General features: G+C 45.4%; 1 protein-coding gene across 1 annotated transcript; it reads right to left on the minus strand.

The window, feature by feature from the left end:
• Positions 1-115,181: 115,181 nt before the first annotated feature.
• On the minus strand, positions 115,182-117,251 carry LOC147701293 (zinc finger protein 862-like). Its single transcript, XM_086928617.1, has one exon. The coding sequence runs from the start codon at positions 117,249-117,251 to the stop codon at positions 115,182-115,184; it is 2,070 nt and encodes a 689-aa protein (XP_086784743.1).
• Positions 117,252-144,179: the final 26,928 nt, after the last annotated feature.

Genomic DNA, 144,179 nt, shown 5'->3' on the forward strand with positions numbered 1-144,179 from the left:
AGGCAGCGGCCCGGCAACAGTTTTCAATGCTCCTGGGCTGCGGCGGTGATCACGGGGCAATGCCGGGTGGGCACCGGCTCGTAAATAACAAAATAACAACGGGGCAATGCCGGGTGGGCACCGGCTTCCAAATAAAATATAAAGCGAGGTGGGCACTCGCTCTGCCGAAAATCGGCAATTGAAGTGGCAAATGCCGGGTGGGCACCGGCTGCACAGAAAGCGCTCCCAAGCGCTTAGGGACAAAGCACACGGCAAAAATGCGGCGTGGGCAGCCGTGAAAGTCAAATAAAGCGCTCCACAGCGCTAGCAGGCAATTAAGCGCTCCCAAGCACTAGGGGCATGAAATTAAGCGCTCTTAAGCGCAAGAGGCAATCCACAAAGCTCCAGCAAGGTCTGGAGGCAGGCAGGGGGGCAAGGCAGGGCCAGAGCCAGCTCACTGGGTCTCCAGGCAGGGAGACAAGCCAAGTGGCGGTCCTCCTGGCCCCAGCAGCAGCAGCAGCCCCCTCTGGCAAGGATCCTGGAAGAGAACAGAGAACCAAATTGTATGGGGACACAGCCCCTTCTTATATTATAAAATCCCTTTGTCTGTAGGTGCAGGGTGGGGGAAAACCAGTCGCAGCTGGTTTTGAAGTACCCTTGATAGCTCAACCACCCATTTAATTCACTGGCAGGGCTAGGGACATCAGTCGCACTACAGGGGGTGGAGCCAGCATTGTGTGGGGAAAGTCCAGGCCCATCAGGGACCAGGTGCACTCCTCCCAAGCCATCAACATGCTAATCTCACACTCACCACCGGGCAGACCCATCCAGCCTTCCTGGAGCCAGGCTCACCAGCCAGCTCCAGCCAATCACACGGCAGGCATATTTTACATTAATATGCCAACTCCTAGAAGTGGCATTTCTACAAATGACACACACATGCCACATACACCATTGCGAAGCATTCATTCCCACGAGCTCGCATATACCAAATTCGAGTCTGCACTCCCCACGCATCAGGAACTACTAGGGACACAGACATTCCCCATGCATTCCTATGGGAGAGCAGGCCAGCCTAACTACATGCACGCACTTTACTCTGGGACACAGGGAAAAAGTGCACACAGACCAGAAAATCATCCATACAGATCACAGATCTAAAGCAAAAAGATTAGGGGTGCACCTGCCTTAAGGGCCAAGTCCAACATGGGCAAATCACTTACTCTCCCTGTGTCTAACTAAAACATGAATGTGTCCTTGTGTAACAGCTGGTACTCATGTAAAGTGCTCTGATACCTGATAACTTTTGGTCAAGTTCGAGCTATATTAACCCCAAAAAGAGAATTTAGAGATGTACTTTGTGGCCATGGCATTTAAAAATGACTGGAAGAGGCTCATTCTACTCCAACGGGTAGGGGAAAACATTTACACACTTTACAGGAGCGTCATTGAGGTAGGACTACCCTTCATATATGCTTTGATAAAGACTTCACTCAGCAACTACTTTACTGCAATAGGCAATTCTGATTATGAATGATTCCTACTGCACCAATCCAAGCAAGAACTGAATGAGTTGGTAGATGCTTTTGGTACACATTTTTTGATACACAAAAACAGGTTCATCCCGTCTGGGATGCCGATAGTATCAGGCATTGGCTCACTCGTGAAGCCATTATCATGCTTTTGTGATTTCTAATTAAATTCACTTGTATAGGGCACCTCAACATATCTAAAGACCCAAAGGACCTCCTGATTCCACTGAAGGATAGGGATTATGGGCCCGATGTAGGTAAAAGGGATTTTCCGATTTCAAAATACCGAGGCGGTCCGATTCGGTATTCTGAAATCGGAAAACGAGATGTAGCAAAAAAAAGGTGAATTAATACCGATTCGGTCGGCATCGGTAATGTGAATCGGTACGTTCCGAATCGGCACGGACCGAATCGGAAAGTACCGAATCGGCTACCACCGAATCGGAAATAGCCGACTCGGCTACCACCGAATCGGAAATTGCCGAGTCGGTAAAATCCGATTCTGCAATTAAAGAATCGTAGCTATGAAAACACACCCATGGCCAAAAAGCCCATAGGAATGCATTGAAGAAACCGAATCAGTAAAATCCGAATCGGATAATACCGATTCGGATTTTACCGATTCGGTAATATCCGAATCGGTAAAAGCCGATTCGGCAAAAGCCGATTCAGCCAATGAGGTGGCTCCCCCTCCCCCACCCAAACAGGGAGTGGCAACCCTGGCAGGTGCAGCTAATTAAGAACTTTCTGGAGAGCCAGCCTGAGCTGAACACTCACAGTTAGCAGCAGTGGGAGTAGGAGGTTGTGAACTGTACTGAAGAAGATGGCAAACCAGAGCGAGAGCCAGAAGTCCTCCCAGAAGAGGAAGCCTAAGTTCAGCACCACCGAGCTGCAGGTGTTGGTTGAGGAGGTGGTGAGGGTGCACCGCCAGCTATTTGGAAAGCTGTCCCTCAATGTGCCAGACAGCACCAAGAGGAGGATCTGGAGCGAAATCGCCCAAAAGGTGAATGCTGTGGGTGTCACCCCCAGGTCCCTGGATGAGCTCAAGAAGCGATTCTATGACATCCGCAGCCTCACAAAAAGGAAGATGGCAGAGATCCAGAGGCAGGCTGGAGGCACTGGTGGAGGCAGGAACCCGGCGCCACCCCTCACAGACCTCGAGGAAATGGTCTCTACCACCATTGAGAGGGAGAGTGTTACCGGAATTGGGACCCTGGACAGCTCAGCCAGAGCTACAGCTACAGGTAAGAAGCATGCGCATCATGACACACCCTACCAGACACCTCCCCATTAGACACAATGCATAGGCAAACCCCAGCACAGTACTGTAACCAACATACAAGAGACAAGCATCATGGTACATGTAGTCAGCAGAAGTTAGCAAACTATGGCAGTGCAGAATCACAAGACAGGAAACAGTGGAACACATTCTAAGGAGATGCAAGGACATGTGGAATGCTTTAATTGTACTGACTGTAATACATCGGCACTCTATTTACAAATGCTTCTTTGTACCTAGGGGCACCATCAGGCGGACAAACAATGTCAACAGAGGCAGCAGCACCATCTGACACTGCACTCGCAGGGCAGAGCACCAGCCAGGCTGCCGAGGAGGAGGAGGACGTAAACACCATAGGGCTTGGTATGGAGGGAGACCTGGTGATAGACTTTGAAGCACTGCACTCCCCACAAATGCCCAGCACACCCCCCTTGCAGTTCTCCCCAGAGAACTCCCCGACAAGGGACCTCCTTCCACCTACACCAGCTCCTGCCCCGACCATGGCTTTGGCACCAGTACAACCTGTCCTGGGAGCAGGGGCTCAGGGACCGGCCAGCACCACACCCCCACCAGTGGCACCCCAGCCCACTCAGCAGGCCGGCAGCAGCAGTACCCGGCGCCGTGCCATCCCCACCACTGCAGCACCAGCACGGGAGGGCAGTGTCTTCCTGGGCCTCGAAGGAAAGATGGTCAAGATACAAAGGCTGCAGGCGAAATCCATGATGGCATGCCAACGCCAGCTCCTGCAGCACAACCTGCAGATGGGGGAAATGGTAAAAGGATTTCAGGCCTTCGTGGATTCAAACAAGGAGGTAGCAGCAGGTTTAGGCAGGCTAACCACTGCCATAACCCAATCATGTAGCAGACAGGAGGAGCATGAGCTGGTGCGCAGGCGGGATGCCCGGGTGCTGAACCGCTCCATGAGCCGCCTTGCTGCGGCAACGGCACAACTCTGCCAGCGCAGCGCAAACATGGAGTCTAGCCTCACACAAAATACGGCAGAGTTGACAAGGGGAATGGCCCGCATCACCACTGCAATGGAGGCCATGATCATCTCGAACACTGCCGCAAATCCTGCCCTGGACCTGGGGGATGCTGGGGACAGCAGCAGCCGCAGCAGCCCGGCCAGCGCTGCGTCTGAGCCACGCAGGAGCACCAGGGGCTCCGCAGATGCCGCTGGTCATTCTGAGGGGGCTGAGGGACACCCCAGTGGGGCTGCCAAGCGGTCAAAGAAATAGCCTTGCAAGGGCGGATGAGGCAACCTGGACCTTGGACTTTTGTTTTCTTTGCCATTACACCTTTTTTTTGTTGCACATCAGTGCAGTAACTGTGTTGCAACAGTATTAAAAAAAATTTCCCCAACAACCATTTAGCTGTCTTTGCATCTGTACTCACTCAGAAATAGTTTTCAGTAATCTCCTCACGTCTGTATCTGCCATCACTTGGCGTACACACCCCAGCTGGCTGTGTCAGTGGCACAGCTTCGTCGTCGTAATGGTCCTCGTAGTCAGACAACTCCACCTCAGTGCCCTTCTTCACCGCAAGGTTGTGTAACATTGCACATACAGCTATGATCTTGCAGCAGGTGATGGGGGTATACTGCCTTGCACCTCCACTCTTGTGCAGGCATCTGAATCTACTTTTCCAGATGCCAAAGGTCCGTTCGACAACATTCCTTGTGCGTATGTGGGCCCGGTTATACCTCCTTTGGCTGGGTGTGGAGGGGTTGAGGTAGGGGGTGAGTATGAATGACCGGAGGGCATATGCCCTGTCGCCTGGAAGAGAAAGGGGTAACATTACACACATGCATACATGTATTCCACCTAGCTACTGTGTGTTATGGGGGTCTGATGATGTGTCTCACCTAGGAGGTATCCTTCACCAAATTCGCCAGCCATCAGCCGTGCATAGATGCCGCTCTGTTGGAAAATATAGGAGTCATGGGTACTCCCTGGAAATTTTGCTACCAGGTCTGTGATGGTGCACTTCGCATTGCAGATCACCTGCACGTTGATGGTGTGTGTAGATTTCCGATTGCGGTATATGTATTCTGTGTCCGCTGGTGGGCATATCGGAATGTGCGTGCCATCTATGCAGCCAATGATTTGGGGGAATTGTGCCATCTGGTAGAAGTCAGCTTTGGTTTGTAGCAGTTCTGCGTGGGTTGCAGGGAACGAGATGTATTGGTCCATCCTGTCTATCATGGGGTCAAGGAATGTGTGGAAGAACCTTGACAGGCTGCTCTGGGTCACTCCTCCTGCCGCTGCAACTCCACTTTGATAGCTGCCAGACGCCAGCAGGTGTAGGCTGCATAGCACCTGGACGTGTGCTGGGATGGCGTGTGCCCTTGGGGTGGGGTGGTCCAACAATGGTTTGAGGTCCCTGATGAGCTCAAGTATGGTGTCAGAGTCCAGCCTGTATCTCTGTAGGATCTCAGCCTCAGTGAGCATGAACAGGGTTATCCTCTGTCTGTAGACCTGTTCATTTCTTAGCCATTCCCTCTGTCCTTTCGGTATGTACGTATCGGATTCTTTCCCATTCGGTACTCATTCCGATTCGGTTTTCCCTCCGATTTTGAGTTTTTTCATTGCCCTACATCTCGATGGCTGTTTACCGATCGGTAAGGGCCCAAAATCGGGATTTTCGGCCTTTACCGATCGGTAACGGCCTACCTACATCTGGCCCATGACCCTTAAGGAAATCTACTACTGAGTCTGGCTGAAGAGAGTTTGTACACAAGCCTCCCCCAAGATGACTCGCTCACAGTGATCAAAGATGCTCTGAATCAAGAAGAATAGGATTTCATCGTGCCTAAACACTTCATTCTAAAATGTGCATAACTTGAGCTTAAGCCATGAGCAGCACCTTCACCCTGAGTGTGGCCTGGTTAAATGTATTTAGTTTTGAAACCAAGCATACTACTAAATGACAACCTTTTCAGCAACAATATAATCCTGTGGGGATGCTACATTGACAACACCCTTATAATTTGAAAAGGAGACCAGGGGACTGTCACACCCTTCATGATGCGGAAAAATGAGTGGTATCCAAACCTGAAATGTAACCATATGGTGGATAATCAATCAATTACCTTCCTGGACGTGACAATCTTTGCTGAAGATAGGAAACTGAGCAACAGGACCTACCAGAAACCAACTGACAGGAGCACTCTTCTTAAGAATGATAGCTTCCACCCAAGGACACTAAAAGAGAACCTTCCATATGGCCAGTTCTTGAGGTGAAGAAGGAACTCTATTAAAAAAAAATCAGACTTCAAGAGGCAGGCAGCAGCCTTGAAGAATAACCTTAGATTGTTATTACCCAGAAAAGATCAGGAACGCATGCAAATGTGCGATCAACCAAACAGGGAAGCCTTGATGGAAACAATCACCCGCATAGATACAGCTGCTCCTCTTACATGGGTTTCTACTTACAACACGGTCTCAGACGAGGTGAAGAAAATAATTAACAAGCATTGGAGTATCCTATGTACAGGTAACCTGGATTGGGAGAAAGCACTTTTTTCATTCAAAAGGGCAATGAGCCTTAAAGACAACCTCATGTCCACATGCTCACAGAAGAAAAACACCCAAAGAAAGACCAAAGTTCTGAGAAGTTAGGGCTTACTGAACTTACAGGCCACTATGACTGCAGGTTTTGCAGTGTATGCCACCTCACAAGCACAACAAAGTTTCTAAATATGGAACCGGGCAAGGTATGGACATCAAGATAACATACTAATTGTAACTCCTCCAACCTTGTGTACCTCATAACTTGCCCGTGCAATCTCTGATATACTGGGATGACCATGAGAAAGGTGAAGACACAGATCTTTGGGCACTGCATTAACCTATATTGCAAACACCAAAAGGATGACTGATCACTGTCTGGGCGCTTGACATACCAAAAACGACATGGGATGGGTGATGATCGAACAAGTTGACCAGATCTCAACAAATACGGAGGGTACACTACAGAAAAAGAGAAAAGATGTATATATATTGCGTGTCTACCAACAAGACAGGATTAAATGACAACATCCTCTAGCACACAGTACTACAACAATGATAGCACTGGGGACCTTTTCACTTTGTCTGCTAAACAACTCTCAGAAGGCTTGTAGTATCACCGATTACACCATTCATGCTTATAAAGTTGCAGTACTGTGTTCATTGTGAAAACAGACAGAGAAGCAGTTTTAATATGGTGGACACTGGCAACTAGAATTCCTAATGCCAGTGCACCTTATGCCAATGCACCATGTTCAGAAGGGCTGGACCTCTCCATTGGGGGCAGGGCTGGTGTCACTACCAAGGCTGTACCAGAGACACACTTTCACTTTGATGGGTAATGGATTTCTCGCCCACTCCATGTGGGGAGCTCTGTGTGTCCTCAGTCTACCCTCTCGGCACTGGCACAGCGCCTCGCAGTTCTACCCTTTTTGGCACAGTGCTTTGCAGCTCTCCCTGCACCTATAGTTCTTGGCCACAAAGTCTGTAATTCTGTTACAAATCAGATTTACTCCTTTCTCTAATTTTAAACCAAGGCCATTGCATTAAGTATCATTTCCTTTGAACAAAAAAAAAGCAAAACTGCCTTCAAAAACCCTTAAAGGAAAGAGACCATATCTCGTGATAAATCTGGAAGAGGATGTAGCCTAACGGTTAGGGTGGTAGACTTCATATGAGGAGAACGGGGTTCGAGTCTCGGCAACAATGCTATATTTTTTTCACCTCTTACATATGCTCCTCATTAACCCTAAAAAGCTTTGATGCACACACAGAGGCACACAATCAACATGCTGCTTCTTACAAAGAAAAAAGGCCTTGTGTTGCACTCACAATATTGTGCTGCCCTTCACTTGAAAACAATGTACACACACAGATGTGCACTGCTTTTTGACAACTGCAATGCATTGCTGTGCACAATAGGGTGAGTGCCCTTCTTCTTGACTACAAAGCCCTGCTGTGTAGCCGTGAGCCTTTTTCCATGCCTAGCGCTAAGAAGCAATGTGTGAGTGCAGGAGCCACAGCCTTCCTGGCACGCACAGAGCCTCGCAGCCCTCCTCTCTTCGGCACAGCGTCTCTCAGCCCTCCTCGGCACAGCACCTCGCACCTCTCCCTTTTTAGGCACAGCGCCTCGGAGCTGTATATATAAACATATATACACACAAATAATGGGTTTTACAGACATTATAGTTAGGAATTAGCATTTAAAAAACATGTGAAAATAAAAAAAAAGTTTTCAGGGACCTTATAGTTAGTTGGACATTTGACTTATATACAACCAGAGATGTCACCAGTGATGTCATCAGTGATGCCACTGACCATGTCATGAGTGATGTAATATGTGACATCATCAGCAGTGCATTGCGGTCATGCAAGGTATAGTTAGCTCAAGTAACTATAACAGGTGAATTTCTCTGGTTTTATATGAGTCAAATGTCCAACTAACTATAATGACCCTGAAACCAATTTTTTTTGGGTGAATTTCGAAGGTTTCTTAAATCTTAATTAATAGTTTATATAACTTATATTTTTTCTATTTTTTTGTAATATTTTGGAGCTTTTTTATACTTCTTTTTTTAACTTTAAAAATTATGTAATGATTTATATCTTCCTCAAACAATATGTATATCTTTTTTTTGTTGTTGAGAAAACTGCAGTCCTGTACCGGTAGTGTACCAAGCTCCATCACCACGCGAATACTATCTGCCATATTGCTAAACTCATAATGATGTGCATTTCGTATCCGACGGGTTCTTGGCACCGCGTCCCGTGTAACATCATATACGTATAAGGTCGCGCCAGCTGCTACTTTGATATCCGATGGGTACGCAGTACCAAGCCACGCATTACATCATGTACGTATGGGGTCGCACCCGCTGCGCATGGTGTATGCGACGAGTACACGCTGCCAGGCCCTGTGTTACATCATAGACGCATGGTGTCGCGCAGGGTATGCAATTCCCTCATTTTTTTTATGTCTCAAAACTATATATAAATAACTTTAAACTGTATATGGCAGCAAGCGATAATCAAAAATATTTTAAACATTTGTATATTTCTAACTGTAATAAACTGATATTATGATAAATATATTTTCACAAAATCACGTCGGGTGCGTCCTCCTTCCGCCCTCGATGCACAATTGCCATTTGACCTTAAAAAAAGCATTTGATTGGTTCATAACATTTCCCATTGGAACAGTTGGAGGACCGCACCCATTTTAGTCATTCTCTGTACAGCGTTTGATCAGACCCACCCCTTCTGCTTAGAGAGATTTTTTGAAAAGCTTTTTTGCTGTGTACACATATCTTATACTACACACAACATGCAATGATCATCTTGATCAATATTCATGGTCTGTACATTAGCCTTCCACGTGTGATTGCCATGCATCTGAAACGTTTTGCACGATGCTTCTGGTGTGTGTGCACATTATTGTGCTGCCTTTCGGACTGGGTATTGGTGGCTCGAAGGAGTATCATCAGCCACGGGCACATCTAAGATCACATGTGACAAACAATAAAGAGTAATGTGTACATTTGTGTTGATGTATGCTCTGTTGTCAGGCTTTACCAGTATAGTAGTGTGTCATATGTGAGACTTTCAGATTCATGCTTGCCATGCATTGCTTGACTGTGATGAACGTTATCACTATGTATGACATAGCCTCACTGCTGATCCTCCCTCCAACGAGCACTTTCACAAGTGTGCGCTTCGCAATAGCAACACTTTCAATAATACTGCACACCAATTACATGCATGTCTGCACATATACACAAGCTTGACAACCACATGTGATGTTGGCCATTCAATGTTTTCGAACAGCATCTCATTAGTGATAGTTGCCGCCCTCCCGGTACATGCTACATTAATGCAAATTGCGCATTCTGCGATGTCAAAACTGCCAAAGGGATACACATAAGTACACTTCCTGGCCAGGCAGGAACTGAACAATGCCCAGGTTGCCGGACCAATTATTCACATTCCCTACGCTGGCCTGGCGTACGCAACCCCCCAGCCCACTTTGCGTATGTATAAGTAGGATAACGACAACGCCACATGTCCCAGTTCTTCCACACTGCCTCAGGTGATATGGCCACATCCACCTCGCATATCACAATGTGCATAAAAAAAAGAGATCCATAAGGCATACACCATCCTGCCAATCAACACTGGACATGAATTGTGAACACTACGGGACATCGTGTTTCGAAAGGGATCCATGAGGTGTACACTATCCTGCAGTCAACACTGCATCTGAATTGTGACCACTGATGCCTGTCGTGTTTGGACACACAACAATGACAGCAGGTGAGCAGTGGGGCCTGGGTGCCCAGGGGTTGCAATTAAGCGGGGTGCTGCAGGAGGGGTGGGGTGCATCAGCCTGGCTGCGCAGGTGTGAACACAACAAGATTGCAGACATCCACAACAGCTTTGACAACCAACCCGGAAATCAACCCACCCTACCATTTGCTGATCATTTTCCCCCCGTGAACATTCTCAACGACTGGAACCCAATCTCCACTGAGGACACCATCTGCCTGATGAATTCAATCCACTCAGGATCCCCCACAGACCCATGCCCTCACCACATCTTCAACAAAGCAGACTCCGTCATAGCTCCGCACCTCAGAGACGTCATCAACTGCTCCTTCAACTCCGCCACCTTCCCGGAAGACTGGAAACACGCTGAACTCACCGCCCTTCTGAAAAAACCAACAGCGGACCCCACCGAACTCAAAAATTACCGCCCCATCTCGCTTCTCCCATTCCCGGCCAAAGTCATCGAGAAAGCTGTCAACAACCAGCTCGCCACCTTCCTCGAAGCCAACAAATCCCTCAACCCCTCACAATCTGGCTTCCGAGCAAAACACAGCACTGAGACCGCCCTCATCGCAGCAACAGACGACATTCGAACGCTACTAGACAATGGAGACACAGTCGCCCTCATCCTCCTCGACCTCTCCGCAGCCTTTGACACAGTCTGCCACAGCACCCTCCTACAACGCCTCTATAACATCGGAATCCAAGGAAAAGCACTTGAATGGATCACCTCGTTCCTCACCGGAAGAACCCAGAGAGTCCGCCTTCCTCCATTCAAGTCCGAGGCCTCTGAAGTCATCTGCGGCGTACCACAAGGATCCTCACTCAGTCCCACCCTCTTCAACGTTTACATGAGCCCCCTCGCGGCCATCGCACGCCAACACAACCTCAACATCATCTCTTACGCGGACGACACTCAGCTGATCCTCTCTCTCACCAATGACCCCAGCACCGCCAAAACTAACCTACACGAAGGAATGAAAGAAGTTGCTGAATGGATGAAACAAAGCCGTCTAAAACTGAACTCAGACAAAACAGAAGTCCTCATCTTAGGTACATCCCCCTCTGCATGGGACGACTCCTGGTGGCCGGAAGCCCTCGGAAAAGCACCCATCCTGACAGACCACGCACGGAACCTAGGCGTCATCCTGGATTCTTCACTCTCAATGAACAGACAAGTCAACGCCGTATCCTCTTCCTGCTTCAACATTCTTCGCATGCTCAGAAAAACATTTCGCTGGATCCCCTCCGATACAAGGAAAACAGTCACCCACGCTCTGGTCACGAGCCGACTGGACTACGGAAACACCCTCTACGCGGGTACCACCGCAAAACTCCAGAAGAAACTCCAACGAATCCAAAACGCCTCAGCCAGGCTCATACTAGACCTCCCACGCAACGAACACATCTCTGGTCACCTTAAAGACCTCCACTGGCTACCCGTCAATAAGAGGATCACTTTCCGACTGCTTACCCACGCACACAAATCACTCTACGACATCGGACCAGACTGCCTCAACTCACGACTGTCCTTCTACACCCCCTCCCGCCAACTACGTTCTTCCAACCAAGCCCTCGCCATTGTACCTCGCATCAACAAGACCACCATGGGAGGCAGATCCTTTTCATACCTGGCTGCTAAAACATGGAACTCACTCCCCGCTTACCTTCGCCTTACCCAGAACCACCTAGCGTTCAGAAAGCAACTTAAAACGTGGATATTCGACAAGTAATCATCCTCCCCTTCCTAAGCGCCTTGAAACCCTCTGGGTATGTAGTGCGCTATACAAATCCTATGACTTGACTTGACTTGACTTGACATGTTGCAGTGCGTAACAATGTGATCTTTTTTTTTACAGCGCAACAGCTACCCGTAGGTTTCCCGGCGCTTGGGATCGCTAAAAAACTGAGGGGCAAAGAGCAAAGAAAGAAGTGAAAAGTTATTGATTGAACAACCATGTTTTAACTTCCTTCCGGAATTTGAGAAAATATCGCTCAGTGCGCTGATGATATGGAAGCGAATTCCAGATCGAAGGAGCCAGACAAGAAAAGGAATGTCCGCCCATTCTCACTCGTCTAACTCTGGGAACCTGAAAAAGATGCTGATTGGATGACCGGAGCGTGTGAGATGGGCAGTATTGATGGACTAAAGTCTTTAAATACTGAGGTGCATTGCCCGACTTAATCTTGTGCATATAGCACAAAGCTTTGAACTTTGCACGATTATCAATACGAAGCCAGTGAAGATCACATAGCTAGGCTGAGATCGGGGTTCTGTATGGGAGTTTGCAAAGTAAACGGGCAGCAGAATTTTGTACAACCTGTAGCCTATGTAATACTTCCTTACTTGCCCCCAGAAATAATACATTACCATAGTCCAGCCTAGATGATATAAGGGCATGAACTACAGTTTTCTGGGTAGGCAGAGGAAGCATCCATAGGATTTTTCATAGCCACTTAAGAATCACAAAACAAGTGGAAGCTACTTTAACATCTTGTTGCTTCATCGTCAGCTGATCGTCAACAATGACGCCCAGATTAGGGGCCGATTGCACTGGAATAGGAGGTGGTCCCATCTTAGGGGGCCAATGTTGAGGGCCCAAGAGGGATTTGGTATTGCCGAAAAAAAGTAATTCGGTTTTACCCCTGTTTACCTTAAGTTTGTTAGCATACATCCAATCGGCAATGCTAGTCAGTCCAACACAGAGTCCCGAAATATCATGCTTTGTTTTGGCCGAAAGTGAAAAAATAATTTGGGTGTCATCGGCGTAAGAATACACCGTGAGCCCAGCTTGCTCCGCAATTCTAGCCAATGGAATTACATAAATATTGAAAAGTAAAGGGCTGAGTAATGAGCCCTGAGGGACTCCATACCGAGAGGCATGAATTTTAGAGCTAGAGGTGGCCGAGAAAACCTGAAAAGTTCTCTGCCGTAGAAATCTAGCTAGCCACTCAAGTGCCAGTCCAGTAACACCATAAGATTGGAGGGTGTTGAGAAGGATGGAGTGAGAAACAGTGTCAAATGCGGCACTTAAATCAAGAAGAATAAGTGCCACAGTTTCACCTCTATCTAATTGTAAGCGGATGTTTTCCGTAACATCCAGCAGTGTGGATTCCGTGGAGAACCCTGCCCTGAAACCCGATTGTGAGGAGTGAAGGACATCATGAGACTCCACGAAACTAGTCAGCTGGGTGTTGATATGCTACTCCAAAATTTTTGAAAATAAAGGGAGAAGAGAAATCGGACATAAAAATTGGATGTCTCCTCAGGGTTCAAATTAGCTTTCTTTAATAAAGGCACAATAATGGCAGGTTTCCATGCTCCTGGGACCGTGACTTCAGCTAAAGAAATGTTCAGTAACTCTCTAATGAGATTAAGTGAGGGCTGATTCAGAGCTTGAAAGACTGACGGAGGGTACGGATCCTTCGGAGATCCAGATTTAATGCCTCTTAAAATGTCACAGAAAGTGGTAGCATCAAGTGGAGCCCATTTATCTAAAACTATGGTATTAGCAGTTAATGTAGGAGCCTGCGAGGAAGGGTCCTTACAAGAGCCGTTGGTAGAGGAGTTTGTAGAGGATGTATCAATCTGTTTATCAAACTCAGCATACATATTGGCAATTTTATTACTGAAGAACTCAGCCAGCTCTTCAAATTGTTTGGAGTCAAGTTGGGGGGCTTAGGCTGACAAGCAGCTCCAGAAAGTTCTTTAATATATAATTATATATTAAAGTTCTTTAATATATAATTATATAGCCGATAAATGAGAGTCCCTGAAAGAGTAAAATTAGGAGAGAGCAGTAATTTAAAGAGGCCCGCCTCACAATCAGGGAGAGCAAGATCATGCCATTTACAGGTATATATGTTCTTAAAAATAATAGCTATCCCTCCTCCTTCTTTGCCAATATGGTTTCTACCCAGTAGCGAATAATTAAGGGGGAGAACCGTATCAATACCCGGACCGGAGCTATCACTTAGCCATGTCTCCGTTGAAAAAAGATGGCATCTGGCTGTGATCCTTCCAGTCGGTCAAAAATGTCTCTTTTATGTTTTTGGAGCGACCTACAGTTAAGACAAAAAAATTTGAAGCCTGGATCATTAAGGCGAGATTGTACAGACCCTCCAGTGCTAATTTTGACTTTCCGTCTGGGGGATAGGGATGGAAAGCCGCAGTCATGACAGTAAAATGGACTCTGATCACAGTTTATAGGAACCTCATTAGAACAATCACTATATCGGAAAGAAAGAAGAGCCTCACGAGAATAACAAAGAATACCTTGATGCAAATGACCAGGGGTTCTGGCCCCAGGCCCCAGCCAGCCGCGGACGGGCGCCGACAGGCTTGCCTCTGGCGTGCCATCAGAACACCCTCTGCACGCGTCCGCTTCGCATCCGCGTTAGGAAAGTCATAAGTACTCTATGGCCTGTATGGCCCGGAGCACTAGCCCGCCGACCTGCCCTCACTCAAAATGGCGCCCGCCCAAACTGCGATCCATACGAGGCAGTAGCCTTGTCCTCAGTCAGCCCTAGATCGACAAACACGAGACCAGCAGGGTGAGTAAGTGTAAAAAATAAAATGGGAACACACAGCAATTTTAAAAATCAAATGCAGAACAATTATGCCAAATTTAAAAGCGTCCCTAAAGATTCTCTGCTTTCCGCCTCAAGAATCAAACTAGCGAAACTAGTCTCTTACCTCATTCAATCACATGCCTGTCTCATTTTATGGACCTGATGGACCGTACTGTAGGCCTGAGCCAGCGGGCAGCGCTGCCCTACAGACACGTGGCTTTTGCTTTTGGAACACTGTAGTGAGCTAATTACTAAGTGTACATGTACACAGGCTTGCGCCACTGCATTACACCCGCACATTATGCTTCTAGCATACGCTCTGTCCCTTGTATATGAAAGTTGCCATAGCATATTATTATTTAACCTTGTGTATTATCATGCACTCCATCTCCTCTTTGAACCATGATTACCACTAACGATTGGTAGATCATATTTCAAGAAGGAAGAATGTACCTCAACTGGTGTTCTCTATTAAGCTCAAATAAACCTTCATTTACCTCCAGACGTTTCCACCATTATATTATTTCTCCCTTTGCTGACACTGCATTGGTTGCACCAAAATTGGCAGAGCGGGTGCTCACCCCGTGATGATGCCCTGGGCATTCTGACGCCTTACATCGTGGTATCAAGACACCGCCCGACCGGAGACCTGCTGTGCCACCCTAGAGAGGCACCCCAGAATTGGAGCTTGGACGTGCACGTCGTTGGACACACCGGTGGTGGTGAGTGAGCAGCGAAGCTTCGGTGTGCAGGAGCTGCAATTGAGCACAGTGCGGGGGAAGGGGCTGGGGTGCAGGTGCAGGCAAGCGATGTTTCCATAGATAATAATGTAATCTCTGGCCTCATGCATATCTGTTTCATTTTAAGGACTTGCTGGACCACACTCTTTCTCACACACGGGTGACGGGAGGTAAACAGTGAGGGTTGGGTACAGTATTCGACGCTCTGTCTCCTCCTCCCTCTGTTCTTTTGACTCTCCCTCCCCTTCTCCCTTCCACCCACCTCCTCTCTCTCCCATTCTCACTATCTTCCTTTCATTCTGACTACCTTTCTTTTTCTCTTGGACATGGGACATACACTTATGTTTTTTTTTATCTTGCAGGTTTTGTACGCTGCTTCCGGAGGAGTCCCACCCACTTATTTTATGTTATAGTGTTGTTTGTTAGAATAAAGTTGTGTTTCCATTTATTTGTGTTGTTTTAATAAAGGTTACTTTTTTTACCAATAAATAAGTGATTACATGGCTCTTATTTTCTGACAACACTTGCCTCTAGTTTCTTGTGAAAATCGGCAGTTGATAGGAGGTTATAAAGTGAAGTGAAGTGAAGTGAATGCTTACATAGCACAAAACTGTCACCCTACGGGTATCCTGGTGCTTAGAATGAAGAAAGCCAGTGTAGCGGCGGAGATAGCTATCTGAGAGAAGAAATATTGTTTGCTCCTAGGGGACAACCAGGTTTTCAGGCTCTTTCTGAAGCATGCAAGAGAGCAAATCTGTCTGGAATTCTGGGGTAACTCATTCCATAGGCGGGCAGCCGCCACGCCAAAGGCTCTGCCTCCCAGCCTTGATCTCTTGAAACTGGTGGCCGTGATCAAATTAGCACTGGAGGAGCGAAGCTGTCTCCCGGGATTATACCAAGTAAACCTCTCCTGCAGAGGAACAGGTCCCAAACAATGGACCGCTTTATATACAATGCAGAGAGATTTAAAGCATATTCTCTCCTTGAGAGGCAGCCAATGAAGATCACTCAAGGCCAAGGCTGTAAAAGACCGACGCTGTCTCTTAAGCACCAGCTCTGCGGCCATAGAATGGACTCTCTACAACCCCTGCAGAATATATTGCTGTTCTCCTAGGTATAGGGAATTGCAATAATCCAGTCTAATTAAGAGTATGCTCCTCACTACCAAGGAACGAGAGTCATTTGGTATTAGCGGAAGGATCTTCCTTAGCATGCACAGTAGGGAGAGACAGACACTGATAGTTTTATTGGCCTGTGACTCCATTTGGAGATTGCCATCCACCAGGACCCCGAGGTTACGCACTGTTTTGGCAGGGGTCAAAGGCTCATCCTCAGGGATGAGCCTGAATTCTGTTGATAGAGGACGGGACACTCTATTAGCAGGACAAAACACCACCTCTGTTTTCGTCCGTTGAACTGTAGGGTGTTTTCCCTGAGCCAGCCAGCAGTCTGACACATGCAGTCCTGGAAGGTCTCCATAGATACCACTTATTTTCCTTCCAAGGAGAACACCAATTGAGTGTCATCTGCATAATTGACCAGGTCAATTCTAAAGGATCTGATCATGGGGAACAGGGGACGCAGATATATATTAAAAAGAATAGGTCTGATCGCGGAGCCCTGTGGGACTCCATGATGTACTATTGATTTGACCAAAGTAAAAGGCGTCAGAGACACAGCCTGTTGTCGTCCCAACAGAAAAGATCATAGCCACTGCAAGGCCTGTCCTTTTACTCCTATACTCCCTAGTCTTTCCACTAGCACTGCGTGGCTCACCGTATCGAATGTGGCTCAGATATACAGTAATAGTACGACCAAAGAGTTCCCACTGTCAACAAGCATTCGTAGGTTGTCAATTACTGACGCCAAAGCGGTCTCCGTGCCGTGTCCTGGATGAAAGCCAAATTGGTCCTTATCCAGCAACAAATTGTCTTCCAGATAACATGACAGAATTGTCTTTTCTAGAATTTTAATGGGATAGGGCAGGAGGGATATGGGTCTAAAATTCGCTGGAGTTGTAGGGTCCAGAGAAGTTTTTTTTAACAGGGGAGTCTTCCATATCTCTGGCACCTCTCCTACTTCCAGAGACTGACAGCAGATCTGTGGGCAAGCCAGGGAAAAGTTTCCTGCTCAAATGTTTTCCAGATTTTATGTGCGAGGGGGTCTAGGGGAGATCCTGAGGACACACTTTGGGCAAGCTGAATAAAAGATTCTTCCGTAGGGGTTTGAAAGTATTCCGGGGAGTTGTCTACCGGGGATCCCTCATACACCTTCCTGGGAGACTCATCATGGTTGCTATGACCCGTGGTCTGAAGTTCCCCAACAATTTTTTTAATTTTCTCTTCAAAATAGGAGGCAATCTCATCACAAAGTTTCTGCGTAGCAACCACCTTGTTGCTCATGCAGACAGGACTAGAAAGATCTCTGAAAATATTGAAGAGCGCATTTGTGCTGTTGGGTGCTTGCAGAATGGATTTGCAAAAACTACAGCTGATGGACAGAATGCAGAACAATGTCATACATTCACCCCAGTACAGAGACCTGGGCCTAAATCCATCATTTTTTTGCACTCCACACCACCCCAGTTCAGACATGACCATATGCAAATCAGTCTCACCCTGTGCCTCATGGGAACAGTCCAGCCCGAACTGCCAAGCCATGCCTTCCCTGGACCGGAAACAAGCTTCCGAGGACCGGTTTCTGGCATTCCAGCCGTCTTCCACCCGGCTTGCTTGAATCCTGTGGTGCGGAGAGCATGGGACTCACGTCTGAGCATACCCATCCCACTCGGGGTGACAAATGCAAAACACTGTTCTGCATTCTGTCCATCAACTGTTGTTTTTACCTTTGTCACCCCGAGTGGGATGGGTATGCTCAGACGTGAGTCCCATGCTCTCCACACCACTGGAGTTAAGCTATCCTGGCTGATGACGGCTGATAGCCAGAAACCGGTCCTAGGATGCTTGATTCCAGTCCAGGAAAGACATGGCTTGGCAGTTCGGGCTGGACTGTTCCCATGAGGCACAGAGTCAAGGCTGATTTGCATATGGCCATGTCTGAACTGGGGTGGTGAGGAGTGCAAAAAAACGATGGATTTAGGCCCATATCTCTGTACTGGGGTGAATGTATGACATTGTTCTGCATTCTGTCCATCAACTGTTGTTTTTGCCTTTGTCACCCCGAGTGAGATGGGTATGCTCAGACGTCCGTCCCATGCTCTCCACACCACTGGAGTAAAGCTATCCTGGCTGATGACGGCCGATAGCCAGAAACCGGTCCTAGGATGCTTGAACCAGTCCAGGAAAGACATGGCTCGACAGTTCAGGCTGGACTGTTCCCATGAGGCACAGGGTCAAGGCTGATTTGCATATGGCCATGTCTGAACTGGGGTGGTGTGGAGTGCAAAAAAACAATGGATTTAGACCCAGATCTCTGTACTGGGGTGAATGTATGACATTGTTCTGCATTCTGTCTATCAACTGTTGTCTTTGCCTTGTCACCCCGAGTGGGATGGGTATGCTCAGACGTGAGTCCCATGCTCTCCACACCACTGGAATCAAGGCATCCTGGCTGATGAGGGCTGATAGCCAGAAACCGGTCCTAGGATGCTTGATTCCAGTCCAGGAAAGACATGGCTTGGCAGTTCGGGCTGGACTGTTCCCATGAGGCACAGGGTCAAGGCTGATTTGCATATGGCCATGTCTGAACTGGGGTGGTGTGGAGTGCAAAAAACGATGGATTTAGGCCCAGATCTTTGTACTGGGGTGAATGTATGACATTGTTCTGCATTCTGTCCATCAACTGTTGCTTTTGCCTTTGCAGAATGGATTTAGCAAAAAAGTTTGCTTTGGCCTTAGCGATAGACAGCTTATACTGAGACTGTAATAATATTAGATCAGTTTTATCTGTCTCAGAGTAGGCCCTCCTGCATTTTGTCTCAGCCTTTTTGCATGCTATACGTAGCAACTTCAGCTCCTCATTATACCATGGGATGGAAGTCTTTTTTCTATTCTTGTGTTTTTACTGGGACCAGTAGGTTGCGAGTATCGGCTACATAGGTACAGTAAGTTTGGTAGTTTTCTTCTACGGAGACAGAGGGGTCAAAGGGATTCTGATTCGGGGGTGGCATACGGGTCCTGTTTTTCACTAATTTAGCCCATTCTCTTCTCTTTTGGTAGGTTGCCTGTCGGTTATTGCTATCTTCTACACCAGATATCATGATGCCAAAATGAATAAGGGAGTGGTCAGTCCAATTTTGAGGTAATACCTCAACCACCTTGCTCTCATTCTGGTTTGCAAACAGAAGATTTGGAGTTGTCCTCCTAAGTGAGTCATCAGATGAACTAATTGTTGTAGGTTAGAGCTCTCTGAGGTATGACTTAAGTCTCTCAGATGACTGTCTGGCTTATTGTTATCCAACGATTTAAAATCCCCTAGGACAATCATTCTAGAGTGGGTTATACTCAAGTTAGTAATGGTGTCAAATAGGGTTTGATAGTGGGTATCTAAGCCCGGGGGTCTATAGCAGGCCACTCCTGTGAGTATCCTACCTTTGGCCTCTTGAAGTGAGAAGCCTAGCAATTCAATCCCTATAACATCATCTACCTGTAGAGGTGTAAAATTCCACTTTTCCTTAAAAATTAACCCGACCCCCCCTCCTCTTCCAGCAGCCCTCAGTTTGTGGAATATTTTGTATCCAGCTGGGCAGTCAAAGCACATTTTTACCAATGATTCCGGACTGGTCCAAGTTTTTGTTAGAAAGAGGACGTTTAAATCCATATTTTTTAGCATATTGGACACCTCTGTATAGTGCTTTATCAGGGATCTGCTGTTAATCACCCAACAGTTCAAGGTCTCTCCGTCTAATCCCTTAGCAACAGGCAATGGGCAGTTCCCCCCCTCGTCCCTCTTACCAATGTAAAGTAGCTCTTTCCTAGAGTATTGTATTCTGCCACTGCCAGCATGGCTGACGCTGAGCGCGGTTGGTGCGCGGACGGGCGCAGACGGGCTTGCCTCTAGTGCACCATCTGTGCGCCCGCTGAGCACGATGCACGCTTGCATTTCCTGTCTTAAGTAGGCAGGCAATTGCTAGAGCCCAACCACTAAAGCGCGACCCTGGGGAAACAATAATCCTCCCCAAGATGGCGCTGAGAAAACACAGCGATCCTCGATACTCTCTAAAAATGCGAGATGAGAGTGGCAAGGTTTTATGTGCAGGTATGCGGGCAAAGTAAGTTTCTAAAGATTGGCAAAGTGAATTTAACAACAGTGTGGCAATTTTTTAAGATAAAACATTTTTTTTTAAATACGAGAGAAAACATTTGTAATTTTTCAGTGCACCTACCAAATATAAACCACAGACTATTACATAAATGAAACCCGGGTAATTCTACAACTGCAAGGGTTCCATGAGTGTATCACTTCATAACACCATGAGTACTACCCATGTGATTACAGAACCAATTAGGCACTCCCTAGGGCCACCGAGGCTTCAGGGACTGGCAAGGCCATGTGGAAAATTAATACGGTTTGGTGAACATTATCTACGCCATCTTCCCTTTTGCCCCGATGCCGCACTCTTCGTCACACACACCCACCACTTTAGCTGCCTTGACCAGAACCACCCTCTGCACACCCCTGACCCCCAACACGGTTCCTCACCTACACAAGCACCTCCACGCACTGATCACTCCCGCTTTCACATGCCTTGCGCGTAAGCGGCAGCCATTTTTAGCACCATGGCCCCTCTGCCCCTCGCTGATGGCCAGCGCGTCTCTCTCTCTCTCTCTCTCTCTCTCTCTCTCTCTCTCTCTCTCTCTCTCTCTCTCTCTCAACCTCACAGGCATCTCCCGCACGCTGACAACCCCCTCGCTCTCACATGCCTTGGGTCATAAACCCCTCTTCAGCGCAGATCGGCCTCGGAATCCCATCCTGTTCCCAGCGCGGACACCTCCCTTCATTCCTTTCATAGCCTCAGGCCCTTTGATGCAAACCCCCTTTTCCTGTGTGCCCGTCTGTCTCCCCTGTTCCCAAGCCGCCACCTGGCCCTACGGACACTGTTTATTACCCCCCCGTATAGTAGGAAGCATCCCCCTATCAAAGGACCTTCGGGTCGATCGAACACCCCTCACCCCATGAGATCCGATCAACTCCACACATTCCGTGAATCGGCGGAATGTCCAGCTGCGCGATAATCACCACCTGTTGTGACCGGGGTAGGGACTTCAACTGTAAATGTGTGGGAACGGGCTTGAAGCGGGGATTCCTAGGATGCTTTTCCAAACATCAAAGTATTGACGAATATGTGTTTCATGTAATAAAGCAATAAACCTGCGTATAAGAGGCCAGGCCTCAGAGATGTGGTTAGAGCACCTCGTGACGATACTTGCTGTCCGATTTGATGTGTTCTCCTCCGGAGAGATTAAAACCCTCGTTTCCTGCCTTTCAGTCTCCAGCGCCTGCTTTCTTCATTTGATTAATATTGGTGGGTCATTGAGGCGACATCGCCGGGCAACACTAAAGGGTCTTTGGTCACTGGTTGTCTTACCCCTTTTACAATTGGCGTCCCAAGCGTGGGGCCCATCAGCGACTCGTGGATCCAGTGGGAGAGGTCCTGACGACAGAGTGAACTACTGCAACGATCGGAAGGTACCCTGTCCGATAGACCCTCGTCTGACAGCCGATCATCCGAACTTCACTGGTTCCGAACGGACCTCTCTCGAGTGATCTACGGTCCTGACTGGGAACCATCAGGAGTGCCACGAGGAGTACGAAGAGAAGAGGACGATCGGGCGCTGGATTCGGAAGACAGGAAACTATCCATACGGTCCGGGTAAGGTCGTGTAAACACGACGAATTGCGGAATAATTGATGATTGATGGAAAATACTAGTATTATTCTTTGTTAATTTATTTGGAGTTTCGCTGTCGGCAAACGGAGAAACAACCGGCTCTCTCTTTGCAAGCAGTGAAGGATAGGTAACGCACCCGTCGTGCCTATTTTTCTCCCCCACTGATCAATTGCCCCTCCCCATTGATTAACTGTTACGGATCGTTTTCTGGAGATTCTCTGTCTGCAAACAGGAAAGAATAGGTCCCCCTCTTTGCAGATAGTGAAAGGGTAGGTGACGCAGACCTTTGCGGGCCTACTTATTCTCCCCATTGACCATTTTTTATTTTTATTTATTGACCAAACACTGATTGCCCGATATTGGTTCTTGAGGTATTCACTGCCTGCAAACAACGTAGAATAGAAATATTCTGTCTAGTCTTTGCACGCAGTGATAAGATAGGTAGTGCTGACTATTATCCCCATTGTGATCCGTCATGCCTGTCTTCTCCCCACTGATGGATAGCTGGTTCAGCCCGGACCGTTTATTAGAGGTGGACCATCTACCCCCGCTGGAAGGCACCCCTAATAAAGACATGTTCACAAAGTATGGATTAATCACCATAGCCTATAGTAAGCTATGGCACAAATATACCAAAGCAAACCAAGAGAAACAGTGGCCACTGATAGGATCCTTCGATTTAGACAAAATAGAAACGGTAGAAATAACCCTTCGTAATAACAAGACAACCCCTATTATGCTCGATAGTCTCGGTATGTGGCGCAAAGAAGCTACGCAACGAAAGGAAAGAGACGAAGTCAGAGTAGGTAAAGAAATGCGGCAGACAACCCTCCAAACGCCTGGTAGGCGAAAGGAAGGGCCAGCGACGACACAGTTCCGAGGATTAGATACAAAAAGAGAACGGTGTAATGGGATGTGTCAACAGGACAAACCCGAGACACAACGACCCAAAAGTAATCCCCCGACACTATACACAGGACGAGCAGATTTAAGGCAAAACCAATGTGCTTTTTGTAAATGTCTCGGGCACTGGAAAGCCCAATGCCCGACTCTACAGAACATAGGTAAGAGCAGAGGGTCGACAGAAATGACAGGCCGGCAGAAAGGGAAAAGACGCGAGATAAAAACAAATCAGACTAACACGGACAGGACGGATAGAACCACCACGTTTGATTATGCTCGATGGCACAGATTTCGTCAGACCAATTTCAACGACATGTCTGAATTCTGGGACTGATTGCTCCCTGTTGCCCCCCCCACTCTGAAAAACAAAAGCAATTACAGGCCTGCGTAGACAACCCCCCGGTAGAAAAAGGACTTAAGGAAGCCAAGCATCTGTTATATAATTTAGGATTTAATTACGATAAAGATAACCCACAACCAACGATAAATAGAAAAACTAGTAAAACATTCTTTAAAGTAAACTGTACTAATAGGAACAATACAAAACATATTACGCTCACTCCGGAAGTTCTCAAAATGTAACAAGTCAACGGTCCCGCCCATCCGGAAGGTGAAACACACAGCACGTGTGGGGCGGGGCCAGCCATCAGCCATAGACCAAAAGAAATCGCAGACGAGAAGGTACAGGAGACTCCATGGGCCGACATGAAATGGTCTTCCCATACTCTCCTTCCTGGGGTGACGTCCCCCGGGCCACGAGTAGGGAGGGGGCGGATGCAGGTGACCCCCTCCCTCGTATCTCCTGGTCCGGCCATCACGAATTCCTCCATCGAACTGGTGCAGGGGGACTGGGAGGGAGAGGCGACGCGGACGAGCCTCTCCCACCTCCACAGGTAGGAGGTTTCCCAGCCCCGGCCCGGCGCCGAAATCCTCCAGCCGGGCGACGGATATACCTGCGCAGCACCGAACATACAATGTCTGACGGACCTATTTTCTCAGCATAGAACATACAATGTCCAACGGGCATACTTCCGTAGCACGGGACATACAATGTCCGACGGGCATATTTGCGTAGCACCGAACATACAATGGTCCCCCAAGAGTCGGAGTCAGGGGTGTAGGGTGGTCATCATGTGCACCCCTGATTCGAAGGGACGGCGTGGGATGCGCTGGGAGAGGGAGGCGGCGCGAACGAGCCTCCCTCACCTCCCCAGGTGGAGGCTCCACAGCTGCACCCTGGCGCCCCGAACCAAATGTCCTGCTCCAACAGCATGGTGTTCTGTCTTTGTCGCCACAAGAAGTTTCTTCCACTCCTGAAAGACACGACGAAGGGCGGCGGCTGCAGGGTCTCAAAATGGCGTCTGGGCCCTCTGGAAGGCGGGTCTAGGCCGCTGGAGTAACTTTGTCCGGTATTGCAACTCGGGCGCTTGCCCACCTGGGCACAAGCCCCCACCTTCGACAGCATCCCCACAGCTTTGAAGATTCTACCAAAGTCCCAGGAGCCCTCGGCCCCTACAGGCTTCCGGTGGGGAACGACTGCCTTGATCACAAATGAAACGACCACGACATAGCCACAAGATGGTGGTGCCCTCGTGTCAGCACCAGCTTCAGTCTGAACAACCCAGGAACATTATGGGCTAACGAACTCGAGTAAGTTCCGGCTGAACATCAACGTGACCCGGTAAGAGAGATTCTACCTCCCTCCCCCCCTTTTTGATTGACGGTCCACACCACCAGCCCCTCTGTTAGCACAGGTTTTGAACTGCCGAAAGGGACTCTGGTCCAACCGCCAATCGTCGGAGACATATTGCCCCTGATGATACTTCCGGACTAAACCGGCCTCGCCCAAAGTGGTGCCGGTATCAATAGGAACTAACGGACACCTCGTGGTGTTCTTTAGCTAATGAGACTTGATGTACTAAGATATATGTGAACATTTGCACACTTGACGAAAAAGGGAGGAGGGTTCACTTGGCGAACATTTAAAAGGGGTCCCGTTAAAATGTTGATTTCAATGTACGATTTATTATGATATTTATTGTGACCGATACATAATGTAGCTTGTGACGCACGCCCACGATATACATCTAGGAAATGTGATTGCAATTAACCTGACTGTGTTTACATTTATGAACTAAAACGCCCCCGATCCCTCATCACTTAATGAGACGTTTTTAGTTACTAGCAAATAATTAATTAGGCCTTTTTAACATGTTCTTATGCTGCAAAATAACGCCCCCTACTGTATGTGCTCCAGCCATCACCATGTCCGACCGAATACGATTGCATTCACAAATTTACTTACTGAACAATTATGCAAATAAAGGTTTTCCAAACTATGAACAGGTATCGCATACTTTTGTAAATGTGGGAATCGGCGGGAGGGCTATTCTGTGCGCAACCGTTTCGCTCTCTTTTCAAGGTTATTAGAAAATGGTTGTTCGGCCCTGGATTAATGATCGAATCTAAAGGTATGATACGCTGCCTCCAAATATGCGACTAAGCTCAGGAACTAACGCATGAAAAAGGACCTCGACTTCTGAGAATGGGTAAAGTAAAGCGGTGTGAATGATAGAATGTTATAAAGGTATGGTGCTCGAAGGCACTAAGGGACAGAGTTGACCGAAGAACTAATATGCATTAGAACATCACAGCTTTGGGAATGATTTAAGGATCCCGATGACTAGATACATCTACAAAACCAGGTACCTCGCACTAGGCGCCTCCGATTTCTCTTTTTAGCGATTCCCTACACACGATCTATAATGCCACCCTCAAACCCCCTCATGAACAACCTATCACACTGCCCCCCCCCCCCTTGACTTCAGAAACCAAGACCCTAGGGATTATATCCCGAGGGGATAAGTACGGGTATGTGGTAAGTAAATAACTTTCGTGCCCGTACATTTGATATGCTCGAATGTTGTTCCCCCTCCCTTTTTCCCTCTTTTTCTCCCTCTGCAGGTTACAATGGAATCACGATTAGGGTATCGTAACAGATCTGGAGCCACGTCACGTCCGATACATGAAACGGACTAACGCTGCAAGATGACACCAAAGGGCGCCCAACTCAATGCACGTCCTTCTTGTACCTGACCTAATGCTCTTCCGTCCCAAACTGCATGCCTTCTACATTCTAACACGAACCAAAAAAAATGTCTCATGTTGGGTAATGCACCGAATAGCCTAAATAAGTACATGGCCACTCTCCATGTCACCCGTGTACTATTTAGCCTATTGTTGATCTCTCTCTCTCTCTCTATCTGTCTCTCTCTCTCTCTCTCTCTCTCTCTCTCTCTCTCTCCTCCACTCTTTCACTCTTTCTAGCAAATGGCACCTAATTGACGAACCACTACCCCTGGTGCACCACCTGATTGGCTCCAAAATACCACAAGTATTTGCACAAATTTGTCTTAAATGAAAATTGCATCGATACCACGTTACTACCTCTCCTTTTCTGCTAAATATTGATGAAACCTAGATTGGCCGAAAAGAAAGGGACAGGTAAGACGACTAAGGTTCTCTAATCCGACCCATCTTGAGGGAACTACTTGTCAGTGGCTTCTATGATAAAATATCTCTGGTAACGCGACCTTCCCCGTCCCAAATTGTCTCAATGCCCCAATCAGTAAAAGCGATCGAGAAATACCCGCCTTCCCAGGACACCATCAGTTTTGTATCGGCTGCCCCAGACGAGAATTTGAAAAATGTCCTTTGCTTCAATTCACTGTGTTCCTAGTTGTTTTCCATAAGACCCCACTCACCCCAAAGATGAGTTTAATGGTTATCGCAAGCCCCCGAGTTTTTTTTTAATAAAGTAGCCAGGTTGTGAGAAACTATGTAGAATTTAGAATAATGTTTGCAAAGTTAGAATTAAGTCGAAAATGAAAGAACTTGTTGCAAGTAAACCTGTTGAAAGTAAAATGTTTAGACGAAAGATAGGATGCATTGACATAATGGAGAATCGTTTAGCCTATGTTCATTCCTCAGAAGGATGCCTATCTGACTATGGTGAATAAAACGTTGCACTTTTCCGTAAAATACAAAGCCCTGAAGACCGGTCTAGCCTTGCAAGACTCGTACTAGGGAAATGGGTCTCTACCAGGAGAACTGACATAACTGTAATAAACGAATGCAATGAATGGGTATCGGACCTCGTACCACGACAAATGAATGTAATAAATCGACAAAACGCCAAAGAAATAGCCACGAAGGGAAGTTGTTGGGAACCCAGCAAACCCATCATCAATTGTTTATACGTTGGCTGTAGACCTCAATGTAGCGGATGTTTACCCCAGTTGCTTGGTGTTGGGAGAGAAATAGATTTACGTAATTACCTTCCTCTGCAAAATCTCTAAAGACTGTCTTTTCAAACTCATTTAAGGGTACCACTGTCGGAGGAGAAAGAGACCGGATGTGGGAGCATGCGGCCTGACTGCAGATCGTGGAACCCCGGCGACGGAGGCCAAGGCGAGACCACAACAGTAAGGAGACGCAGGACGAGGCACTGTTTCCGCCAAAACTAAAGGAAAGGGCTGATCTGAGGCCCCTGCTCTATGATCGACGTGTGCCGAAAAGTCCCCGCTCTCTGAACATGATTATGGACCCGCCTGTCTAAAATTTTCCGTCCCCCTGGTCTGTTCCCGATCTGGCCCTGCTCCATCCCCTCCTCCTCCGACCTGCCATAAGGACTATTCACACACACCCCCTCCCTCCACCTGAACTTTCAAAATCCTCTAAATCCTACTGTGCCATCCGGAGAAGGGTATTTCCTGCGTCAAAAAGGAGGGAGCCCTGACTAAGTAGACCACGAACTGTGTTAAATCTCAGAACGGTGACCTAAAAACACCACCAAGGGTCACCCCAAAGAGAAGCTAAACGAAGTATGTGGTTCTGCCCGGTACCGAACACCTTGAAGATGATGGAAGCAACAGGAAATACCCACCACAGAAACCCAAGAACAGACAGACTCCACAACTCAAAGGCAATTGCACCCTTCACCACAATCCTTTTCTGTCTCCTTCTAATGACCACACTCTGGATTATGGAAGAAAATGCATCTGCTCCAAAACCATAACGCATTTCTCCCATGAGGTCTGGCGAAACAAAACAAAGACACTCTCCTGCCCGCAGACCTCCAACGGCTCAACCCACATGGACATTCCTGCTAAAGAACGAATTGTAGTACAGGTGCTCAACAGTGCCAACAGAAGACGACAAAGAATGCTGAGAACTCACTAGTAATGGTCCACGACCATAAGACACTGGGAACCCTGATTATTGTTTTTACTATGTCTCATTTCTCTCCCAACCACCATTGAATTGACTATGCTCCAACCGAGTACAAAAAGAACTTACTTACGTGGTAACCTATCGGCTCCTATTCCGAATGACTACAAGCATCTATGATCTGTACCCAACGCTCTCACTGCATAATTTTTGTCTGATATTGCATTCAACAAAGCTCAACGATGAGCCCGCCCACCAGATGAAAAGATTTTAAAATGTGATGTTTATGTACAGTTCCTTCACCTGGGTTATCACTTCCTTACTTATGACCATAACAGTAGACATAGATAGGAAATAGGCCAGCAAGATGTCTTAGAAATGTTAAAGGGAGGACTGTGGAAAATTAATACGGTTTGGTGAACATTATCTACGCCATCTTCCCTTTTGCGCCGATGCCGCACTCTTCGTCACACACACCCACCACTTTAGCTGCATTGACCAGAACCACCCTCTGCACACCCCTGACCCCCAACACGGTTCCTCACCTACACAAGCACCTCCACGCACTGATCACTCCCGCTTTCACATGCCTTGCGCGTAAGCGGCAGCCATTTTTAGCACCATGGCCCCTCTGCCCCTCGCTGATGGCCAGCGCGTCTCTCTCTCTCTCTCTCTCTCTCTCTCTCTCTCTCTCTCTCTCAACCTCACAGGCATCCCCCGCACGCTGACAACCCCCTCGCTCTCACATGCCTTGGGTCATAAACCCCTCTTCAGCGCAGATCGGCCTCAGAATCCCATCCTGTTCCCAGCGCGGACACCTCCCTTCATTCCTTTCATAGCCTCAGGCCCTTTGATGCAAACCCCCTTTTCCTGTGTGCCCGTCTGTCTCCCCTGTTCCCAAGCCGCCACCTGGCCCTACGGACACTGTTTATTACCCCCCCGTACAGTAGGAAGCATCCCCCTATCAAAGGACCTTCGGGTCGATCGAACACCCCTCACCCCATGAGATCCGATCAACTCCACACATTCCGTGAATCGGCGGAATGTCCAGCTGCGCGATAATCACCACCTGTTGTGACCGGGGTAGGGACTTCAACTGTAAATGTGTGGGAACGGGCTTGAAGCGGGGATTCCTAGGATGCTTTTCCAAACATCAAAGTATTGACGAATATGTGTTTCATGTAATAAAGCAATAAACCTGCGTATAAGAGGCCAGGCCTCAGAGATGTGGTTAGAGCACCTCGTGACGATACTTGCTGTCCGATTTGATGTGTTCTCCTCTGGAGAGATTAAAACCCTCGTTTCCTGCCTTTCAGTCTCCAGCGCCTGCTTTCTTCATTTGATTAATATTGGTGGGTCATTGAGGCGACATCGCTGGGCAACACTAAAGGGTCTTTGGTCACTGGTTGTCTTACCCCTTTTACAGCCAACCCTGCTTATTTAATTAAAGCCCCAGAGGGTGGGGATCCACGGACTTCAGTTGGCCTCGAAGCCCCTGGAACAATTAGTAAACAATACCCGGGGAGGTGGCGATCCCCAAGCTGCGAAACATCTCCTGCGCCTAAATTACATGTGAGATTAAGGTTCCCAGACATGCAGAGACACCGCAATATAACAATAGGATTCGCCCCGGAACATTACCCACCAGAGAGCTCATTTAAATGAACGGGTGCAACCCGGTTCATTTTGTATTCTCCATTTTTACTATCCGGATCCGCTCTATTAAAGCCAGTGGTGGCTGGTCCATAGGGGTGCCGGGGCAGCGCCCCACTTGGCAGAATCAACAAGAAAAACTGCTCACAGGCAGCAAGAAATGTAAGCAGACAGCAGACGCAATTCGTCTGTTTACATTTCCGGCCTGTGCTGGCAGCTGCTTTACAGCCTCATGTTCTCTTGAGTCATAGTCAACAATAAACACACATGCACACATGAAGGCGAGAGCAGCAAGAGTCCAGTACTGGACTCCGACTGCGCATCTGCGAGAAGAGCGCTTTTAATTTCAGCACCCCACTCCATTGATATTACATTAGGTATGCTGCGCATGCCTAGTGTAGTGCAGGAGTCTCAAGATAGGATCCTGCTCGGGCGGTGACGTACATTTGCCCCATGCCCTGTCCGATGGCATCCAGACTTATGATTTGCCAACGTCTGTGAGAGGACTCGGAGACGTGGTGCGACGCTGGACCGGCGGAGGAGATGCCTCATCCTGGTAAGTTTATTTGTTTATATTTTATTTAATTAAACCATTTAAATTCCTCCCCTTCCCGCGCATGACCCCCCCACCTACACCCACTCCCCCCCCCCCAGTCATGCCGGCCGCGACTTGACTCTTTGAAACTATCACTTTTTAGCAAGTGAATATGGCAAGTTGTGCCGTCAAACACATTTGCCCGGTTAAAAAAGCAGTGCTCAGGTTGAGGAAACTCCCTCAAACTGTCATCGAAACAGTTGGCCTGTTTTCAGCTTCCACCTCCAACTGAGAAAATCACAGTTCCGAGGATGTGCTGTGTATGTCCACAGGAAAGAGCAGTTTGATGAGATGTGGCGTTTGTTTGTGTGTGTGTGGATACTACAGCAATGATCTGAGGGAAGTGTATGCAAACGTTGTTGTGGAGTAAGGGTGTGAGGAGATTGAGCTTCCTTTACGCTGCACATCTCGTTCTTTTTCAGTGAGTCCAGTATTTAGGAGGCAGGTGGGGTAAAGGGCTTCATGGGGATTGATTGGAATGTGTTCAGGTTCGTTCTCTGTGTGTGTACTAAATCCGAAGCTAATCGTAGATTAACGAAGCTAAGAAATACTCATTTTAGAATTAGAAAGCATTGGAATCTGCAGAGCTGTGTAACTTGCCCGGGGACATGTCAGTTCATGAAATATGTTAAATCTTGACTTTTCTGTGAGTGCTGATAGCAGTCAATATTTGAAGCAGGCTCTACAACCTTGAATCAGCTTGACAAGAAACATAAAGTAGAGCCAAGATAAAGAAAAACAGTCGGAGCCACATTATTTCTTTCAATTAGTTCGTAGGTAGGGATACTGCTTGTATTATGTCTTTTTTTTGGTAAATTTCTGTATTCTTCCATTTTTTTGCTTATCGTTATTAATATGTATGTTTTCTTTTATGTTAAAAAAAATATGTCGGTACACTCTAACTCAGATGCTGGCCAGATTCTAGTACCATATGCAGTCCTGTATACTGCACACAAACAGACATTTGAAAATATTCACATTTGCAATTCAAACAGGTGCACCTTTTTTTTTTTTAAATGGAAATTTCATTCTTTTTTAATTCAATTTGCAGTAGTGTTGCTGCGCATAGATGTTGGCCTAGCATTAGTGATCGACAGCAAGGGTGCTCATATAATCATTTCCTGCCTGCACACAGATAACGGACCTCATACCTGCCAGAGGGATTCCTGAGACACCGGCACTGCTGCCTACGACGCTGCTCCACCGCTGCCTGTAATCCCCCTGCCGCAGCCTCACACCAACAGCGCTGCCGCAGTGTGGGGGAGACAGAGAAAAACTACAACACCCAGAGGCCTCCGCGACCGGAAGTCGCGTCGAGGCGGAGCACGCCAGGAGGCGCTATAAACCGGCGCTTACCTCCAGCGTCGCGGGAGCGCGCGGGACCGCGCCGGGCTAAGCCTGGGCAAAGGGCGGGCCCTCTGTGGCCCTCAGGTGCCTGAAGAGGATGGGACGGGCCACCCCCTTAACATCTCCCCATAAGACACCCTGCAACAAGGTAACCCTTTTACTAGTTTTACGGTACACAGTTATATGTTTATATCTTAAGGATGACCAAAATAAAGAAAACTCCGATGGCAACGAGAGCCACATCAAGATTAAAATCTGTGAGCACACCACTACCTACTATAACTGCCATAGACCTTATGTTACAAAAAACTATTAGCGTAGTGGCGGACGCTATCCAGGACACAGAGAGACGACTATCCTTGACCCCAGACCTGTGTTTCCCAAATCTCTCCTTGCACACTACTGATAACATAAATATCCTGGATGCCACATTTAACTCTCAGGAATCATTATTAATGCAGTCATTTACAGATTTGCCAGGGTCGCATATTAAGAACAATACCCCAAAACCCCTGTTTACATGCCCTGCAGGGAACACCATGGAGTGTAGTCCTCTGGTGTCGACTAGCCATGGTAGCAATGTAAACTGCCTGCATACATCGTTATTAGATCTAGAGGTTCAACTAGTGGAGGGCCAAATGCCTGCTACTCAATTGGCCCGGCGATAACTCATGACTCAACAAATATAACTCAACATCATAAGAAAAAACGAAAGACAAAACACCTGTTGAGAAAAACCTATTGCCCAATAGTCAAATTGAAACATTCAATTAAAGACATGTGGCAAAAACTTAGACAGGGAAAACTTCTGCAACAACCACAATTGGGACATCTCTGACACCTACTCAAGACCCGGATACACTCCGAAATGAGAAGAATAATATTGAGAGCATCTCGGTCAAAGATCAGACAAGGCAAATAGATCAGATATCCACAATGAAAATATCCCTCCTGAGTGAAATAGAATCTATGGTTAAAACTCTCTTACAGTCCATCAGTAAACGAGTTATCAACATAGAGAAGACTCTAGGAAAATTTGAGAGAGCACAAAATGAAGTATCCTCTAGCATTCTTAAGATGCTAAAAACCCCAAATTCAACTTCTATCTTCGTTCCAGCAAGCAAAACCCTCAAAGCTAAAAACACTAAAACTGTGAAAACCATTAATGACGTAACAAATAGTATTGTCAAACAGACAGCACCTCAGCGACAGGGATCCTCAGCTACATCTAACCCAGTAATAACTACACAAGTAGTGACCAACCCACCACAGGTAGTAGACACACCTGTGAATAACACACAAATCACACAGGTGCATGATGAAGCTGATGATAGTGAATGGGCTGCGGAGGGTCACTCTCCAGACTCAGATATAGTAAATGTGGAGTCATCAAGGCACCCCACATTATTAACGGCAGGGACAAATCAGCCTAAACCGATGATACCAAAAAGACCTATGCATATAAATCTTCCACCTGAATCTAACGCATACACAATTGTCATGATTGGAGTCCCCAAACTGGTAGATAACAGGGGGGAGTCTTATGCGGAACTAAAAAATAAGGTCATGCAATGGTTAACCACACACAGGCCACTTCCTTCCCATATAAACAGGACCATTTCTCATGTGAAGAGAGTAGATTGGGTGGGCTCAAGATGTAAATCAACAGAGGGAGATTGTATCGTAGTTAATTTTAAAGACAGACGAGTAGCGAAATTCATCATTAACTGGACGAGTCCCTCGACAAACAGCCTGATTCGCACAATGGCTTTAAGTTACTTCTACCCCTATAATACAAACGGGCAAAGTAAAAATCCCCAACCTTATCATGGCTATGATGGGTCTTTGGAGCCCCAAGCCCATCTTCAATCACGGGCACCCCCTCTCGCTCTTAGTCAGGGGACGCCCTTAGACTTTGAACAACAAAGACATGCACAATCTTGGGAAGGTAGATCATATAACCACCCCCCTCAAGCAATGTATGAGAGAATGGAACCCGCACAATATACATATCGACGAGATTCCACATATCCCTACCTGTCTCAAAATAATTTTGAGGTTCCAACATTAAATTGATACGATGCCCTGTATTCCTATGACTATTTGGACGAGGTGGATTGACTGACATTTGTCCTGCCCCCTAGTACTTTACCTGACCTGTCAAATTGCATGGAACAAACTAATATAATAAGTACTGATGACCCAACAAGTACTTTAGCCCTCTCAAGAGTGGCACCAGCCATCAATATAATAGAGCCCGTAACACCTTTCCTTGAGAATCTTTCCTTACAAGTAGCACCTACTCTTTCCACTCTCGATTCAGGCAGCTCTTCTTCTATTATAGCCCATAACCTGCTATACAACACTAGAAACCAATCAGTAACAAGCCGATTTAACCAAAACCCATACTTATTTCTTAACCCAACCCAAGAGCTACCGAATGATCACGATATACTTAACACCATAAAAATCCTGTCGTGGAACATTGCAGGACTGGCCGCAAAAGTAAATGACCAGACGTGGATGAAATTTATCAGGAAATTTGCTATACTGTGTTTTCAGGAAACATGGCTCACAGTTAATAATGTCTTCATTGAGGGGTACCAGAGTTTTTTTGTCCCAGCAACTCCATCATCCAGTGGCAGATCAAAGGGGGGCCTGGCAACATTCATCAGTCTCTCCCTCATCTCCCAGGTCAAAACCAAACAAATGGAAAACAGGAACATTCAGGTTCTGGAGCTTAGGAAGGGTAAAAAAGCACTAACCTTGGTCAACTTTTATAATTCAGTAACATCATCAGGAGAGTGCAATATCATTAAGCTCCACAATTACCTGCGAGACGAATCGGTAAAATTGCCACGGAATAAAATAATTATTGGTGATTTTAATGCACATATTTGTGGAAATCCGACCGAGACAACCTTGGACTCTCTGGGATGTGGGAACAGATCAGGACTTCATTTTGTTCACTGTCCACGAGGTACTAATGTGAATAATTTAATAGATGACCTGAACCTGAGTGTCGCTATGTCCCTGAAAGAAGATTCCTTCATCTTTGAAGTACCAACTTATAAAGGATCTGAGCATGGCTCTTTCATAGATCATATTCTTCTTTCTGTTGATCTGGCAAATTTGGCTTTAAATTTTAAAATACACGAAAGCATCTTTAGTGACCACAATCCAATTTCAGTTGAACTAGGAGAGGGTCTTTTTGAACTACGGAAAAATCATAAAGACAAGGGTGCTTTAAAGTTGATCAACGGAAATCGCCGTTTGAAATGGTCCATGATAAACAGTGAAACTTTGTATGAGTCTGTTAAAATGAGTTGCAATCAGGAACTTAATTTCTGTGTCTCTGAATCCACGTCATCTGAAACTATTTTATCTGCTTTTGCTGCTGTAGTTCAAAGGATTGACCAACTGCTATCTGTTCCAATAAAAGGCCCAACTGTTTACCAGCCAAGATGGTTTGACCACGCTTGTTCGGCAGCTAGTCGAAATCTGAAAATGGCTCTCAAGAAAAAGCCAAGGGATCCCGCACATATTAAAATCTTGCGATCTGAATACAAATCAACCTTGGCATCCCGTAAAAAGGACATAAAAACAAACATCTGGGAGTCTTTGCTTGACCCAACTACCCTGAATAACAGCTCCAAGTTCTGGAGCATAGTCAACAAGCCGATGTTTGATGACCCTAATGCTGCCAGTCTTGGAACTAATATACCTGAGAATGAGTGGGTTTCTCATTTTAGTTTAATCTTCAAGAGTGATGATCCGGACATGATACAAGAAATTAAATTCCCAGAAGAATCACCCTTGCAATTCACAGTTAAAGAAGTCGAAAAGGGGATCCGTGGTTTAACCAGTAATAAGGCCCCGTGCCCAGATGGCCTTCCACCAGATTTATTTAAATCAAACATCTCACTTTGGGCCCCAATCCTCATTGCGGTTGTTAACGCTGCTGTCGCAATCGGGAGCCAAAAGTACTGGGGGGTCTCAACCATAGTACCCGTTTATAAGAAGGGTGACAGAAGCAATGCAGCATGTTACAGGCCCATCTCCCTGATAAATTCAGTTGCTAAAGCAGTGGGAGGAACAATTTTAAATAGGCTGACCATGTGGGCTAAAAATAACAATGTAATGTCACCCGTTCAATACGGCTTCAGACCAGGGCACTCAACAATAACTCAATGCCTGAATTTATACCTAATCAGTGGCAAGTATACCCTGGCCAGAAATGGAACTTTATATATGGCCTTCATGGACCTTTCATCGGCCTTTGATTGTGTGGATAGAAATAGACTCTGGGACGTCCTATTTAAAATGGGGGTCGAGAAGAACTTGATTAACTTTTTAGCAGACCTCCATAGTGATACGCGAGCAAATGTTCGCTATACCAAAGACCTGAAAGTTACTAGAGACTTCAAGATAAATCGGGGGGTTAGGCAGGGCTGTATTTTAGCGCCATTTCTTTTTAATTTATATATAAATGGTCTTGAGGAGCATCTTTTAAATACAAAAACTGACTATCCACACATAGGGAGAAAGGGCGTACCTGTTCTGCTCTACGCAGACGATGCAGTCCTTATCTCCAGAACTGCACTAGGCCTTCAAATATTACTTGACTCTTTCTTTCTCTTCATGAAATCACGGGGCCTGAGCATTAACAATACTAAATCATTTGTTATGAAGTTAGGATCTGGTTTAAAAAAGTCTTATCCCTTCACTGTCAATGGGAAAGAAATACCAATAACAAAGACTTTCTCATACCTTGGTGTATTGTTTGACCACAAACTCACATGGGGTCCTGCAGTAAGGAAGAAGAAGGGAGAAATAACAAGGACTAATGCTGCAATAACTGACTTTGTGCGTAAAATGGGAAATACGCCAGTGGTTGCTTTGATGAAACTGTACCAAGCTAAAAGCACTGCTGTGGCTTGTTACGGGAGTGACATTTGGGGTTTTGTCCCTGTGGGTGAACTTGTAACATCTGAAAACAATTTCCTAAAACAAGTATTATGCCTACCTAAAGGCACAGCCAATTTTTCTACTCACGAGGAACTGGGTATGCCTTACCTAGGAGACAAGATTGCTGTAAACCCCTTGTTGTGCTGGTTAAACTGCTGGTTGAATGATGATATACCATTTACCCAAAATATCCTTCTCAAAGCACTCAACTGGGAAGGGAAATTTAAGATACCCTGGTTAAAATATATTAGAAACTGTCTTCATGATCTGGGTCGGTTGGAACTCTTACTAGCACCTCAGCAAGTATCCAAACATGACGTAACTTATGTGAAGGACACTTTCCTGTTGAATCGACAGTTTGCTAGGGAAGAGTTAGAGCTAAAAAAAGGTAGTGTGAGGAGGCATGTTTTGACAAAATCGTGTATGCAAATTGAACCCTACCTATCCTGGTCTATTTCTAGATATGAGCGTTTCCTGTTGTCCAGATTTCGCTTTGACTTATTTCATTTGATGCTAGCTGTGCCTAGTGGGGCCCACAGGGGACAAGTGTTGCCGGCTTGCGGCTGCGACAGTAAGTCTCCGCAAGATCTGGCTCACTTTTTATTTATATGCTCCTACTACATGATACCACGAAAATTGTTTTTAAAACCCCTTTTTAAACAATTGAACTTTGCGCAAACAAGGCCTGCATTACTTTATCTTCAAATGCTACACTGTGAAAGCACCTTGTTTCTATGTTACTTCCTAAAAACAGCCCTGAAATTTAGAAAAAGTATGGAAGGTTAACCGCTATTTGAATCATTCCACCCCCGGAAATATGTTTTAGATAAATAGTATATTTATATTTGTTTTAGAAATTATATGCTCTCTTGTGATTTCTTGCTCTTGATGAAATTTTTTTTAACACTGTCATGTATACATATGTTTTTTATCGTACTTTTATGACTGCATTGCATACAGTCGAATAAAGGAATTTTGAATTGAATTGACAGCAAGGAGAGTAAGTTACACAAAAGAAGAACTACTTTTCGTATTTTTCCGATTTAAAAAGTAAATACACTCAGGGAAACCCAATGTTATATGTGTGTACTAGTAGGAAAACCTGTAAAAATAGAAACACGAGTGCTAGGAGCTTGCATTATAAATTTATACAAGCTGGCATTTTAAGAGAACTGGAAAGAGTTGCATGCCATAAGTTACTTTGCTTTAGGATGGTGTGATTATTCCCCGGTCTCCTTCATTCTCCTTTCTCCCTGTCCTATGCAAGATGGGTAACAGTAATGCTCCGAGTATTTGAGAAAATGTCAGGAACCACATCCCATTGCCCTCGCATGCTGTGCATATGGGGTCTATAGCTCACAGTCACTGCTTGCAAGCATAAGGTTCGCTAGCGCACTTTAATCTCTGCATTTCCATAGTTTTTCCAGATTTGATGGTGTTAGTTGCTTTGATGAGTATAAAAGGGGCAACCCATCTATACTACCTGACCTGGGTCAACATGTACAGTACAAAAAAGGGTGGTCTTGGTAGCAAACTTATTTTAGAGAAAAAAATGAATGGTAGTAGCAAGACTTACAACTAATTCAGAGGAGCATAAATGCAATTTATTCAAGTTAAACAAAGGGGTAAAAATCCCCAATGCGATTTAATTCAAAGCATTAATGACAATACAGGCAATCCTGTTGCTCAAAATGATTCACAGTGCAATATATTTACAGTGCTCTGGGTGCAAAAGGGGAGGTAGGAACGGGGTAGGTGTTGAGTGATAATGTGTTGGAATCGGGACAGGGAAAAGGTGATTGTGACATATGTACATCAATATTTCATTGTATTCGATTTTCCGCCTTAGATAGGTCAAGAGTTCCCAGCGAAACACATAACTCAGATGGACATGTAATTCTTTCACTGGAGTCTGTGTTGTGTGGGTATTGTCAACGTTTAGGCCTCTTGGGGGCAGGACTGAGTGTGGCCCTTGCTACGGGGTCTTCTTCAGGACTGGAGTGAGCACTATATTGGAGGATGACTGGTACCCTCCATTGGTCAATCAATAGAAAGGGCCTGTGCAGGCTCTCAAGAGAGAAGGAAAGTAGTGATTGCAGCGCGGTGGGCTTGCAAACACCAGCGAATAATCCAATCGTTCTGGCTCGTAGGGCGTGACGCTCAGAAGTCAGGATTCCTGATGGAGGGTACACGTCGCTGCCACCACTGTTGTCCTTGGCCATTCGGATTCCCTCTGCCTCCGGGTGGCGAGGGGAGTCGAGCCCTTTGCCTCAGGCCTTAAACTGACGTCGCTCAGGTGCTTTAGCCGTTCCACAGGCCTGGGGGAGTGATTCTTCCTTGATCGGGCACCATTTCTCCCACTGGCTGCAGCAGTACTCTTAAATCTCTTGCCTCGCCCGGTGGACGCCCCATCCTACCTCGGCATGTTCTTCTGGGGCGTGAGGCGGCAACAGGACGCTCGCCCGACTCCGAGTGCTTCGCCATGCTTGATGCTCTTGTGGAGCTTAGGGAGAGATCTTACCTCCGCCCCTCCATACGGCGCAATGGTCATCTCCCTCACAGGGCATGTTACTCGAAAATCCTTCTGCGCCGCTCCCCAGCTCCACGATGTAGTGACGAGCTGCAGTGTGGGGAACGGCGTCTTATCATCTCCCACAATTTTCCTGCCATGAAAGGGGCGGTTGCTCCGTTTGGGGGAGGGTTAAAACTCACCTGACCCCCCAATGGCCAGGTGACTCTGCGCCATCCTGGCAAGAATTCTGCCGGGATGAAAGTGCCCCTTCTGCTTCGTGGCGCTTTCCTGCGGCTGGAACTGGATCCTTTCTGGGCTCTGGCATCCGTTATGGCGCCGGCCCTCGAGGACCCCTTCAGGGGCGGCCTCTGCAATTTTCAGTTGACATACGGTTACAGGCTAGTTTTAGTGAACAGTGTGTTTTGACTGCGAGTTGTATCCAGACATTTATAGTATGCAGCGTTTAGTTGTTTTTTAATCAGTGCCCTACGCAGCTCGTGCTACTTAAGCTCTGATTAGATGAGAAGAAGGGAACTGGTGGCAAACCGGACCTCAATGTAGAAACGTTTTGGTGTGCAGCGGCCAGGAGGATGTGTGCATTGCGGAAGTGGATGGAGCAGGGCTACACTCTTAAAGTACCAGCTGTAAGTTTACTGGGGCACCTTCAATCCAGTTTTAGCCTTGACGTTTTTGTACTTTTACTTTGATTCTTGTATAATGACTTTCACACTGTAATAAGGAAAATAATGCTTTTCACGAGACTGACACTGCTGACCCCATCTAAGAGATTAGGGGATTTATGGCATCAATACTTCCTGAATCTCGTATCTCCTTGTTTGCATCATTTCATTACCATTTGCTCTCCCTGTTTCAAACGGATCACTGAAATAATATCGACCTCAAAAATATCGAGTTGCCATAATATCGTTGACAAAATATCGATGGACAAAATATCGACTGGCTATCTTTAAACAGGTAAGTACAAAAATATTGACTCTAAAATATCGAGTTACTAAAATATAGACTGTAAAAAATATAGTTTTTTTTAAATGTCTTTAAATTAAGGTAAAACTAATGTAGTAATAAATATATTTATTATAAACTTACTTAAAATTATTAAAATAATGTTATATTAAGAAATATTTATTTTAAATTAAAAAAATATATAAAAAAATAATACATATATATTTATATAACATTTGTTTATTAAATAAACATATATAATAATTTTACCGTAGCATAGCAAAATAGTTAACAATTATTGTAACAACTGTAGTGAAATCTACAATAGCTAAAGCGTTGGATAGCGTAGGGGTAAAATTTACTATTCCCACTCCTGTGGGTGCAACAGTAGGGAAAGCGTTGGATAGCGTAGGGGTAAAATTTACTATTCCCACTCCAGTGGGTGCAACAGTAGGGAAAGCGCTGGATAGCGTAGGGGTAAAATTTACTATTCCCACTCCAGTGGGTGCAACAGTAGGGAAAGCGCTGGATAGCGTAGGGGTAAAAATTACTATTCCCACTCCAGTGGGTGCAACAGTAGGGAAAGCGTTGGATAGCGTAGGGGTTAAAATTACTATTCCCACTCCAGTGGGTGCTACAGTAGGGAAAGCGTTGGATAGCGTAGGGGTTAAAATTACTATTCCCACTCCAGTGGGTGCAACAGTAGGGAAAGCGCTGGATAGCGTAGGGGTAAACATTACTATTCCCACTCCAGTGGGTGCAACAGTAGGGAAAGCGTTGGATAGCGTAGGGGTTACAATTACTATTCCCACTCCAGAGGGTGCTACAGTAGGGAAAGCGTTGGATAGCGTAGGCGTTAAAATTACTATTCCCACTCCAGTGGGTGCTACAGTAGGGAAAGCGTTGGATAGCGTAGGGGTTACAATTACTATTCCCACTCCAGAGGGTGCTACAGTAGGGAAAGCGTTGGATAGCGTAGGGGTTAAAATTACTATTCCCACTCCAGTGGGTGCTACAGTAGGGAAAGCATTGGATAGCGTAGGGGTTAAAATTACTATTCCCACTCCGGTGGGTGCAACAGTAGGGAAAACGTTGGATAGCGTAGGGGTTAAAATTACTATTTCCACTCCAGTGAGTACAACAGTATAAAAAGGCAAAAGTACATAATTAATTATAATTTATAGAAAAATTAGTATCAAGTAAATTCATTTTCCTATACCAATTACTTTTATTTACCAATTATTTTTATTTTCATGGACAATTATTAATTAATTAAACAATTTAAATAATTAACTCAATTAATTAATTATTTATTGTTTTACTTCCCACCCTATTCCCCTATAAACCCACAACCCACTACTGAAACTAATTTACTATAAATTAATTATTTATCAATTAAACAATTATTATGAATTACCAATTATTTTTTAATTAATTACCTATTAATATTTATTTTACAATTAATAATAATTTACATATTTAATTAATTATATTTAAATTACTACCCACCCTATTCCCCTATAAACCCACTACCCGCTACAGAAACTAATTTCCTATACATTAATTATTTATCAATTAATCAATTAATATTAATTACCAATTATTTTTTATTTAATTACCAATAATTAATTATTTGACAATTATTATTAATAATTACATAATTAATTAATTCTATGTAAATTACTTTCCACCCTATTCCCCTATAAACCCACTACCCGCTACAGATTTATATTACACAATTATTAAAAAGTAATAAAAACTTACCTTATTTTCCATTTTCTTTTGTCTATATTCTATCTAGTCGATATTACGTCTAGTCTATATTTTTGATTCGATATTTTAGCTATTAATATCGATATAACTCGATATTTTTGTAGTCGATATTATGTCTGGTCGATATTTTGTCTAGTCTATATTTTTTACTCGATATTATGTCCTGTCTATATTTTGGATTCAATATTATGTCTGTTTACCGTTTCAAACAAAGGTACTCAACCGTAACTAGTCTTGCAGATGGGAGGATCATGGCACTTGAACGCAGTCAATCTGAAATATTGTTAACGGGTGTCCATTCTTTTGAAGTGCAGAGGGTAAAGTGTACCCTTCCTTGGTCTAAACAGGTTCGATCCATTGCAACAATTTAACAAAGTGTGGCTATTAATTAGGCATGTTGAATGAATCAATGTGCCCAACTAAATGAGAGAATTATGTTTCTGCAGTACATGATGCCAGTTAGTTTCTTTATTGCAATGTTTACATTCTTTCTATAGGTGCTTGTTCCTGAACTGCTGTCACTTTCATTGTTATCCTCTCATGTGGCCCTCTGTCTGAAGTTGGTGTTTCTCATAAATTCAAACGTTTTCATTGTTGTTTACCTATGGTACTCGCCTCCTTTCCTATTTCACTTCTAGTTTAGTACTTTTGATTTGTGGTAGTTGAAAACTTACCAGTATTTAGTGTTACCTTTGAGGATCAAGTCACAGCCACAGGTATTCAGTAGTGCTTGGGGAAGTGGGAGCGCAACCACAGCAAAACTCCATTCATCTATCCCTACAAACAGATCATATTTTGCTGTTGCAGAACTACTGTCATTTCAGCAGTGACAAACATCGCATACAGGGACATTCAACTGGTATAATTGTTTGGGTTCATTTGCAATAGGTCTTGCATTTAAAAAACTTTCACCTATTGGCATCGTGAATGGCAATGCCTTTTATTATTGCAGGTTTTTTTCAACAAGTAAATAAAAAGCATTGTCATTTATAATGCCAATAGCTCAAAACAGCGCAAATGCGAGACCTATTGCATAGCAAATGCTTGTTTTCTTGTGTCGTGGTTGTATTAGATTTGTTCTCTTGATTTCTTGGGTGTTTAGTAGGAATTGGAGTCCGGATAGAATGATAAGAAGGGGTTTGACAAGAGGGAATTTGGAGTAGGGATAGAATGATAGGAGTGGAATTGCAAAGCAGAAGTAGGGTTCATTCATTTCAGATTTACAGTTTTATTAAACATTTATAAAACGCTTAACACTTTTAATGCTAATAGAAAGAGTTACAATGTATTAAATATATTTTATTCAAAAAACTTGTTGAGGTGAAAGCACTGCTGCCCTGGGCAGTGGCGGCTGGTGAAGTCTGAAAGTAGTGTAGGCGAGTCCTCAAATTCCTTGGTAGTGCAGTGCCAGTGTCGACGCAGACCCCAGCTGAGGGGCTGGCTTAGATCTGAGAGAACGCAAAACTGTGTTAGAAATTGTAGGGGTGCATCATGTTCACAAATAAGCAGCACCCGCATATATAGAGGATTATAATCATGTTTAAGTGTGACGCAAAGCTATGAACTCATGTACCAGAATTTACATAGCTGTAACGTGAAGTGCTTTTGAAATACTAATGCTATGTTAACCTAGAAAGGTATTTGTGGAGTAATGCTAATTTAGTTAAAGGATGCTTAAATAGGCATTGATGTATTCTAATGCATGTTTAGAAATTCACTATTGTATTTCATGTAATGAAATAGAAGTGTTTAGTTAAGAAAATGTATTCTTCCTTTTGCTATAATGATGTAGGCCTAATGAACGAAACTGTTTGCCAATGTTAGGGGGTGACATCTCGAAAACGTGCAGAGGCCCAGGTGAGGAGAGAGGATTGTGTAGGCCGAGCTAGGAATGTTTCTCTTAACATTAAATCATGAAACTGCCTTTTCCTAGAAGGTTGCTTTAGAGCATTAATTGCAAGTAGCATGTTAATGTGAATCGATTCATGTGCGTTCCTTTGCAGGTGCAAGGTTAACCAAAGATAGTAGAGAAGGGCCGATTGTGTATGAAAGTTAGGATGGTAGTTCCAGACCTGGAGGAGTGGCTGTGGAATTTTAGGGAAGCAACTTCAAGAGGAGACGACTGTGGGACCCAAGGCCATTTTTTAACGAACAAGGATGAAGATGTCGTAACGAAGCCACTTTGAAAACTAATACTTTTGAGAGGGGCGTCCCTCAGGGCGTGTCATCCGAATTGTGGGTTTCGTATTAGGGACAGCACCCCGGGGAGGAGAGCAGAGCAGAAGCGCACGAGGGCGAAGAAAGATGCTGGGTAGGCAGAGAGCGTTGCTATGCGAAGATGGGTTCATAGACTAAGTTTGAACGAAGTGAGTGAACTTCTTTGGAAGTCACCACGGCTGACACCTTTTGTTAGGAGAGAACCTGCGATGTAGGGATGTCATTTAGTATAGCGTAGGGACAGATTTATCCAGATGTATTTCTTCTTTTCTTCAATGCCTACCAAGACCCAGATTTTAGCAATCCTTGCAAGTCTAGTGGTTTTGGAACTCATACTGGTGTTGTTTCTTAGTCGCCTGAGGCTTTTCCGTAGGATTATGTTTGTATTAGTACCCGTATATTTACTGAATCTTTTACTGAGGTGTTTATATACACAACTGCTTTTGGCTTTATAATACATTTTCAAACTTGACTTTTTGTCAGTGGTTCTTTGGGGAAGGCGATGGAGGTAGTTCGAATTGACATGTTGAAAAAGATTACCTTCTACACTCTATGACAGGTAAAAAGGTCTAGTCGACCTGTGGCGGGATTCTAGAGTTCTGATTCTGATTCTAGAGTAGAAATCCCACCTTTCCAGTTGGTAGCAGAGTTAGATGGTTTATCTTCTGGAGTGAAGGTAATCCAGATAGGCTAAGATTTCCCCAAGGCCCATAATGATCTGGAGATGTGCGTCCATAGAGCAGCGGACGAAGGATGGCGTTCCACGGAAGATGACGGAGAGTGACGGTGCGGCAGAAAGCAGCAGGTCTTAGGAGAGTGAGTATGAAAAGGGTCATGCGTGTTAGATTGCGGTGTGTATTGTGTTGTTAAAATTGTATTGTCTAGCGGAGTTGAGTGCCTGTAGTGTAAAAGGAGAACAGGTTGTGAGCGCGCGCAACCGGTGAAAATCTTAAGCTCAAGGAGAGCTTAAGTGGTTCGGGTGTATCGAAAACCTACAGTAATTGTCGACCATTGAAAGGGGATCATGAGGTACCATTGATCGCCCGCAGGACCGAGATAGGGGGAATGAATGTGTGAATACGTGGGTAACGGACGCTTGTCGGAAGTTACCGTGTGTATGAAACCTATCAGAGAGGCGATTGTTTGGTCATTAAGTGGACAGACATTTGCCAGTCGGTGACAATTACAGTCAGACTGTGGACGTACAGTCAGAGAAGTGGTTGCTTGGTCGGAAGTAATCATTTCAAATTGTATGATTGGGACGCATGCATGACCGAGAAACGAGCAGAGAAAGGAGGGGAACTGCTGCAAAGCGGAGGAGAGTGACGTCAGGAAGCACCGCGCTGAGATAGGACGGTTAGCGTGGAGCCGCGCTGAGATTGGGCGGTTGGCGAGAAGCGAGTGACGTCAGGAAGAGCCGCGCTGGGATAGGACGGCCAGAGTGAAGCCGTGCTGGGATTGGTTGATTGTCATTGTGAAGTGAGCGAACGTAGTAAACAAGGAATTGTTGTGGATTTCATCATGAAATGTCTAAAAGGGTTGCGAAGTTGTTTTTCGGGAGAAAAGAAACTAGAACCTCGGTGTGGAGAAGAGGCTCCACCCGAGGATACGCCAGCTCATTATATGTCTACGAATGTTGGGTTACATACTATATTGTTGCTTGAGAACTGGTGCAAGGTGACTGAGGGGAACGAGGAATTGAATTTCCCTAAGTATGGGACATTCAGGTTAGAGGTGTTGAATCAATTGAAAGCTATCATGTCCTCGTTGCGACCTTTGCCTAGGCCAACACAGTTTGAAGCATTGAAGGCGTGGATCAGGGCAGCGCACGAAAAAAACAGGGATAGGAGACAGGAAAGAGTGAACAGATCAGTTAGGGCGGTGCAGGACGCGAGGTGGGACGCACTAGCCAAGAGATGGAGAGTACAGACCATAGAAGGAGATAGGTTGTACCCACTGTTGGTCAATGAAAAGGAAACACTGAAAAAGAGTACAGAGGATGATGACAGTGAAACAGAAGATAGTCTGATAGAGAGGCTGTTGTCGGACAGACCACCTCCATATAATCCAGAAATAGAAGGGAGCTCACCACCACCAACAGGGAGAGAGACATCGACAGTGGACGGAGGAGTCCTAAGGTAGAGCGACTTGGGCCCAGTAGGGAGCAGGGCTGGTAAGGTGGAAGGTGAGGGGGTACCTCAACGGACCCCGGAAGCAAGGGTAGTGGGAAGATTCACTGTACAGCAGGTACACTGTGAAGAGGTGGCCAATGCTCAGAGGCTACCGGATGCCCTTACGGTACCTGTTACCATAGGTCCGATAGTGTCAGTATACAACCCAGAACAGACGCAGATTGAGAGTTTGCCACAATTAGATAGAGAAAGGAACGTCAGCGAAAATAGGAGTAACGTGGCGGATGAGTGGAACCAATGGTCCCGACCTATAGAGAGGAGCACCCCTTTAGCAGCATCGGCAGATTCTTCTAGGCAGCAAGGGGGCTTAAGGGGACCGATGGATCTGAGAGGACCACGGCCTCGGTCGATTAAAGAATTGAGGCCAGATTTGAGGACTTGGGAGACAGTCGCGGATACTCAGAGCGACAGGTCAAGAGACGATTGTAGACACTGGAGTTCAGAAAATAGGGAGGTGTCACATTGCAGGTCTAATGAAAGCAGACAGGAAGGGGACCGTGGGAGTGAGGAGAATAGGGGTACGTATACCCATGGAACTGCAGAGAAAAGACAAGATTGGGACTGCAAAAGATGTGAGCGAGGAAGTGTTCCTCATAACACCCCTGAGGAAGACAGAAGAGTGAGTCAGGAATGTAAAGGGAAAGACCTGAGTGAAACCTCTAGTCATGGCACATTGAGAGCGGTGATAAAGGCAAGGAGAATAGATGTGCTGAGACTCAAATCGGAGGTGGAGGAGATAGTGGAAGGTATGATACCTCTAGAAAGAATAGAACTTTACGAACGGATGAACTGTTGTTTGTAGCGAAAGATGTTACTCGCAGAGCTAGGACAGCTCACGAGAAGCTAACGGAACTAGCGAACAAATACTCAGTGGATCTGACCAGGACAAGGGCCTTGCAGGGTGGCCATAGGCTACAGTACTCAGATCAAGAACTAGACGAGAAGAGGGCGATCGGATTAAAAACCCACATTAGAGAACTAATAGTGGGAATTCGAACATGGGTTCAACTGGACAAATGGGAGGAGAGGTGGTCAAAAAAGAAGAGTATTAGGCGGAGCACTATAGAGACCCCTCCAGGAGCAGGGCTAATGCATGCAGAAGCATACCCCTTGAGAGAAGTAGCCCATGGAGGATATATGCACGTACCCTGGAGTAGGGGAGATTTGGCTGCTTTCACGAATACATTCCCCAAGTTGAGAGAGAGCCCAGTAGAGTGGTACAAGCAGGTAGACAGGTTTGTCAAAATTTCAAAGGTACTGTGGGTTGATTTAAACACATTGTTTGACATTGTGGTTCCGGGAGATTTGTGGGTAGCATGTAAGACCAGTGTTGAGTGGCCCACAGAGGAGTCAGAACGGGATGCACTTACAAATGGACCTTCACCAAGAGTAATGATAAAGTACGAGCAAGTGATTACGTGGTTGAAAGCCAAGGTGCCACCACAAGACATAGATTGGGTAAAAATAGACCGAACTAGACAAGAACCGAAAGAGACAGTTCATGAATACTATGAGAGACTGTTGCAGATATTCAAGCAGTGCAGTGGCCTGGACGTGATGGACCCAAAGGACATGGGACAGTTTGTGTCCAAGTTTGTTTTGGGACTGAGGCCCAAGATCTGTCTAATGATACAACAACATTTGATTTGTTGGCAGAACAAACCTCTAGATGAGATCTTGAGGTATGCTAGGTACTGCAGTGATGAGATAGATTCGAAAACAAAGAAGCTCAAAGATAAACTGATGCTAGTCCAGATGCAACCGGGAGGACAGGGTCAGTCTGGAAGTGGAACATTGGGGAGAAGATCGAGCGGTCAGAAAAAGGACAGTGAGAATGGTCCAAGGCCAAGGGTAGACCGAGCGACTCTGAAAAAGACAACTAGGTGCCATCAGTGTCACGAGATCGGGCACTGGAGGCGTGAGTGTCCCCATAACCCAGAAAATCAAGTACAGGAGGAGGAAGAGGAGAGTCAGGCTCCCCAAGCTCCGAGATCAACAGTAGTCAAGCTCAAGGTAGCAAAAGGGGGGACTTCCGCTCCTAGAGCTCCCGTTCCCCAGCCACCGAAGATGAAGATCGGAGCAGGGAACAAGATATACCAGCAGATGCCTCTCCTGATAGACGGAGACGAATACTATGCCTTTAACCCAGTGACAGGAAGGTGTCTAGACGGGGAGGAAGAGTGCACCTTAGGAGCAGCATTAGAGCTAGATCAGAGAGGGCCCTTTGTAGAAGCGGAAATAGCCGGACACCCCACTACCTTTCTGGTGGACACGGGTGCGACTCGTTCTACTGTACGGTCCGCAGTGGTCCCTAACTTGCCTCTTTCCGGACAGACCATTCAAGTTGTGGGAGTAGCAAATAGGAAAATGACGAATCCACTGACCGAGCCAGTTCCAGTAAGAATAGGAAACTTCAGGGACAACCATCCCTTTGTGGTATGTGATTCTAGTCCTGTGTGTCTGCTAGGAAGGGACCTATTATGTAAACTTAACTGTACTATCTATTGTACTCCCAAGGGAGTAGAGTTAGAGACGAATGATGATGATGCTGCCTTTAAGGTTGCAAACACACGTCTGTGCAAAGAATTGTATCCTGCACTAACAGTGGAGGAACTCCCCTGGGACTTGAGAGAGACAGTCAGACAGGAGGTTTGGGATTTTACAGGAGAAGAGATTGGACTGATCAACGGTGTAGAGCCAGTCAGGATACAAATGAGACATGATGCAGAATTTCCAAGAACACCCCAGTACAAGCTGACTTGAGAAACAATTGCGGGAATAAAACCTGTGATTGAATCCATGATTAGACAGGGAATCCTAAAAGAGATAATGGGCAGTCCGTGTAACTCTCCGATCATGGGCTTGCAGAAGCCTAGCGGGAAGTTCAGGATTGTGCAGGAATTACGAAAGGTGAACAACATCGTCGTTCCATGCTGTCCAGTGGTACCAAATCCATCAGTAATATTGTTTCAAATTCCAGCACAGGCTGAGTGGTTCACTGTGATTGACCTATGTCAGGTATTTTTTTCAATACTGTTACATGAGGAGAGCCAATTTCTTTTCGCTTTTAAGCTGGAAAGCCGTGTATTAACATGGTGTCGTATCCGACAGGGGTATACAGAAAGTCCATTGATCTTTAATCAATTATTGAAGAGGAATCTTGAAAGTCTAGTACTGCCCCAGAACTCGGTTCTTGTACAGTACATAGACGACCTCCTTGTTGCGTCAGAGACAGAAGATGCCTGTAGAATAGACGCCATCGCTTTGTTGAACCATCTGGCAGAGAATGGGCACAAGGTATCTCCCAGCAAGCTACAATACTGTCTCCCAGAAGTACAGTACTTGGGACACAGAATAGAGAAGGGAATAAGGAAGGTGTCCCCAGACAGAATAGAGGCGATAATGAAAATGATGGTGCCTACCACACAAAGAGAGGTTAGAATGTTCCTGGGAATGGTTGGCTACTGTCGCCAGTGGATTGCCAATTTCTCACTAAAGGCGAAGCCTTTACAGAAACTGACGCTCAAGGATGTGAGTGATCCGGTACCATGGGACACAGATTGCATGATGGCTTTCCTTGCGTTGAGAGAGGACTTATGTCGTGCTCCGGCTCTGGGAATGCCTGATTACACCAAATTGTTTTCATTGTTCTGCTGCGAGCGGGAAGGTTGCGCATTAGCAGTTTTGACCCAAGATCACGGAGGTGCCCGTAGACCAGTTGCTTATTTCTCGGCTACTTTAGACCCAGTAGCCACAGCGTTGGCCGGATGTCTCAAATCCGTTGCTGCAACAGGTGTCAGCATTGAGCGATGTGAGAGCATTGGTGGTACATGCTCCACACTCAGTAGAATTGGTAATGACCAGAACCAAAACACAGCACCTGACTAACAACAGGCTCACACGCTACAAGCAGGTTATACTTGCTGCAGAGAATGTGACCCTAAAGAAGTGCTCAGTTTTAAACCCTGCTACACTGATGCCACTGCCAAATGTCTTAGATGATGATTGTGAAGAGCATGACTGCCTTGAAGTGACTGAACTGTGCACCAAACCGAGACCAGACATTGTCGATGAGCCTCTGGAAGACCCAGATGAAATTCTCTTTGTAGATGGCTCATGTATAAGGGACAATGCTGGACAGTTAAGAGCGGCTTTTGCCGTTTGCATGATCCATGGGATAATCGAAGCCGCCTGTTTAGAAGGGGTACACTCCGCTCAGGTGGCTGAGATAGTTGCGTTGACGCGTGCCTGTTTGGCAGCCAACAAGATTCAAGTCACCATATACACCGACAGCAGATATGGGTTCGGTGTGGTTCATGACTTTGGTCAGTTGTGGTCTCAAAGGGGTTACATGACGTCATCAGGTTCCCCTATCAGGAATGGGGAATTTGTCAGGTTACTGCTGGAGGCTCTGCAGGGGCCAGCAGAAATTGCAGTGGTGAAATGTACAGCTCACAGCAAAGGTGCTGATTTTGTGTTACTGGGAAACAGATATGTGGATGAGGTGGCACGTTATTGTGCCGAGCAAGCTTACTCATTCACCGACCAGGTTGTTGAGGGAATACACAGAGGGACCGAACTAAACATGGTACTTGAAGTGGCAGATACTTGGGATGAATTGAGGAAAATGCAAGAGCAAGCGTCAGACTTCGAGAAAAGAGTGTGGGTGACTTCTGGCGGTACAAAAGGGGATCTGGACTTGTGGATTTCGGCAGACGGGAGAGCTGTGTTGCCGAATGAACTAGTGAGCCCGATGGCTCGACAGATACATGGCTCTGTACATTTGGGAAGAGATGCAATGATACGAGTGTTCAGGCAGACTTGGTATAATCCCAAGTTCAGGACGGCTGCAGAAGCGGTGTGTCAGAGGTGTGTTACGTGTCAACAGATGAATGTTGGAAAGAGGACACCAGTTACGTTAAGTCATGTGGGGAGGTCTGGAGGGCCTTTCAACAGAATGCAACTGGATTTCATTGAGATGCCAAAGTGTAACAGCCTCAGATATGTCTTGGTAATTGTATGTGTGTTCTCTAGATGGGTCGAGGCATATCCCACTCGTAGGTGCGATACACTCACAGTAGCCAAATTATTGTTGAGGGAATTAGTGCCTAGATTTGGGGTCCCGACCTCTTTGGAATTGGACAGAGGGACACATTTCAACAGTGAAGTTGTGAAGATGCTCTGTTCTGCACTGAACATTGATCAGAGACTGCATTGTAGTTATCGGCCAGAGGCTTCTGGCATAGTGGAGCAAATAAATGGAACACTCAAGGCACGAATGGCGAAAGTGTGTTCATCCACGACCCTGAAATGGCCAGATGCTTTTCCGTTGGTGTTAATGAGCATGCGTAGTACACCAGACAGGAGAACGGGACTTTCACCTCATGAGGTGCTGATGGGAAGAGCTATGAGATTGCCGTCCGTCCCATCAGCGGCCTTGCTGAATATCACAGATGATCTGATTCTTGATTACTGCAAAGGACTATCTGACGTCATCCATTCTGTGTCTCTTCAGGTGCAGACGGCAGAAATCCCGACTTCTAGAGACCTCTGTCATGACCTGTGTCCCGGAGATTGGGTTCTAGTACGGAAACACGTGAGGAAGAGCTGCCTGGACGTCCGCTGGCGAGGGCCGTTCCAAGTCATCTTGGTGACGAACACTGCTGTGAAGTGCGGTGGACTGCCAAATTGGATCCACGCTTCTCACACCGAAGAGTCCCAGCGCCCCTGGAAGAAACAGCTCCTCTTGTTGAAGAAAATCCAGCTGTGGAGGAAGATCCACAAGAGGGGACAAGTCAAGCTGTGGGGGTGTCTGAAGAGGCTGGTAACTCATCCGACCGAGCTGAGGAAGATCACAACGGCAGTGACACTGAATCTGCCTCAGAATGGGAAAGCTGCTGTGAAGGTGATCTCAACTCTGAAAGAGCTGAAGGTAGGGATGAGCAGGTTGTGCCGACGAGGAACAGAGGAGTGAAGGGCACCGAGGCAAGTTGGCCTGAAAGACGGAAAAGGCTGAATGTGAGGCTGACCCCTGAAAGAGATCTTGAACCTGTATCTGAAGAATCAGACCCGGAAGGGGAAAGCAAAGAGTCAGAGGAAAAGGGTCCGAGGAGATCAAGGAGGGTAAGAGTACCTTGCAGAAGATACGCCACTCCGGAGTGGACCTACCCTTTGACAAATGCCAGGTGTACTGAGATCCGGGAGGGTGAGGTCGGTGCTGGTGACCGATACGGCTCCTAATTATAAGTTGGAAGTGATACTGTTGGTGCCTGGACTGGAAATCGAAGGTTTACTGACAATCACTGTTCCTAACCCCCCTCTCCTAAGCAAGATAAATGACTCGATCTTAAATAGATTGACTTTTCCTACATTTGGCCCTGAAATACCTGCCTATGAATCAATAGTCCTTCACATGGAACTCTTGGATTACGTACTCTGTGCACTTGGAGAAAATCTTATCATTGATGCGCAGTAAAGACTTTGTAAATAGCTGCTAAAGTTACTTAGAGCCGAGTGGAAGAAGAAGAAATTTAGGGACATCCCTTAGAGGACGGAGAAGGGTAGGGTCACCTGAATACAAAATGGAAATGAAGATTTGAAAGGGGATCTCTGCTTTTAGGTGTGGTTCGAGAAATTCATAAAGCCAAGCAAGAGACCTTGTACTGCTGAGACTTTGTGTTGCTGCTAGAATCGAATCATACTGTCTGAGACCATGGAGGCTGGGAACCCGACTCGTAGTGTATAGGTACACTAATAGGGTTAGTGATTTTCTTTATATTTGTAGTAGTTTTCGTTTCTTATTTAGCACCACAAGAGCAGGAAGCGGAGGTCAAGGGAACACCTACACCTACCACTCCTAGCCAGAAAGAGTTAAACATAGGAGCAGAGAAAGCTTTGCTAGCAGAAGAAAGCCGTAGATTACATGCTGATTTGTCCAAAGGAAACTTTGGGAAGAATGCTTACGCTAAATTGTTGTATGAGTATATTGATGCGATGGATGCGAAAGATTGGTATGTGTGTATGCAATTGCCAGCTTCAGTAGACGAGGGTATTAGATACCATCACCTGCCATTAACGTATGGAATTTCATGTAGTTTGCTGCTTAGCATATTTTACGGGAGATCTCATTTTGAATATTTCTTTTCAAATTATGATGCTGTGTTACCAGACGTCCCAAATTATAAGCACCTGAACAAATGGGATTATTATAAATCAGAGGATAGACTTAGATATTTTTTCATTCCAATGAAATTCATAGATACCTCATACGCACACCGACACAATTTGACCTGCTCATTGACAGAGGTAGAGAAGAAGTTCGTAGAACAGGTTGAAGACAGATATCAAAAACAGAAGCAGTTACAGACGTCAGGTCAGGGCAAAGTAGATAGGACGGATGAAGAGCTTGGACATAAGTCAAAGGGAAGCTATGGTCCGATAGCCTTAGACGTAGTACAGAAGGGGAAGTTGTGTTTGCATAGGCCAAAGACGTATTACGAAAACGTGTATGTGGGTGAGACAACTTGTGAACACACTTTCATAATTGAATATTACACCAAGGACTTTCTGAAGAGCGTGGTGCAAGTGATCCCTACGGTGTATTTTGTTTGTGGAAGAAATGCGTACGTGAGGTTGCCGGATAAGTGGTATGGGACATGTAACCTGGCGATTATCTTTCCGAAGATATATCACACTGAGGATTTTGCTCAGGTGGAGGGTGGCAAATTGACAAGGGTGAAGAGAGGAGAAAGCGCTGGTGCGATAGTGGGAGATGTGTTTGGAGCTGCGATACCAATGTTGGGAGTGATTTTAAATGACGTAAAGATAAGGAGATTAGCAACAGTGGTGGATGAATTATCGATGAGTACGGCAAAATCACTGGTGTTGATCCATGGTGAGATGTTGTCGATAAGGGCGATGGTTTTACAGAACCGTCTTGCCTTAGACGTTCTTTTAGTGAAAGAGGGCAGAGTCTGTAAACTTTTAAAGGTTCAGGAATGTTGCATGTATATTCCGGACAATTCCAAGGATTTGAAGAAATATATACGCAACATTACTGCAATCCACTATGAAATTAACGATTTGACACAAGAGAAAAGGTTGGCAAGGGATTTGGAAGTGTTGGAAGTTGGTTTGCAAACCTGGGAAGGAGTTTTCTTGAATACATATTGGAACCCCTTGTCATCATAGTGGCATGTGTGATTGGATTGTGGGGTTTGTTGGGATTGTACAGATGCTATAGATCCAATAGAGTATCTAGATCGATGAGGGTACAAGAGCAAAGAATGGAGGATTTGCAGGACAATCAATATCGAAGTCTAAGGGCATTAGAAATGCTCAGGCGAGGAAATGTTGCGACAAGTGCTGTATAGATCGGTCCCTACCCTAAGGAATGTGGGTTGGTGATGATGACACAGGTCATCAAAGGGGGGACTGAGAGAGCGCAAAACTGTGTTAGAAATTGTAGGGGTGCATCATATTCACAAATAAGCAGCACCCGCATATATAGAGGATTATAATCATGTTTAAGTGTGACGCAAAGCTATGAACTCATGTACCAGAATTTACATAGCTGTAACGTGAAGTGCTTTTGAAATACTAATGCTATGTTAACCTAGAAAGGTATTTGTGGAGTAATGCAAATTTAGTTAAAGGATGCTTAAATAGGCATTGATGTATTCTAATGCATGTTTAGAAATTCACTATTGTATTTCATGTAATGACATAGAAGTGTTTAGTTAAGAAAATGTATTCTTCCTTTTGCTATAATGATGTAGGCCTAATGAACGAAACTGTTTGCCAATGTTAGGGGGTAACATCTCGAAAACGTGCAGAGGCCCAGGTGGGGAGAGAGGATTGTGTAGGCCGAGCTAGGAATGTTTCTCTTAACATTAAATCATGAAACTGCCTTTTCCTAGAAGGTTGCTTTAGAGCATTAATTGCAAGTAGCATGTTAATGTGAATCGATTTATGTGCGTTCCTTTGCAGGTGCAAGGTTAACCAAAGATAGTAGAGAAGGGTCCATTGTGTATGAAAGTTAGGATGGTAGTTCCAGACCTGGAGGAGTGGCTGTGGAATTTTAGGGAAGCAACTTCAAGAGGAGACGACTGTGGGACTCAAAGCCATTTTTTAACAAACAAGGATGAAGATGTCGTAACGAAGCCACTTTAAAAACTAATACTTTTGAGAGGGGCTTCCCTCAGGGCGTGTCATCCAAATTGAGGGTTTCGTATTAGGGACAGCACCCCGGGGAGGAGAGCAGAGCAGAAGCGCACGAGGGCGAAGAAAGATGCTGGGTAGGCAGAGAGCGTTGCTATGCGAAGATGGGTTCATAGACTAAGTTTGAACGAAGTGAGTGAACTTCTTTGGAAGTCACCACGGCTGACACCTTTTGTTAGGAGAGAACCTGCGATGTAGGGATGTCATTTAGTATAGCGTAGGGACAGATTTATCCGGATGTATTTATTCTTTTCTTCAATTCCTACCAAGACCCAGATTATAGCAATCCTTGCAAGTCTAGTGGTTTTGGAAATCATACTGGTGTTGTTTCTTAGTCGCCTGAGGCTTTTCCGTAGGATTATGTTTGTATTAGTACCCGTATATTTACTGAATCTTTTACTGAGGTGTTTATATACACAACTGCTTTTGGCTTTATAATACATTTGCAAACTTGACTTTTTGTCAGTGGTTCTTTGGGGAAGGCGATGGAGGTAGTTCGAATTGACATGTTGAAAAAGATTACCTTCTACACTCTATGACAGGTAAAAAGGTCTAGTCGACCTGTGGCGGGATTCTAGAGTTCTGATTCTGATTCTAGAGTAGAAATCCCACCTTTCCAGGTCCAAGAGCCTGATCACAAGCTGAACAGTTCACATATTTGTGCCATTATGTCACTTGAATACTGCCTGAGCTGGTTAGTTCCCCCTGCTCTTTTCCCAGGACGTGTGCCCTGCTCGTACCTCACAAAACATAAGCAAATAGTCTTCAGGGGCAGCCACTTTTCGGGCACCTGCCTTCTGATCGCTTTAATTCCTGGTAAATCAGGCAACAAACGTTATGTTAATGTAGGAAAAATAATTCATGTTTAAAACAGGGTATTTTTTGTAACATGTCAGTGTTTCATTTTAGTACATTAGATACTATCACCACATTCAATTCAATTTATTAAAAGTGTCAGTTTCTAATCATGAGTTTAAAACCATACCTGAGCACCCCAACTCTGATGATGGCACCCTTGGAGAACCAAGAGCCATGATGGGCGAATGCACACCTCAGTCTGTTATCGTTGGATTACCCTATATGCCTATCAAACCATGTCCAGGAAGAGATTTTGAACCCCGCCCATACAGAAATGATGCATTCAGAGTGCTCTCAAACAAGATTGAAATTTTCGGCTTTATCAAAAAGTTAAAATTGCAGAAGTTCTTCTCTTTGAAAACAGCCAAGGAGAATGGGGACTTGGAAAAGGATACAGTTCCCACCAATATTGAAAATGTGTTATCCTCTGATGTGTCGACTCTCCTATTGTTACATGACCTCAATACAGCCACTGCATCTCAACCATTGGTTCCAGATGTAGATCTAGCTACGTAAGCACGTTTGAATAAAATTACCATCACACAAAAGGGCGCAGGTCTAAGCCCTTACAAATCAAAATCAAGTTTTATTTCTTTGATGCCAAAAGATGCATTGGACACTTTTCACGACTGTGTCATTAATGATATTAAACAACTATATCAGCATGCTAGGAGCAAGAAATATAAGAAAATACACTATAAAAAGATGGAATATGCAAACCTGATCAAAAAACTTAGCAACAATAATAAAATTCGACAAAGGAGGAAATTTGGTAATGTGGCCCAAAAAGGATTACATTACTGAGGCCAAGAGACAATTAAGTGATGGAGATTGTTATACTAAAACAACATACAAGGAATATTCGAAAGCAAAGGAGACTGTATTTAAGCAATTGTCTGCATGGCGCAGCGAGGGGTTAATTTTGAATGATGAGTTTAAATTTATGAACAATGAGTTCGCAGTCCTCCCTGTCCTATATTTAATACCCAAAATACACAAAGAGATCATACCTGTCCCCGACAGGCCAATAATATCAGCAATTAAAAGGACTGGGGAACAGGTGAGTCGTTACGTGGATTTTTTCCTCCAAGATCTAGTTAAGGAATTACCTAGCTATGTGAAAAACACCAGCGATTTTTTAACAAAGATTAATGATTTGAGTTGGAGTGACGACATGTTGCTTATAATATTAGACGTTGAGCCTCTTTATACCAGTATCAATCATGTACAAGGTTTAGTTGCCTTGGAATATTTTTTGTCTAAGAGACCTGGTGAGTTTTATGAACACAATAAGGCTTTGATTAAACTCATTGAATGGTGCTTGTATAATAACTTCTTTTAATTTGGTAAAGACCTGTATAAACAACTAAGAGGAGTGGCAATGGGATCCTGTTTCTCCCCCAGCTACGCGTATTTACACGTAGGCTGGTGGGAGGAACAGGTCCTTAAAACTCAGCATAAGGCATGGGTTCGAGAAAAAATAATGTTATCTCCGTTACATTGATGATATTTTCATCCTATGGCAAGGAGATGTATGTGAAGCCCGAGCTTTTGTGGATGAAATTAACCAAAACTCGCTTAATTTAAAATTTAGTTCCCACATAGATAAAAACAGTGTGGAATTCTTAGATGTGAAACTCTACATCAAGAATGAAAGAATAGAGACTTCCTTATTTAGAAAACCCACAGCCGGGAATGCCACCCTCCATGCCACGAGTCTGCACCCAAAGCACTTAATAGCTAGAATACCTTATGGAGATATTTTGAGGCTAAAAAGAATATGTAGCACAGAACCTGATTTCAACAACTGTCTCGAAGAAATGCCAAAACGACTCAAAGCACGGGGTTACTCTGAAGTTATTTTGCAGAATGCAGTAGAAAAGGCAGAGTTAAGACCTAGGGAGAGCCTCTTTGAAAATAACGAAGTAGCTGCATCTTTTGAATCTAATAAAACCCCACAAGATGCTAGCATGAATGGCAATACTAAAAGTCCAAGGCTAATAACATCATATAGCAATGAAGAGAGAAAAATTAGGGCCATTGTGAAAAAAAATTGGCCGATCTTGTTGACTGACAATGTATTGGGTGGAAGTCTACCAAGTTGTCCCACTATAACTTTCAGAAGGGCGAGAAGTATGGGGACTACTCTAGATAAAAGCAGTCCTGAGAAAGTTGCTAGCAGCATGTGGTTGAAAGCACCGTCAGGTTTCCATAAATGCTCTAGCTGCAGAGCATGCAAGTTTGGAGTAAATACTACGCATTACCAAACACCTTTTAGTACTCAAGAAATAGCAATTTCAGGAAGTTATGATTACAAGATGGAATTTGCTGTGTGTGTCCTGACGTGCACCTGTGGATTGAAACATGTTGGGAGTACCAAGCTACAGGTGCACGTCAGGATTTTGCAGCATTTGCGTGCAATTTTGCATTCTGATCCGGCCTACCCAGTGGCACGCCACTTTAAAAGACATCACTATAATGATGTGTCGTGCCTTCAATATTTTGTGGTAGGCGCCATCCCCAAACTACGGAGGGGTAGCAACCGTGAGCGCAGCCTGCGTCAGCTCGAAACAAGGATGATCTTAGAGTTTGATAGCAGGTGGCCAAACGGTTTGTATAACACTGAAGAGATGCAGAGCTTTTTATAGCAGTTCTATAGATATTGAGGTTCCCTGGTATCTATAAATGACCAATATGATGAGGGTATTTGTTTTCATCTGTGAAATGTTGAAATACATCATTGATGTTTGGTACTATTCCGGTGTGGTTAGTAATTTTTTGATTTGCATGATATATAGGTTCCCTAGTATCATAGCAGTGTATATATTGATAAAAAATAATTCATTTGTATGTATTCTACCAGGTTACAATTTCCAATTGTAGCAGCTAGGCTGTTGCAAATATATGAATTTTTTCTCGTTAATTTTCCTCCTGTTTTGCACAAATTTTACTGTTATGATGAATTTTAAACACCAGTTTATTTATATTTTTAACCATTTGTATCCAATATTATTGGTTCATGATTGTTGATGATATTGATGGATGGTATTTATCATACGGTTTGCACTTTCTGATAAGCTAGTTTGCACAGTCTTTGCACAGTTTTGCACAGCAAATTTTTGCACATACAATCCACATGCATTCAATTAAATACAATAAAGCAGAAGTTTTTTGATGTTAAGGATGTTATTACCTTATTGACTATTAGGTATTGATACAAGAATAATTTTTGGGGTGTCTTTGTTCCATAGAAATGCAATATGTGATACACTCAAGTATTTATGGTTATTTGATGTATTTATACAGTTATAAACTTAGTTGCAAATGGGATCATCGTCTCACAATGGATAATGTTTTGAAATGAGCAGAAGATATAATTTGGGCAAAAAGATCCGTTTTGTATTGAAACATTTAAATGAACTGATATTGCTGCCGTGCTTTCGTACATGTATTTATACTATTATTTAATAATTATTTAACTTAACCGCACTATTATGTAGGTGATTGGTTATATATGCAGTAAAGTGGATTTCACGTAGGATGTTTTCACTGTTTATGGTCATGTGACCATACATGTGGTGTTGGTGGGAGTATTCAATTCCCCTTATATAAAAAAGAAGAATTTGCTGTGACCGTTGTGTGATCAAGGGCATCCGTGCCCGTAACACGTCACCATATGCTGATTTGGAAATAAAGAAATTTACTTGCCGAAGATAGTGGTTTGTTCTCCGTCTTCGCCGGTTTCATTGGGACTGGAGGTGGCTCGGAGAATCGCCTTTTGATGTATATATACATATATATATATATACATATATATGCTGATATAATATTGATCTCATCAAGATGTATCAATGTGACAATATATGCATTTTATGCAAACACTGTGTAATGCCATCCAGAGATATGTAACTAATGTGTCCTTTATATATATATATATATTCACTGAAAAAAACGTAGGTTTCACACCAGTTATAGTTAGCTGGAAATTTTACTGACATAAAACCATTGAAATTCCCACGTTATAGTTAGTTGGACTGACTATAACTTGCACGCCTGCAATACACTGCTGATGATGTCACATATTACATCACTCATGACATGGTCAGTGACATCACTCATGACATCACTGATGACACCATCCAGGGAATGTGTGTCTTTCTGAAAAATAAATATATTTAATATTTTAGTTTCTATTTTTGAATATGTGTTTCAAGGGTTACATTACAATGAAAGGAGGTCTGTCACTCGGTCACAAGGATGGTGTCACTGTTTTTTTATTCTTTTTTGTTGTTTTATATTTTTTAGTATCAGTTTGAGTGTCTGTATGGTTTGGTGGGGGTATTACTTAGCACATAGATGCATCAATGACTGACTCATTGTTTGTATGTGTTTTGAAGACTGCATATGTGCAGGACTGTATGGGTGGATGAATGTGTATATGTGTGTGTTAGTGAGTGAATGACTGTCTCACTAGTGTCTTTAACAGTAACAACATATGTTTTGATATAGTATATGTGCGTATTGATGTATATAAGTGAGTATATGTGAGAGTGAGAGATTGTAAGAGTTCCTGTTTAAATAAGTATGTGTTTCTATAAGTGATTGTTTAAGAGAGTAAGTATGTGTAAGTTTCCTTAGAAGTAAGGTGGTCGTGTGTGTATAGCTGTATATGCAAATAAATGGATGTTCAATAGTTTATTTGCATGTGTGAGTATGTGTGTGAGTAACTTTTGGATGACTGTCGGTGTGTAACAGGATGTATAGGTGTATCACTACATATGATGAGTGAGTATATGTATGAGTGACTATATAGAACTGTTAATGAATGAGTGGATGTGTATATAGATGGTGGAATTACTGAATTGGTTGTTGTAACTGGTATGGGTATCTCCATTTTCTTGAAAATGTTAGTTTCTATTTTTGAATATGTGTTTCAAGGGTTATATTACACTGAAAGGAGGTCTGTCACTCTGTCACAAGGATGGTGTCACGAGTGATGTCATGAGTGATGTCAATGACCATGTCACGAGTGATCTAATATGTGACGTCATCAGCAGTGCAGTGCAGGCGCGCAAGTTATAGTGAGTCCAACTAACTATAACGTGGGAATTTCAATGGTTTTATGTCAGTAAAATTTCCAGCTAACTATAACTGGTGTGAAACCTATGGTTTTTTCAGTGAATTTAATAGGTTTTTTAAATGCTAATTCCTAACTATAACTGGTGTGAAACCTATGGTTTTTTCAGTGAATTTCATAGGTTTTTTAAATGCTAATTCCTAACTATAACTGGTGTGAAATCTATGGTTTTTTCAGTGAATTTCAAAGGTTTTTAAAAAGCTAATTCCTTTCTATATCGAGTTTCTAACCTGCGATTTTTTTATAAATTTGCTGTTTTGTGTAAGTATTAATTATAATTTTTTATTTTCTATAATATTATTTTTTTTTAATCATTTTTTCCTGGGGCGCTCTGGGTGCGCGCACTCCGGAAGCGCACTCAGAGCGCTACTTGCGTTCGTGAAAAAAAAAAATATGAATGAAAAGTAAATAATAATGCAAGACATTTATTACCATACATATAAAGCAGTTTTTTTGAATAAGGGAATGAAAATGATTTTGCATTTCCGTGAAACTATCAAAACGTCATTTATGCGCGCCGCGTAAGCGCCCCCGGAAGCGCCAACGTTTGTGCCGCGTATGCGCCCCCGGAAGCGCCTACGTTCGCGCCGCATGAGCGCCCCCGGAAGCACTTCAGTGCGCGCAGCCTAAGCGCGTCAAGTCATGTGACCTTAAAATAACACTTTTCATTGGTTGCCAACAATTTTTTTTACAAAGAATGAAATCCCCACCCATTTCCTTCACTTCTTCTTTCACTTTTGTGAATGAAAGACCTGTTTTTTGCTCTTGGATCTTTCTTGGATTACCAAGGCTGCCAGAGAATCCAGCAGTGATGAAGACAGAGAGACATTTATTGATAAAGAGGTTCCTCTACCCCGGGTAAAAGAACACTTCATATGGAAGTTTTTTCCATACCAGAAGACCAAAAGAAGGTAAATGCTCCAAAAGTGGAGTGCAGGATCTGTCACACAGTCCTGTCATGGGGTGACCCCACTAAAAAATATTCTTTTGGGAACTCCACAATGATTCACCATGTGGAGAGGAGGCACCCCCAGAATTTTGCCCGGGAAAGTGACAGGGCTCTGGCACAAGAGGCCTCTACATCCACCGGAGGACCAACAACATCGGTGAGGGGGAGATCACAAGAGCTGGTTCCGAACATTGAGCCTGCGTTTAATAAAGGCATCCTTAAATGCAGATACTGTGATCAGCTACTTTGCTATGGGGAGCAAAGTGTTCTGCTCATGGTTCGATCATTGGAGAACCATTGCTGCCGTTCCCAGCCCTAATAATTTTTTTTTCTCCTGTTGAGCAGTTTCCATTCCCTGTTTTTGTTTTTGTTCTGAAAAAAGAAAAAAGAAGAAAAAAAAGTTCTTTTCAGAACTACCTCCAATTCTCATTAAAGAGCTATGTTCTTAAAAAACTGAAAAAGAGTAAGTGAAGTGGAGTGCATTGATAAAGGAAAAGAAAATGAGTAAGAATGAACAGAAAGGTATGAGAGGGGAAAGGAAGTGAAGTAGAGAAACTGAAAGAATGTGAGTGTTGGGAAGGAAAGTAAGGAGAAGGAGAGTGAACATGTGGAATGTGGATATTCAAAGAAAATGTAGAAAAGGAACAGGGGTGTGGAAGGGTAAGAAAAGATGCATTGCTGGAGTTGCATCATTTTTGTGACGCACTCCAGCAATGCATTACTTTTTCGCTTACAGATACATCTGAAATACTGATGTATCTGTAAGTACTTGCGACATAATGTGTTAATATGACGCATGAGTAGAAGACTGAAGGCCTCATTTATGAGGCCATGCGTCACTTTTACGCCACCGGTACGTCACTTTTTGTGACGAACCAGTGCTGTAAAAAATGCACCTTATTGAGTCATATTTACAAAGTGACGCATCGAGGTAGATGCGTCACTTTGTAAACCCCTGCGCCACATTATACCTACGTCAGGTGTAATGTATGCAAAAGGGGCGTATTGACGCAAGAAAGGGTCGTAGAGATGACGCAGTGAATAAACTGGGTTTTCCACATGCTACGCTCCCCGGTCCGCTCCCCGGTGGGCGTACCGGAAGCTCCACCCGCGCAAATGGAAAAAAAATATATTTTTTTATGTCCCCCACATCAAACCTAGAGGGTCAGGGGGGTCTACTCTGCCCCCTTATGGTAATTTCCCCCTTTGTTTTTGCCACCTCTTGTGTCTCGATCTTACCGAGACACAAGATGGCGGCTGCTCCGGACTGTTTTGAATATTTACAGACACCCGAGAGCCAATCAGCTTTCCGCACACAAGTCGCGTAGCGCGCCCGGTCCGCTCCCCGGTGTGCGTACCGGGGCGCGCCTTTAGATATATATATTTTTTTGAACCTAAATTACTCAAAAACCACTGGAGCACATATCTTCAGACATAGCAAAGGCACATCGGGCTACCAGTCCCTACAATTTTGACAAGTTTGGTGGAAATCCATTCAGTCGTTCGGGCTGAAAGTGAGGTCGACCGCCCTATGGAAATTAACATGGGGAAAAGACGTTTCGGGACCCCCCTTTTATCTCGAATCCCCCCCAAACTTTCAAGGAAGGACCGGAGCGCCGCAAGGCAAATTTGAGGAAATTTTCAGGCAGATTCCCCAACTGGCGCCAAAGTTATTCCCAATAGAATGTTGAGATTTTGCATTGAAAAAATCCTAACTATTACTACCTACCGGCGACCTCCGGTAGGTAATATGTGTATATATACATATATATATATATATATATATATATATATATATATATATATATATATATATATATATATATATATATGAAGGAAACATTAGTTACATATACACTAGTATCAATCATTTGGATGGAATTCGAGCAGTGGAATTTTTTTTACGCACTAGACCTGCCTTAATGTTACAACACAATAGAATGATCAGTGATATGATTCAAGTATGTCTCTATAATAACTACTTTTTCTTCCAGAGTCAAATCTTTCAACAATTAAGGGAAGTGGCGATGGGGGCCTGCTTCTCCCCCAGTTACGTGTGCTTGCACATGGGGCTGTGGGAAGAGCAGGTCCTCAGAACCACGTTTGAAGAAACTATGTCAAACAATGTTATAGCATGGTATAGATTCATAGATGACCTCTTTATAATCTGGAGGGGCTCGGAATTGAGTGCAGAGACATTTATTGAGGGTATCAATGTGAATAATATGAATCTGAAATTCACTGAACATGTGAGCAGGTCCTTGGTAAACTTTCTCGATGTGGAAGTTTACATTGAGAATGGCAAGCTTGAGTCAAGGTTACACCGCAAAGACACGGCGGGAAATACTGTCCTGCATGCCTCAAGTCATCACCCTGGTCATCTGATTTGCAGCATCCTCTATGGGGAGATGCTGAGAATCAGGCGAATATGTAGTACGGATGGGGAGTGCAGGCAGGCCCAAATGAGCAGTAGGGAGAGATTCTTAACTAGAGGGTATTCGGTATCAGTGATTGATAAAGCTATCACAAAGGCCAATCAACAGCAAAGTTACTTATATCAGAGGAAAGGCACTTTGGAATTAGAAGTCACTGACACGACGACCACGGATCAACCGAGGCTCATCACTACATACAGTAGGCAGCACAAACAAGTGCAAAACATCATTCGTAAGAACTGGCCTATTGTTAAGGGTGATACCGTTATTGGTGGAACTTTGTCCACAAAGCCGGCAATTACATTCAGCCGAGCTCGGTACATGAGTGACATGATCGTGAAAAGCAGTCCAGAAGTGTTAAGTGGTAGCTCCTGGCTACGAATCAAAAAAGGCTTTATTAAATGTGCCTTGTGTAAGGCGTGTAAGCTGGGGAAGAACAGGACACCCTATACCACTCCATTCAGTGAAGTGCCAGTGCCCATCTCCAAGAAAATAACATGTAAATCAGACTTTGTCGTATATGTGTTGGAGTGTGTGTGTGGCCTGCAATACGTGGGGAGTACGTAGTTTGAGGTCCACAAAAGCATACTCCAGCACATGCGTGCGGTCACCAATCGAGATGAGGCTTACCCAGTGGCAAGGCATATCAATTCCTGTCATGATAATGACTTGGGGTGCTTTAGCTATTTTGCGATTGATATGGTTCCACCACTACGTAGAGGGGGCGACAAGGAGTCCCAATTGGGATTATTGGAGACAGAACACATCCTCGAGCTCAATTCCAAGACACCTAATGACCTGAACATTAGTGAGGATATGCATACATGTCTCTAGGGGTCTGGAATTTTTCAAGGTTGATGAAGAGTAGAAACAAAGGTTCAGGGCACAATGGTAGTTGTTTGCCTAAGCTGTGATTTTGAATTTAGAAAATGTAACTGTACTTAACAAGAAAAAGAAAAAAAGTAATTGACACACTAGTATTTGTTTATATTTTAGGTACACAAGGGTTGGGCTATGGGACTTACATGTAGATGATAGTATTTATGTGTATATATTTCCCTTCTTTTTTCTTTCCCTTTTTTCTTTGACTCTGAGTAATGCATAGTACTGACAAACCACAGTAGAAGGGCAGTTGGGACGCAGTAATTTCAGGATAAGGATTTGAGCCCACTGGGGCTATATTAGAAAACCACTACCTCAATCAGAAACTTTCACAGCTGTTACCTGCATATTTGTACAACTTTAGCACATTTTTGCACACATACTGGCAGATTTGCACATATTATTGTTGTAAATAGAATGATGTATATTTATATATTTATATATGTGTTTATTTATGCATTTCATTTGAATCTATTTAAATTGGCGGAATTTTGCACAAAATAAAATTTTACACAATAATGGATTAGCAGAACAATTAGTGAATTGTTTAGAGATGTGGTGTTGATTGAGAGGTTTCACTACGAAAGTATTTTGATATTTTACTTTATACAAATACCTCGTTTTAATAATGAGTCTCAAATTAGGTGGAAGTCTGGTTTTTATGTCCTTAGGCCCAGTGACCAGGTAACTTGCATTTGCACTTTATAGGTTTGGGCTTGTTAAACAATGTCATGTGATCAAGGGCTCATAGGGCCGGAAACGCGTCATGGCGGTGATTGTGTTGCACGAGAAATAAAAATTGAGCAAATTACCTACATGGGTCCGTGTTCGTTTTTCTGGAGGATTACAGAGGAAGATGTAAACGGAGTTCTATGAATATACATATACTAGCAGCCTGTCCCAACCTTGTCCGGGAGCATTCAGGCTTCTCCTACCCCCGCCTGCCCCGACATTGCCCAGCAGCCCGTGCCCCCGCCCGTTCCGTTCCCCGCCTGCCCCGACCCCCGCCTGGCCCGGCATTGCCTTTCCTCTAGCGATCTTTTTTCCTGCCTGGCCCGACCCCCGCCTGGCCTGAGTCATGGGACAGTACTACCTGCAAAATGTTCCCGCCTGCCCCGACATTTCCTTTCCTTGTTATAACTCCCCGCCCCCGCCTGGCCCGACACCCGCCTGCCCCGACATTGTCCCCGGAGCCTTACCTCAGCCGCCGCTCTGCTCCTCACCGCCTATCCTCTGCCGCTCCTCCCCCGCGCCATGTCCGCCTCTCCGCTGCTCCCACCGCCACTGGCCTCACGTCACCGCTCCTCCCCCGCGCCATGTCCGCCGCTCCTCGGACGCCTCTCCTCCCCGTGCTGATGTGAGCACGCACGTCGAGGGCCGGCGCTACTTTGGGGGGGACTACTTTTAAAAAATATATAAATATTGTCAATAACGGTTAATTTTGACATTTATAGAGCCTATAACCATCTACACACCCAGCCGATTTCAATGATGTATCGGGTGTGTAGATTGGCGCAGTGGTTCCCGGGTTTACCCGCCTCAAAGCCTGAAAGTTTCTACTTTATTATAGTAGTATATATATATATATATATATATATATATATATATATATATATATATATATATATATATATATATATATATATATATATATATATTATATATATTCACTGAAAAAACCATAGGTTTCACACCAGTTATAGTTACCTGGAAATTTTACTGACATAAAACCATTGAAATTCCCACGTTATAGTTAGTTGGACTCACTATAACTTGCGCGCCTGCAATGCACTGCTGATGACGTCACATATTACATCACTCATGACATGGTCAGTGACATCACTCATGACATCACTGATGACACCATCCAGTGAATGTTTGTCTTTCTTAAAAAAAAAATTTTTTTTATATGTATTTGTAAAGTACGATGCAAGAATAAATGGTTAAATAAGTGTGTAAATGGATGTTTGTTTTTAAAATAATTGATTGGTTAACTGCCTTATTAAGTGTATCTTAGTGAATACATATATTAGCAAGTAACTTTTATATATTGAAATGTATGTATCAGTGTTTCACTTTGTGTATAAGTGGCTGTATGGGTTGGTGACTGACTCACTGTTTGTAAGTATTTTGAAGACAACATATGTACAGGACTGTATAGATGTATGTTAGTGAGTAAACGACTGTCTCACTATTGTCTTTTTCAGTAACGACATATGTTTTCATCTAGTATATGTGAGTATTGATTTTTAAAACTGAGTATATGTGAGAGTGAGAGATTATAAGAGTTCCTGTTTAAATTAGTATGTGTTTATATAAGTGATTGTTTAAGAGAGTAAGTATGTGTAAGTATTCTTAGAAGTAAAGTGGTAGTGTGTGTATAGCTGTATATGCAAATAAATGAATGTTCATTAGTTTTTTTGCACGTGTGAATATGTGTGTGAGTAACTTTTGGATGACTGTCAGTGTGTAACAGGATGTATAGGTGTATCACTACATATAATGAGTGAGTATATGTATGAATGACTATATAGAACTGTTTGTGAATGAGTCGATGTGTATATAGATGGTGGAATTACTAAATTGTTTGTTGTAACTGGTATGGGTATCTCCACTTTTTTGAAAATGTTAAATACTATTTTTGAATATGTGTTTCAAGGCTTACATTACACTGAAAGGAGGTCTGTCACTCTGTCACAAGGATGGTGTCATCAGTGATGTCATGAGTGATGTCACTGACCATGTCATGAGTGATGTAATATGTGACGTAATCAGCAGTGCATTGCAGGCGCGCAAGTTATAGTGAGTCCAACTAACTATAACGTGGGAATTTCAATGGTTTTATGTCAGTAAAATTTCCAGGTAACTATAACTGGTGTGAAACCTATGGTTTTTTCAGTGAATTTAATAGGTTTTTTAAATGCTAATTCCTAACTATAACTGGTGTGAAACCTATGGTTTTTTCAGTGAATTTCATAGGTTTTTTAAATGCTAATTCTTTTCTATATCGAGTTTCTAACCTTTTTTTTTTTTGCAGCTAATGTTTTTGCTTGGATTAAAGATGTGGTCTCAACGCAACACCAGGTATTGTGTGGAATGGTTGCGGGTGTATGGATGTACACCGTGGCTGGAGTGCTTCCCGAACCTGTGGGGAACTCGGAGCTTTCATGTACACGCGGGAACCCAGCCATAAGGGGAAGCACCACCGCATGAAGGCAAGACAGCAGCGGGCCAGCGAGCAGGAAAACTTACCCTGGTCTTTTGGAGCCACGGCACCTATGAATTACCACGCATGCCTCGGGCCCATTGGAGGGTCTTTTAAAGACATTTCCATATGGAACTGTACATGGTGGACTACATATCCCAGAATACCTACAGCCTATCAGGAGGCATTTAAAGACGGCCTATCAGAAGGCAGCTAATGTTTTTGCTTGGATTAAAGATGTGGTCTCAACGCAACACCATGTATTGTGTGGAATGAAGCCTGTGAAGAAGAATTGAATTTCGAAACGCGTCGGCTGTCTGAGACGTGGTTGCGGGTGTATGGATGTACACCGTGGCTGGAGTGCTTCCCGAACCTGTGGGGAACTCGGAGCATTCATGTTCACGCGGCAACCCAGCCGTAAGGGGAAGCACCACCGCATGAAGGCAGGACAGCAGCGGGCCAGCGAGCAGGAAAACTTACCCTGGTCTTTTGGAGCCACGGCACCTATGAATTACCACGCATGCCTCGGGGCCCATTGGAGGGTCTTTTAAAGACATTTCCACATGCAACTGTACATGGTGGACTACATATCCCAGAATACCTACAGCCTATCAGGAGGCATTTAAAGACAGCCTATCAGAAGGCAGCTAATGTTTTTGCTTGGATTAAAGATGTGGTTTCAACACAACACCATGTATTGTGTGGAATGAAGCCTGTGAAGAAGAATTGAATTTCGAAACGAGTCGGCTGTCTGAGACGTGGTTGCGGGTGTATGGATGTACACCGTGGCTGGAGTGCTTCCCGAACCTGTGGGGAACTCGGAGCTTTCATGTACACGCGGCAACCCAGCCGTAAGGGGAAGCACCACCGCATGAAGGCAGGACAGCAGCGGGCCAGCGAGCAGGAAAACTTACCCTGGTCTTTTGGAGCCACGGCACCTATGAATTACCACGCACGCCTCGGGCCCATTGGAGGGTCTTTTAAAGACATTTCCACATGCAACTGTACATGGTGGACTACATATCCCAGAATACCTACAGACTATCAGGAGGCATTTAAAGACAGCCTATCAGAAGGCAGCTAATGTTTTTGCTTGGATTAAAGATGTGTTCTTAACGCAACACCATGTATTGTGTGGAATGAAGCCTGTGAAGAAGAATTGAATTTCGAAACGCGTCAGCTGTCTGAGACGTGGTTGCAGGTGTATGGATGTACACCGTGGCTGGAGTGCTTCCTGAACCTGTGGGGAACTCGGAGCTTTCATGTACACGCGGCAACCCAGCCGTAAGGGGAAGCACCACCGCATGAAGGCAGGACAGCAGCGGGCCAGCGAGCAGGAAAATTTACCCTGGTCTTTTGGAGCCACGGCACCTATGAATTACCACGCACGCCTCGGGGCCCATTGGAGGATCTTTTAAAGACATTTCCACATGCAACTGTACATGGTGGACTACATATCCCAGAATACCTACAGCCTATCAGGAGGCATTTAAAGACATGTGGTCTCAACGCAACACCATGTATTGTGTGGAATGAAGCCTGTGAAGAAGAATTGAATTTCGAAACGCGTCGGCTGTCTGAGACGTGGTTGCGGGTGTATGGATGTACACCGTGGCTGGAGTGCTTCCCGAACCTGTGGAGAACTCGGAGCTTTCATGTACACGCGGCAACTCAGCCGTAAGGGGAAGCACCACCGCATGAAGGCAGGACAGCAGCGGGCCAGCGAGCAGGAAAACTTACCCTGGTCTTTTGGAGCCACAGCACCTATGAATTACCACGCACGCCTCGGGCCCATTGGAGGGTCTTTTAAAGACATTTCCACATGCAACTGTACATGGTGGACTGCATATCCCAGAATACCTACAGCCTATCAGGAGGCATTTAAAGACATGTGGTCTCAACGCAACACCATGTATTGTGTGGAATGAAGCCTGTGAAGAAGAATTGAATTTCGAAACGCGTCGGCTGTCTGAGACGTGGTTGCGGGTGTATGGATGTACACCGTGGCTGGAGTGCTTCCCGAACCTGTGGGGAACTCGGAGCTTTCATGTACACGCGGCAACCCAGCCGTAAGGGGAAGCACCACCGCATGAAGGCAGGACAGCAGCGGGCCAGCGAGCAGGAAAACTTACCCTGGTCTTTTGGAGCCACGGCACCTATGAATTACCACGCACGCCTCGGGGCCCATTGGAGGGTCTTTTAAAGACATTTCCACATGCAACTGTACATGGTGGACTACATATCCCAGAATACCTACAGACTATCAGGAGGCATTTAAAGACAGCCTATCAGAAGGCAGCTAATGTTTTTGCTTGGATTAAAGATGTGTTCTTAACGCAACACCATGTATTGTGTGGAATGAAGCCTGTGAAGAAGAATTGAATTTCGAAACGCGTCGGCTGTCTGAGACGTGGTTGCAGGTGTATGGATGTACACCGTGGCTGGAGTGCTTCCCGAACCTGTGGGGAACTCGGAGCTTTCATGTACACGCGGCAACCCAGCCGTAAGGGGAAGCACCACCGCATGAAGGCAGGACAGCAGCGGGCCAGCGAGCAGGAAAATTTACCCTGGTCTTTTGGAGCCACGGCACCTATGAATTACCACGCACGCCTCGGGGCCCATTGGAGGATCTTTTAAAGACATTTCCACATGCAACTGTACATGGTGGACTACATATCCCAGAATACCTACAGCCTATCAGGAGGCATTTAAAGACATGTGGTCTCAACGCAACACCATGTATTGTGTGGAATGAAGCCTGTGAAGAAGAATTGAATTTTGAAACGCGTCGGCTGTCTGAGACGTGGTTGCGGGTGTATGGATGTACACCGTGGCTGGAGTGCTTCCCGAACCTGTGGAGAACTCGGAGCTTTCATGTACACGCGGCAACTCAGCCGTAAGGGGAAGCACCACCGCATGAAGGCAGGACAGCAGCGGGTCAGCGAGCAGGAAAACTTACCCTGGTCTTTTGGAGCCACGGCACCTATGAATTACCACGCACGCCTCGGGCCCATTGGGGGGTCTTTTAAAGACATTTCCACATGCAACTGTACATGGTGGACTACATATCCCAGAATACCTACAGCCTATCAGGAGGCATTTGAAGACCTGTGGTCTCAACGCAACACCATGTATTGTGTGGAATGAAGCCTGTGAAGAAGAATTGAATTTCGAAACGCGTCGGCTGTCTGAGACGTGGTTGCGGGTGTATGGATGTACACCGTGGCTGGAGTGCTTCCCGAACCTGTGGGGAACTCGGAGCTTTCATGTACATGCGGCAACCCAGCCGTAAGGGGAAGCACCACCGCATAAAGGCAGGACAGCAGCGGGCCAGCGAGCAGGAAAACTTACCCTGGTCTTTTGGAGCCACGGCACCTATGAATTACCACGCACGCCTCGGGGCCCATTGGAGGGTCTTTTAAAGACATTTCCACATGCAACTGTACATGATGAACTACATATCCCAGAATACCTACAGCCTATGAGGAGGCATTTAAAGACAGCCTATCAGAAGGCAGCTAATGTTTTTGCTTGGATTAAAGATGTGGTCTCAACGCAACACCATGTATTGTGTGGAATGAAGCCTGTGAAGAAGAATTGAATTTCGAAACGCGTCGGCTGTCTGAGACGTGGTTGCGGGTGTATGGATGTACACCATGGCTGGAGTGCTTCCCGAACCTGTGGGGAACTCGGACCTTTCATGTACACGCGGCAACCCAGCCGTAAGGGGAAGCACCACCGCATGAAGGCAGGACAGCAGCGGGCCAGCGAGCAGGAAAACTTACCCTGGTCTTTTGGAGCCACGGCACCTATGAATTACCACGCACGCCTCGGGGCCCATTGTACGGTCTTTTAAAGACATTTCCACATGCAACTGTACATGGTGGACCACATATCCCAGAATACCTACAGCCTATCAGGAGGCATTTAAAGACATGTGGTCTCAACGCAACACCATGTATTGTGTGGAATGAAGCCTGTGAAGAAGAATTGAATTTCGAAACGCATCGGCTGTCTGAGACGTGGTTGCGGGTGTTTGGATGTACACCGTGGCTGGAGTGCTTCCCGATTCTGTGGGGAACTCGGAGCTTTCATGTACACGCGGCAACCCAGCCGTAAGGGGAAGCACCACCGCATGAAGGCAGGACAGCAGCGGGTCAGCGAGCAGGAAAACGTACCCTGGTCTTTTGGAGCCACGGCACCTATGAATTACCACGCACGCCTCGGGGCCCATTGGGGGGTCTTTTAAAGACATTTCCACATGCAACTGTACATGGTGGACTACATATCCCAGAATACCTACAGCCTATCAGGAGGCATTTGAAGACCTGTGGTCTCAACGCAACACCATGTATTGTGTGGAATGAAGCCTGTGAAGAAGAATTGAATTTCGAAACGCGTCGGCTGTCTGAGACGTGGTTGCGGGTGTATGGATGTACACCATGGCTGGAGTGCTTCCCGAACCAGTGGGGAACTCGGAGCTTTCATGTACACGCGGCAACCCAGCCGTAAGGGGAAGCACCACCGCATAAATGCAGGACAGCAGCGGGCCAGCGAGCAGGAAAACTTACCCTGGTCTTTTGGAGCCACGGCACCTATGAATTACCACGCACGCCTCGGGGCCCATTGGAGGGTCTTTTAAAGACATTTCCACATGCAACTGTACATGGTGGACTACATTTTCCAGAATACCTACAGCCTATGAGGAGGCATTTAAAGACATGTGGTCTCAACGCAACACCATGTATTGTGTGGAATGAAGCCTGTGAAGAAGAATTGAATTTCGAAATGCGTCGGCTGTCTGAGACGTGGTTGCGGGTGTATGGATGTACACCGTGGCTGGAGTGCTTCCCGAACCTTTTGGGAACTCAGAGCTTTCATGTACATGCGGCAACCCAGCCGTAAGGGGAAGCACCACCGCATGAAGGCAGGACAGCAGCGGGTCAGCGAGCAGGAAAACTTACCCTGGTCTTTTGGAGCCACGGCACCTATGAATTACCACGCACGCCTCCAGGCCCATTGGGGGGTCTTTTAAAGACATTTCCACATGCAACTGTACATGGTGGACTACATATCCCAGAATACCTACAGCCTATCAGGAGGCATTTGAAGACCTGTGGTCTCAACGCAACACCATGTATTGTGTGGAATGAAGCCTGTGAAGAAGAATTGAATTTCGAAACGCGTCGGCTGTCTGAGACGTGGTTGCGGGTGTATGGATGTACACCGTGGCTGGAGTGCTTCCCGAACCTGTGGGGAACTCGGAGCTTTCATGTACACGCAGCAACCCAGCCGTAAGGGGAAGCACCACTGCATAAAGGCAGGACAGCAGCGGGCCAGCGAGCAGGAAAACTTACCCTGGTCTTTTGGAGCCACGGCACCTATGAATTACCACGCACGCCTCGGGCCCATTGGAGGGTCTTTTAAAGACATTTCCACATGCAACTGTACATGGTGGACTACATTTTCCAGAATACCTACAGCCTATGAGGAGGCATTTAAAGACATGTGGTCTCAATGCAACACCATGTATTGTGTGGAATGAAGCCTGTGAAGAAGAATTGAATTTCGAAACGCGTCGGCTGTCTGAGACGTGGTTACGGGTGTATGGATGTACACCGTGGCTGGAGTGCTTCCTGAACCTGTAGGGAACTCGGAGCTTTCATGTACACGCGGCAACCCAGCCGTAAGGGGAAGCACCACCGCATGAAGGCAGGACAGCAGCGGGCCAGCGAGCAGGAAAACTTACCCTGGTCTTTTGGAGCCACGGCACCTATGAATTACCACGCACGCCTCGGGGCCCATTGGAGGGTCTTTTAAAGACATTTCCACATGCAACTGTACATGGTGGACTACATATCCCAGAAAACCTACAGCCTATCAGGAGGCATTTAAAGACATGTGGTCTCAACGCAACACCATGTATTGTGTGGAATGAAGCCTGTGAAGAAGAATTGAATTTCGAAACGCGTCGGCTGTCTGAGACGTGTAGCGGGTGTATGGATGTACACCGTGGCTGGAGTGCTTCCCGAACCTGTGGGGAACTCGGAGCTTTCATGTACACGCGGCAACCCAGCCGTAAGGGGAAGCACCACCGCATGGAGAAGTGGAGAAGTGTGGCTCAATGGTTGAAGCGGCAGACCTTGATGCAGAGCGCTGGCCAGGGACCAGGGTTCGATTCCCGCCTCGGCGGGATTGGGCTTAAATTCCTCTGACCGGATATTCTCGCCTCAGTGCCGAATCTAAGCATGGGCCCCACGCTGCAACTCTGGGCAATAGCTTGCTTAGTCTCCACAACGGCCCCCGATACACAAGGGATGCCTGGTTTCACCATGGGATGCCCAGGAGTGGACACCTCACAAGGAAAAGCCAGGAGGGGTTCCCTTGTGGTAGGAGTACAAGCGCCGGGATGCTTACGGGTTACTGTTCGCGCTATACAAATACAACACACATGAAGGTAGGACAGCAGCGGGCCAGCGAGCAGGAAAACTTACCCTGGTCTTTTGGAGCCACGGCACCTATGAATTCCCACGCACGCCTCGGGGCCCATTGGAGGGTCTTTTAAAGACATTTCCACATGCAACTGTACATGGTGGACTACATATCCCAGAATACCTACAGCCTATCAGGAGGCATTTAAAGACAGCCTATCAGAAGGCAGCTAATGTTTTTGCTTGGATTAAAGATATGGTCTCAACACAACACCATGTATTGTGTGGAATGAAGCCTGTGAAGAAGAATTGAATTTCGAAACGAGTCAGGTGTCTGAGACGTGGTTGCGGGTGTATGGATGTACACCATGGCTGGAGTGCTTCCCGAACCTGTGGGGAACTCAGAGCTTTCATGTACACGCAGCAACCCAGCCGAAAGGGGAAGCACCACCGCATGAAGGCAGGACAGCAGCGGGCCAGCGTGCAGGAAAACTTACCGTGTCTTTTGGAGCCACGGCACCTATGAATTACCACGCACGCCTCGGGGCCCATTGGAGGGTCTTTTAAAGACATTTCCACATGCAACTGTACATGATGGACTACATATCCCAGAATACCTACAGCCTATGAGGAGGCATTTAAAGACAGCCTATCAGAAGGCAGCTAATGTTTTTGCTTGGATTAAAGATGTGGTCTCAACGCAACACCATGTATTGTGTGGAATGAAGCTTGTGAAGAAGAATTGAATTTCGAAACGCGTCGGCTGTCTGAGACGTGGTTGCGGGTGTATGGATGTACACCATGGCTGGAGTGCTTCCCGAACCTGTGGGGAACTCGGACCTTTCATGTACACGCGGCAACCCAGCCGTAAGGGGAAGCACCACCGCATGAAGGCAGGACAGCAGCGGGCCAGCGAGCAGGAAAACTTACCCTGGTCTTTTGGAGCCACGGCACCTATGAATTACCACGCACGCCTCGGGGCCCATTGTACGGTCTTTTAAAGACATTTCCACATGCAACTGTACATGGTGGACCACATATCCCAGAATACCTACAGCCTATCAGGAGGCATTTAAAGACATGTGGTCTCAACGCAACACCATGTATTGTGTGGAATGAAGCCTGTGAAGAAGAATTGAATTTCGAAACGCGTCGGCTGTCTGAGACGTGGTTGCGGGTGTATGGATGTACATCGTGGCTGGAGTGCTTCCCGAACCTGTGGGGAACTCGGAGCTTTCATGTACACGCGGCAACCCAGCCGTAAGTGGAAGCACCACCGCATGAAGGCAGGACAGCAGCGGGCCAGCGAGCAGGAAAACTTACCCTGGTCTTTTGGAGCCACGGCACCTATGAATTACCACGCACGCCTCGGGGCCCATTGGAGGGTCTTTTAAAGACATTTCCACATGCATCTGTACATGGTGGACTACATATCCCAGAATACCTACAGCCTATCAGGAGGCATTTAAAGACATGTGGTCTCAACGCAACACCACGTATTGTGTGGAATGAAGCCTGTGAAGAAGAATTGAATTTCGAAACGCGTCGGCTGTCTGAGACGTGGTTGCGGGTGTATGGATGTACATCGTGGCTGGAGTGCTTCCCGAACCTGTGGGGAACTCGGAGCTTTCATGTACACGCGGCAACCCAGCCGTAAGGGGAAGCACCACCGCATGAAGGCAGGACAGCAGCGGGCCAGCGAGCAGGAAAACTTACCCTGGTCTTTTGGAGCCACGGCACCTATGAATTACCACGCACGCCTCGGGGCCCATTGGAGGGTCTTTTAAAGACATTTCCACATGCAACTGTACATGGTGGACTACATATCCCAGAATACCTACAGCCTATCAGGAGGCATTTAAAGACATGTGGTCTCAACGCAACACCATGTATTGTGTGGGTTGAAGCCTGTGAAGGAGAATTGAATTTTGAAACGCGTCGGCTGTCTGAGACGTGGTTGCGGGTGTATGGATGTACACCGTGGCTGGAGTGCTTCCCGATTCTGTGGGGAACTCGGAGCTTTCATGTACACGCGGCAACCCAGCCGTAAGGGGAAGCACCACCGCATGAAGGCAGGACAGCAGCGGGTCAGCGAGCAGGAAAACTTACCCTGGTCTTTTGGAGCCACGGCACCTATGAATTACCACGCACGCCTCGGGCCCATTGGGGGGTCTTTTAAAGACATTTCCACATGCAACTGTACATGGTGGACTACATATCCCAGAATACCTACAGCCTATCAGGAGGCATTTGAAGACCTGTGGTCTCAACGCAACACCATGTATTGTGTGGAATGAAGCCTGTGAAGAAGAATTGAATTTCGAAACGCGTCGGCTGTCTGAGACGTGGTTGCGGGTGTATGGATGTACACCGTGGCTGGAGTGCTTCCCGAACCTGTGGGGAACTCGGAGCTTTCATGTACACGTGGCAACCCAGCCGTAAGGGGAAGCACCACCGCATAAATGCAGGACAGCAGCGGGCCAGCGAGCAGGAAAACTTACCCTGGTCTTTTGGAGCCACGGCACCTATGAATTACCACGCACGCCTTGGGGCCCATTGGAGGGTCTTTTAAAGACATTTCCACATGCAACTGTACATGGTGGACCACATATCCCAGAATACCTACAGCCTATCAGGAGGCATTTAAAGACATGTGGTCTCAACGCAACACCATGTATTGTGTGGAATGAAGCCTGTGAAGAAGAATTGAATTTCGAAACGCATCGGCTGTCTGAGACGTGGTTGCGGGTGTATGGATGTACACCGTGGCTGGAGTGCTTCCCGAACCTGTGGGGAACTCGGAGATTTCATGTACACGCGGCAACCCAGCCGTAAGGGGAAGCACCACCGCATGAAGGCAGGACAGCAGCGGGCCAGCGAGCAGGAAAACTTACCCTGGTCTTTTGGAGCCACGGCACCTATGAATTACCACGCACGCCTCGGGGCCCATTGGAGGGTCTTTTAAAGACATTTCCACATGCATCTGTACATGGTGGACTACATATCCCAGAATACCTACAGCCTATCAGGAGGCATTTAAAGACATGTGGTCTCAACGCAACACCACGTATTGTGTGGAATGAAGCCTGTGAAGAAGAATTGAATTTCGAAACGCGTCGGCTGTCTGAGACGTGGTTGCGGGTGTATGGATGTACATCGTGGCTGGAGTGCTTCCCGAACCTGTGGGGAACTCGGAGCTTTCATGTACACGCGGCAACCCAGCCGTAAGGGGAAGCACCACCGCATGAAGGCAGGACAGCAGCGGGCCAGCGAGCAGGAAAACTTACCCTGGTCTTTTGGAGCCACGGCACCTATGAATTACCACGCACGCCTCGGGGCCCATTGGAGGGTCTTTTAAAGACATTTCCACATGCAACTGTACATGGTGGACTACATATCCCAGAATACCTACAGCCTATCAGGAGGCATTTAAAGACATGTGGTCTCAACGCAACACCATGTATTGTGTGGGTTGAAGCCTGTGAAGGAGAATTGAATTTCGAAACGCGTCGGCTGTCTGAGACGTGGTTGCGGGTGTATGGATGTACACCGTGGCTGGAGTGCTTCCCGATTCTGTGGGGAACTCGGAGCTTTCATGTACACGCGGCAACCCAGCCGTAAGGGGAAGCACCACCGCATGAAGGCAGGACAGCAGCGGGTCAGCGAGCAGGAAAACTTACCCTGGTCTTTTGGAGCCACGGCACCTATGAATTACCACGCACGCCTCGGGGCCCATTGGGGGGTCTTTTAAAGACATTTCCACATGCAACTGTACATGGTGGACTACATATCCCAGAATACCTACAGCCTATCAGGAGGCATTTGAAGACCTGTGGTCTCAACGCAACACCATGTATTGTGTGGAATGAAGCCTGTGAAGAAGAATTGAATTTCGAAACGCGTCGGCTGTCTGAGACGTGGTTGCGGGTGTATGGATGTACACCGTGGCTGGAGTGCTTCCCGAACCTGTGGGGAACTCGGAGCTTTCATGTACACGCGGCAACCCAGCCGTAAGGGGAAGCACCACCGCATAAATGCAGGACAGCAGCGGGCCAGCGAGCAGGAAAACTTACCCTGGTCTTTTGGAGCCACGGCACCTATGAATTACCACGCACGCCTCGGGGCCCATTGGAGGGTCTTTTAAAGACATTTCCACATGCAACTGTACATGGTGGACTACAATTTCCAGAATACCTACAGCCTATGAGGAGGCATTTAAAGACATGTGGTCTCAACGCAACACCATGTATTGTGTGGAATGAAGCCTGTGAAGAAGAATTGAATTTCGAAATGCGTCGGCTGTCTGAGACGTGGTTGCGGGTGTATGGATGTACACCGTGGCTGGAGTGCTTCCCGAACCTGTGGGGAACTCAGAGCTTTCATGTACACGCGGCAACCCAGCCGTAAGGGGAAGCACCACCGCATGAAGGCAGGACAGCAGCGGGTCAGCGAGCAGGAAAACTTACCCTGGTCTTTTGGAGCCACGGCACCTATGAATTACCACGCACGCCTCGGGGCCCATTGGGGGGTCTTTTAAAGACATTTCCACATGCAACTGTACATGGTGGACTACATATCCCAGAATACCTACAGCCTATCAGGAGGCATTTGAAGACCTGTGGTCTCAACGCAACACCATGTATTGTGTGGAATGAAGCCTGTGAAGAAGAATTGAATTTCGAAACGCGTCGGCTGTCTGAGACGTGGTTGCGGGTGTATGGATGTACACCGTGGCTGGAGTGCTTCCCGAACCTGTGGGGAACTCGGAGCTTTCATGTACACGCAGCAACCCAGCCGTAAGGGGAAGCACCACTGCATAAAGGCAGGACAGCAGCGGGCCAGCGAGCAGGAAAACTTACCCTGGTCTTTTGGAGCCACGGCACCTATGAATTACCACGCACGCCTCGGGCCCATTGGGGGGTCTTTTAAAGACATTTCCACATGCAACTGTACATGGTGGACTATATTTTCCAGAATACCTACAGCCTATGAGGAGGCATTTAAAGACATGTGGTCTCAACGCAACACCATGTATTGTGTGGAATGAAGCCTGTGAAGAAGAATTGAATTTCGAAACGCGTCGGCTGTCTGAGACGTGGTTACGGGTGTATGGATGTACACCGTGGCTGGAGTGCTTCCCGAACCTGTGGGGAACTCGGAGCTTTCATGTACACGCGGCAACCCAGCCGTAAGGGGAAGCACCACCGCATGAAGGCAGGACAGCAGCGGGCCAGCGAGCAGGAAAACTTACCCTGGTCTTTTGGAGCCACGGCACCTATGAATTACCACGCACGCCTCGGGGCCCATTGGAGGGTCTTTTAAAAACATTTCCACATGCAACTGTACATGGTGGACTACATATCCCAGAATACCTACAGCCTATCAGGAGGCATTTAAAGACATGTGGTCTCAACGCAACACCATGTATTGTGTGGAATGAAGCCTGTGAAGAAGAATTGAATTTCGAAACTCGTCGGCTGTCTGAGACGTGTAGCGGGTGTATGGATGTACACCGTGGCTGGAGTGCTTCCCGAACCTGTGGGGAACTCGGAGCTTTCATGTACACGCGGCAACCCAGCCGTAAGGGGAAGCACCACCGCATGGAGAAGTGGAGAAGTGTGGCTCAATGGTTAGAGCGGCAGACCTTGATGCAGAGCGCTGGCCAGGGACCAGGGTTCGATTCCCGCCTCGGCGGGATTGGGCTTAAATTCCTCTGACCGGATATTCTCGCCTCAGTGCCGAATCTAAGCATGGGCCCCACGCTGCAACTCTGGGCAATAGCTTGCTTAGTCTCCACAACGGCCCCCGATACACAAGGGATGCCTGGTTTCACCATGGGATGCCCAGGAGTGGACACCTCACAAGGAAAAGCCAGGAGGGGTTCCCTTGTGGTAGGAGTACAAGCGCCGGGATGCTTACGGGTTACTGTTCGCGCTATACAAATACAACACACATGAAGGTAGGACAGCAGCGGGCCAGCGAGCAGGAAAACTTACCCTGGTCTTTTGGAGCCACGGCACCTATGAATTCCCACGCACGCCTCGGGCCCATTGGAGGGTCTTTTAAAGACATTTCCACATGCAACTGTACATGGTGGACTACATATCCCAGAATACCTACAGCCTATCAGGAGGCATTTAAAGACAGCCTATCAGAAGGCAGCTAATGTTTTTGCTTGGATTAAAGATGTGGTCTCAACACAACACCATGTATTGTGTGGAATGAAGCCTGTGAAGAAGAATTGAATTTCGAAACGAGTCGGCTGTCTGAGACGTGGTTGCGGGTGTATGGATGTACACAATGGCTGGAGTGCTTCCCGAACCGGTCGGGAACTCGGAGCTTTCATGTACACGCGGCAACCCAGCCGTAAGGGGAAGCACCACCGCATGAAGGCAGGACAGCAGCGGGCCAGCGAGCAGGAAAACTTACCCTGGTCTTTTGGAGCCACGGCACCTATGAATTACCACGCACGCCTCGGGGCCCATTGGAGGGTCTTTTAAAGACATTTCCACATGCAACTGTACATGGTGGACTACATATCCCAGAATACCTACAGCCTATCAGGAGGCATTTAAAGACAGCCTATCAGAAGGCAGCTAATGTTTTTGCTTGGATTAAAGATGTGGTCTCAACGCAACACCATGTATTGTGCGGAATGAAGCCTGTGAAGAAGAATTGAATTTTGAAACGCGTCGGCTGTCTGAGACGTGGTTGCGGGTGTATAGATGTACACCATGGCTGGAGTGCTTCCCGAACCTGTGGGGAACACGGACCTTTCATGTACACGCGGCAACCCAGCCGTAAGGGGAAGCACAACCGCATGAAGGCAGGACAGCAGCGGGCCAGAGAGCAGGAAAACTTACCCTGGTCTTTTGGAGCCACGGCACCTATGAATTACCACGCACGCCTCGGGGCCCATTGGAGGGTCTTTTAAAGACATTTCCACATGCAACTGTACATGGTGGACCACATATCCCAAAATACCTACAGCCTATCAGGAGGCATTTAAAGACATGTGGTCTCAACGCAACACCATGTATTGTGTGGAATGAAGCCTGTGAAGAAGAATTGAATTTCGAAACGCGTCGGCTGTCTGAGACGTGGTTGCGGGTGTATGGATGTACACCGTGGCTGGAGTGCTTCCCGAACCTGTGGGGAACTCGGAGCTTTCATGTACACGCAGCAACCCAGCCGTAAGGGGAAGCACCACCGCATGAAGGCAGGACAGCAGCGGGCCAGCGAGCAGGAAAACTTACCCTGGTCTTTTGGAGCCACGGCACCTATGAATTACCACGCACGCCTCGGGGCCCATTGGAGGGTCTTTTAAAGACATTTCCACATGCAACTGTACATGGTGGACTACATATCCCAGAATACCTACAGCCTATCAGGAGGCATTTAAAGACATGTGGTCTCAACACAACACCATGTATTGTGTGGAAAGAAGCCTGTGAAGAAGAATTGAATTTCGAAATGAGTCGGCTGTCTGAGACGTGGTTGCGGGTGTATGGATGTACACCGTGGCTGGAGTGCTTCCTGAACCTGTTGGGAACTCGGAGCTTTCATGTACACGCGGCAACCCAGCCGTAAGGGGAATCACCACCGCATGAAGGCAGGACAGCAGCGGGCCAGCGAGCAGGAAAACTTACCCTGGTCTTTTGGAGCCACGGCACCTATGAATTACCACGCACGCCTCGGGGCCCATTGGAGGGTCTTTTAAAGACATTTCCACATGCAACTGTACATGGTGGACTACATATCCCAGAATACCTACAGCCTATCAGGAGGCATTTAAAGACAGCCTATCAGAAGGCAGCTAATGTTTTTGCTTGGATTAAAGATGTGGTCTCAACGCAACACCATGTATTGTGTGGAATGAAGCCTGTGAAGAAGAATTGATTTTCGAAACGCGTCGGCTGTCTGAGACGTGGTTGCGGGTGTATGGATGTACACCGTGGCTGGAGTGCTTCCCGAACCTGTGGGGAACTCGGACCTTTCATGTACACGCGGCAACCCAGCCGTAAGGGGAAGCACCACCGCATGAAGGCAGGACAGCAGCGGGCCAGCGAGCAGGAAAACTTACCCTGGTCTTTTGGAGCCACGGCACCTATGAATTACCACGCACGCCTCGGGGCCCATTGGAGGGTCTTTTAAAGACATTTCCACATGCAACTGTACATGGTGGACCACATATCCCAGAATACCTACAGCCTATCAGGAGGCATTTAAACACATGTGGTCTCAACGCAACACCATGTATTGTGTGGAATGAAGCCTGTGAAGAAGAATGGAATTTCGAAACTCGTCGGCTGTCTGAGACGTGGTTGCGGGTGTATGGATGTACACCGTGGCTGGAGTGCTTCCCGAACCTGTGGGGAACTCGGAGCTTTCATGTACACGCGGCAACCCAGCGGTAAGGGGAAGCACAACCGCATGAAGGCAGGACAGCAGCGGGTCAGCAAGCAGGAAAACTTACCCTGGTCTTTTGGAGCCACGGCACCTATGAATTACCACGCACGCCTCGGGGCCCATTGGGGGTCTTTTAAAGACATTTCCACATGCAACTGTACATGGTGGACTACATATCCCAGAATACCTAAAGCCTATCAGGAGGCATTTGAAGACCTGTGGTCTCAACGCAACACCATGTATTGTGTGGAATGAAGCCTGTGAAGAAGAATTGAATTTCGAAACGCGTCGGCTGTCTGAGACGTGGTTGCGGGTGTATGGATGTACACCGTGGCTGGAGTGCTTCCCGAACCTGTGGGGAACTCGGAGCTTTCATGTACACGCGGCAACCCAGCCGTAAGGGGAAGCACCACCGCATAAAGGCAGGACAGCAGCGGGCCAGCGAGCAGGAAAACTTACCCTGGTCTTTTGGAGCCACGGCACCTATGAATTACCACGCACGCCTTGGGGCCCATTGGAGGGTCTTTTAAAGACATTTCCTCATGCAACTGTACATGGTGGACTACATATCCCAGAATACCTACAGCCTATGAGGAGGCATTTAAAGACAGCCTATCAGAAGGCAGCTAATGTTTTTGCTGGATTAAAGATGTGGTCTCAACGCAACACCATGTATTGTGTGGAATGAAGCCTGTGAAGACGAACTGAATTTCGAAACGCGTCGGCTGTCTGAGACGTGGTTGCGGGTGTATGGATGTACACCATGGCTGGAGTGCTTCCCGAACCTGTGGGGAACTCGGACCTTTCATGTACACGCGGCAACCCAGCCATAAGGGGAATCACCACCGCATGAAGGCAGGACAGCAGCGGGCCAGCGAGCAGGAAAACTTACCCTGGTCTTTTGGAGCCACGGCACCTATGAATTACCACGCACGCCTCGGGCCCTATATCAGACTCTGCACACACCTTTCCCCTCCTGAGGCGGAAGCCGGGAGGTCTTCTGCTTTTCTTTCAATTTTAAACTAATTTTCGTAATTTTACTCGTTTTTTCACCTGTGCTTGCTAATTGTATTTTCTAGCCTGCAGCAGTGTGTAGAGACCCCCCAGCGCTCAGCAGCGCTTAAAAACTCTTTTTTCCCCCCTCCCTGCAGCTCCGGTCCCACCCTCGGCTGAGTGTTGATGCCGAGGGCTGGGCGTCGGTTTTGGCGGCCATCTTGGTTTGGGCTGGGTTGGGGAGGCCATAGACAAGGACTATAAAAGGCACCTGAGACTTGGAAAGCGGTAATATCAGACTCTGCACACACCTTTCCCCTCCTGAGGCGGAAGCCGGGAGGTCTCCTGCTTTTCTTTCAATTTTAAACTAATTTTCGTAATTTTACTCGTTTTTTCACCTGTGCTTGCTAATTGTATTTTCTAGCCTGCAGCAGTGTGTAGAGACCCCCCAGCGCTCAGCAGCGCTTAAAAACTCTTTTTTCCCCCCTCCCTGCAGCTCCGGTCCCACCCTCGGCTGAGTGTTGATGCCGAGGGCTGGGCGCCGGTTTTGGCGGCCATCTTGGTTTGGGCTGGGTTGGGGAGGCCATAGACAAGGACTATAAAAGGCACCTGAGACTTGGAAAGCGGTAATATCAGACTCTGCACACACCTTTCCCCTCCTGAGGCGGAAGCCGGGAGGTCTCCTGCTTTTCTTTCAATTTTAAACTAATTTTCGTAATTTTACTCGTTTTTTCACCTGTGCTTGCTAATTGTATTTTCTAGCCTGCAGCAGTGTGTAGAGACCCCCCAGCGCTCAGCAGCGCTTAAAAAACTCTTTTTCCCCCCTCCCTGCAGCTCCGGTCCCACCCTCGGCTGAGTGTTGATGCCGAGGGCTGGGCGCCGGTTTTGGCGGCCATCTTGGTTTGGGCTGGGTTGGGGAGGCCATAGACAAGGACTATAAAAACAGGCACTTACGGCGACCAGCGGATGCGCCGGACCTGCGCCGGAGTCGTGCCAGAGTCCTGCCCGTTCGCGCCCAGGCGGGCCCAGGGCCTGACACCATGCCTCACACAGTGACGCCTGTCACCTCCAGGTTACAATACGGAAGAGACGCCCTTATCGCCTTGCGTCCGCCCCACCCTACTAGTTGTAGCTTTGCACAGATGAGGATTATCCCATTTTTACCGTGCAGAGCGTGTTCCTCCGGCCACAATTCAGTGGCTGTGAAATCCGTTCTATCCATGGCTTTACTAAACTGCCGGTCCTTGCCGAGCCATGCCATTGAAATCAATTCACTTATCCTAGACCACGAGCTCGATGTGTTATTTCTCACGGAGACCTGGCTCTCCCCCAGCTCTGGCCCTGACATGGTCAGAGCACTCCCCCCAGGCTTTCATATACTCCACCTTGATAGACCTAAAGGGAGGGGAGGAGGAACTGCAGTTCTCTATAGAGACACGCTCGCCTGTAAGATCCAGAATGGAGGGGTGGCTGATTGTGAGAGCTTACAGTTCTCCCTTCGGTTGTCACCTACAGTGTCTCTGGTGGGCTTGTTGATCTATCGCCCTCCCGGACCTTTGGGTAGTTTCCCTAACTCTCTCTTGGAAATTACTGCACTTCTTGCCTCTTCAACTGCCAACTTTGTTGTTCTCGGCGATTTTAATATCATTCTTGAGGACCCAGCCAATGCCACAGGAGTCGATCTGCTCGACGATCTCAGATCTTTTGGACTCAATTTGGCCAATTCGGGCGCGACCCATGAGAAGGGCCACCTGCTTGATCCCTTATTTTCTAACCTGGACCATCTTACTCCATCTCCGGCTCTTGCCCTACCTTGGACAGACCATTATTTGGTGTCCGCGTTATGGCAATTCGACAGCCGAGCTGCGGTGGTCCCACGGGTTCACACCCTGGAGAGAGCCTGGTCGAGGCTCCCAGTTGACACCTGGGCGGCACACTTGGAGGCCACGCAGCCCTCTCAGGGAGCCAACCCGATAGTCGCTGACGCGAACTTCCACACCTGGCTCGTGGATTCTCTAGACACTCTCCTACCCAAAAAGAAACAACTTACGAGGGGGAAGAGAGTGGGCTCGGCGCCTTGGTATTCATCAGAATTAAGAACTCTGAGGAAAGGATGTAAGAGGCTAGAGCGGTCCTGGAGGAGAGACTGGAGTGAGGCGAATCGTAAAGAATATCGTGCGGCCCTGAGCAGGTACAAATCCGCTATTCGGGTGGCAAAATCAGGATTCTTCGAAGAGCGCATTGGCTCTGCGGCCAACTCTTCCAAAGAGTCATTTAGGGTCATTAAGGAGCTACTCAATGCCTCCGACCCTCAGGTTTTCCACGAGGACCCTCGCAAAAAATGCACAGAACTGGCCTCGTATTTTAAAAGTAAAATCGACAACATACTGGCTTCCCTTCCCCGGCTAGGTGAGATCTCCTCTTTGGAGGACAATCCCAGCTCCCAACCTGAGTTACCATTGGCGGAGTTGGCTTCCCTCGGTCCAGTTACTAAGGAGGAAGTCCTGTCGGTGCTGAGATCTATGAAGAGCGGCTCCCCGAAAGACCCAGCACCTATTAAATATCTTAAACAGGTGTCATCTACTATCGTTGGCCCTGCTACGGACTTGATAAACCTGTCTCTCGCCCAAGGGGTGGTCCCCCCCAGTTGGAAAGGGGCGGTGGTTAAGGCTCTTTTGAAAAAGCCTAACCTCGATCCCGCCGATCTCGCCAACTTTCGGCCTATCTCTTTGCTGCCGGGTATCAGTAAGGTGGCTGAGAAGCTGGTGAATAGCCGCCTCTCCAACTTCTTGGAAGCCAACTCCCTCCTGGGCGACTCCCAAACGGGTTTTCGGCCCGGTCAGGGGACCGACACCGCCCTGCTGGCGGTCGTGGAGAATGCGAGGAGCATGCTGGATTCGGGGGGATCAGTGGCAGTGATCCTCCTGGACCTCAGCGCTGCTTTTGACACCATGGACCATCAGGTGCTTCTCCAACGGCTGTCAGGGGTCGGGGTCACGGGTTTGGCCCTCAAATGGTTCGCCTCCTTCCTGGAAGGTCGTACATTTGAGGTGTGGGAAGGCCAGGAAAAATCATCTTCTACCCCTCTCCAGTGTGGTGGCCACAGGGCTCTCCATTGAGCCCTACCCTATTCAACGTTTACATGGCCCCCCTGGAGAATGTGGTACGGCCGCTGGGTATCAAAATCATCAGTTACGCTGATGACACCCAGCTGGTGGTAGGCCTCTCCCAGTCGGCGTACCATCCCAACCGGCTGCACACGTGTCTTGAAAAGATCTACACGTGGATGTGCAGCTCAGCCCTAAAGTTAAATGGCTCCAAAACGGAACTGATGCTGTTGGGGAACTCCGCTCCATCTTTGCCCCCCAGCAGCTGGCCAGACTGTTTGGGACCGATGCCCCCCCCAAGCAGGAGATCAAGAGCTTGGGGGTATGGCTGGAGCAGGACCTATCATTTAAAACCCATGCCAAAAAGACTGCTGGCGTGTGCTTTGGCCTGCTCCGTTCAGCCCAGAAGATTCTGCCCTTGCTCCCAGTGGCCACTCGAAGGCTTCTCATCCAGGGACTTATCATCTCGCGGCTGGATTTCAGCAATACGCTTTTCCTGGGCGCACCCGAATCTACCCTGAACAGACTGCAGCAAGTGCAGAACGCGGCTGCTAGGCTTTTGACGGGTCTCCCTAGGCGGCAATCTGCCCGCCCGGCGTTGAGGGCACTGCACTGGCTCCCTGTGAAGGACCGGGTGAAATTCAAGTCTCTCTGCATCGCCCACAAAGTCCTGCACGGGGTGGGTCCACCTATTCTTGAGGAGATGGTCCAGCCCTATAAGGCCTCTCGTTCCCTCCGCTCTGACCACCAACATCTCCTTCAGGTTGGCAGGGTGAAAAAGGCAAGAACTGGGGGCAGAAGGTTTTCAATAAATGTGGCCTCCTTGTGGAACTCACTGCCCCTACAACTGCGCTCCGAAGCCAGTCTCTTCAGGTTTCGTAAACTCTTAAAAACTTTTTTGTTCTCTGTTTAATCCTTGCATTCTTGTAGCTGTGTTATGTTCTGATAAGCGCGGGGATGCCTATTGGTAACCAGGCGCTATACAAAACTCGGAATAATATACAAAACTCGGAATAATAAGGGGAAGCACCACCGCATGAAGGCAGGACAGCAGCGGGCCAGCGAGCAGGAAAACTTACCCTGGTCTTTTGGAGCCACGGCACCTATGAATTACCACGCACGCCTCGGGGCCCATTGGAGGGTCTTTTAAAGACATTTCCACATGCAACTGTACATGGTGGACTACATATCCCAGAATACCTACAGCCTATCAGGAGGCATTTAAAGACATGTGGTCTCAACGCAACACCATGTATTGTTTGGAATGAAGCCTGTGAAGAAGAATTGAATTTCGAAACGGGTCGGCTGTCTGAGACGTGGTTGCGGGTGTATGGATGTACACCGTTGCTGGAGTGCTTCCCGAACCTGTGGGGAACTCGGAGCTTTCATGTACATGCGGCAACCCAGCCGTAAGGGGAAGCACCACCGCATGAAGGCAGGACAGCAGCGGGTCAGCGAGCAGGAAAACTTACCCTGGTCTTTTGGAGCCACGGCACCTATGAATTACGACGCACGCCTCGGGGCCCATTGGGGGGTCTTTTAAAGACATTTCCACATGCAACTGTACATGGTGGACTACATATCCCAGAATACCTACAGCCTATCAGGAGGCATTTGAAGACCTGTGGTCTCAACGCAACACCATATATTGTGTGGAATGAAGCCTGTGAAGAAGAATTGAATTTCGAAACGCGTCGGCTGTCTGAGACGTGGTTGCGGGTGTATGGATGTACACCATGGCTGGAGTGCTTCCCGAACCTGTGGGGAACTCGGAGCTTTCATGTACACGCGGCAACCCAGCCGTAAGGGGAAGCACCACCGCATAAAGGCAGGACAGCAGCGGGCCAGCGAGCATGAAAACTTACCCTGGTCTTTTGGAGCCACGGCACCTATGAATTACCACGCACGCCTCGGGCCCATTGGAGGGTCTTTTAAAGACATTTCCACATGCAACTGTACATGGTGGACTACATTTTCCAGAATACCTACAGCCTATGAGGAGGCATTTAAAGACATGTGGTCTCAACACAACACCATGTATTGTGTGGAATGAAGCCTGTGAAGAAGAATTGAATTTCAAAACGCGTCGGCTGTCTGAGACGTGGTTGCGGGTGTATGGAAGTACACCATGGCTGGAGTGCTTCCCGAACCTGTGGGGAACTCGGAGCTTTCATGTACACGCGGCAACCCAGCCGTAAGGGGAAGCACCACCGCATGAAGGCAGGACAGCGGCGAGCCAGCGAGCAGGAAAACTTACCCTGGCCTTTTGGAGCCACGGCACCTATGAATTACCACGCACGCCTCGGGGCCTATTGGAGGGTCTTTTAAAGACATTTCCACATGCAACTGTACATGGTGGAATACATATCCAAGAATACCTACAGCCTATCAGGAGGCATTTAAAGACATGTGGTCTCAACGCAACACCATGTATTGTGTGGAATGAAGCCTGTGAAGAAGAATTGAATTTCGATACGTGTCGGCTGTCTGAGACGTGTAGCGGGGGTATGGATGTACACCGTGGCTGGAGTGCTTCCCGAACCTGTGGGGAACTCGGAGCTTTCATGTACACGCGGCAACCCAGCCGTAAGGGGAAGCACCACCGCATGAAGGCAGGACAGCAGCGGGCCAGCGAGCAGGAAAACTTACCCTGGTCTATTGGAGCCACGGCACCTATGAATTACCACGCACGCCTCGGGCCCATTGGAGGGTCTTTTAAAGACATTTCCACATGCAACTGTACATGGTGGACTACATATCCCAGAATACCTACAGCCTATCAGGAGGCATTTAAAGACATGTGGTCTCAACGCAACACCATGTATTGTGTGGAATGAAGCCTGTGAAGAAGAATTGAATTTCGAAACGCGTCGGCTGTCTGAGACGTGGTTGCGGGTGTATGGATGTACACCGTGGCTGGAGTGCTTCCCGAACCTGTGGGGAACTCGGAGCTTTCATGTACACTCGGCAACCCAGCCGTAAGGGGAAGCACCACCGCATGAAGGCAGGACAGCAGCGGGCCAGCGAGCAGGAAAACTTACCCTGGTCTTTTGGAGCCACGGCACCTATGAATTACCACGCACGCCTCGGGGCCCATTGGAGGGTCTTTTAAAGACATTTCCACATGCAACTGTACATGGTGGACCACATATCCCAGAATACCTACAGCCTATCAGGAGGCATTTGAAGACCTGTGGTCTCAACGCAACACCATGTATTGTGTGGAATGAAGCCTGTGAAGAAGAATTGAATTTCGAAACGCGTCGGCTGTCTGAGACGTGGTTGCGGGTGTATGGATGTACACCGTGGCTGGAGTGCTTCCCGAACCTGTGGGGAACTCAGAGCTTTCATGTACACGCGGCAACCCGCCGTAAGGGGAAGCACCACCGCATAAAGGCAGGACAGCAGCGGGCCAGCGAGCAGGAAAACTTACCCTGGTCTTTTGGAGCCACGGCACCTATGAATTACCACGCACGCCTCGGGCCCATTGGAGGGTCTTTTAAAGACATTTCCACATGCAACTGTACATGGTAGACTACATATCCCAGAATACCTACAGCCTATTAGGAGGCGTTTAAAGACAGCCTATCAGAAGGCAGCTAATGTTTTTGCTTGGATTAAAGATGTGGTCTCAACGCAACACCATGTATTGTGTGGAATGAAGCCTGTGAAGAAGAATTGAATTTCGAAACGCGTCGGCTGTCTGAGACGTGGTTGCGGGTGTATGGATGTACACCGTGGCTGGAGTGCTTCCCGAACCTGTTGGGAACTCTGACCTTTCATGTGCACGCGGCAACCCAGCCGTAAGGGGAAGCACCACCGCATGAAGGCAGGACAGCAGCGGGCCAGCGAGCAGGAAAACTTACCCTGGTCTTTTGGAGCCACGGCACCTATGAATTACCACGCACGCCTCGGGCCCATTGGAAATCTTTTAAAGACATTTCCACATGCAACTGTACATGGTGGACTACATATCCCAGAATACCTACAGCCTATCAGGAGGCATTTAAAGACATGTGGTCTCAGCGCAACACCATGTATTGTGTGGAATGAAGCCTGTGAAGAAGAATTGAATTTCGAAACGCGTCGGCTGTCTGAGACGTGGTTGCGGGTGTATGGATGTACACCGTGGCTGGAGTGCTTCCCGAACCTGTGGGGAACTCGGAGCTTTCATGTACACGCCGCAACCCAGCCGTAAGGGGAAGCACCACCGCATGAAGGCAGGACAGCAGCGGGCCAGCGAGCAGGAAAACTTACCCTGGTCTTTTGGAGCCACGGCACCTATGAATTACCACGCACGCCTCGGGCCCATTGGAGGGTCTTTTAAAGACATTTCCACATGCAACTGTACATGGTGGACTACATATCCCAGAATACCTACAGCCTATCAGGAGGCATTTAAAGACATGTGGTCTCAGCGCAACACCATGTATTGTGTGGAATGAAGCCTGTGAAGAAGAATTGAATTTCGAAACGCGTCGGCTGTCTGAGACGTGGTTGCGGGTGTATGGATGTACACCGTGGCTGGAGTGCTTCCCGAACCTGTGGGGAACTCGGAGCTTTCATGTACACGCCGCAACCCAGCCGTAAGGGGAAGCACCACCGCATGAAGGCAGGACAGCAGCGGGCCAGCGAGCAGGAAAACTTACCCTGGTCTTTTGGAGCCACGGCACCTATGAATTACCACGCACGCCTCGGGCCCATTGGAGGGTCTTTTAAAGACATTTCCACATGCAACTGTACATGGTGGACTACATATCCCAGAATACCTACAGCCTATTAGGAGGCATTTAAAGACATGTGGTATCAACGCAACACCATGTATTGTGTGGAATGAAGCCTGTGAAGAAGAATTGAATTCCGAAACGCGTCGGCTGTCTGAGACGTGGTTGCGGGTGTATGGATGTACACCGTGGCTGGAGTGCTTCCCGAACCTGTGGGGAACTCGGAGCTTTCATGTACACGCGGCAACCCAGCCGTAAGGGGAAGCACCACCGCATGAAGGCAGGACAGCAGCGGGCCAGCGAGCAGGAAAACTTACCCTGGTCTTTTGGAGCCACGGCACCTATAAATTACCACGCACGCCTCGGGCCCATTGGAGGGTCTTTTAAAGACAATTCCACATGCAACTGTACATGGTGGACTACATATCCCAGAATACCTACAGCCTATCAGGAGGCATTTAAAGACATGTGGTCTCAACGCAACACCATGTATTGTGTGGAATGAAGCCTGTGAAGAAGAATTGAATTTCGAAACGCGTCGGCTGTCTGAGACGTGGTTGCGGGTGTATGGATGTACACCGTGGCTGGAGTGCTTCCCGAACCTGTGGGGAACTCGGAGCTTTAATATATATATATATATATATTTTTTTTTTTATTTTTTTTATTTTTTTTATTTTATTTTCTTTTATTCTTTTTTTTTGGTTTTACACTAATGTTGGATAGGTCTATCCAAAAGGGAGGATTTTGAACAATATATATGAGTAGCCATACAAATTCATGTGCATGCACTTAAAAAGATATCATGCTTAGATAGATCACATTAACATGAGGCCTGGAGCTCAAAAGGGCTTCCTATCTGACCTTGACTGGACAAGCTTCAACAAGCTATTCTGTACACCCTTACAGGTCACCTTGCTTGTCCTGACTACATGATATTTCTTAATCTGGTTGTGCAAGTTGCTTACACAGTGCAGAGCCAGCCTTCCTGGTCTGCCCATACATGGCTGTTTGTAATTTGCATGGTGCAGACATTGCACATCCATGTTAGCCATATTTGGCTTGGTGCCTTATTCTAGTTCCTCTGACATGGCATTTCAACTGTATATAAACACCTAGAAACTTGTCACTCGGGGAAGAAGCAGTCTGAGATCCCTTAAGGAGGCAGATCTGACTTTTTACTTGCTAATTAGCAATGATGCATGCTTTTAGTACCAATAAATAAATGTCACTCTGTTTCTGAGCAAACCTGCTATGTCTGGTGAGTTTCATTAATTTGCTCCTGGGAGGGTGCCAGTATTTCCCCATCCATTACCACTAGTTGAAACCTGTAGGTAACTTCTGGTCAAAACAGGAGTGAATATAAATTGTGCTGTATTCATGATAGGCGCTAGAGCAAAATCTGTCACAGACAATGTTACAAATGTATTTCCATTTTTTTAACTATTGGAGATTTGAAGGGTAAGAACGGCCCTGTAGTTTATAAAAGTAAGAGCCGGTGTCAAACCCACTCTACTTCAACAGGAATTGGTTCCCAATGCTTGAGGGGTCTCAGGTCTGTTCACTTCCTGCTCAGACCCTGGAAGAGAAAAAGGCAGCAGTAGGGACTTTCAAAATCAGCCATTATTGACAAAATCTGATTATCTGGCTTTGGTGCCTGCCTTCTGTATTCGTATCTAAGGCTGGTAGGTTGACTCAGGCACTGCTTAATTTGAGCCAGTGGTTGCCGGTGTGAGGAACTGACACTCATTTTTGGGGACACATACACATACACAAACCTGAAAGCAGAGGAAGAGCAAGGCAAAAGAAAGTCATTAAGGGAGAAAGCAGGAACCTGCAATGGTGAATGAAGGGGAAGGGAGTGTCTGGTAGTGCATTAAAGGGTGTAAAGGTGGATTTAAGAGCACGCAGTCTTGATATTCACTGCTTAAACACACTGGTCGCAGGCTTCTGGGAAGAGACTTTCATTCTTTCACAAATTAAGCACCGCTCTCAGGCATTTAGCAGTTGAGGGAGTGCTCTGGGGAATACTTGACTGTGCAAGTGTGAGAGCACAACTCTGCACTTTTCAAGGGTAATTGTGCCATCTTTCTTCATTTTTGCAGTTGTGGATGTGCTTGGCACTAAAAGACCCTGATAAACACCAGCCTTCGAGTATGTATAAAGGAAATGTGCAGTATTGTACAATATATAGTGTTTTCATCCACAGGCACGTTGGTATTCTGTCATCCATTCATTCTTGTATCCATCATTCAATCTTTCACGAATTCATCCATCCACCTATCCTATCCAAGCATTCATTATCTATGCATGCATGCATGCGTCCATCCTTTCACTTACCCATCCCTCAGTAAATTTCATTCATCCATTCATCTCAGATTTCCATTTACTCTGCCAACCTTTTACCTGTCCGTCCACCTATCCATTCATTCATCCTTACTCACCCACCCATCCAACCACTCACTCATCCCCAAAGTCCTTTTATTTCAAACGAGTTCTCTTTCATAATGTACAATGTGTACTGTGTGCTTTGCTTTGAGTGGGGTGAGAGAATTACGGGGTCTTTAAATCCGGCATGGCTGTCGCCACTGAGCGAGAGTGGTGAGCAAAAAAAAAAAAAAGCATTAGCAAAGACAATAAGTAGGTCTGGCCTTAGTGGCATGCTGGATCTACCAATGTTTTTGTTCATGTTGTACAGTGTGAACAGCAGAGGAAACAAGCATTTGCAATGCAACAGGTCTCACATCTGTGAGAGTTCAAGCTATTGGCATTGTAAATGACAGTGCTTTTTATTTATGTGTTTGGAAAACCTGCAAGTGCTGCACAAACGTGTATTTTGTACTTATAGTGGTTACTTATGAGAAGAAAGGCTGGCAGTATCTGCATCTCTTTTACTGCCTGCCTTGGTTCTTGTAAGCAAGGGCTATAAGTACAAAGTGTGTGTTCATGCACCGCTTGCAGGTTTTGTAAACACATAAATAAAAGGCATTGTCATTTACATTGCCAATAGCTCAAACTCTCACAAATGTGAGACCTATTGCATTGCAAAAGCTTGTTTGATTGGTCGGTTACAAATGTTGCACATTAGCTCATTAGTTTTAATGCATACAAGAGAAGCCAGTCACTACATATGTTTATATGACATTTTATGGGTGTATCAGCAGAGGAGCATGATTAAAACTTGATTTTAAATATGTATTACAATCGGCCCCCGTTTAAAACCATATTAAATTGTGACATTATCATGCACTTGATATTTTACACTAGAGGGAGTGCTCAAGATGCCTCAATGGTGATCCACAGAATTCACTCCTCTCAAATGTCGGTCACCAAACAGCGGAACAGTCTGACTGCAGCACGGGAAGCCGAGCGCTGGAACCTGCCCAGTGCGTCATCAACAGCCGGGGTGATAAACTTCATAGACTCCAATATTCAGCTTGCCACATGCATCTTCCAACCCCGCCCTTCCACAACTCGTCACATGGTTTGGAGGCGTCACTGATGTATCTTCCAACCCCACCCTTCCACAACTCGTCACATAGTTTGATGGCGTCACTGATGCGTCTTCCAACCCCACCCTTCCACAACTCGTCACATAGTTTGGTGGCGTCACTGATGCGTCTTCCAACCCCACCCTTCCACAACTCGTCACATGGTTTGGTGGCGTCACTGATGCTTGCTGACCCAACCCCACCCTGTGAAGTGTTGTAAAAAAGGGTGGGGTGAGTTTGCGCCTGTCCCTGATTGACGAGAAGCTCTTGGCCCTGCAGGGTCTAGCCTGCAGCACCCAGGGCCAACTTTAATACCACATAATCGGGGAGTGGAGTTTAGCCCAAAGACAGGGCTGATGACGTAACAGGCCTCATGACCTGATTATGACTGATTCAAGCAGCCAGCCTCACTGATAAGACTGTGTCTGCATTTCAAATCATCTGGGACTAGTGTTAGTGCTACCCTCAGTACATTTTACTTTATTTGTTATATCTATTCAAAATCAACTTTGAGGAAAGGAAGAAACAGCCAGCGAGCAGGAAAACTTACCCTGGCCTTTTGGAGCCACGGCACCTCTGAATTACCACGCACGCCTCGGGGCCTATTGGAGGGTCTTTTAAAGACATTTCCACATGCAACTGTACATGGTGGAATACATATCCCAGAATACCTACAGCCTATCAGGAGGCATTTAAAGACATGTGGTCTCAACGCAACACCATGTATTGTGTGGAATGAAGCCTGTGAAGAAGAATTGAATTTCGAAACGTGTCGGCTGTCTGAGACGTGTAGCGGGGGTATGGATGTACACCGTGGCTGGAGTGCTTCCCGAACCTGTGGGGAACTCGGAGCTTTCATGTACACGCGGCAACCCAGCCGTAAGGGGAAGCACCACCGCATGAAGGCAGGACAGCAGCGGGCCAGCGAGCAGGAAAACTTACCCTGGTCTATTGGAGCCACGGCACCTATGAATTACCACGCACGCCTCGGGCCCATTGGAGGGTCTTTTAAAGACATTTCCACATGCAACTGTACATGGTGGACTACATATCCCAGAATACCTACAGCCTATCAGGAGGCATTTAAAGACATGCGGTCTCAACGCAACACCATGTATTGTGTGGAATGAAGCCTGTGAAGAAGAATTGAATTTCGAAACGCGTCGGCTGTCTGAGACGTGGTTGCGGGTGTATGGATGTACACCGTGGCTGGAGTGCTTCCCGAACCTGTGGGGAACTCGGAGCTTTCATGTACACTCGGCAACCCAGCCGTAAGGGGAAGCACCACCGCATGAAGGCAGGACAGCAGCGGGCCAGCGAGCAGGAAAACTTACCCTGGTCTTTTGGAGCCACGGCACCTATGAATTACCACGCACGCCTCGGGGCCCATTGGAGGGTCTTTTAAAGACATATCCACATGCAACTGTACATGGTGGACCACATATCCCAGAATACCTACAGCCTATCAGGAGGCATTTGAAGACCTGTGGTCTCAACGCAACACCATGTATTGTGTGGAATGAAGCCTGTGAAGAAGAATTGAATTTCGAAACGCGTCGGCTGTCTGAGACGTGGTTGCGGGTGTATGGATGTACACCGTGGCTGGAGTGCTTCCCGAACCTGTGGGGAACTCGGAGCTTTCATGTACACGCGGCAACCCGCCGTAAGGGGAAGCACCACCGCATAAAGGCAGGACAGCAGCGGGCCAGCGAGCAGGAAAACTTACCCTGGTCTTTTGGAGCCACAGCACCTATGAATTACCACGCACGCCTCGGGCCCATTGGAGGGTCTTTTAAAGACATTTCCACATGCAACTGTACATGGTAGACTACATATCCCAGAATACCTACAGCCTATTAGGAGGCGTTTAAAGACAGCCTATCAGAAGGCAGCTAATGTTTTTGCTTGGATTAAAGATGTGGTCTCAACGCAACACCATGTATTGTGTGGAATGAAGCCTGTGAAGAAGAATTGAATTTCGAAACGCGTCGGCTGTCTGAGACGTGGTTGCGGGTGTATGGATGTACACCGTGGCTGGAGTGCTTCCCGAACCTGTTGGGAACTCTGACCTTTCATGTGCACGCGGCAACCCAGCCGTAAGGGGAAGCACCACCGTATGAAGGCAGGACAGCAGCGGGCCAGCGAGCAGGAAAACTTACCCTGGTCTTTTGGAGCCACGGCACCTATGAATTACCACGCACGCCTCGGGCCCATTGGAGGGTCTTTTAAAGACATTTCCACATGCAACTGTACATGGTGGACTACATATCCCAGAATACCTACAGCCTATCAGGAGGCATTTAAAGACATGTGGTCTCAGCGCAACACCATGTATTGTGTGGAATGAAGCCTGTGAAGAAGAATTGAATTTCGAAACGCGTCGGCTGTCTGAGACGTGGTTGCGGGTGTATGGATGTACACCGTGGCTGGAGTGCTTCCCGAACCTGTGGGGAACTCGGAGCTTTCATGTACACGCCGGAACCCAGCCGTAAGGGGAAGCACCACCGCATGAAGGCAGGACAGCAGCGGGCCAGCGAGCAGGAAAACTTACCCTGGTCTTTTGGAGCCACGGCACCTATGAATTACCACGCACGCCTCGGGCCCATTGGAGGGTCTTTTAAAGACATTTCCACATGCAACTGTACATGGTGGACTACATATCCCAGAATACCTACAGCCTATTAGGAGGCATTTAAAGACATGTGGTATCAACGCAACACCATGTATTGTGTGGAATGAAGCCTGTGAAGAAGAATTGAATTTCGAAACGCGTCGGCTGTCTGAGACGTGGTTGCGGGTGTATGGATGTACACCGTGGCTGGAGTGCTTCCCGAACCTGTGGGGAACTCGGAGCTTTCATGTACACGCGGCAACCCAGCCGTAAGGGGAAGCACCACCGCATGAAGGCAGGACAGCAGCGGGCCAGCGAGCAGGAAAACTTACCCTGGTCTTTTGGAGCCACGGCACCTATAAATTACCACGCACGCCTCGGGGCCCATTGGAGGGTCTTTTAAAGACAATTCCACATGCAACTGTACATGGTGGACTACATATCCCAGAATACCTACAGCCTATCAGGAGGCATTTAAAGACATGTGGTCTCAACGCAACACCATGTATTGTGTGGAATGAAGCCTGTGAAGAAGAATTGAATTTCGAAACGCGTCGGCTGTCTGAGACGTGGTTGCGGGTGTATGGATGTACACCGTGGCTGGAGTGCTTCCCGAACCTGTGGGGAACTCGGAGCTTTAATATATATATATATATATATATATTTTTTTTTATTTTTTTTATTTTTTTTATTTTATTTTCTTTTATTCTTTTTTTTTGGTTTTACACTAATGTTGGATAGGTCTATCCAAAAGGGAGGATTTTGAACAATATATATGAGTAGCCATACAAATTCATGTGTATGCACTTAAAAAGATATCATGCTTAGATAGATCACATTAACATGAGGCCTGGAGCTCAAAAGGGCTTCCCATCTGACCTTGACTGGACAAGCTTCAACAAGCTATTCTGTACACCCTTACAGGTCACCTTGCTTGTCCTGACTACATGATATTTCTTAATCTGGTTGTGCAAGTTGCTTACACAGTGCAGAGCCAGCCTTCCTGGTCTGCCCATACATGGCTGTTTGTAATTTGCATGGTGCAGACATTGCACATCCATGTTAGCCATATTTGGCTTGGTGCCTTATTCTAGTTCCTCTGACATGGCATTTCAACTGTATATAAACACCTAGAAACTTGTCACTCGGGGAAGAAGCAGTCTGAGATCCCTTAAGGAGGCAGATCTGACTTTTTACTTGCTAATTAGCAATGATGCATGCTTTTAGTACCAATAAATAAATGTCACTCTGTTTCTGAGCAAACCTGCTATGTCTGGTGAGTTTCATTAATTTGCTCCTGGGAGGGTGCCAGTATTTCCCCATCCATTACCACTAGTTGAAACCTGTAGGTAACTTCTGGTCAAAACAGGAGTGAATATAAATTGTGCTGTATTCATGATAGGCGCTAGAGCAAAATCTGTCACAGACAATGTTACAAATGTATTTCCATTTTTTTAACTATTGGAGATTTGAAGGGTAAGAACGGCCCTGTAGTTTATAAAAGTAAGAGCCGGTGTCAAACCCACTCTACTTCAACAGGAATTGGTTCCCAATGCTTGAGGGGTCTCAGGTCTGTTCACTTCCTGCTCAGACCCTGGAAGAGAAAAAGGCAGCAGTAGGGACTTTCAAAATCAGCCATTATTGACAAAATCTGATTATCTGGCTTTGGTGCCTGCCTTCTGTATTCGTATCTAAGGCTGGTAGGTTGACTCAGGCACTGCTTAATTTGAGCCAGTGGTTGCCGGTGTGAGGAACTGACACTCATTTTTGGGGACACATACACATACACAAACCTGAAAGCAGAGGAAGAGCAAGGCAAAAGAAAGTCATTAAGGGAGAAAGCAGGAACCTGCAATGGTGAATGAAGGGGAAGGGAGTGTCTGGTAGTGCATTAAAGGGTGTAAAGGTGGATTTAAGAGCACGCAGTCTTGATATTCACTGCTTAAACACACTGGTCGCAGGCTTCTGGGAAGAGACTTTCATTCTTTCACAAATTAAGCACCGCTCTCAGGCATTTAGCAGTTGAGGGAGTGCTCTGGGGAATACTTGACTGTGCAAGTGTGAGAGCACAACTCTGCACTTTTCAAGGGTAATTGTGCCATCTTTCTTCATTTTTGCAGTTGTGGATGTGCTTGGCACTAAAAGACCCTGATAAACACCAGCCTTCGAGTATGTATAAAGGAAATGTGCAGTATTGTACAATATATAGTGTTTTCATCCACAGGCACGTTGGTATTCTGTCATCCATTCATTCTTGTATCCATCATTCAATCTTTCACGAATTCATCCATCCACCTATCCTATCCAAGCATTCATTATCTATGCATGCATGCATGCGTCCATCCTTTCACTTACCCATCCCTCAGTAAATTTCATTCATCCATTCATCTCAGATTTCCATTTACTCTGCCAACCTTTTACCTGTCCGTCCACCTATCCATTCATTCATCCTTACTCACCCACCCATCCAACCACTCACTCATCCCCAAAGTCCTTTTATTTCAAACGAGTTCTCTTTCATAATGTACAATGTGTACTGTGTGCTTTGCTTTGAGTGGGGTGAGAGAATTACGGGGTCTTTAAATCCGGCATGGCTGTCGCCACTGAGCGAGAGTGGTGAGCAAAAAAAAAAAAAAGCATTAGCAAAGACAATAAGTAGGTCTGGCCTTAGTGGCATGCTGGATCTACCAATGTTTTTGTTCATGTTGTACAGTGTGAACAGCAGAGGAAACAAGCATTTGCAATGCAACAGGTCTCACATCTGTGAGAGTTCAAGCTATTGGCATTGTAAATGACAGTGCTTTTTATTTATGTGTTTGGAAAACCTGCAAGTGCTGCACAAACGTGTATTTTGTACTTATAGTGGTTACTTATGAGAAGAAAGGCTGGCAGTATCTGCATCTCTTTTACTGCCTGCCTTGGTTCTTGTAAGCAAGGGCTATAAGTACAAAGTGTGTGTTCATGCACCGCTTGCAGGTTTTGTAAACACATAAATAAAAGGCATTGTCATTTACATTGCCAATAGCTCAAACTCTCACAAATGTGAGACCTATTGCATTGCAAAAGCTTGTTTGATTGGTCGGTTACAAATGTTGCACATTAGCTCATTAGTTTTAATGCATACAAGAGAAGCCAGTCACTACATATGTTTATATGACATTTTATGGGTGTATCAGCAGAGGAGCATGATTAAAACTTGATTTTAAATATGTATTACAATCGGCCCCCGTTTAAAACCATATTAAATTGTGACATTATCATGCACTTGATATTTTACACTAGAGGGAGTGCTCAAGATGCCTCAATGGTGATCCACAGAATTCACTCCTCTCAAATGTCGGTCACCAAACAGCGGAACAGTCTGACTGCAGCACGGGAAGCCGAGCGCTGGAACCTGCCCAGTGCGTCATCAACAGCCGGGGTGATAAACTTCATAGACTCCAATATTCAGCTTGCCACATGCATCTTCCAACCCCGCCCTTCCACAACTCGTCACATGGTTTGGAGGCGTCACTGATGTATCTTCCAACCCCACCCTTCCACAACTCGTCACATAGTTTGGTGGCGTCACTGATGCGTCTTCCAACCCCACCCTTCCACAACTCGTCACATAGTTTGGTGGCGTCACTGATGCGTCTTCCAACCCCACCCTTCCACAACTCGTCACATGGTTTGGTGGCGTCACTGATGCTTGCTGACCCAACCCCACCCTGTGAAGTGTTGTAAAAAAGGGTGGGGTGAGTTTGCGCCTGTCCCTGATTGACGAGAAGCTCTTGGCCCTGCAGGGTCTAGCCTGCAGCACCCAGGGCCAACTTTAATACCACATAATCGGGGAGTGGAGTTTAGCCCAAAGACAGGGCTGATGACGTAACAGGCCTCATGACCTGATTATGACTGATTCAAGCAGCCAGCCTCACTGATAAGACTGTGTCTGCATTTCAAATCATCTGGGACTAGTGTTAGTGCTACCCTCAGTACATTTTACTTTATTTGTTATATCTATTCAAACTCAACTTTGAGGAAAGGAAGAAACATTTTGTGGGACAAAATAAAGGGGGCTTAGATTTGACACTGAAGTGGTTGCGACACCACTGGCCCTGTGCATTGTGCATGGTCAGGAAGCACTTAAGGGCCATGTCAGGTGTAAACAACAGACCAGATTTCTTTGTTTCTGCAAACGTCAATGGGTTCATCAGCTTGAGTGTTCTGTGGTATGGTCAGGGTATGATATAAAGTCGCCTTTGGGTCACCGACGTAGGACACTAGACGCACATAATTATTACGAGACTAGGTTATGGGACTGCGCTGTACGATGCTTTTAACAGCTAGCTGGCTTTGACTTTTACGGGAGAAGTTGTACAGCTGTAATATGTTGCAATGTTTTTGTTCAACTAAATGTTATTGACAATAATGTGTTTTAGCTCATTTTAGTTGTATAGCATAGTATGGTATTGTATTTTTCACATGCTCCCTTGTCAATATTGTTTCCTATGCTGTATATAAGCCCAACGATATGTCGCCTCATTCCAAAAATTGGCGTACGTTCAGGTCTAATAGAAAAAACATATGATTTGCACTCATCCACTTTGACACTTGAATCAACATCAAAGATGTTTTGGGGGATGTTTTTAACTAGTGAGACAATAGCCCCAGGAGTGCATGTTAGGGCGACATGTGCAATCTGTGGCATTAATTTAAAATATATGTTGTGATATATATTACTATACTTATGGGCACCCGCTGACGAATGCACGATTTTACCCTATTTTATATTTACATTCCGTGGAGTAGAAGCCCTGAACGCCCCCTTCCGACGCTCGGGCTCGTTCGCTGTGCTTGTTCACATATTTAAAATGTATGTTTTATTTCTTTCACCACTTCCAGATCAATCGGCAGCCGGTCCACGCTCAGCGCTCGCGGGGAGACCGGGCAATGGTTGTGCATTCCTGGGTAGGTGGGGTTTCCTTGGCCGCTGTGTGTGCTCCGTTCAACAATGTTTGTAGAAGAACAGGAAGAAGGCGGCCTGCCCGAGGGCTAAGACAGGCCCTCGAATGAGTCATCTTCCTTCAGCATGAAGTCATACTGTGCTAAATGTAATTCTTCATGTATTGCATCCTTAAAGATATGGAACACTTTGACCGTCCACATTGCAAAGGTTGCTGACCTTTTCTGCCAGATGGCTGCACACATTAAATACAACTTAGGTTCGGTAGTGAAGGCATGATACTGCCTTAAGATTGTCTGTTTTAAAAACACACTTTAAATAAAATTGACTCTGATTAGCGTCTGTTGTTTTGTACTGTCTAATGTCAAGATTGGAAGTGTGCCCCGCCTGTACTAAACAAGAAACTACGGGTGCCGGGAGCTGCCTAGCACAGCACCAGGTAGAGAGGGGCGGCCATTCTAAAAATAAAATCTAACAGTCAAGACTTGGAGCCATCGGAGCTTTTCTGTTAAAGGCCTGATTTCAAGGAAATCACGTGGTTTGACTCGGGCACAGAAGTACATGTAATATTCAATTTGCTCACGTTTTACACAGGAGCCTAGTAACAGCTCCCACGCCTCTCGTCTCCCAGCCAATGTCGTGCAGCCTGATGCCTTCATTCTAGATGCATTCTTGTGGTCAGATCTCTTAGAGCAAAGCTATCTGCTTTCAGGGGAAGATTGTTTAAGTACAGGAAGCATTCCATTCCTGCACATAAACAATATCTAAATGCCGCTTTGTAACTTCTGTGTGTGCTGAATATTGCAGCACACACAGAAGTTACAGAACATGATTGTTCATGTGCAGGCAGGGTGACCTTCCTGTACACAAACAATTGTTGGCCTTTTGCTTTTCTCATGTGTGCTACACAATGCAGAACACAAGATAACAGCAAAAATGAGGAGAAATTAAACATTTCTCCTTGTTGTGCCAGGGTCAGACCTGGTTTTAATTCTGGCGCTGCCTCCTTTTTACACCTCCCTTGTGAATAGGAGTCAGAGTCAGAATCAATGGGTGTTGCGGTGGAACGCCCACAGCAACAAGCATAGAGTGAAAGGGGGCCTTATTTAAAAGGCAGCATTAGGCCTTGTAAAGTGCCTTAACACTGCCACAAAGTCCTAAAAAGTGACCTTCCAGTGGCGATAGGGGCTTGTACATATGCCCCTTTATTTCTTGGCATATTTGATGAACATCAAATTCCTGCATATTGAAGCATTTCTTTGGAGACTGGAGCAATGGTGTGAATAAATGTCTCGGAATGACTGTTCCACCAGACTTACCCTGCGCTTATAACTATGTCCAGAGAAGTTCTCCTACATGTTTCCACTTTTTGGCTCAGCTTGAGGGGCTTCTAATTTTAGTGCCCCCGCAAACTACACATTAGATGGTCAACAGATGCCACCCTAGTGCCGACTGAGATAGCGGAGATTATAATCTGGTCTGCTTGACCCATTGAAGTTAAGAAGTGTACACCCTTAACTTACTGCTACATGTTGACTGATCAAAGCATTTACATAGTTTTGGGCTGCAATAGCTGAACTCAGTGGTAATATCTACTGGCTTAATGTGTAACATTTTCTAATGCATGGCAATATTTGTGGTCGTTATATGTTTCCAGTTACTGTAATGATCTTGAACATCAAAAAACTTCTGGGTGAACAAGTTATCATAAATATATCTGGTTAGGCCCATAGCCTCATGTATATTTTTAGAGGGGCATGACCAAACATCAAAGCTGTGCTCAATACATGCATTGCTTCCCAAATACTGGTCGTACAACTAAATATCAATCCTGTGAGAAATTGGGCTACTGGTTGAGGGAGTGAAACCCTACTCAAGAAGCAACAATAATCTTTGTCAGGTTATGGCACAAGCAACCTCAAATTAACCTATGCTCAACCTTTGCACAGAGCATTCAGGCTTAACTTAGAGGCAATGTGCAAAGTATCTATGTAGCACTTCAAACAGTAACAAAGTGAAAACACAACCCCACACCAACTTAGAAAAGTATCGTAAACTGTAATAAATAAAACAACACAAATATGACAAAAATTAAATAAGTAGAACCAGAGATATGCCAGAAGGGGTCAGCCTTCTTCTAATAAAAGCAATGGGCTGGTCTTGACCATCTATATTAAGTTGTGAAAGCAGAGCTCCCACCCCCAACTCAGAAGCAGCTGTTTGGACAATAAACTCTTTGGAGTAGTCAGGACTCTTTAAGATAGGTGCAGAGCACATGGCCTTCTTCAGGTCATCAAATGCCCTTTGACAGCTTACTGTCCACTGAACCTTCTTTGGCCTCTTCTTGAAAGTCAAGTCATTAGGAGGAGTCACAATGGACCCATAGTTCTTAACAAACTTTCCGTAGTACCCAGACAGGCCCAAGAAAGCTCTGACCTGTGTCTGGGTGGTTGGAGGAGTCCATTCTTTGATGGTCTGGTTCTTACTTCCCAGTGGTTGAACCTGACCCTTGAAGTGAGTGCCAAATAAGTAAGATTTCAGTGAAAATAGTGCCAAAAATCTCAAAGCAACAACCGTGGATATAAGGTTGCACCAGACAAGGACAAAGTCACTATTTCAGGATGACAGCGATAGAGCACAGGGTGCTAGTTCGCCGGTCTCCCTTGACCATGGGGATGTCTAGGCGCGTTCTCTCCGAAGCCTCCACGTGTCCCCAAGTGCACCTGGCTGCTGTGGTACTGCTCTGCATGGGACGAAGGCGCATTCAGAGCTGGACTCAATCTTTTACAATGCAAGCGCCGCGTGTTCTGAGGACTCTTGTTAAAACACTTGCATACTGTAAAGTAAAGCAAAATGTTTTCCCTATGGGAGGTATTATTTCCTGCTCCTAAATCAGGACTCAAAGTGACAAAATCAATCCACAACATTCATTCATCTTGCATTTTGTTGGTTAGGAAAACACTCACCAGAAGGGAACAAAAACAATCTGTTTATAAAAATATACAATTTATTTTAAATAAAAAACATATGAATTCCTATGTATAGCAGGTTAAAAACAATGAAATACACAAATAAAACCACCTAATGTGGATATGGAGAAAGTTTTTCAAAAAAGACACTGTTATCTGTCTTAGTTATGTCATTTCGGACCCTCGTTTGACAACAGTGGGGGAAAAATTATTCCTTTAACCAGGTTGTTTGTTGACAACACCGAATATGACTGGATGTAAGTGCGTCGACGCGTTTCGGAAGCTTAAGTTGATAATGGCTTCCTTCTTCAGGACAGTCTCTATATGTTTTCTCCAACAATTTTTGTTTCACACCTAATGCACAAGAAAATATATCGCTATTAGCTCCTGGTTTAACAGTTACTGTCTGCACATGTTTCAATAAGATCTTGTAAGAGCAGCCGAACAAAATTAGCCAGCATATGTCGCAACTGATACTCAAATCTATATACAGAAAAACATTTCTATCTATAAACAAGGGGCCTATATATACTCATAGGTGGCCTATGTATACTAGCCGGCCATTTATGTTTGCACAATCCCCTAAATGGCAACATCCTAAACATCTAAGGTCAACTTCATACTTTTTCTACACTGCTGTTAAACCATTGTGTATTTAAACATATTCCATGTGTCGCATTTCTAAAAAAACATACATGTCTAGTTCTAAGAAAACGTACATATAAAGATTTCATTAATGGCCTATGTGTACCAACAATATTTGCTATTATCATCTTTCTAAGAACATGTATGCTAAAATCAAGAACCATCTGGTTAGTGTTGTCCGCACCTTTCTGGCAGTCATGCAAATCATTCATACGAACCATTTATACACCATTTATGTTGCAATTTATTGTTACTGACCAATGCAGTTATGTTGCAGGGAGAAATCTACGTGGTTCGTAGTATTCCTTTAGTGGTCCTCTTCTATTGTTCGCGGACTACCACAGTCCTGTGTATAATTAGGGAGAGTACAGCAATAAGTATGATTTTGTGGCGTACCCAGACGCAATTCGTTAAAAGGCATTTGTCTATTACCTCAATATATTAGAGAACTTCAATTTCAAGTTCTTTAAGGCTGATTTAGCTGTCGTATCATACTCAAAATCCTACATGGGTTAGAGAATTCCGGTTAGTTATTTATATAGTGCCTTTAGTTATATACTACACAGAGCTCAACTTGTTATGGAGTTATCTAAATTTACCTTGTACAATTCTCATGGGGCGTATATATTTTGATGCCTCCAAGCGAATGTCTGTTCTTTATTGATAGTGAAAAAAGATACATTTATTTTTAGAAGGGGCGTCTACTGTCATCATTGCTATATTGCAGTTATCTTATTAAAAGGACCTTACCGGTAATAAAAACGATAAGATTCGAAAAGGGGGTTCTTTCACGCAGCCGGGTAATATTATGCACGTGGCTGTATAACAGAATACATTTGTGTCAATATACATTCGACACATGTTACATACAGTAAGTCATGATTACTCAGTCCGCCCTAATGGCTTTACGCGTGGGTTGATTATCTTACCTATTGATTGCACACGGCTGTCTTTCCCGGACTGCAAAACGTGGCCTCTTTACGATCACCGCTCGTATAGTGGTTTAAAGACTCACGGAGCTCAAACTGTCGCTTTTAAACCACGTCATGTTATCACGTGGTTCACGATTCTATCGTCACAGCAATCTGTCACTGCGTGCTTTCTTGTTTCCCTTTCTTTTTTTAAAAAAAAAGAGAGGCAAGTTGCGTATTCACTCTAACCAAAACTTTATTGTTCCTTATTTTTCAGTATGTGCTCGTGCTCTAGTGCTATATCTATTTCTTCTTATAAACAGTTTTACACTACTATTCTCATCCAATCCTCTTTGGTATTAAGACCTCGATTAACAGTGTCTAGCGTGGAAATATACCACTGTTCTCTATTTTTCCTTTTTGTATCAAGGTTTCCTCCTCTTTTGGACGCTGTAATTCTCTCTATCACGAACCACGAGAATTCAGTATGTTTGTGTTTCAGTTTATTGAAATGATCAACCATGGGGGCATTTTCTTTGTTCGTTTTGAGTGCGGATCTATGTTCCAAGAGGCGCAATCTTATTTCTCTGCCCGTTTCTCCTACATAAGCCAGCTTGCAGGGGCACAATATTATGTATACAAGATTACTGCTCCTGCAATTGTTCAATGTTTTGCAGGTCATCTTGTAGGTATTATAAGTCAGAGTTTTTGTCACAATGCAGTTTTCGCATATTGAGCAATTGCTGCACTTGTGGTTTCCTACTGCTTTGGTGCCATTAATTGTAAGCTGGTTTGTTTGATTATGTTCCCTATATGTGTGGACTAAATTATGACGAATATTTTCATTGCGCCTAAACGCAAAGATAGGTTTCAGGAGTTTGACCTCTTTTCCATCATTTAAGATGTGCCAGCTTGAATGAATTGCATTTTTCAATTTATTGCTGATGTTTGAAAACTGGCTCACGAATACTAATTTAGAGTCAGTCACAGATTGTTTCTTTGAGACAGATTCTGGATGTATCATGCTGTCTCGGTTATAAAATCGTGCTCTTTCACAAGAATTCCTGATGAGTTTTTTGGGATATCCTCTATCCTGTAGTTTGTCACTCAGTTTATTTGCATGTTTTAGGAAATCCTCCATATTGGAGCAGTTCCTCCTGAGCCGAAGGAACTGCCCAAATGGGACATTGTCTCGTTGGGAGCGAGGGTGATAACTGCTGTAATGCAGTAGGGTGTTTTTGTCAGTGGGTTTGGAATACAGTTCCACCTCTAAAATGCCATCTTTGTTTTTTATGGTGATGTCAAGAAAATTTACTGAGTGCCTATCATACATTGCTGAGAATCGGAGGTTATCGTCTCCCAAATTTAGCCATTTCAGGAATTCCTCAAGGGTGTCCTTTTCTCCTTCCCAAATAAAGAAGATGTCGTCAATGAAGCGACGCCATAATGAGATGTTCTCAAAGAATGGCGACACCTCATTGAACACATGCTTCTCCTCGAACCTGGCCACGTATAAGCATGCCAGGCTCGGCGCGCAGGTGGCCCCCATGCTGGTGCCCTTGCATTGGAGGAATAGCTCATCTCTGAATAAGAACATGTTGTTTTTCAAAACTAGGGTTATGCACTGCATAATGAACTCCAAGTTAGCACCCCTAAGATCTGCATTCCCAAGTATCTCTTCCACTACACCAATGGTATCGTTCTGTGGTATATTGGTGTACAACGCCTCTATATCGAGGGTCACCATGATCTGATTATTGGGGTTGTACGCCAGTCCTTCCACTATGGAGATCATATGTGCCGAATCTCGCACATATGATTTTTGTTTTAATACAAGGGGTTTTAGAAAGGTGTCCGCGTATTGACTTAGCGGTTCAAGACGTGAGCCAATGCAACTAACTATCGGTCTCATGGGGGGATTATCAATATTCTTGTGTATTTTAGGGAGACCGTATATCGCTGGTATCCTAGCATCTTTACAGTATAAGAATTCAAATTCTGCTTTACAAATAAAGCTTTTCTCAAAAGCATTCTTCACTATTTCCAAAACCTTTTTATTTAGGGTCTCCAATTTGCTAAAGGGAACTCTCTGATAATGTTCTTTTACTTCTAGAAGATCCAACATTTTCATGTTGTAATCTTCTGTATTAAAAACCACCACCCCTCCGCCTTTATCGGCAGGTTTGATGGTAAGTTGCAGGTTGTTTTTAAGGTCTATCATAGCTTTTCTATGTTCCTTAGACATATTGTTCTTATCCGGGTATGTGTGTTCTAAAAATTTTTTCACCTTAGACTCTACAACTTTTTCAAATGTTTCTACATTTTTGCCAACCTGAGAAATAGCTGGAGTGAAGGTAGATTGTTGTTTGAGACCAGAGATGTTAGTGGGTGGGTTGTAGTCCCTCTCTTCAAAAAATTCTTTTAATCTAATTTTACTAAAAAATGCTTTTAGATCCTTCTCTAAATTAAATTTGTTGACATTGGCCGTGGGGGCAAATGTAAACCCTCTCTCCAGGAATTCTAATTCAGTTTTATTCAAGGGGTAGCATGAGAGATTAATGATTGGAAATTTATTTGTGTCGTTGGGGACTATTGACGATATCGTTGACTCCTTGTATTGGGATATTCCTGAGGGGCCTGGTTGTATTGGTAATTCGTCCTGTGCCCACCCCTTGGGGCCTGATATTGTTTTCTCTGATACTGTCCTCTGTATTGGTATGGTTTCCCCGCTCTCCTTTGGCGGTTCTCTAAAAAATGGTTTCCCCCATTCTGTTCACTGTTATAACCACCATTCCCTGAGGTGGAGCCTTCATCTTCACTGCCTGAACCAGACGTTTCAAAAAATGTGACACTTTTCTTGGTTCCCCTATTGTATATCGGTCGGTTCTCAACATTTCTCTCCTCCCTTGGTTGTTGGAAGTAATCCTTATTTAAATAGAGGTAGACTAATTCTACACTATATTTGTTAACATCCTTTATAAGTTTTATAGTTTTTTTGTTTATCAAATAGTCTTTGTAACCGTCCATTTCCGCATTTAGTTCATCTAACCTCTTTTTTGCATCATCTACCGCTGACATTTCCTGGAGTGCAAGTTCTAATTTTTCTATTTCTTTCCATTCTAACACTACCCTCTCTTGTGCAGTCTCAATAATTAAAAGGATCCAGTCCCGGCTACACCTATTTGCAAAATGTGTCCAGGTTTCCAGAAACTTTATATTATCAGTAAAGAGCCCCGGTTCATTACGAACCTGGAGTCCCATGGGTATAAGCCCTGATCTTGCATATTGTATCAAGAACTCAGCATGGAGTTCAGTCCTCACTGCTTTTTTCTTAAGGTTAAGTATATTGCCCCATTTGCCATTATTACCTGTGACAACCACAATTTTGTTGGTATTGTTGGTTGTAGAGCCAACTATTTTACTAAATTGGTCTTCTGTAAATCCGAAGATTTTAAAGGGGTCCATAAAGTATCAAAGGGGTATAAATTTAGTGGTGAGTCACTAAAAAGTGATCAGAAATTTCTCTCCAGCGCAGGGCTGTACCAAGTAGGTGTAAGTGAAAGAGAGGGGCTCGTAATAACCCGTAGGGAAATAGAGCACCAATATACTGTAAAGTAAAGCAAAATGGTGGACAGTGGTATATTTCCACGCTAGACACTGTTAATCGAGGTCTTAATACCAAAGAGGATTGGATGAGAATAGTAGTGTAAAACTGTTTATAAGAAGAAATAGATATAGCACTAGAGCACGAGCACATACTGAAAAATAAGGAACAATAAAGTTTTTGTTAGAGTGAATACGCAACTTGCCTCTCTTTTTTTAAAAAAAGAAAGGGAAACAAGAAAGCACGCAGTGACAGATTGCTGCGACGATAGAATCGTGAACCACGTGATAACATTACGTGGTTTAAAAGCGACAGTTTGAGCTCCGTGAGTCTTTAAACCACTATACGAGCGGTGATCGTAAAGACGCCACGTTTTGCAGTCCGGGAAAGACAGCCGTGTGCAATCAATAGGTAAGATAATCAACCCACGCGTAAAGCCATTAGGGCGGACCGAGTAATCATGACTTACTGCATGTAACATGTGTCGAATGTATATTGACACAAATTTATTCTGTTATACAGCCACGTGCATAATATTACCCGGCTGCGTGAAAGAACCCCCTTTTCGAATCTTATCGTTTTTATTACCGGTAAGGTCCTTTTATTAAGATAACTGCAATATAGCAATGATGACAGTAGACGCCCCTTCTAAAAATAAATGTATCTTTTTTCAGTATCAATAAAGAACAGACATTCGCTTGGAGGCATCGAAATATATACGCCCCATGAGAATTGTACAAGGTAAATTTACATAACTCCATAACAAGTTGAGCTCTGTGTAGTATATAACTAAAGGCACTATATAAATAACTAACCGGAATTCTCTAACCCATGGGTCTCCAACCGGTCGATCGCGAGCTACCGGTAGCTCGCCAACAACCTACCAGTAGCTCGCGGTCCGATGCTCACTTTTGTACCCTGTCCTTGTCATTATGTTTTTTAGGCCTTTTTTTCTCTTATCTGTTGTTGCTGGTGTTACGTGTGCACTCACACTCCTTCCATTGGCTATTATGTTAGCTAGGGCGGGAAGAAGCGGGTGATGTCAGATTGCCTACGGAGAGTCGGAGACTTAAAATGCACATTACAATTTGTACACGCTGTGGCCTTGGGGCTGGCTGCGTGCGTGCGTGATTCAAATCAAACAGAGATTCGCTCAGTCCTGCTGTGGCCTTCTTGATACCACGTGGCCTGTCACAGCATGGCCATCACTCAGCAGTGCCCACATATGAATCGGAGGGGCGGTGTTTTGCCTTTTATTTCTTGCAGGGCGCGCCTTTCCACCCATGAACACGCAGAGTGTTTGCAGTGGACAATGGTGACAGCAGCTTAAATTTGCCATCCCTGGTGCCGCTGCTGCTATGCTCAAGTCAAGTAGCACCTTCCCACCATGTGGGACAGAGGGAGTCGTGCTCTTTGGTGATGCATGGACTAGGCGTCAGAAGATGTATGTTTTAGTTTTCAGTCCGCCCCCCCCCTCCCTCCCCCCCACAGCACTGGCAGACAGTGATTGCCACCCAGTGAAAACAGGAGGAACACTGACCTGAGCCCTCATGTGGGAGGTGGCGGGTGCGTAAGGCATACTGTTGCCCACAGATCATATAGATCAGGGGCCCTCTCCTGACAGGCTTACAGGTCGGATAGAATTGTGCACTCACCTGTTGTATAATTACACCGTTCCCTGCAGCGCTGAGCTGTCTTTAAAAGACTGCTGCTGCAGTTTGAATGACTCCTCTGCATTGGTAGGCAGCATGCGGTCTGTGCACTCTCCGGAGCCCCAGGCCCAATCAAGAGAGAAGTTTATTCATCTTTACCTAGCGTGATGCCAGCAGCAGAGCACCAGCATATACTGAGGCCACAGAGGGAAGAGTGGTGCCTGTAGCCAGCAGTGTCCTTGCCATGAAACCACTCGACATGCAGGAGCATGCCCCCTTCAGACAGAGCGCCTCTGCCCCTGTAGTATGCGTGTTCCCAGCAGATCAGCACAGCAACCGCCAGCAGTAGGACCAACCTATGGTAAGTGTTCAAATAATCATCTGGGTGCACTTTGTGGAGAACCAAATAGGGAAGTCATATGCTTAGCCTTAGTTCATAACAAGTCTTAAGTAGTTTGAAAAACCTTGGCCATGAGATGCAGCCTACATCTGTAATCGTTTTTGATTTACACTTGGCTTGAGGTCGCTGTGTAGTATTGCACAGAGAGGCATCTATATCTATAAATTATTAAACATTGTATACTTAAGAACACTCACTCACTCGCAGATAAAACAAATAACCTGTCAAATGTGGTAGTGAGTGTTTGTCCAATTTGAACCTTCATTTCAAACGCCTTGGGCTGACAAAATTGTTATTTAATAACAGCATCTCAACCTTTATTTATCCTGTTTTAAAAAAAAAAAGAAAATACAGTGTCGCCTTCTACTAATGTTCTGAAGACCATTCATTTTGTGCGGTGAGTTAAGTCGATGACCAAACTACTTTATTTTGACACTACTTAAAAAATATACTTTCCTCTTTAAAGGGAGAGCATATAACTGAAGTTATTTGAACCGTAGGTTAGGTAATATTTTAAAATAAATTCGAGGCCTTCTCTGTTTTAAGGTCAGACACTGTGGTTCGTGACCAATGTTCCCTCTAATTTTTTTCCTCTGTGTGCGGCAGTGGAGGGTCTCTGTGCGCTGCAACCATGGCTATGTGCGCCAGGAACCAAACCGCGCGTGTCTGCGGCGCCAAATGGCACTCCAAAATTTTACTTTAAAAAGTGAAAAGATAGTGCATTTTCACACATACGGCGCCACAATAAGGGTCTTAAGGGCAGTTTGCAAATTGGATATGCACACCATGACATGAATTGGTTACACTGGCAAGTACACTTCAAGTGTAGAAAAGCACAAGACTTCAGTGGTGGTACCATCATAAGATTTTAATAAATATTCTTAACTAGAGCACAGTTCATTGGGTGGGGAAATGTTGCAAGCCTATACAATATCTTATATACACAGTAAGGGAGAGGGCTGTTCAGACAAGTCAAGTGCCATCACTAGATGGGTGACAGGGTTGCTTCTCACGGCGATCCTTGCCATTTTTCCAGTGCTGATAAACTCGGTCTAGGTCAACTTTCCCATTCAGGAGGTAGGCCTTTGTCCTCATCAGCATGTCCAAATGCTTCTGCTCTAGTCTATTCCTCAATTTGCTCTTGATAGTATTCATGAGGCTGAATCCTCGTTCACAGTCTGCACTAGATGCTTGAAATGTTGCACAGACATCAACAAGCTGAGACACCACACTATACTGAGCAGCATTGCGTACAGTGAAAGTCACCATGTCTTGAAAGGTGGTAAATAACCCCCCCTTAACATGTTCTGCCACCACATATTTATAGTCTCTGTACTGTCGAACAACATCTTCTGGTGTTTCACAATCACCCAGGACCAAGACATTTTTATACTTTTCAACAAGTCTTTCAATATTCTCAGTCCCAAAATCAAAATGCGATTGTGTGGCTATTGCCTGGATCTCAAAACTTGCCCATTCTTTTAGCTCACCTTCAGGGAACCTTTTTTGCATGTGCTCACAAAGAAGGGAAACAAAAGGCAAAATAGGCCCACTGTCAAACTCTTGCCTTTCCTTGTACAACACCATCAGCTCTCTTACATTGCTGCTCCAAAATACAGTGTCCCCCAAATACTGTTGCTTAATTTGGCCAATCTTTGCTCTTGCATACTGTACGGCTTCAACAGTAGTTAAAGAACTTTTTTGGAATAGTTTGCACAAAGATGCAAATTCACCCAGAATGTCATTAAGTACTGAAAGGGAAATATGGTAGTTGGAGTCCGATAGTTTTTTATAACAATATTTAGCAATTGGATCATTCTCCTCAACTTTCTCATGCTCAAAGTACTTAAGAACAGTCTCGTAATTACGAATTAGTGCACCAACAGCAAAATGCCTTGAAAGCCACCGGACTTCATTCAGTGGTCGAAAAGAGACAACTTCACATTCAGTGACCGATGCAATTTCATCCAGCTTGGACTTCCTTGCAGGAGATCTGGAGAACACAGTGTAGACAGTCCTCAATAATGTCTCCATCTCTTTAATCATTGGAACCCTCTTCCAGGCATCATCAATTCCCAAATCTTCTCGATGTGCGACACAATGCTGCTCAACTAGATGAGGAATGGATTGTTTAAGGCGAGTAGCAACACCATTATTCTTCCCCAGCATCACAGATGCACCATCAGATGTGAACATGACCATTTTCATGAGGTCCAGTTCATTGGCAGTGTAGAATTCTTTCACGGCAGTAGTGATAGCCTCAGCATTACAGCTAGTCAGCTTCACTATGCCCCCAAACTGCGTTTTGTGCTCAGTTGATGTTACAGGTCGGAACTTGAAGTACAGGATGAGCATTTTTGTAACAGAAATATCTGTGCTCTCATCAATTATCAAGGTGTGATACAAAGCTTGCCGAAGTTCTGTCATAGCTTCACAGCGTATCACGCTATTGATGGCCTCAAGGAACTCAAAAGCATAGTTCTTGCTCCTCCAGCTGTCTGGTATCTTCACATACAAAGCTAAGTGGTCATGGATGTCTTGTACAGATAACATTGAAGTGTTCATCTTGATTGCCAGCAACACGTTGTTGATGAGAATCTTTATCTCCTCAGGCATAGATCTTTGGCGTTCAACTACTTCCATTCTATTTGCTTTGTCAGTGGCAGTTTCTGTCAGCATTGCCCGTACTCCAAAACCAAACCTGGCAGCAGCACTTCTGCTTCTCAATATCATCAAGGCAGACTCATGTACTTTGCTAAGTAGATGGCGTTTCATGTAGTCCAGTTTCCAGCCATCACTCCATTTCTTCCCTGTGGAAAAGTCCCCAACAATCTTGGCTTCGGCACATGCTCTGCAAATCAAGCCCACATCTGGACTGTATTGAAATAGTTCCCCGAGTTGCATGCGGACCTTGCTTCGTGACTTCTGTGTCTCAGCCTCCACAATTTCCTTCATCCACTCTTCCTTGAATAAAAGGCAACATTTCTTCCTTTGTGGTGAAGCACTGCACTCTCCCGAAGTTACAGCTTTGCGCTTGAACATTTCCGTACCCGCCGGTTTGAGCCTGCTGTCCCACAAAGCCTGCAAAATAAGGAAACATGGCTTACGTTGACGCCTAGCTCATGAATGCAAACTGTTATACTACAATGTTGAAGATGCACCACAGTTTAACTCAACCCAACAATTACCTCTTCTGCTTGCACTCACGTGCGCCTCTTTAAATGTTTGGGGTTCTGGCTGTGAAACCTGGCTGTGAAACCTGCAACAGAAGAAAACATGGGTAAGTATATATGGTACTACAATGTTCAAGATGCACCACAGTTTAACTCAACCCAACAATTACCTCTTCTGCCTGCACTCACGTGCGCCTCTTTAAATGTTTGGGGTTCTGGCTGTGAAACCTGCAACAGAAGAAAACATGGGTAAGTATATATGGTACTACAATGTTCAAGATGCACCACAGTTTAACTCAATCCAACAATTACCTCTTCTGCCTGCACTCACGTGCGCCTCTTTAAATGTTTGGGGTTCTGGCTGTGAAACCTGCAACAGAAGAAAACATGGGTAAGTATATATGGTACTACAATGTTCAAGATGCACCACAGTTTAACTCAACCCAACAATTACCTCTTCTGCCTGCACGTGCGCCTCTTTAAATGTTTGGGGTTCTGGCTGTGAAACCTGCAACAGAAGAAAACATGGGTAAGTATATATGGTACTACAATGTTCAAGATGCACCACAGTTTAACTCAATCCAACAATTACCTCTTCTGCCTGCACTCACGTGCGCCTCTTTAAATGTTTGGGGTTCTGGCTGTGAAACCTGCAACAGAAGAAAACATGGGTAAGTATATATGGTACTACAATGTTCAAGATGCACCACAGTTTAACTCAACCCAACAATTACCTCTTCTGCTTGCACTCACGTGCGCCTCTTTAAATGTTTGGGGTTCTGGCTGTGAAGCCTGCAACAGAAGAAAACATGGGTAAGTATATATGGTACTACAATGTTCAAGATGCACCACAGTTTAACTCAACCCAACAATTACCTCTTCTGCCTGCACGTGCGCCTCTTTAAATGTTTGGGGTTCTGGCTGTGAAACCTGCAACAGAAGAAAACATGGGTAAGTATATATGGTACTACAATGTTCAAGATGCACCACAGTTTAACTCAACCCAACAATTACCTCTTCTGCTTGCACTCACGTGCGCCTCTTTAAATGTTTGGGGTTCTGGCTGTGAAGCCTGCAACAGAAGAAAACATGGGTAAGTATATATGGTACTACAATGTTCAAGATGCACCACAGTTTAACTCAACCCAACAATTACCTCTTCTGCCTGCACGTGCGCCTCTTTAAATGTTTGGGGTTCTGGCTGTGAAACCTGCAACAGAAGAAAACATGGGTAAGTATATATGGTACTACAATGTTCAAGATGCACCACAGTTTAACTCAATCCAACAATTACCTCTTCTGCCTGCACTCACGTGCGCCTCTTTAAATGTTTGGGGTTCTGGCTGTGAAACCTGCAACAGAAGAAAACATGGGTAAGTATATATGGTACTACAATGTTCAAGATGTACCACAGTTTAACTCAACCCAACAATTACCTCTTCTGTCTGCACTCACGTCTGCCTGTGCAATTGTCTTTGTAGTACGGTCTCACGAACCTGCAAAAGAAAAAAGGGTGCAGATTGTGAATCTATTTACCCAGCAACCCTCAACCCAACGAGGAACGTAAACAGAATTACCTTGTCTTTGTGGTACTCGCACCTGACCCCTGTAATCCAAATACCGTTCAGACTGGAAACCTACAAGTGAAGACAAGTAAGTCAGCAAATGCCCGAAGAATTACAAACTGTGCATGGGACCAGTCAAGAGGCCCAAGACGAAAAATTACCAAATAATTACCTGGGATTCCAGCCTAGGACAAACAGGGGTATGCCCATGTGTTCCATTATTAGCATCCATTATCTTAAACTGGTCTATAAATCCGAATTCCCAGGGGAAAGCGGCATCACAGAAGGTGTAACACAAAATACAAACTGCAAATGGTTGAGGTGGGTGAACAAGGTAACCCACAGGATGGCTGAGAAGCACACAATCCATCAAAAGGTCCCACCTGAAGCTGCTGCAGTGCCGCGCAATAAATATGATTGACTACGTTCAAGCAATTTTCAGGCAACCATAAATATGTCAAGCTAACTGAAGAATTATGGACCTGCTGCAGAGAGATCTAAGTTTTGCCTACTGGAAGTTGACTCATTAAGTAGCTGAGGAGGTTAAAATGCCTGATGAAAAGCTGGTGAACCATGCAGATCAAAAATCACATTCAATGTAACTAGGTCAGTGAATTACTGCTTCTGTCAGAAAGCTCATTTTGTTACTTGCAGTTTATAACTTTAAACCCTAACCCTTTTTGAACAGTAAATAAAACATTTATAAAAACGCAGCTTTAAATTTAAAAACCTGCATCAAGAGGAATACCCTTAAATCTTGTTTTACTTGCAGAGATTTTTATATATTCTTCAGGCTACCTCCAGCACTGCTAAAGTATGGGGATTGGCTACAGGGCCGACTTTAGCACTGGTGGCTCCTGGTACAAATCTTTTGGCACCCCCTTCCGATGGCCACTTTCTCCATACATTTGTTCACTACCACTCTAATTGTGCCCCTCATCTCTCTATAGCCACTCTCTGACACACATACATATATATATATATATATTTGCTCAAAGCACTACTCTTAGTTCACGCACATGGTTTTGTAATCTGTATGGTACACATTCTTTGCAGGAAGCACATTATCCCTCTGTGCTACTTTATGAGTATAAACTGCCACTTCACAAATATATGATCTCTCAACAGCAGTAACATTAATCACCAGGGTTATCTTGACATTTTTGTTGTTGGCTGAAAACTGTTGGACGCAGAAATAAGTTCACGTTTAACTCCCAGCATCAAAGTCAGCGCCAGTTATGGCTGCACCAATCGCACCGACCAAAAGCTGGCATGGATTGGCTAATATCAAGGCTGCTTAGCCCTAGTTCCATTGCATGCCTCTTTATTCCACCACCCTGCATCTTCTGGAAGATGTTTTTTCCCCAGTTTTCCTGTCTTTCACATCCTTGTTTCTCCACAAATTCCCCAAACCTTAAAATAAGTTCAGGTGAGCCCCATGCCTGACAAAGCTCATTGGTTTAAATACAAAAAAAAGGAAGAACACAAAACTAATGTTCCGAGTGGCCAAACAGGAAAAAAAACGGCATGTCAAGCCAGTAAATGTTTTAAAATGTGCAAATCTGAAGAAATTCTTTTTTTGCATATAACTGAAATAGCTTTAGTTATGTGCAGCTGTAGAAACGTATATAACTGCGGCGTTTCAGCTATAACCAGTTTTGAACACACTGCTTAACCATGCATTTTTTATTCTGTAGTCCACGGCAGCGTTTTAAAACTGTTGTTGCAAAAGTAAGGCAATTGTTGCGCTTTCAATATTGGGCGTAGGCACAGTTTAGAAAAAATGATTTCAGCCTTAAATCTTACAAGGAACACGATTGATTCCCATTTTTGGTGATCAGTGCTCATACGCGGACTCCATGAAAATTACAATTAGTGCAGCAAGGCGGGCATTTCAGGCTGTTGAAAGAAGGATGGAGAATAGTGGTAGATCACCGCAGCAAAATGATGACCGTCCGCCACTGATGCGAGGCTGTGGGGGAGACTGTGTGGAAACGCAGTTAAGTGTCCATGTTAATCGCAGCCCTTTCACGAGCTGCGATGAACATGGATATTTAAACAAAGCACTCAATGTCCCCCACAGCCTCGCGTTACTAACAAAACAATCCAGCAAGTTTACAAACACGGCATGTGTTTGTAAAGTTGCTGGATTGTTTTGTTAGTAACGCGAGGCTGCGGGGGACATTAAGTGCTTTGTTTAAATATCCATGTTAATCGCAGCTCGTGAAAGGGCTGCGATTAACATGGACACTTAACTACGTTTCCACACAGTCTCCCCCGCAGCCTCGCATTGTGAAATAACTGCGAGGAAATAGTGTGTGCCGTCTGAGGGGGTACAAAAGCGCCAGGAACAAAAGAAGTCAAGGGGGCACATAGCACTTACCTCCGCTCCCGACACCCGAGTGACACGTTTCACCGCCACCTCCGCAATCACGAAATGCCCGATTTTCGCGCAGCGCGCTTTTTAAAAGCGGCGGCGCGAATACTCTCGCGGGATGTGCGCGCTCCACAAATGGGAATGCGCGCTCAGGGGTTTGCAAGTGCGCGCGCGCGCGGGCGCGCGCCTTGCTGGGAACAGTGTTCGTGACCTTCCAATTCAGGGTTTTTATATTAGTTTCAGGGCTTTGCCTGAACTTTTCCTGTCTCAGAAGTGGGTAATTTGTGATATTTATTTGTTTCCATGGATGTTATTGCTTAAATGTCAAATTTAAGCAACCTGAAAACTTGGCAGCTGTGAAGTTGTTCTTGGCCACAAATCGGACCCATGAACATAATTTTACATTTATTTTCAGTAAAATTTAATAAAATGATGAGAGAAATATATATTTCCTGTCTTCTGTTTGTGCCTAGGGACAACTTGCAAGAGGTAACTTATTTTTTTAAAAATCCCTCTAAAACTCTGCTTTAATTTAATGAAATAATGGGAGAAATTTAAAATGAAGTGTTAATTTTATGGCACAATGAACAGAAGGCTCAACACTTAAATGTATCCCATTTGAAAAAAGTACCCAACCCCCGTTGTGGCTATATTTTTCTGCAGCCAATGAGAAGCGAAAGTTGAGACATGAACTAAGCTTAGGTGTATGACCCCTCCCTTGCACGTGCATAGGTTTGGAAATATTGAAAATAATGACACAAAAGGCATACAAAAATAGTATAGTTGAAACAATTACCATCTTTTATTTCTCCAACATGGAGAAGCATTTCATAGGAGCGTCAAATTACACCACTGCATTAAGAGGCATTTTTAAAAGTGATCGTTTTTAAACCTGAGAGAGTCATGGACTGCCACCGTCCTTTATGACAATGCTATATTAACGTACTAAGAGGCAAGTCATGTGTAACAATTTTATAGTCTGTTAGGGGAGAATTTTGTACAGTGCTCACCCTGAGCTCAAGCATTTCAAGTTACTGTTGTGTGGTAATGAAGAAAAAGAAGGCATGATGTCATAAAATAGTTGTATCACAGCATTTATGTATATTTAGAGCTTATTACCCTTTTCTGGGGCACTGAAATACTTACCTACATGGCCAGCAAGCTATGTCATGAAGGGTGTGTGGTTTGTATAGTGTTGTCATTGTTTTGTGATCCTATGTGGGAGTGTTTCCATGTCATGCGCGATGATCACGGAGGTGCCTTTACCGTGTTATGGGACGGAGCAGTGTAGTGGATGACCAGGTAGGGGAGACAGACGTTCGGTTTGTGTTTTTAGCATGTTAGTACCTTTACATAGCTCTGCAGGTTCCTGTATAATTTCTTATGATTGTAGTGTACTTAGCTGGTGACTACAGAGGCCAGGATCACACTATCTATCGAAGAGGGAGTCTGGGATAGGTTTTCTGGTTTCATGTTGTGCTTTGCACATATATGCTAAATGTTTTTTTTTTCTCTGTAGAGGCCCTTTAGTTAATGAAGCTGGGCGTTGGGGGTTTCTGGTAACAATTCGCGAGTTGTTTGGCCTTTAGTAGCTCACAATGATTTTCACTGATCAGAAGTAGCTCTCACTACAGAAAAGGTTGGAGACCCCTGCTCTAACCCATGTAGTATTTTGAGTATGATACGACAGCTAAATCAGCCTTAAAGAACTTGAAATTGAAGTTCTCTAATATATTGAGGTAATAGACAAATGCCTTTTAACGAATTGTGTCTGGGTACGCCACAAAATCATACTTATTGTTGTACTCTCCCTAATTATACACAGGACTGTGGTAGTCCGCGAACAATAGAAGAGGACCACTAAAGGAATACTACGAACCACGTAGATTTCTCCCTGCAACATAACTGCATTGGTCAGTAACAATACATTGCAACATAAATGGTGTATAAATGGTTCGTATGAATGATTTGCATGACTGCCAGAAAGGTGCGGACAACACTAACCAGATGGTTCTTGATTTTAGCATATATGTTCTTAGAAAGATGATAATAGCAAATATTGTTGGTACACATAGGCCATTAATGAAATCTTTATATGTACGTTTTCTTAGAACTAGACATGTATGTTTTTTTAGAAATGCAACACATGGAATATGTATAAATACACAATGGTTTAACAGCAGTGTAGAAAAAGTATGAAGTTGACCTTAGATGTTTAGGATGTTGCCATTTAGGGGATTGTGCAAACATAAATGGCCGGCTAGTATACATAGGCCACCTATGAGTATATATAGGCCCCTTGTTTATAGATAGAAATGTTTTTCTGTATATAGATTTGAGTATCAGTTGCGACATATGATGGCTAATTTTGTTTGGCTGCTCTTACAAGAACTTATTGAAACATGTGCAGACAGTAACTGTTAAACCAGGAGCTAATAGCGATATATTTTCTTGTGCATTAGGTGTGATACAAAAATTGTTGGAGAAAACATATAGAGACTGTCCTGAAGAAGGAAGCCATTATCAACTTAAGCTTCCGAAACGCGTCGACGCACTTACATCCAGTCATATTCGGTGTTGTCAACAAACAACCTGGTTAAAGGAATAATTTTTCCCCCACTGTTGTCAAACGAGGGTCCGAAATGACATAACTAAGACAGATAACAGTGTCTTTTTTGAAAAACTTTCTCCATATCCACATTAGGTGGTTTTATTTGTGTATTTCATTGTTTTTAACCTGCTATACATAGGAATTCATATGTTTTTTATTTAAAATAAATTGTATATTTTTATAAACAGATTGTTGTTGTTCCCTTCTGGTGAGTGTTTTCCTAACCAACAAAATGCAAGATGAATGAATGTTGTGGATTGATTTTGTCACTTTGAGTCCTGATTTAGGAGCAGGAAATAATACCTCCCATAGGGAAAACATTTTGCTTTACTTTACAGTATATTGGTGCTCTATTTCCCTACGGGTTATTACGAGCCCCTCTCTTTCACTTATACCTACAAAACACTTGCATAGTCAGATCAAAAAGATTCACCTAAGTGCCATTCAAGCAAAATATTTACATATCGTATAGTGAAAGGGGGAGAGTTCTGTACTAAGCATTCTATGAAGCTGGTGTGACTGCCACATACATTGCATTTATTTATTTATTGCATTTGTAGACCGCACTGTCACCTGTCAGGCATCCTGGCGCTAAAAAGTGGATGAGCTGGCCTACCTCCTTCAGGACCTCAACAACCCCTTAGATCTTAGGGAATAGCCATGTTTTTAACTTCCTTCTGAATGGCAGTAGATCATTAGTTTGTCTCAGCTCACCCGGAGTAGTGTTCCATAGTTTCGCCGCAGCGACCTCAAAAGATCTGCCACCAGCTCTGACTTTTTTTAATCTGGGTATTCTTACCAGATTTGCCCCAGAGGAGCACAATGTACGGACAGGAGCATACCACTCAAAGTTGCGCTGCAAGGAAATAGGACCAATTCCATGCAAGGCCTTGAATACCAGGCAGAGTGATTTAAACTGGATCCTTTGTTTCACAGGCAACCAGTGTAACTCTGCCAGAGCCAAAGAGCCCGAGGACCTACTGGACCAGCCTAATGCTAGTTTAGCTGCAGTTGACTGTAACCTCTGCATCCTGGCCAGCAGGAACCTTGGGGACTCAAGGAGGAGGGCGTTGCAATAGTCAACTCTGCTAAGTGTCGTGCTCCGAACTATCAGGGAGCGCGCCAGAGGTGGCAAGAGTGGAAGGATCTTTCGAAGGGATCGAATGATAGCCAAACAACACCCTACTACCTTCCTCACATGCGTCTCCAAGGAGAGTTCACGGTCAAATGTCACCCCTAAGTTACGGATTGAGTTTACCGGCTGAACCACGTTAGGGGGTCAGAGGGCCAGAAATTACTGGGCAGCCCAGAGGAGATCCTTTCTGGGGAGCAAAAAAGCAACTCCGTCGTAGAAGCATTGAAGTGCAGCGAGTTGTCCCTCAGCCACACTGTAGTGTCCCGCATACAGCTATGAAAATCGTCAAGAGAGGTTGACTGAGCTCCCTCCAAAGAAAGAATAAGTTGAGTGTCATCCACGTAATTAACGATCTCAATATTATGATGCTTAATGACACTCTACAGAGGTTTCAAGTAGATGCTGAACAAAATAGGGATGATGGCCGAGCCCTGTGGAACACCATGGGAGACACTAGTAAACACAGATTGAAAAGAGGAGAGGGAGACTGCCTGCCTGACAGAAATGATTGAAACCACCTCAGGACACAGCCCTTCACTCCCACCTCGAGTTCTCTCAACAAGATACCATGGTTAACCGTGTCGAAAGCAGCAGACAGGTCAAGCAGGATAAGTACGGCTGCCTGCCTGCTGCATATCTATGCTGTGAGAGTACCTTCCAACCAAGGCTCTTGCCGCAGAGTTCTGCACGCGCTGCAATCACGCTATCTCCACTTTGTTGGCGCCCAAAAGCAAGACATTGGCATAGTCTAAGTGGGAGAGGATTGTGGATTGAACAATGAGTTGGCGGACTTTAGAGTCAAAGAATCCGAGTATCGGGTTGAGGCTCCTCAGCAGGCCCACACAAGTAGCTGCCACTTTTTTTGTGTGGGTCTGGAAACTAAGCGAGGAGTCCATCCAGACACCCAGATTTTGACCAAGGTTTTAGGTGGTGGAATGGTGCCCAACGACGAGGGCCACCAGTGTTCATTCCAATAACTGGAGTTCTTCCCGAGGAGCAACACCTCTGTCTTGCCTGCATTAAGCTGCAGGCAATTGTCCATCATCCACTGGGCTACTGCAGCCAGGCCATACCTAAATCTCGAGGCCGAGGTGGACGGGCCTTCGGTGAGAGTGATGACCAGCTGCGTGTCATCTGCATATGACACCAGCGTTATGCCCCACACTTTAGCCACTGCCGCAAGTCGCTGCACATATAGATTAAAGAGGGATGGGCTAAGTGCAGAGCCCTGAGGGACGCCTTGGCCGATGGAGTGGGACTTGGAGAGAAATGGGGGAGCTGACACCCGAAAGGATCTATCCTTCAGGAATGAGCGGAACCATTCCAGGGCGAGACCTGTGATCCCTACTGTCGCCAGGCGGTTTAACAGAATGTTATGAGAGACCGTATCAAAGGCTGTGCTGAGGTCTAATAGAATCAGCGCAGCACTCTGACCGGCATCGAGGATTGTCTGGAGATGTTCAGTCGAGGATAGGAGGGCAGACTCAGTGCTGTGGCCCGGCCTGAACCCGTTTTGAGATGGGTCTAAGGTGTTATTATGGTCCATATGTTGGGACAGAATGTTGTTTACATGAGCCTCCGCAAGTTTAGACAGCCATGGGAGCAGCGAGATGGGTCTGAAATTTTCCAGTTTGGAAGGGTCTAAGGTGGGTTTCTTAATAATGGGGGAGACCCAGGCTTGTTTCCAAACAGTCGGGACAGTAGCCAAGGAAAAGGAGAGGTTGAGTATAGAGGCCAGGGAAGGTAGAAAAAATTCTAAAGATTCAGTAAATTGAGCCGGCCTCATAGGGTCTGCTGGGGAGCCAGACTTAACCTTCCTGCAGAGTTTAGTTAGGTCCTCGTAAGAGATTTCTGGTATAAGCCTCAACGTGGTGCCATCAATAGTGAGGTTAGTGGAGTTAGGCGGGTCAGAAGAGTGCTGTGGGAAAGATCTGTAGATTTTTTGCACTTTTTCTACGAAGAAAGTGGCAAGGTTCTCACATTGCTGCGCGGAGGTAATGCTGGAGGCTGGGGTTCTGCTACTCTGCAGTTCTTGCACCAATTTAAAAATCACTTTAGTGGGATTTGGGCTAGAGTTGATTTCTTCTGCATAAAAAGATGCGCGTGCGGTGCTAATAGCTTTATGATAGAGTTTTTGTTTGGCTGAATAAGATGCTTTATCCCTATCATTGTAGTCCCTTCTCCAGATTCGCTCGGCTTTTTTGCTTTCTTTTCGCATGGATTTCAACGTATCATTGTACCATGAGTTGGAGGGGGAGCTGTGCCCCTTAGTCCATTTGGCTGGGATGAGGGTATCTAGTCCTTTAGTGATCCAATCATGATAGGCAGCGTATATCATATGGATATCCATGTTTGCCTCATGTTGGAATTCTCTTAGACTGGTGTGGAGGTCGCTGGTTAAAAGATTATGCCACAGCCTCTTCTTAAGCGTCGAGTTGGCTCGTCTTTGTTAAACCTTTTCCTAACCATCATGGTGATTTTGATTAGGTAGTGGTCTGTCCATCCCATAGGTTTGGGCGCTTCTGTCCTAACCTCCGGGATGCTAGTGAAGACAGGGTCTAATATATGCCCAGCCGAGTAACATGAGCGGGGTACATGCACATCAAATTAACAAAAACAAGCTACTGACTACATTTTGAGCTGAACATTGACAACTTGTAAGCTGTCTTCTCCTGCTGTGGACTCTAGTCACATTAAAATCAAAGTTAACGCTGGGACAGGAAATGGCACAAGCGCCTAAATTAAAGTAGAATGCAGAGAACCAGATGGCTTAAAAGGAAGCTCAATACCAAACAAATATCATACCAAAAAAGCCCAAATAACGGTGGACATCGAAAAGTGTAAAAAGGCAAAACAAATACAAGCAACGGAGCAAGAGGTAGAGCGTGGGAGGAAGCACTAACGCAACTGTGGCATTAAGAGGAGGTGGGAGGGAGGCATGCTATATTCACTTGTAGGCAGCTATGGTGTGGACGCTGGACACAGGCCAACAGTAACATTACAGGAAACTAAGAAAAAAATAGTTTCCCAAATGACAGATAAGGAATTGTAGTGGAATACAACTGTACTTAGGGGGTCATTAGGATCGCGGACGGACTTGAGTCCGTCCGCGACCCCAGAGCATGAGGGAACGTCCGCATGTGCTGCGGCGTTCCCTCCGTGCAGATTAGGATGTGACCGCCAGGGTGGCGGTCACATCCTCTATTTTTAACATTGCTGCGGGTGGAGCTTCAAGCTGCACCCGCGGCAATGTTAAAAATGCAAGCACCGCATTTGCGTGCACAAAGCAGCAGGCACCGCGCGGTGCCTGCTGCATTGTGCACGCAAATGCAGGGGGGTACCATAGGTACCCCCATGTGCACCCCCACCACCCACTACACCTAGGGGGCCCGGAATGGGCCCCTGCAGTGCAGTTACACATGCTTTTCCACGGCGGAAAAGCCGCCGCGGAAAAGCATGTTCCCAAGCGCATCCTAATCTGGCTGACGGTGTCTAAGAGACACCTTCACCATTTTAGGGCTTTTCCGCCGCGGTTGTAAGCCAGCCGCGGCGGAAAAGCTGCGGACCTAAACCAGGACCCACCAGCCATCCTAATTTGGCGGTGGGTCCTGGTGGGTCCGCAGAGGATTTTCCGCATCCTCCGGGCCGGCGGTGGCTTCCGCCGGCCCGGAGGATGCGGAAAATCCTCCATCCTAATGACCCCCTTAGTCCCTGCTGTGTGGGAGGAATGGAATAGATAAGGTGGAACAAAGAGGCAGGACTCACCACTAGCAAGCAAGGATTTTTAAAGGACTCTTAAACAAAGAAGTCAAAATCAGGGAGATGGCTTTAATCCTGCACACTCAGGCGGAAGTGGCAGACCTCAGACAGAGAGACAGTGCTACTTAAGTTGGTGGCGCAATCAGTGCTGCAGGCCACTATAAACATTTCATTTACTGGCCCGGGGCCACTAATTGCAATTTGGAATAATTACATTCTACCATGTTTAAAGGAGAAGGAAAAGGCACTTTAGCACTGGTTAGCAGTGGAAAAGTGTGCAAAGTTCTAAGGTCAGGAAAAACAAAGTCAGGAAAACAAGATGATTGAAGGCAAAAGGTTAGGGGGAAAACCATACTACGAAAGCCGGTGTAACAGATAGTAGTATACCCCGAGGCCAGAGAATACCTGGTGTTAAAACAACCTAAGCTAGATTATACCCGAGTATATTGTGGTCTGGGCCAATTTATACGCTGGGGTATATTGTTGCCTAGGCCAAACCATACCCCTCTAGGCCAAATTAAACCCCCATGATATCAATAGTGTTGCGCGTTATACACATGAATTACTACATTTTTTATCATTTTATTTAAAACTGTAAACCCATAGAATTTGATTGCTTCAACCAGAAAAACTTTAATCGCAAAAAATAATAAACTTCCACAAAGATCAATGATTAGTACCATACTTCTCAGTAGTTTTAACTCATTAAAATAAAAGTACATAAATAACACTCTATAATGCTCGCTCTAGTATGAATATTCAAAGTTAAACACTGATAACATCATCAAAATGACCATGCTTGTTTTCAAGATAAAGTGCATGTTCTGTTGTTGAATCCAGATTGAAGCTTGCGGGATAAGTTAACCAATCCATGGAGTCACCGGCTTTTGTGCGAATGACAATGTTACAACTCAATAGATTCCATAGAACAATTAATTATAATTAAAAGGTTAATTATAACTAAAAGGTTTGGTTTTCTGTGTTATCTTTCAGATGGGGCATTTTCTCGCCTGGTGGGGTACAGTCTGGCCCAGTCTTTTTAAAACTCTCGGGTATAGTTTAGCCTAGGATACTTCATCCCCCGGTTATACTCTGGCCTGGGCCAAACTATACCCGGGTTTAATCTGGGCAGGGGTATTTTGGGCCTGCAACACCTGGTCTAACACGTGTCCGCCACAGCTGAAACTACCCAACCACTGGGGAGTTCTTATTAGGACAGAATCAGAGCCGATCAGCATTGGGATGGTCCGTTTCACTGTAAAATCCATTTCCTATAGGGAGATGGACCACCTCAAAAGTTTGAGATTATCAACCATCATTTGCGTTAACCGCAATGGCGACTGGTGACATTTGAAAGTGGTGGGGTGTAAAAGTTCTAGATGAGTGCCCAGTGGCAAGAGAGCATAGTGAGCAAACCCTGAGCACGGTAATGGCGGGTTCTGGTGCATTGTCCCCCCCAGGAAAATTTGGAAAAAAGAGTGGGCAAATGGTGCTTTTTCAAGAAAATTTGAAGAAGGTTAATAAAGCAATTATGAACATGTTGTTACAACATCAATAAAGATATTTCATATGATAATGACGTATGTAGCTGATGCTTCAGTAAAGTCACAGAACTTCATAATATACTTCGGGCCAAAAAGGTGGGTGCAGCACAGACCACAGACTAGCTTATTGGTGTGAAAAAGGCCGCTTTATTGGAAACAGGTGCACCTTACCTCCAAATTCCGTTGGCCTGTGCCGTACAAAAATAAACCTCACTAAATATTGTCAGTCTAATTTACCCCCCCACTCCCACCCCTAAAAAGGTTCCCCCCTGCAAAAATTCTAACCCCAAACTTGCAAGTCCTAACTTCTCTTCACCTATCTATCTACATAAACTTCCTATGCTCTTTCTCCTTCCTGCATGCTCCCGGAGTGACCTTCCCAACCAATAAAACTGTAACTGTACCCCTTTAAAGGAGGCTGGGATGCCTTTACAAATTCTCGCTTTTATTATTAAATTATATGAGGTAAACTATGCCAAAGTAGTAGCAATTTACAATGGGAAAATAAGATGGTCCATGGTTTATGGCACTGAACTCTGGGGCCTGGAAAACTTAACTCCCCTTGTTTTAGCACAGAATAAGTTTTTAAGATCCTTGACCGCCTACCACAATCTACTCCCATGAAGTCCCTGTTATTAGATTTAGGTTCCACCTCCATTGAAGAGGTTGCAAGCTTTAGGCCTTTGGCTTACTGGAGGCGACCGTGGACCACTGTTGAATTGGCTCCGTACGCCAACGCAATGTTGTCTGTAAAGAATTTAAATTCGGCCTCCAAAATTAAATGACTCCAGAAGATCAAGCTTAACCTGTCTGAAATGGGCCTCAGTCATTTATGGGTCGACTCAGTAGGGAATTTGTTTCCCAGTCAAAATCGATATAAAGAGCTTTACTGGGACATGATAACAAAGAAGAACCTGTCTAAGGCTAGTAGCTCGTCACTTACAGGTATCTTCTACGACCACAAGTTTATAATCAAAGCAGAACCGTATTGGAATGTGATTACTAAAATTGGTGATAGAAAACTTTATCACCAATTTAGAGTGGGCACCCTCCCATTAAGATCATTTGTAGCTAAATGGGACAGGGCTTTGATGCCCGATTGCCCCTTTTGCTGCAATAGGGAAGAGTTAATAATGCACTTGCTCTTTGAGTGCCTGGTGTATCAGGATCCTCATCGGAGGTGGCTTAAACCACTGTGTATTAATCTTGGCACGAGATCCTGCAGGATAGTTATGCATATTTTAGTCACAAATACTCGTCCAGATATAGTTATAGCTATAGCAAAATTTCTGAACTGGGCATGGGTTCTGAGAAAAAAAAACTGACGGCTGTGGAGGACTCAGCTTAGTCTTTAGTAGTGGCACCTTAGTTAGTTTATTTAGAATACCAGAATGCATTGATTTTAGCTTACATATGTGGCCAGGATCACCGACTAAATATCGAGGGACAAAATATAGACTACCCAAAATATAGATTCCAAAATATCGACAGACAAAATATCGAATTCTTATCTACAAACAGGGAAGTACCAAAATATCGAACCCAAAATATTGCTTACATATATATACTTTGTAAAAATGTCGAATTGTTTTTAAATAATGTAAAATTAAAAAAATATTAAAAAGAAATAGCTAAAATATACTTAAAAATACTTAAATTACCTTAAAATTATTAAATAACGAATTTAACTTATAAAACAAATATACAATCATATCTGTTAAAACATATATATATTAACATAATATTAATAAAAAATACACAAAATTATTACCGTAGGATAGCGTAGGGGTAAAACCTACTATTCCCACTCCAGAGAGTGCAACAGTAAGGAAAGGGTTGGATAGCGTAAGGGGAAAAATTACTATTCCCCCTCCAAAGAGTGCAACATTAGGGAAAGCGTTGGATAGCGTAGGGGTAAAAATTACTATTCCCACTCCAGGGAGTGCAACAGTAGGTAAAGCGTTGGATAGCGTAGGGGTAAAAATTACTATTCCCACTCCAGAGAGTGCAACAGTAGGGAAAGCGTTGGATAGCGTAGGGGTAAAAATTACTATTCCAACTCCAGAGGGGGCAACAGTAGGGAAAGCGTTGGATAGCGTAGGGGTAAAAATTACTATTCTCACTCCAGAGAGTGCAACAGTAGGGAAAGCTTTGGATAACGTAGGGGTAAAAATTACTATTCCCACTCCAGAGAGTGCAACAGTAGGGAGAGGGTTGGATAGCGTAAGGGGTAAAAATTACTATTCCCACTCCACAGAGTGCAACAGTAGGGAAAGCGTTAGATAGCGTAGAGGTAAATTTTACTATTCCCACTCTAGTGAAAATAAATTAACATAATTCACATAATTATCAATTAATCAATTAATAAAAATTAATTATCAATTAAGAATTAATTAATTATCAATTAAAAATTAATTACCAATGAATTCAAAATAAATACCAATAAATTAATTAACATATTTATTTAATTATAATTAAATTACTTCCCACCCTATTCCCCTATAAACCCACAACCCGCTACAGAAAATAGATTATTTTAATTCACATAATTATCAATTAGTCAATTAATAAAAATTGATTATCAATTAGGAATTAATTAATTTCCAATTAAAAATGAATTAACAATTTTTTCTAAATAAATACCAAATAATGAATTAACATATTTAATTAATTATAATTAAATTACTTCCCAACCTATTTCCCTATAAACCCACTGTGGTATTGGGTTCTTCAGACCTACATACTCTGCAAAACCTCTATGACACCATAATGTAGAAATTGGCACGGAAACTGGAAATGCAAAAGACAAGTTTTTTAAGACCCCATGGGGTGGTGGTACATTCCTACAGCACCCTTCGGCAATGCAAGAAGTATCACACCGAACATCGGTGCAAGACCTTTTTTATACAGTTTTACAGTAATAAAAAGAGTGGGTGGAGCACATTTGCTCAGTTTAGGTACATATAAGGACATTTTTGGAACACAGCCAGTTTGTGGGAGGAGTTTTAACACCACTGGTCAGTTTGGGGAACATTCCTAAGCGATGACTGTCCACTAATGCAGAGGGTTTGACTGCGCATGTGCAAGCTTGACCAGTACTAAAAATAGCCTGTTGCCGGGCAAGTTAGATGTTCATTGGTACAGAGACAGGACAAAAGGGCATGCTGACCACGAGGCAGCATGTTCATGAAAATGGAAGCCATTGAATACAAAATGGCCTCCGAAAACGTGGTCAAGATAAGGAGAAATTTGTGTAGCTGACCTAAATGCTAACCCAATCATTATCAAATTACGACAGACGACCATTTTAGCATTTAGCTGAAGCTACCTCATAACGGAAGTAATCAGGATATTCATCATCAGTATTAATTAACATAATATTCGTTATCTCTCGATTAATCATTTGCTCATTCTTAGCAATAGCTCGTTTGGATGGAATACAAGCAGAAATACACATAGAACATAACATAGGGCCACATTGAGTACATAGGCAAAGGAAGAAAAGTATCCAAATTATTACACATAAAATTGTTAACAGTTTCCAACCCCAAGTACTGAGCAAAGTCCAGAACCAACTCGAGAGTGTCCATGTACCATTGTCAGGATGTATTTCAGCAGCTATTTTATGCAATTTAGAAATAGCATCATATAGAGAAGGTGAGTAATCAGGGACGTACACACAGCAACTACTTCCGATAATGCGGCATGCACCCCCACGATCAGCTAACACTACATTTAGAACCATACGGTTCTGGAGCGTTACAATTCTGGTAATTTGAAGTTCCTCAGTCAAATTCCCTAGAGCAAAAACTGTTTCATTAGCAACAGCTTCCACAACACATGTCAATCGTCTTATTTTTCTGCTATTTAGAGCAGCACCAACAAATGAAAAGAGGCCTAAATTAAAATCAACATATTGCTGCAGGGAGGTGTCTGTTTGATCGATCTCGTCAACTGCTAATGTTCTCTTCACTCTGTTTAATATAAAATCATGGTATAACACAAAGTCATTATGATACATGGGTGGGGCAATAAACACAGGGGGTAATACATGTAGGAGAGTAGGGTCTGCAATCCTATGATCACCCCAGATTTTTGCTTTTTGCTTCACTGGTTTACAACTTTCCCTGGCTGTGGGCCTGCTAATCAGACCCAAAGCCTAGCTGTTCTCTCTCTAAATTGACACACATGTACCTTAGGTGCATTTACCAATTGGTACTGGGCCACCTTATCAGTCCCTGTACAGTATACCTTAGGTATCCAGGGCATAGGTGTACCCAGGGCCTACCAGGGGCTGCAGCATGTATTATGCCACCCCTGGCTGGCCATCTAAATCTGACACAACTGGCTGCACGACAGCTGGGGCAAGGTGGTGTAAACACCCTTTGCTTTAGATATAGTATCCCTATATCTAACCCTAAAATGGACACATGTATTCCTATCAGTCACTCCTATGGCAGGCCTTGACAATCCTGAAGGCAGAGTGCTTGGAATTGTGTGAGATGGTGCTCTGGCATGAGCTGAGCCCGTCTGCAGCTTGCGGAACCAAGTCCTAATAGCTGTTCTATGATAACGCGTACCATATACTCTTAAGTGCATTATAATCCTTGCGGTTATTTGCTATCTTTGGTATCGCTTTATCAAAACATGTCGAGTAAAGTGTCATACAAATTGGAATACTAACCCCTTGCCAATTCTGGTGAAGGGGTTAGCATTCCACCCTTCTAGAGGGACACGACATGTATGTAACTGTGAACCCCGGTTAAAGTTAACTCGAGCCTCAGCATCACAAATTGGATGCTGCCACCACAGACACCAGTCTGACCTCCTGCTGCTGGGAGTCCTTCCAGCGAGGAGAGCTTGGACAAAGGGTTTCCTGTCAGGGGCGGTGCTATCACTATCCCAGACAGGGTTTTGTGTATCCCAGGTAGGCAGGGCTGAGAAGGAAGGTGACTGCAAGTGGCACCCTGGTGCTCACTATGCATCTGCCGGTTTGAACCAGTTCCAGGGGCACACCAGCCCCTGAGCTGGGGAAAGTCCGGACAAGGGAGATGGGTGTAACCACCCCCCTCCTGGTCCCACCCATGGGCAGGACCTAGTTGCGTGCCTGCCCCTTTCTTTAGTATAAAGGTAGGAGCGGGCCCCCTTCCCAAATTAGATAATTCTGAATCTTGACTACTTTCCACGAAAGAACTCTTGAACATTTCTGAAGACTCTCCCTTGTGGCTAAGGAGTAGCCACCCTGCATCAGCGGGAACCATCTAAGCGCTTGCGGTTTGCTGCACGTCCATCCTCCGGATCAAGACTGCCCAGCTCAACGAGACCCGGATTCCCTGGCATCTCTGACCTCTACCTACATCATCAGCCCAGCTGAGATTCGTGGGTGCGACGAGACCTGAAGGGACCGGCCATCTTCAAAACTGCATGACCCTTATCCAGCACGACCGCCGAGGGATCCTCGAGTGAGTGCTTTGGGGTTTGAGAAGCCCTAAATCCTGAGCAGCTCCAGCACCGAAGTCCAGCACCCCAGCATCCACGAGATCTGTGTGGGGCCCTTCTGCTCTTTGCTGCTCACCGTGTTGTCCGGTCACTTGCCTGCTGGCTAGTGGCCCTCTTGACGACGAACCACGACCATTACCTCACTGGTTTGGTTGCTCCAGACTGGCCCTTGCTCCCTTTCAAGAGAGGAGCACCGTGGACCCTCCTGGTCCACTCCAGACGCCATCTTGACTCCACCGCGTGGGCTTGACTTTGCCAAGGTTTGTTGCCCCAATCCTGGGTCCAGCATCGCCGACAGCAGACACCTTCATGGGACAGCTCGTACCTCCATCCTGGTTGCCGACAACGCCTCCTGGTCCGAGAGACAGCAAAGTCCAGCGTCGCCCACTCACCTTGTCGAGGTGACTTCATCCGGTGCCATCCTGGTGCCCACCTAATCACTGGCTAGTGATTAAGAACTGAGTCCCCTCTGCTTTCAGGTCGTCTCCATCTTCGATCCAGGCTTGGATCACTCCGGACATCATCACTGGTCGCCTGCCAGCAACTTCTTCTTTCAGGCTCCATAGACTGCAACGAGGATTCCCGCCGTCTTTTGAACCCTATGCAGCCGCAGCCCCTGGGCTAGGTAACTTGAGCATTTCGGTGCTCCAACGTAGGTTCACTATCTAAGTGTCCAGATCCTTTTTCGTTTTCAGCCTACCTAGTCGGATTCGTCCGATAACACTAACTTTACGATTACTAGCATCCATAGACTTTGTCCCGCATCCCGTGTGAGAGTGCACACTCTGCACCCGATCTCCCTAGGCCTCCTGCTCCTAACCTGAAGGTTCAGTAGTGTAGTCCAAGCGATCCTAAAGCCTCTGGATCTTGTTACTTACCTGCTAGTATTTCGCATTCCACTTTGGTAGTATATGGTTTTTCGTGCCCCTCGGGCATTTGTGTAAATTGTGCAACTTAAAGTATTTTCATAAGAGTTTTGTTGTGTGCTTAGCTCCCTGACTCATAAAGAGATCAGGGTAGACACAACCAAAAGCAGAAAGTGCCATCTGACACTAACATCAGTAATAATTGTCACAAGGGGCCTGCCTGCAAGCCAACGGGTAGGACGAGGCAAGATGGCCGCTGCAATGCTGTAGGGAGCAGTCGCATTTTGCTCTCTCTCCTGCCACATAGTATCATGTGGGTAGAGTGAAGAAAAGGATGCTCATGCTGGGAGATTGGATCCAGAACGTTACTGGCAGAGGTACGGAAAAAAGACGCTTCGCACAGACAACTTTGGCGACTATACAAAAGTGGAGAAACTGGATCAATAGAGCCCTACATCAAAGACTGTCAACGATGTCTCAGCCCAACAAGGATAAGCAGCTTGGGCCGAGCAAGGGGGTGCCAGTAGCCTCAGCTACGGGTGCTATTCCGAAGGCGGCTGCCTCAAGTAAGAAACAGACTTCGGCACCAGTGATCGCTATCTCCAAAGCACAACAAAGGAAAAATGAGCTGGCTGAAAGGAAGAGTCAAGCGACGGATGCTGAGGCCGAGGCTGAGGCTTCAAAACTACAGAAGGAGACACCAATAATCAAAACGACGCTCACGAAAGAAAAGGAGAAACACAGAGCGCAGAGGATAAACCCCCTCCCCCTCCCCTCCAAAGACGTGACGGGCATGAGGCAGCCTACCTTAACGGAATCCTTCTCCTCCAAGTCGAGTCACTGAGGTCAGCAGCAGGCAGAGAACGAGGTTACAGGCATCAGACCTCACACGCCGAATGCGGAAGTGAAAGACGTCCTCGAGGACGCAAGTGGGATAGTTGCCGGGCAACCAGCGAAGCCCTTGCAATCTAACACGCATCAAGCGGGAGCTGCCGGTATGGAAGGGAAAGAGGCAGTGACGATCACGGTGAGCAGAGGGGAGAGTGGGGAAGTGAATGGGGAGCTGGGGGCGCTTGAAAGCCTTGAAAAAAGGAATAACACACAGATGATGGATGCTCTACTGACAGTAGAGGCTGGATTAAATGTGGAATTGAACAGTAATTGCAAAGCTAAATGGGGCAGTCTGGCGAGTTTAGACTCACAGCAGCAGGCTAAGATCGGAGGCGCTAGAGGGGGATCTCCAGAGTTTTATTCTGTTAATGAAGGATCAGACTCGACGGATTTAAGCGAGCAGGAGGGGGGCAGTACTACTGAGGTCACCACCTCTGGTTCAGATTCGGATAATTCCGGACACTCAAGGGATAAAAATACTCAAAGAAAAAAGAAAACAGGAGCAAGAAGAAGTGGAGAGAGTAATAAAAATAAAAAGTTGTCTTGGGATTATTCAGCAACCTCTGGGATTTATCAAGAGCCTGGTGATGGAAATGGGGCCGGTGGGGGGTCACCAGTAAGGAGTGCATCCCAAAATATAACTATGGAGATGATGTTCGGTACTTTAAAACAGATACAGTCTGAGGCCAGGATGGAAAGTCGGAGGGCAAGGCGGGATACAAAGAAAATACAGGCGTCAATCAGAAAATTGAACAGGAAATATGAGGTGGTGGAGGAGAGGGTGTCAGAAGTGGAACAGAGGACAGGAAGAATGGAGGATGAGATGACGGACTGGCAGGACTTTAAAAATGAACAAGGGAAGAAAATTGAAGATCTTCAATGGAAGATAGAAGATTTTGAAAACCGGCAAAGACGGAACAACGTAAGACTACTTGGTATTGAGGAAGGACTGGAGGGGCAAGACCCAAGGGGTTATGTTATCAAACTATTGAAAGGAGCTTTCCCAGACTCCCAGTGGCAGTGGGAGTCGGAAATTCAAAGAGCTCACAGATTCCCGCTTATAATGAAGAAAAATCATAGGGCCCAGCAGAGTGCATTGCCAAGAGCAATGCTTGTGTTCGTGGGGAACTTTCTTGCTAGACAGGAGATTATGGACAGAGCAAGACCAGACGCCAGGAAGACTTATGATAATGTTACATTCTTTGCTAGACCTGACTTCTGTCATGTTACAGTTGAAAGAAGATGGAAGCTACGGCAGTTGATTTCCCCCTTTCAGAAACTAGGTGCAGAGGCGTATTTACTCTACCCAGCAAGATTAAAGATTGTTAATCGAGGGCAGATCAGGGTGTTTGCGTCAGAAATTAAAGCAGCAGAATTCTTGGCTGAGCTTACGGAACAGAGCAGAGGGGGAAAAAATAATAAAGAAAGAAATACACCTAAAACAACATAGAATATGATACTATTAAGCAACAGGCAAGGGCAGGAGAGAGAGGCGATCCTACAGCTGTAGAGGCCACACATAGGTCAGGATTGACCTATTTGCCCGTAAAAGGGGGGGAGGGAGACAGGGGGAGGGGGGAGGGGTGGGGGAGGAGAGGGGGGGCAGGAGGAGTTGGACATATGGTTAAATACAACACGCAAAGAGGAAACAAAGGGATACAATGCATTTGAGAAAAGAGTACTTCAGGCAAAAGCTTATGGGAATAGAATGTGGTATCAATTGAAGGAAAAATATAAGACCTGGCGATGACTTTGAGGATTGCCTCTATAAATATTTGTGGCCTCAATAACGGAGGGAAAAGGCAGAAAGTAGCAGCAATGTTAAGAATGCTTAAACTGGATATAATTTGTCTCCAAGAGACACATATTGAAGAAAATAATAAATATCTACTTGAGCAAATGGGATTTGAGGTATTAGCTTTTACCAGACAGGATACCAAGACCAAGGGAGTAGCTATATTAGCTAAGAAGGGAGTCTGTAAAATAAAAAGAAAAAAAGAAGATCAGGGGGGAAGATGGGTTATAATTGAGGGAGAAACTAGTGCAGGATGCTATACCTTAGTCTCGATTTATGGTTCTACAGAAGACGACCCAGAGGTTTTCGAATATTTGGATCAGGAATTGTCTTTGTGGCCAGAGCCAATTATCTGCTGTGGGGATTTGAACATAAATGGGATGAACGGTTTGGGTAGGACGGGTATGACGGGTGGAGGGACATACGGGGGGAGGAAGAAGAGGGTTTGTAAGGCTGTATGTGATCTTATGAGACATAATGCGTTAATCGATCTTTGGGCACAGAGACATCCACCTGGAACGGGCAGTACATACTATTCAGCACCTCATCGACTGGTTGTCAGATTAGACTACTTTCTGATCTCTAGCTCACTAGTAGGTGTTAGTCAATTAGAGAGGCTGCCTAGGATGTTATCAGATCATAACCCGCTAGTATTGACACTCCCACAGAAGATAGCAGATGAGAGGAAGACTTATAACTGGACTTTTGAGAGAGGACTCCTTAAAGATGAGGGATATGTGAATAGAATGACAGCTTGGATTAAACAATTCTGGGAAACTAATAGAGGGACAGCAACAACTGCTATGGTTTGGGATGCCTTTAAGGCAGGCATCAGGGGGGAAACTCTCTGCTTCACGCTTCAACGGACTAAAAAAGAGAGAGAGGAAATGGAAACAAGGATAAGGGACTTAAAAGAACTAGAAGACCTCCTAATACTAGCAATTACCAAGCAAGATCGGTTGGAAGATCTACTGTTAAATATAGAGTTAAAAAAGGCAGAGGCAAGTGAAAGCGTAGCAAGGAGGGCTGCGGCCAATTATTTAGCCAAAAGAGAGGAAGGATATGAGTACAACGAGAGAATTGGGCATCTCCTCGCTATTAAAACTAGACAGAAGTCAGCAGCGAGGGAGATCAAGGAAATTAAAAATGAGTTAGGAGTAGTAGTAAATAAGGTAACAGACATACAGGACGTGTTTAAGAGATTCTATACGAAACTTTATGAACAGGATATAACTAAATCAAAATCTGAGATCACAGAATACTTAAATATTATAACGCATCCAGTATTAGAAGAGGACGAGAAAGATAAATTGGACCTTAAATTCACACTACAGGAGATTCAGGAAGCTGTGAATAGTCTCCCCTCTGGGAAAGCTACCGGCCCAGACCAGATTCCAGCAGAATTTTATAAAACATTTTGGGACATATTAGGGAAAGACATGCACGAAACTTTTATTCAGGCACAGAGGGGAGATTCAGTACCACAATCTTGGGCAGGGGCTGACATTATTGTAATTTTAAAGAAAGATAAGCCTCCCCTTGAACCTGGGTCATATCGCCCAATAACACTTATGAATGCGGATGCTAAAATATACACAAAATCACTTGCACATAGGTTAAGTAAGGTTATAGAGCACTTGGTTAGCACATCACAGCACGGATTCATTCCAGGGAAGGGCACTACACAACACACAAGGCAAATGATTACGATTCTGGACGCTATGGAGGTTGCAGGAGATCCTGTCGCGGCTATATTTCTGGATGCAGAGAAGGCCTTCGACAGGGTCTCTTGGGACTACCTATGGGAGGTAATGGAGTGGTATGGAATTGGCAGAGGGTACATTAGAGCAATACAGGCTGTGTACTCTAGCCCTACGGCTAGAATAAGAATAAATAAAGGGTATACCAAGACAGTACAGATACAACGAGGGACACGACAGGGCTGCCCAGCATCACCACTGCTATTTGCCCTCTATATAGATCCCATTTTACGGAGACTGGAAAAAAACAATAGGATTACCCCAATCGAGTTACATGAGAGAAGATATAAAGTATTTGCGTACGCAGATGATGTGGCTGTCATCACCAACAAACCAGATATAGCAATACCAGAGATAGAAAGAGAAGCATCAAACTTTGGAGTACTTTCAGGATATAAAATCAATAGAGGGAAAACACAAATAGTACAAAATAACTATATGATATTTCAGGATAGTAGAGTCGTGAAGGAAGCAACATATTTAGGAATAAAAGTCACGGCAGATCTGGATATGCTGGTAGATCTTAACATCAGACCCCTATTAAGTAAAGTTAAAGAGAATACAGAAAGGATGCATAGATTACATTTGACATTGATGGGACAAATAAATGTAATCAAAATGATAACATTCCCTAAATTCCTATACCTATTTAGGGCAATACCGCTATATTTTGATCACATATGGTTTAACAAGATAGAAGCTATGGTAAATACATTTATTTGGGCACATGGTAAAACCAGAAGAGCATATCGACATCTTACACTTCCAAGGGAAAGAGGGGGGTGGGGGGCACCTGACTTTAGATTCTATTATTGGGCGGTAGCTCTGCAGTACTTTCAGGGATTAATTGGTGGTGGCAATACAGAACAGGGAGTTAGTTCACAAGGGTTTTTCAATGTTTACACGGTGTTGATGGGGGACGGGGCACTAAATGGATTTTTGAATACAGTTGATTTCAGCTATTTCAAGCACACAAGATTTAAAACTCTTAAAGCTGCTTATACTATCTGGAAGACGATATCAAAGAAAATAGGGATAGGAAGATATAACAGGTACACACGGTTGTATACTAACAGATCTCTCCCGGGGGAGATATTTAGATATTCAGTAATGAAGGAATGGGATGATAAAGGGATCAAGAAAATCGGGGACTTACTGGACCAACAGGGTGGAATCATGCAGTTTCATGAGATCCAAAACATTTTTATGGTAGGAAATAATAGCTTCTTTAAATATCTTCAGGTTAGAAGCTATCTTTCAAATAAACAAGGTGGATCTTTGGGCTTTGGCTCATGTCGTATAATGGATTATATAGAGAACAGCACTCATTGTACAATTCGATGTCTATATGCAGAATTGGGTAAATACAAAAGTGATGATAGGTTTAAATATGTGAGGAAGTGGGAGGAAAAAATTGGTTTACAACCAGAGGGTTTTCAATTATCGCTTGATTTGGGTCGAACAACTCTATGCTCTACAACCTTACAGTCACAGCACTACAAAACCTTGTACTCGTTGTACTATACCCCGGCAAGGATCGCACAATGGGGAGGTACGACAGGAACTACGTGTTCCAGGTGTGATGCTAATGATGCAGATATAATTCATGTATTTTCAAAATGTCCGCAACTGTATTCTTTGAAAAACGATATTGAAAAATGTATTGATGTTTCACTAGGTTATAAAGTTAACCTGACTGATGAGTTACTATTGTTGGGGGTGGTGACAGGGGAAGATGATATTCCTACTGAGTTTATGTTTATGGTAGCCGCGGTATATCGTATATGTGTTGCAACATTATGGCTTGATAGGGCACCACCAACTTTTCAAATGTGGATTGCTAGACTATTGTCAACATATAACCTAGAAAAAGCAATTTATGATAGGAAAGGGAAAAGAGGTAGATCTTTGGGTAAGAGGATTTGGAACCCAATTGAAAACTGGAAAAACAGGCCGATAACGTAGGAAGGGGAGGAGGTTGTGAGGGCTTATAAAGTAAAAGATATTAGTTGGTAAGATTTGAAAGTTAAAAAATATTATTAGTACTGTTTATTTGAATTTGTATGTTTATATTTTTCTTGGCGGGAAAAGAAATATGTCAGTATTGTAAAAATATAATTGAGTAATGCGTGTTGTAAATGTAACTATGATTTCTGGAGAAAATAAAAAAAGTTTATTAAAAAAAAAAAAAAAAAAAAAAAGAGATCAGGGTAGACTTGTTATAAATAAATATCCTTTTTTTTCATAACAACTTGTGTGGTGTCCTTTCACTTGGTGTTCAAGGGGTATATGTGATGGTATAACAGCTGGCTTAACACGCCCTCTAGAGTTTAGCCTAAAGACTGCTCTTGTCCATGCTACTAGGATAGCTGGTCTATAAGGTTGACTTACAACCAATCATCAATAAGGGTTGGTTGGAATGATACACAGTGATCACTAGAATAGTGAGCACTACATATCAGGCCAACTTCTCACATTGGTGAGCAGCGGTTGGGATTTGAGCTTGCTGTTGTTTTACCACACGTATCCTAAGAATATCATTTGAAAGATCACATAAGTACCAAGGTACATATAACTTAGCTTAGAATACTCTGAGTTCTACTGAACCAGCTGTTGTAGTTCAACAGGGCCTAGCACACCCTGACTACAACTCTTAGCAAGGGATCAGTAGGCAAACAAATGGTGTAGGTAAGTGCACCACTTACACCTCACTAGACGCATGTCTAACCATGGAGAGTCTGCAGAGACCCCTCTTGTGGTTATTGACCCTCCACAGGTCAGGTCAAGATATGCAGCTCTTTGCTTCCAGGAGATGAGACAAGTGTGTACCTCCAGGAAGCTAAAACAGGGTTCTAACCCTACTATCCCTTTTCTGATAGGTCTCTTAGAGACTTATGATGCAAGGAGGGCTTCTAACACAGGCCCTTCTAATCCAGATGGGAATATGCCCTCCTTAGAGGGAACCCTTGGGGACCCTGACCTCAACCTCAATGGA

This window comes from Lissotriton vulgaris, chromosome 7 (genome assembly GCF_964263255.1).
Source record: "Lissotriton vulgaris chromosome 7, aLisVul1.2, whole genome shotgun sequence".
Taxonomy (NCBI): domain Eukaryota; kingdom Metazoa; phylum Chordata; class Amphibia; order Caudata; family Salamandridae; genus Lissotriton; species Lissotriton vulgaris.

Bases quoted from the DNA above. Each gene is read 5' to 3' on its own strand.
- LOC147701293 (XM_086928617.1), bottom strand. From the start codon at position 117,251: ATGTTCAAGCGCAAAGCTGTAACTTCGGGAGAGTGCAGTGCTTCACCA.